General features: G+C 22.6%; 23 protein-coding genes, 2 non-coding genes and 7 pseudogenes across 25 annotated transcripts, besides 7 other annotated features; 18 read left to right on the top strand and 14 right to left on the bottom strand.

The window, feature by feature from the left end:
• Positions 1-236: 236 nt before the first annotated feature.
• PF3D7_1103300 lies at positions 237-335 on the top strand. The gene has a single exon. It is a non-coding gene; the product is annotated as a tRNA-Leu (tRNA).
• A 1,415-nt stretch (positions 336-1,750) lies between these two features.
• PF3D7_1103200 lies at positions 1,751-1,823 on the bottom strand. The gene has a single exon. It is a non-coding gene; the product is annotated as a tRNA-Gly (tRNA).
• A 2,551-nt stretch (positions 1,824-4,374) lies between these two features.
• Positions 4,375-5,128, top strand: PF3D7_1103100 (60S acidic ribosomal protein P1, putative; the record flags this gene model as incomplete). Its single annotated transcript, XM_001347683.2, has 2 exons — positions 4,375-4,574; positions 4,972-5,128. 2 exons carry the CDS (start codon positions 4,375-4,377, stop codon positions 5,126-5,128), a joined length of 357 nt encoding a protein of 118 aa, XP_001347719.1.
• Positions 5,129-6,141: 1,013 nt separating this feature from the next.
• Positions 6,142-6,530, bottom strand: PF3D7_1103000 (conserved Plasmodium protein, unknown function; the record flags this gene model as incomplete). Its single annotated transcript, XM_001347682.1, has 2 exons — positions 6,142-6,228; positions 6,342-6,530. 2 exons carry the CDS (start codon positions 6,528-6,530, stop codon positions 6,142-6,144), a joined length of 276 nt encoding a protein of 91 aa, XP_001347718.1.
• A 1,203-nt stretch (positions 6,531-7,733) lies between these two features.
• PF3D7_1102900 (Plasmodium exported protein (hyp11), unknown function) lies at positions 7,734-8,515 on the bottom strand (the record flags this gene model as incomplete). The annotated part of the gene is made up of 2 exons (XM_001347681.2): positions 7,734-8,232; positions 8,367-8,515. The coding sequence occupies 2 exons, from the start codon at positions 8,513-8,515 to the stop codon at positions 7,734-7,736; spliced, it is 648 nt and encodes a 215-aa protein (XP_001347717.2).
• A 4,673-nt stretch (positions 8,516-13,188) lies between these two features.
• PF3D7_1102800 (early transcribed membrane protein 11.2) lies at positions 13,189-13,473 on the top strand (the record flags this gene model as incomplete). Its single annotated transcript, XM_001347680.1, has 1 exon — positions 13,189-13,473. The coding sequence occupies one exon, from the start codon at positions 13,189-13,191 to the stop codon at positions 13,471-13,473; it is 285 nt and encodes a 94-aa protein (XP_001347716.1).
• Positions 13,474-16,111: 2,638 nt separating this feature from the next.
• On the bottom strand, positions 16,112-16,387 carry PF3D7_1102700 (early transcribed membrane protein 11.1; the record flags this gene model as incomplete). The annotated part of the gene is made up of 1 exon (XM_001347679.1): positions 16,112-16,387. One exon carries the CDS (start codon positions 16,385-16,387, stop codon positions 16,112-16,114), a length of 276 nt encoding a protein of 91 aa, XP_001347715.1.
• A 4,052-nt stretch (positions 16,388-20,439) lies between these two features.
• On the top strand, positions 20,440-21,358 carry PF3D7_1102600 (Plasmodium exported protein, unknown function; the record flags this gene model as incomplete). The annotated part of the gene is made up of 2 exons (XM_001347678.1): positions 20,440-20,643; positions 20,747-21,358. 2 exons carry the CDS (start codon positions 20,440-20,442, stop codon positions 21,356-21,358), a joined length of 816 nt encoding a protein of 271 aa, XP_001347714.1.
• A 2,311-nt stretch (positions 21,359-23,669) lies between these two features.
• On the top strand, positions 23,670-25,764 carry PF3D7_1102500 (Plasmodium exported protein (PHISTb), unknown function; the record flags this gene model as incomplete). The annotated part of the gene is made up of 2 exons (XM_001347677.1): positions 23,670-23,831; positions 24,052-25,764. The coding sequence occupies 2 exons, from the start codon at positions 23,670-23,672 to the stop codon at positions 25,762-25,764; spliced, it is 1,875 nt and encodes a 624-aa protein (XP_001347713.1).
• A 2,838-nt stretch (positions 25,765-28,602) lies between these two features.
• Positions 28,603-30,585, top strand: PF3D7_1102400 (phosphopantothenate--cysteine ligase, putative; the record flags this gene model as incomplete). Its single annotated transcript, XM_001347676.1, has 1 exon — positions 28,603-30,585. One exon carries the CDS (start codon positions 28,603-28,605, stop codon positions 30,583-30,585), a length of 1,983 nt encoding a protein of 660 aa, XP_001347712.1.
• Positions 30,586-33,746: 3,161 nt separating this feature from the next.
• On the top strand, positions 33,747-35,149 carry PF3D7_1102300 (Plasmodium exported protein, unknown function; the record flags this gene model as incomplete). Its single annotated transcript, XM_001347675.2, has 2 exons — positions 33,747-33,827; positions 33,983-35,149. The coding sequence occupies 2 exons, from the start codon at positions 33,747-33,749 to the stop codon at positions 35,147-35,149; spliced, it is 1,248 nt and encodes a 415-aa protein (XP_001347711.2).
• Positions 35,150-37,940: 2,791 nt separating this feature from the next.
• On the top strand, positions 37,941-39,819 carry PF3D7_1102200 (DnaJ protein, putative; the record flags this gene model as incomplete). The annotated part of the gene is made up of 2 exons (XM_001347674.1): positions 37,941-38,129; positions 38,308-39,819. The coding sequence occupies 2 exons, from the start codon at positions 37,941-37,943 to the stop codon at positions 39,817-39,819; spliced, it is 1,701 nt and encodes a 566-aa protein (XP_001347710.1).
• Positions 39,820-40,323: 504 nt separating this feature from the next.
• PF3D7_1102100 lies at positions 40,324-40,876 on the bottom strand (annotated as a pseudogene).
• Positions 40,324-40,876: a sequence feature (Plasmodium exported protein, unknown function, pseudogene).
• Positions 40,877-54,301: 13,425 nt separating this feature from the next.
• PF3D7_1101900 lies at positions 54,302-54,730 on the bottom strand (annotated as a pseudogene).
• Positions 54,302-54,730: a sequence feature (erythrocyte membrane protein 1 (PfEMP1), pseudogene).
• Positions 54,731-57,286: 2,556 nt separating this feature from the next.
• PF3D7_1101800 (exported protein family 1) lies at positions 57,287-58,135 on the top strand (the record flags this gene model as incomplete). The annotated part of the gene is made up of 1 exon (XM_001347671.1): positions 57,287-58,135. One exon carries the CDS (start codon positions 57,287-57,289, stop codon positions 58,133-58,135), a length of 849 nt encoding a protein of 282 aa, XP_001347707.1.
• A 622-nt stretch (positions 58,136-58,757) lies between these two features.
• On the bottom strand, positions 58,758-59,547 carry PF3D7_1101700 (Pfmc-2TM Maurer's cleft two transmembrane protein; the record flags this gene model as incomplete). Its single annotated transcript, XM_001347670.1, has 2 exons — positions 58,758-59,384; positions 59,479-59,547. 2 exons carry the CDS (start codon positions 59,545-59,547, stop codon positions 58,758-58,760), a joined length of 696 nt encoding a protein of 231 aa, XP_001347706.1.
• A 2,213-nt stretch (positions 59,548-61,760) lies between these two features.
• PF3D7_1101600 (exported protein family 3) lies at positions 61,761-62,543 on the bottom strand (the record flags this gene model as incomplete). Its single annotated transcript, XM_001347669.2, has 2 exons — positions 61,761-62,384; positions 62,475-62,543. 2 exons carry the CDS (start codon positions 62,541-62,543, stop codon positions 61,761-61,763), a joined length of 693 nt encoding a protein of 230 aa, XP_001347705.1.
• Positions 62,544-63,751: 1,208 nt separating this feature from the next.
• On the top strand, positions 63,752-64,870 carry PF3D7_1101500 (exported protein family 4; the record flags this gene model as incomplete). The annotated part of the gene is made up of 2 exons (XM_001347668.2): positions 63,752-63,820; positions 64,013-64,870. 2 exons carry the CDS (start codon positions 63,752-63,754, stop codon positions 64,868-64,870), a joined length of 927 nt encoding a protein of 308 aa, XP_001347704.2.
• A 2,305-nt stretch (positions 64,871-67,175) lies between these two features.
• PF3D7_1101400 lies at positions 67,176-68,356 on the top strand (annotated as a pseudogene).
• Positions 67,176-68,356: a sequence feature (rifin, pseudogene).
• Positions 68,357-70,733: 2,377 nt separating this feature from the next.
• Positions 70,734-71,932, top strand: PF3D7_1101300 (rifin; the record flags this gene model as incomplete). The annotated part of the gene is made up of 2 exons (XM_001347667.1): positions 70,734-70,802; positions 71,009-71,932. The coding sequence occupies 2 exons, from the start codon at positions 70,734-70,736 to the stop codon at positions 71,930-71,932; spliced, it is 993 nt and encodes a 330-aa protein (XP_001347703.1).
• A 1,954-nt stretch (positions 71,933-73,886) lies between these two features.
• Positions 73,887-75,095, top strand: PF3D7_1101200 (rifin; the record flags this gene model as incomplete). Its single annotated transcript, XM_001347666.1, has 2 exons — positions 73,887-73,955; positions 74,094-75,095. The coding sequence occupies 2 exons, from the start codon at positions 73,887-73,889 to the stop codon at positions 75,093-75,095; spliced, it is 1,071 nt and encodes a 356-aa protein (XP_001347702.1).
• Positions 75,096-77,210: 2,115 nt separating this feature from the next.
• Positions 77,211-78,490, top strand: PF3D7_1101100 (rifin; the record flags this gene model as incomplete). The annotated part of the gene is made up of 2 exons (XM_001347665.1): positions 77,211-77,264; positions 77,495-78,490. The coding sequence occupies 2 exons, from the start codon at positions 77,211-77,213 to the stop codon at positions 78,488-78,490; spliced, it is 1,050 nt and encodes a 349-aa protein (XP_001347701.1).
• A 1,843-nt stretch (positions 78,491-80,333) lies between these two features.
• Positions 80,334-80,735, bottom strand: PF3D7_1101000 (annotated as a pseudogene).
• Positions 80,334-80,735: a sequence feature (erythrocyte membrane protein 1 (PfEMP1), pseudogene).
• A 2,671-nt stretch (positions 80,736-83,406) lies between these two features.
• On the top strand, positions 83,407-84,248 carry PF3D7_1100900 (annotated as a pseudogene).
• Positions 83,407-84,248: a sequence feature (exported protein family 1, pseudogene).
• A 599-nt stretch (positions 84,249-84,847) lies between these two features.
• On the bottom strand, positions 84,848-85,626 carry PF3D7_1100800 (Pfmc-2TM Maurer's cleft two transmembrane protein; the record flags this gene model as incomplete). The annotated part of the gene is made up of 2 exons (XM_001347662.2): positions 84,848-85,474; positions 85,558-85,626. The coding sequence occupies 2 exons, from the start codon at positions 85,624-85,626 to the stop codon at positions 84,848-84,850; spliced, it is 696 nt and encodes a 231-aa protein (XP_001347698.2).
• Positions 85,627-87,335: 1,709 nt separating this feature from the next.
• On the bottom strand, positions 87,336-88,384 carry PF3D7_1100700 (annotated as a pseudogene).
• Positions 87,336-88,384: a sequence feature (stevor, pseudogene).
• Positions 88,385-89,804: 1,420 nt separating this feature from the next.
• PF3D7_1100600 lies at positions 89,805-90,753 on the top strand (annotated as a pseudogene).
• Positions 89,805-90,753: a sequence feature (Plasmodium exported protein (PHISTa), unknown function, pseudogene).
• Positions 90,754-92,424: 1,671 nt separating this feature from the next.
• PF3D7_1100500 (rifin) lies at positions 92,425-93,553 on the top strand (the record flags this gene model as incomplete). Its single annotated transcript, XM_001347659.1, has 2 exons — positions 92,425-92,493; positions 92,639-93,553. 2 exons carry the CDS (start codon positions 92,425-92,427, stop codon positions 93,551-93,553), a joined length of 984 nt encoding a protein of 327 aa, XP_001347695.1.
• Positions 93,554-95,868: 2,315 nt separating this feature from the next.
• On the bottom strand, positions 95,869-97,064 carry PF3D7_1100400 (rifin; the record flags this gene model as incomplete). The annotated part of the gene is made up of 2 exons (XM_001347658.1): positions 95,869-96,786; positions 97,011-97,064. The coding sequence occupies 2 exons, from the start codon at positions 97,062-97,064 to the stop codon at positions 95,869-95,871; spliced, it is 972 nt and encodes a 323-aa protein (XP_001347694.1).
• A 1,878-nt stretch (positions 97,065-98,942) lies between these two features.
• PF3D7_1100300 (rifin) lies at positions 98,943-100,120 on the bottom strand (the record flags this gene model as incomplete). Its single annotated transcript, XM_001347657.1, has 2 exons — positions 98,943-99,911; positions 100,067-100,120. The coding sequence occupies 2 exons, from the start codon at positions 100,118-100,120 to the stop codon at positions 98,943-98,945; spliced, it is 1,023 nt and encodes a 340-aa protein (XP_001347693.1).
• A 2,669-nt stretch (positions 100,121-102,789) lies between these two features.
• On the top strand, positions 102,790-112,510 carry PF3D7_1100200 (erythrocyte membrane protein 1, PfEMP1; the record flags this gene model as incomplete). The annotated part of the gene is made up of 2 exons (XM_001347656.1): positions 102,790-110,505; positions 111,242-112,510. The coding sequence occupies 2 exons, from the start codon at positions 102,790-102,792 to the stop codon at positions 112,508-112,510; spliced, it is 8,985 nt and encodes a 2,994-aa protein (XP_001347692.1).
• A 1,067-nt stretch (positions 112,511-113,577) lies between these two features.
• On the bottom strand, positions 113,578-121,016 carry PF3D7_1100100 (erythrocyte membrane protein 1, PfEMP1; the record flags this gene model as incomplete). The annotated part of the gene is made up of 2 exons (XM_001347655.1): positions 113,578-114,813; positions 115,704-121,016. 2 exons carry the CDS (start codon positions 121,014-121,016, stop codon positions 113,578-113,580), a joined length of 6,549 nt encoding a protein of 2,182 aa, XP_001347691.1.
• Between the last annotated feature and the right edge of the window lie 23,163 nt (positions 121,017-144,179).

Here is a 144,179-nt window from a genome sequence, read left to right as displayed (position 1 = left end):
TAGGGTTTTTTTAAATATAATTAAAAAAAAAAAAAAAAATACATTATGTATATAATACATATAAATATAATAAATATATTATTTTATAATAAATTAGTTTTATATCATGTTATAATAAATAAAGAGAAAAAGTTACATATTTTACATTTTTTACTATTTTGTTTTATTTTATTTTATTATTTTTTGGTTTCAAAATTTTTATAATTAAGAAAAGAAAATTTCATATGTTTTATTAAGCACGGATGGCTGAGTGGTCTAAAGCGTCAGACTCAAGATCTGATGAACGTAAGTTCGCATGGGTTCGAACCCCATTTCGTGCATATTTAAAAAGGCCATATATATATAAAAAAAAGTACATTGAATAAAAAAAATTTAATAAAAAATTAATATTTATATTTTATATATAATTTTAATATATATATTTATAATATAAGTCCAAATATGTACTGAAAGAAATAGTTTTCCCAAATAAATAAATAAAATAATAATATATACCAAAAAATTCAGTATGAGTATATAAAATTAAATTTTATTTTATTTGTTAAATAAAATTATTTCAATATATATAATGAAAATTACCACCAGTGTTTTATTGTCATATATATTATTATATTTTATTTTATAAATATATCTTGCACAAAAAAAAAAAAAATATTTATTTTAATTTCTATATATTAAATATATTACAATATTTTAATTATTATAATTGAAAGAGTCGTCTTTATTATTTTTTTTTATTATTCTTAATATTTTGTTTTATTAAATATTTAATAAAAATTTTATTTACAAAGAAAGGAATATTTTTAATGAAAAAAGAATATTATTTATTATATGAGTTTGTATATAATTTAAATACCATGTAATAAAAAGGTTATAAAAATTTTTATATTTGAAGGATATTCATAAATGTTGTTATTTATTTTTATTGGTTTATATATTATGTAGTTTATATTATATAAATGTTTATTTATTTATTAAGAAAAGGAAAAATATTAACATCTTCTTCTATTATATGTATATATAATATTTAACTATTCTTACTCCAAAGGTACCATACAAATAAATATATTAATTTATATTTATTTGTATTTAAAAGCTGACTTTGTTGTGTTAATATAACAATATCTGTTGAAAGGTTCGATGAAAAGAAAGCGTTTCATTCTTTATAAATTTATATATAGGAACATTTTATAAGGTGTATTAAATATGGAAAAGGTTTTCATTTATTTTAAACTAACCTTGAACTTAAAATATGCTACATAATAAATTATAATATATATATATATATATAATACATTAGTCTTATACGAAATTTTTTTTTCCATACTAAATAAAGTATTATCTTATTACGATGTAACGAATATATATATTATATTTTTTTATCTTATTATTTATATAGCATTGTTGTAAAATGAATTTAGGGGAAAATATTTATTTAAAAAATAAAAAAAATAAGGAATACTGTTCTTAAGTATTATATTAAATTATATAAAATTATATTATATCACAATATATTATATATGTATGTATATATATATATATATATATATTAATTTATCTGTTCATGTTAAATAAAAATAAAATTATGTATTCTTTTTTTAAAAAAAAAGGGAAAAAAAAAGAAAAAAAATATATATTATATATAAATTAAATTATTATATAATAAAATTAATAATTTATACGAACAACCCGAAGGTTTATCCATATTTCAGATTGACCTGTAAACTTATTGCTAAATTTAAGGTTTGGCTGCGTCAACCGGGAGTCGAACCCGGGTCACCTGCTTGGAAGGCAGGTATCATGGCCGTTAGACTATTGACGCCTTAAAAAATATTAAATTATCATAATTCATATTAAAAAAAAAAATTATTCTTTTTAATAAATATGAAACAATATATATTAAATATATATTATTTTATTATATTATATATAATTAAAAATAAAATTATAAAAAATATTATATTTTTTTTTATATTTATATAAATAATTTTAATATTTTATTTAATTTTTGGAATAATTTTGAAAGCTAAGCAAAATTAAAAAAAACATATATATAATAAGCTTTAAATAAATATATATTATATGTATATTCATATATTTAAGAATAAATAATAAAAATTATCCATTCGATATAGGAATATTAAAATATAATTATTATAATATTATATATATATATATATATATATATGTATAATATCTTTTCTTTTTTTACTTTTTATTGAACATAAAAATGTATTAATGAAATACTTGTTTTTTTACCAAAATATAAATATACATATAAATGATGAATCGAAGAAAAAAGAAAAAAAATCATATTTGAAAAATGATTAATAAAAAGTATTTAGGTTTAAATTAAAGTTATATCTATTGAATAAATATAATGATATAAATGAAATAAGAAAAAAAATGTAATTGTATTTTATAACAATATATCCTATAGTTATATAAAATGATTTTTTTTTTTATAGATAATAAAATAGTAGGTCTTTTTTTTTTTTTCCTTTAATAATATTATGAGATATATATATATATATATATATGGAAAAAAATAAAAATTTGGTCTATATATAAGAAGTAACTACACATATTTATTTTGATTAATGAATTCATTATTTATTCATTTATTTATTTTATTATATATATTATATATATTATATTTGTTTTTATATAAAATTGAATACTGTTTGGAAAAAATATATATTTTCCATTCCATATAAATTATGAATTTTTTTCTTTAGTATTAAAAATTCAAAGATTGTTTTATTGAGAATTTAATAAAAAGGTCACTTTTTTTAAAACAGAACATTAGAACATTGAATGTTATATATAACAAATTTAATATGAAATATTTATAGGTTGTATATATATATATATATATATATATATATATATATTGTGTTTTTTTTTTTTTTTTTTCTGTGAGAATAAGGATATTTTATTTTATTACACTTCAAACAGAATATTAGTTCACATTTTAAAATTATAAGGATATTTTTAAATTTTTATTTTATGGGAATTTTTCGTAAAACTTAGAAAATGTAAAATTCGAATTAAAAGGATAAATAAAAGGAAAAAAAAAAATATATATCATATTTTTGTATGGGGAAAAATGTGATATTTATATATAAATATAAATTTTTTTAATTATTATTATTTTTTTTTTTTGTACATACAATATTAAAATTTCTATAAATTTGTATAAATTTATATAATATATAATATATTTACAAAATACATGGATTTTATACTTAATATTATATTAATAGCATTTTTAAAAATTTAATTTTTTTATATATATATAAATATTAAAATATAATATATAAAATTTAAAGAAAGAATTAAATAGGGGTATAATATAACAAATATTATATATATGTATTTAATATAATAAATTGTTGTACCTACATATATTTTTTTTATAAAAAAAAAAAAATTATGATACTTTTTATATATAGATACATATATATTATTATAATAAACTTTTCATAATTATAATAAAAAAAATATATATATAATAAATATTTTTATTGTTTAATTTATATAGTAAAAAGAAAAAAACACCATATATATATAATATATATATATATATATATAATATTAATATATTAAATATATATTTTGATGTGTATTTTATTATATATATATATATATAAAAAATATATAATATACATATGAAAAATGATTGATTTTATTGTACGTACTATAAATATGGTATAATATAACTTAACCTCTTTGATACACTAATATTTACTTGTTAAGAAACTATATTTATATTATAAAATATATATATATATAAATATTAAATAACATATATATTAAAATTATATATATGTACATTAATAATATAATATATATCAATATATTATTATATATGTTATATAAATATTTATATATTATATTATATTTTGCCTTTTTTTTTTTTTTTTTTTTCTTTATAATATTATATGTATTATTTTACATATTTACATATATTATATATATATGATAATATATACATAATATATTTATAATTTTTTTAATCCCCTCTTTTTTTTTTTTTTTTTTCTTTCCTTTTTTTTTATAATATTATTTTGAAGTTTTTTATAGTAAATAGCTTTTACTAAAGATAATATAAAAATATATATATTATATATATAATATATAATATATTTTTTTATTTTTGCTTATTTTTTTTACTTCAAGAAAAAAAAGAAAAAATTAGGAGATATATTTGTAATTAAAAAAAAAAAAAAATAAAATAAATAAATAAAAAAAAAAATAACAATTTCATATTTTCTTATTTAAGAATAAATTGAAAATTATATTATATTTAATAATTTTATAACATTTTATAAATTTTAAATAAAACAAAATAAAATAAAAAGAAAAGAAAAAATGGCATCAATTCCAGCATCAGAATTACCAGAATGTGAAAAGCAGGAACTTTTATGTACCTATGCTGCTTTAATATTACATGAAGAAAAAATGAGTATAACAAGTGACAATATTTTAAAGCTTATTAAAAATTCTAACAATACTGTTTTGCCATACTTACCAATGCTTTTCGAAAGGGCTTTAAAGGGAAAAGATATTCAGTAAGAAAAAAAAATAATAATAATAATAAAAATGTATATTATATATATATATATATATATATATATGTATATATTTATATTTTAGTGTACATATAAAAATAGATGTATATAAAATTTTAGTACATACATAAATATGCATATAACAAAATGTATATAATTTATACATATATTTATTTCTATTTAACAAATATGAACTGTGGATTATGATATATCTAATGTATAATTATGTATGTGCGAATTGTATACAATATTATGTGAAAATGTATATTATTAAAATGTGTTTTTTTTTTTTTTTTTTTCCCCTCCTAATATAATATATGTATGCAATATTATATTTATAAATATATGAAAACATATATATTTTTTTTTAATTTTTAATTTTTTTTGCGTTTTATAGGAGCTTATTAAGTAACTTAAGTGTAGGAAGTGCCCCTGCAGCTGCTGCCCAAGTTACAACTGAGAAACCAAGTGAAGACAAAAAGGAAGCCAAAAAAGAAGAGAAAGTAGAGGAAGAAGAAGAAGAAGATGATTTAGGTTTCTCCTTATTTGGTTAAACTTGTTGTAATATGAAGATAGAGAGAGAAAAAAAAAAAAAAAAAAAAAAAAATTAAGGTATATAAAATAAAATATAAATGTAGGAAAAACGAGACGCTTCTTTATAACACGGTGTTAATAAATTAAGAGTAATTTATTTTATCTGATAAAAATCAATACTATTTTATTTTATAATTTTAATGTAATATATGTATGTATATATATATATATATATATATGTGTAAATTTTTTTTTTTTTTTTTTTCCTTTTTTTAAACACTTATTTTTTATTTATTATGGACAAAAACTTAAAAAAAATTGTGTAAAATTAGAAAAAGCATAAAATTTAATTTTTTTTTTTTTTTTTTTTTTTTTTTTTTTTTTATTAAAGATATGTATAAAAAATGAGTTCTTTAAAATTTTTAAAATTTATATCCTTTTAAAAATGGAAAAGAAGATGTTTGAAATAACTATGTATATTATTTTTTTTGCATCTTCATAAAAATTGCAGGTTACCATGTAAAAGTTTTAATATAAAATATGTATATATATATTTTTATATATTTTGTGTGAATCTTTTTAAAGTTACACCTGAATAAATTTTAATTTAAGAAACAGAATGTGTTTTTTTTAATATGGTATATCGCTTCATACATAAAGGAATTATTATATTATGTACCTTTTGATAGGTATATAATGATATGTATATAATAATATGTATATAATAATATATATATATATATATATATATATATCAATAGTATATTATTATAAGATACATGTAAAAATATGAAAATAATAATAATAAATATATATATATATATATATATATATATATATATATATATTAATTAATTATCATATATCTATTTATATTACATTTTATTATTGTTGTATAATAATTCATGTTAATTTACATACTTAATATATTAATCTTTTAAAATTCTTATTTAAAAATAACTTATTTGTTATTAATAATTCATAATAATATTGGATTATTATTATTATTATATTATTTTTTTTTTTTTTATGTCTATTCTTCTTCATTAGAAAAATATCCAGAATCAGCTTCAACGAAATATAGTAGTGCTCGACGTCTAGCACATGTTCTCTGACAACTCTATTAATTTAAAAATAAAATATGAACATAATGGGAAGTTTTTAATTTTGAATTGTAGAATGATGTTGTAATTTGTATTATATATATATATATATTATATTATATTATCTTACCAGTTGACATATTTTTATAAGTAGTACTAAAAGTGCTAAATAGATTAGAACACATATAGTAAGAAGATAATCATAATCCATATCGTATTCATATAAATTAACATTATTTGTTATTTGGTTATGATTTTCTTGAAGTTTTAACTCAGTACTATTCGGTGAAATTATGTTAGAAGCTTCTAGTTCACTCATGTTCAAACAGAAGTTTTTATAAATATTTTTGTACACATTTAAATATTATTATAATCTATATAATTCGTTTTATAAATAAATATTATATATCCTAATGATAAGAAATAATATATAAATATATATATATATATATATATAGAAATATATTTATAAAATATTCATTTAAAAAAAAAAAAAAAAAAAAAATTGGATATTTTATTATTAAGTATACATATTACTAATATATATATATGTATTTATTTACTTAAATGTTTACGTATGCATATATAAGGAATAAATTAAATAATGGCTATTTATAACACACTATTTGTTTGTAAAAATATATGTATAGCAAGGGAACACTTTTCAATAAACCACATAGAAAAAAGGGAAAAAATAAATAATTATATATTTTAGATATTCATAAAACCAAATATTAAACATAATGATATTTTTTTTAATATATAAATATTATTTGATATTTATATATTAATATGATTTTCTTTCTGCTTACATATATATATATATATATATATATATATATATATATTATTTATTCTTTTATGGTTTGTTTGGTTATAATTGTACGCATGTAATTACATATTCTCTTTTATGGTTTTTAAGTGCTTTACTACAACAACATAGGTATATATATATATATATATATATATTTATTTATTTATTTATTTTTATTGATTATTTCATATAACCAACATAAAAATATAATATTAATTATTTAAGGGGATTAGAAAAATTGTCTTACTAAAATTCTTAAGTCAAGTATTATTTTATATTTATTATTATTATAATTTTTTTTTTTTTTTGATGCGTATGTATATAAAAATGTTAATTATTTACATATTAATCTTTTATGATACAATTTTTTTGTTTTATGAAATGTTGTTCATACAAATTGTATATATTAAATCTATGTAGAGATTTATAAAATAATTAACAATGATAAACATTTATGAAGTAATTTATATGTGTTTCTTAAAAAAAAAAAAAAAAAAAAAATTAAATTAAATAATAAAACAACAACAAAAATATATATTATTTAATATATATTATTGAATGTACATAATTATTTAATAGTCATAATGTTGTTTAATTGTTTAAGAAAACAAAAAATAAAAAATAAATGAATAAAATTATATATATATATATATATATATATATATTTATTTATTTATTTATTTATTTATATATATTATATAATTCATTTTAATTATTATTATTTTTATACCATTCCTGTTTTAATGCATTTACAAAAACTTCAACATCTTCACTTGCCCATTGTATCCATTTATTTGTAATATCTTTTTTATAATCTTCAGAGCTATTATAATTTCTTAGGTGTTTATTAATATTATCATGAGCTGCATCTAGATATTTTCCCCATTGTTTATTCCACATATCATCTCTCCATTTATGATCCATATGATCAGTATTATGGTTATATTCTTCTTCTGTGTTTTTAATCATATCTTTCCAAAGTTTAGATAAATTTGTAATTAATTCATTTGTCTTTTTTATTTCTTCTGTTGATTGGTTACTAGAAACATGATCCTTTAAACTTGAAGGATTCTTTTGACTTGTATTAACTTCTAATGAAAAATTGTTTTTCCATAGATGCTTAACATGTTCTGTTAATATTCTATCATATCTTGTTTCAATATTATGTTGGTATAATTTATTATTAATTCCATACTTATTTATATTTCTATAAAAGATCATGGGAAAAAAAAAAAAAATAATAAAAAAAAAATAAAATAAAATAATAAAGTGGAATATGCATATACATAATATATGTAAAAATATATGTATGAATATATATTTTATGGTATTTATTTTAACTTGACGTGGTGTAAAGAAAAATCATTCGATATAAAAACAAAGACAAAAAATAGATTAGTAATTAGTATAATTTTTTTTATTGTATGTTTATATTTTCTGCATATTTTTAGTACCCAAGAAGGGGTTATAAGTTCATACTGCTTTTTCATATTAGTGAAAATATTTTGGTTATGTAGGATTATTTATTTATTTTTTTGTTTTTTTTAAAATAGAACTAAATAAATAAATATATATATATATATATATATATATATGTACATATAGATTATATAATTTTTCTTATAATTGTGCTACTTCAATTGTGTATAATAAGAAAAAAAAAAAAAAAAAAAAAAAACATAAATTTGGGTTGTAGTTGTTTTATGGTATATAACAAAATATATAGGAATAAATAGCTAAAACATCAAGAAAAAAAAGAAATAAGTTATATGTCTTAATATATTTATTTAATTATATCGAATATAATATGATATGTATAAAAGAACCAATTACTTTACAACTATATAGAATGTATATACCTAATCCTTTTTTTATTTTAGATATATATATATATATATATATATATAATATATTTTATATTTAAGTAAATTTAAAAGATTGTACTATTTTTCTTTTTATGGGAAAAATAAATGTTTGTAATATAATAAAAATTCAACAAAGATAAAATATAATTTATTTATATTTTTTAAAATAAAAAAAAAAAAAAAAAATTCTAAAAAGGTAACATTATATTTGAGTCAGAATCCAATAATAGGGTTGCGTTTTTTATTATCATCTAAAAATATGAACAATTTATATATATATATATATATATATATATATAATATAGTAAGGCCATAATTAGATTAGATTATTATATTAGTAATGCTAGGTTAAATATTAATATATGAGCTAATATTAAAAGTAATATATTAAATTCATAATAATATTACATATATATTTTTATTTTATTAATAATTCATCTAATTAATTATATTATTTATAATATTATATATATATATATATATATATTTATATATATAATATATGTGGTACGCAAAATATTATATTAATAATAAAGTGTTCGTATTGTTCTAAATTAGAAAAAAATTTTGTATAATTAATCTTTATGTAAAAAGATTACAAAATATGTTCTTCTTATTATTATTATTATTATTCTTATTATTATTATTATTATTAATATTATTAATATTATATATACTAAAAATAAAATTATTATTACTTTAGTATTGTTTTAAAATAATAAAATATTTCATTTAACAATTAATTTGTATTATATATGTATAATAGTTATTTCATTTTCTTTTTTTTTTTTTTTTTTTTTTTTTTTATATGATTTTAACAAAAATGGAACCAAAATTATATAAATTATGTATTTCATATAATATATATATATTACAAAAATAGAACGAGGATATTATTTTATTATGCACATTATAATGTAAACATTCTGATCTTTATTAATTTTTTAGAACACAGAACAAAAGTATTTCATATTTTATTTTTATGGTGTTCTAGTTTATTTATGTTTTTAACAATATATAAATATATTTATCTAAGTAATATGTTTATTTAAAATCTTTATGTTAATTCTTAAACTAAATGAATATTATAAAAGGAATAATAAGTGTTGTATATATATTTATCATACTTATATTTAAAAGTTATATATATATATATATATATGTTTGCATTTTTCACTTTTAAGTTATTGTTATAATAATTTGATAACTAAAATAGAATTACTAAAAGAATATGAATAAAACCGTTTTAATAGTATTAGGGATTAATAATTCAAAAAGTATAACCATAAAAGAATATACACATATATATATATATATATATATATATAAGGACGGCATTTTTTTTTTTCTCTTTTTTTTCTATATTTATTTTTTCATATAGATATACACTTTTGTAATATTATATTATTTTTATATAAATAAGGATTAAGATTAAGAAAATAATAATAGAAGGAAAACAGATAAAAAATTATAAATAATATATATGTTTATATATATATAAACTAATTATTATATAATAAAAAATCATAGATGTTAAAATATATAGTTTTATTTATATAACATAAAACAGTGACAACTCGTACTTATATTTTTTTTTGTTGGTGTGATATTTGTATAATAAGAATATAATTATAATATAAACATATATATATATATATATATATTTAAATTCCTTTTTATGTTAATATAATATATTTATACTTTTAAATAAATATATAATGATATATATATAGCATATGAATAAAATAATATGTTTTTTTTGCTTTTTTTCTATAGAATTTTTATATATAATTATATATAAAACACAGATATAGAGAACGAAAAAATATAAAAAAAAAAAAAAAAAAGGCTTTATTTTTATATTTTTGAATAACACAATTTGTTTTTACTTGTTTGACAACTTTTTTAACTGAAATTCAATATAAAAAAAAAAAAAAACATATAACGATTAAAATCTTTTAATATTTCATAAGATTACAAAAATTTAATATAAAATGTAATTTTTATTTGTTTTAATATGTTGTATGGAATAATATATATATATAATAAACATTATGTTGCTATTTTGAATTTTATAACGTATAATAATTATTTAAGTTTTCAATTTTTTCCTTTTTCTAAACACTTACTTATTTTATATATCTATTCCTAAATAAATTTATATTATAATTATATAAAAAAAAACAGATTCCTTGTAAGAAAAATCATAAAGGTTAAAAAAAACATTTTAATATAAAAAAACATTGAAATTAAAGCGCTTAAAATATATATGTTTATTATATTATTATTTGTATATATATTATATATAACTATTTATAAAAAAATATATAATTTTATATTTTATAAATTATAAAAACAAAATAAGAATTTATTAAAAGAAAAAAGAAAAAAAAAAAAAAAAACGAAGGAAGGAAGGAAGGAAGAAATAGAACGAAAAAAAAATAGAGCATTTTATTTATATATATATGATAAAAAAAATAAAATTATTTAATTTTTAATTTATAAGAGATGTATAATCAATAATATTTATTATTTTTTTACATGTGTTAAAAACTTTTAAATAAATATAAAAATTCAATGATTTTTAAAATAATATATTAAAAATTAAATGAAATTAAAATTAGAACGTTCCTAGAATAATTCTATTTATTATAAAATTAAAATATATATATAAAAATAAATAGTATATATTTTTATTCTGAATTTGTATAGTTATATAATATATATATAATATATAATAAAATATATATATTATATATATATAACATCATGCAATTTTAAAAATATTAAGAGAAAAGGATTGGATAGTTCCGGTTGCTAAATGCAGTTCTATAATAAAATTCAGAACTTGTTTTTTATAGAATGAAAAAAATAAAAAATATGAATTTTAAAAAATAATAAAAAATACCAACTAAATTTTTTAAAGAAATAGATATTTTTTAAAACATTATTATTATATATAGCTTTTAATTTATAATACTTAAATATATGGTATATTTAGTTATTTATCTATCTTAAAATACATTTTTTTTTTTTTTTATTACGGTATTTATTTATTATAGATGTTTTATAAAATAATTATTGTTCTTTATTAAGGAGGTTATTTGATCTATATTATATATATATATTTTTAAAAAAAGTATTGCATATATATATATAATAACATGAATATATAATATTTAAATAGATATATATTTTTTTTTTATAAATAATGCCTATTATATATACAAAATAAGATAGTTATAGAATAATCTCTATAATATAATAATGAAAAAAAATAATATTGAATAAAATTTAAATAAGAAAAAAAGGTTATATACATATATATAATAAATATAAATAGATAATCTAATGAAATGAATAATATTTTATCTTATCGCGTTTTATTATATATATATATATATATAATATATCTTTTTCTAAAAAATTCAACGTGCTTTATTTAATTATGAATATATTAAGAAATATAAAAATTTGTGGGTGGGTAGTAAAAAAACAAGTCGTTCTTTTTTTTATTTCTTTTAAAAATTAATATTTCTATATATAATAAAATAATTATAAACATATTATAATATTATATAAACATATAATAATTTATAAAACTTAATATATAATTTTTAAAAATAACAAAAAAAAAAGTTATTTTTTTTTAAAGTTAGCATTAAAAATTTATTATTTTAAATTGAAGTTTCTTATTTTTTATTTAAATTTTATATAAACAAATAAAAAAAAAAAAAAATAAATTTTAAATTTATTATAAAAAATAAATTTTTTTTTTTTAAATTATTTTTTTAAAATAAAATTTTTTTAAATCTCAAAAAAAAAAAAAATTAATTTTTGAAAAAAAATTATTTTAAAAACTTTTTTAAATATTTTATTTTCTTGAATTAAAAATCCGTTTTTTTTCTTTTTTACAAAATATTTTAAACTTTTTTAAAAAAATCTTATTTTTAATTAAAACATTCCCCAAAACTTTTCTTTAAAAAATAAGTTTCTTTTTTTATTCTATTGAATTTATAGAAAATAGAACAAAAAAAATAGAAAAAAAAAATATTCATATATTTATGAAAGAAACTCTTATATATTATAATATATTAATATATATATATTAATATATATATTATATATATAATATATATAATATATTAAGGGAAAAAAAAAATATATAGAATAAAGATACCCAAAATATAATAATACTTTTTATAAAAGGAATACATATAAATACATACATATATATATATATATTATTTTTTTATTTTTATTTTTATTTTAATTTTTATTTTTGTAGTTTTATCAAAATGAAAATCACAAAGATCTTTTATTTCTTCGCCGCCTTATTGGCCTTAAACTTCATTGCCCCAAACTACTTTAACGGATATGTAGAAGCAAAGAAAGCTTTAACACCAGCTGAAAAGAAAAAGAGAAACCAACAAATCATGTTAATCTCTGGTATTACCTCAGCTTTAGCACTTCTCATTGGTGCTGGTGTAGGTCTCGGAATCCACTACAAGAACAAGAATAACGGTGATGAAAAGAAAGATAAAGCAGGAGCAAAAACCATCACCGCCACTCCAAAAAACTAAATTAACAACTAATTGAGACTACTAAAAATATTATAGAACCAGAGAAAAAAAAAAAAAAAAAGAGAGAGGGAATATATGGTATATATAAATTCAGAAATAGAAACACAAAAAAAATAGGGAATTTTTTGTAATAAAAATATTAAATATTATTTTGCATTACATATATAGAACATAATAGGGGATATATACAAGAAGAGGAACTTATAATATATATATATATATATATATGTATATATATATATGAAAATCCTATTGATCTTTGTTCCCCTCATTTAGAAGAATATATATATATATATGTATCTTCAAATATAATTTATTTTTATTATTAGAAAGGATTTGTTAAGAATTTTTTTTATTTCGTTTTGTTTCTTTGTGAGTGAGTGAATTATAATATATATATATGTTTAGAAATTATACATGAGCATTATTCTAATGACTGAGAAATATTAAAGTCCGCAGAAATTTAAAAAGAATATATATTTATAGTACGAGTACTTTTTTTAATTATTTTTTATTTTATTCTATTCTTTATATATAAATATATTTTATATATATATATTACTTTTTTTTTTTTATATGTATATGTATATATGTTTTTTATTGCATTTTTATTTTTGCTTTGAAAATATTTGTACCATATATATATTTTTTCATAATACCAAATAAGTGTACCTTTTAATCTGTATTATATATATATAAATATATATATATATAGATACTAATTGAAGAGACTTAGAAAACACACATACATAAGATAATTTAAGAAGAAAGAAAAATCGACTGAAATTTATAATAGTGTACAAAGAAAAAAAAAAAAAAATTATTTGTATTAAAAAAGAGAATAAAATTAATAAAATATAATCTTTTATTTAGATATATTATGAATATTTCTATGAATATAAAATTATATATGTATATAAATAACAGAAAAAAAAAATTTTTTTTTTTTGTCCAAATATTTTATGATGCGTTGTAAAACTCGCTGTGCTTATTGGCTTAAGTAAATGTTTTTTTTTTTTATTTTTATTTCATTGGGATTAACATAATATATATATATATATATATATAATATTTTATGTATATTGGTTAATTTTATTGATGACACAAATGGTACAATATTAAAATCATAAAATATACTGAATTTTTAACTGAATTAAAATTCGATCTTTATATATTATATTATATATAAAACATAAAAATAAAATTCATTTAACCATTAATATTTCCTACAAGTATATTATATAACAATAAAAGAGGATAATATAATAATTATATTGTAAAGAATTTTTAAAGTAAAATATAATATAAATATGTACATAGTATATACTACTGGCCCTTTATATATATATAATAAAGAATTTCATTTTTCATATAAAAGAAAGGTTCATTATATATATATATATATATCAACATATAGATAAGTGTAGAATGTATGATATAGAAATAAATAAAATATATTAAATATTTTATGTCCTTAAATATTGCCATATTTTTGTTCAATGGAAGAATAAAATATTATGATAGAGGGGTTATATATTAAGAAGGTGATATGTAAAGAGATCATAATATTTAAAGGTATTAATAAATATATTATAAGTGCAACCACATATTTTTTGTTTTTTTTTTTTGAAAGAAAATTTATTTATTAAAATATATATATATTTAATATATCTATGTATTTATATTTTTGTTATAATTTATTTATTTTATGATGTTTTAAGTTTCAGTATTGATATATTTGATATTTTATATTTTATAGATATTTTATTTGTGATTAAATATTTTTCTATTTAAGAAATAAAAATAACAATTGTTATGTAAATATAACATATATTTTTAATTTTCCATTTTTTTTTTTTTTTTATATTTTGTATGGAATCCATTTGAATCTTAAAAATATATTATTACATTGTTCTTTATTTTTTTATTTAATGACTTTTTTTTATGTTTTCATAATTTATTTAATAATATATGAGCATATGTAAAATTGATGTTTCGTACAAAAACAAAAATTTTAATGTCTTTTTTCTTAGAAAAATAAAACAGTTCTTAAATTAAAAGAAATATATTATAAATATAAATATATATATATATATATATATATATATATATATATATATATTTATATATTACTTTATTTTTAATTATGGTACGAGGTATATAAATAAATAAAAATTAAAAAAGAAGAAGAAAAGTAAAACACATTCTCTATTAAGTTTACTCCAAAAAAAAATTCATTTATTTTATTATTATTTTACAAAACTATACAATAATATGTATATATTGTATAAATATGTTATGAAAAATGTAATTTCTTTTTCTTTTATATTATATATACATTGTATAATAATATATATATACACAAAAAGTTCATAAAAACAATAAAAATAATATATAATAATTTCTTTTAATTTAAAAAAAAAAAAAAAAAAAAAAATATATATATATATATATATATATATATATATATATATATACATACATATATTTATGTGTATTATATGTAATTCCTTGTGATTTAGATATATCTATATTTCTGTGCTATATTTGTTTATATAATATCGGTACACCACTTCCGTTTTTGTTATTGATTGAAAAAGCAAATTTTATCGTTTTAAAGAATATGGTCCTATTTTATCTATGCTGGAGTTTTCTTTACTACTTGTCTTATTACCTTTTTTTTGGGACTTTTTTTTTTTGAGAAATGAACTCCTAAACCTATACTAGCACCAAGAAGTACTGCTACACCTGATGCAATGGCAGAGTACATCATAAGTTTTTGGTTTCTTTTTTTAATTTCTGCAGGTGTTAGTTTTTTTTTTGCTTCAACATATCCGTTATGTTCATTATTAGGGGCAATAAAATTCAAGGCAAATATGAAAAAAACGAAATATAAAATCCTTGTGACTTTCATTTTCGTAGATCTATAAAATGAAAAAAGAAATAATATAAAATTAATATATGCATATATATATATATATATATATATATATATATATATATATATATATATGTAATATATATGTTTTAATATATAATATTATATATGTAGAATTTATAATTTTCGAGATGTATAAAGAAAGGTACCTATATATGTATATATATATATATATATATATATATATATATGTTTATTTATTTATTTATTTATTTATGTTTATTTATTATTTTTTTTTATACCTTTGTTTCTATGCTTGTGTTTTTTATAAAGGGTTGTAAAATAAGATTTAATTTTTTTTTTTTTTTTCTTTAAATAATTATTAATAATATAATATTAATAAAAATTTTTTTTTTTTTAATATTTAAAAAAAGTAAAAGAACATATAAAAAAAAATAAAAAAAAATAAAAATTTTTAAAATTATATTTTTTATATATTATATATATTTTTATTTTTTAAATATAATATATATTTAATATAATTTTATTTTTATATTATTTATATATTTTATTTTTATTTTTTATAGGCTTCTTTTTTTAAGAAATATTGTTTTAATATTTTTATTTATATCTATATATATTTTTTTTTTTTTCTATATATATATATATATATATATATATATATATATATATTTATATAATATACAAAATATGTTTTTCTAAGAGTTTTAGATTAGTTCATAATATTTTTAGAATTATTATTTATTACATATAAGAGAGTTATATATAATTATATTTATAAATGTAATATATATAAATAATAACTATACAGATATATTAATATTTATTTTTGAGATAATATTTAAGAATATTGTGATTGTTAATAGTAGATATCTATATTTATTATATAAATATTTTTTTAATTAATTCAAATAAACAAAAAATAACTTTCTAAAAAAATATATTTTTATATATTATTATGCATATATAATAAATAACAGTATAAAATATATTTATTCTATAATATAGCTTTTATAACCGATTATTATAGAACAATACTAATAAATATAAAGTTAAAAAAAAAGAAGATTATATTTATATAATATATATTATATATATATATATATATATATATATATGTTAATATTATGAAATTATAAATATATAGAAAATATGTTTTTGCTTTTTCATTATTTATATATTTATAATATATATATCCTAAATATATAAGCTATCGCTTTTATTCATTTTCTTTCTTTATTTTTTATTATTATTATTATTATATATATATATATATATATTATTATTTATCATGGATGGTAAATAATTTTTTTATATATTATTTATTATTTTTTGTGTTATACCCCTAATTATTATATTTATATATATATATAATAAATAAATAGATTTGTTATTTCATTTATTGTTATATATTTATTATATATATATATAATATTGTGTATATTATTTTTATTTATTTATTTATTTTATGTATTAAAATGGGTTAAACTTTTTTTCTATCTTATTTTAAAAGTGCATGGAAAGGGGTTTTTGTTCTGTATTTTAAGTTGGGATATTTATATATATTACTTATATATAATAAAAATGCCATTAATCAGTTTTCACGATGCCTTTTATTTTTTTTATATGAGAAGAAGAGAAATAATAAAATGTTATAATGTTTAAGTAATATTATTTTATCCATAAGGTGAAATGAATAATATTATAATTTTAATTTTATATTTATATATTTAGTAGTCTTTATTTTGTTAATTTTATTTTATTAAAGAGGAACATATTATAAAAAAAAAAAAGAAAAAAAAAAAGAAATATATAGAACAAAGCTATGATTATAAGTTTAATTCTTATATTATTCTATTTATATATAATATTTATAATATATATAATAATTAGTATAAATCTATTTTTATATATAGTTAGTGAAATAATTATTTAAAATTTTATAAATAAAAAAAAAAATATATATAAATATAAATATATATATAATAATTATTAATGTGAAACTTTATATTTAATACAAAAATAAAATTTTATTTTTTTTAAAAAATATTTGTCAAATAATAATATAAGTATAATAAAAAGTTAAATGAGAAAAAAAAAAAAAAAAAAAAATACTTAAATTATACTTTATATAAAATACACATATTTAAGGATATTTTTACATATATTATAAAATAAAAAAAAATATATATTTATCTTCACATTATATTAAAAATTAAAAATTAAAAATATAAATACAGAATGTTTATAAAGTTACTATATATATATATATATATATATATATATATGTTTTGATGATTCCGTATTTAATATATGAATGAATACCTTTAATTTTTTGTTTATATGTGGTGTTTATTTTGTAAAGTTTAACGTAAAAGATTTTTTTTTTTTTTTTTTTTATATTATTAGAATATAAAATGATATATAAAAATGTAAACAAAATTTTTATAATGGCAGTGAATATTTCAAAGTTTCAAAAATAAGAGAAATAAAAAATAATTTGAAAGATTATGTAAAAGATACATAAATAACATGTAAAAAATAAAATTATCTCTTTATATTTAATATGTTTGTTAAATAAACGTGTATACATTTTTTTTCTTTATTCAACATGAAGAAAAAAAAAAATATATATATATATAATAATAATAGTAAACGCACATTTCTTCTATAGAGTTTCTTATGTATCTTTTTTGTGTGAATTATATATAAAAATGTATTCAACATAATAAAATGAAAAATATTGAGATGTTAAGGATATATTTATATCCAGAGTAAAAAGAAAAAAAAAAAAAATGATCCATCTTTTGATTTTGAGAAATGATGATTTGTTAATATTATATTGAATAATATTTTGTTGATTGTATAAATTAATATACAAAAATATATGTTTAAAATGTTTTCTAGTATTAAGTATTTTGAAAAATATCATTATATATATATATATATATATATATAAATATATATATATTTTTGCGATATATATATTTTTTATATACAGGTTTTAAGGTATGTAAAATAATTTTATTTTATTTATTATTTTTTCTGTTCCCCTTTTAATATCAATCATTTTTAAAAATTCATTTTTTCTTTTTTTTTTTATTGAAGGGTTGCGTTTATCATAGCAATTTAAAAAAAAAAAAAAAAAATTTTAATTAAATATTGCATGTGTAAAAGAAATAATTGCCATATTTTTTTATATAGTAAAATATGAAATAACATACATTGTAAAATTACGGTGTCCTTTTTTTTTTTTTTTGTTTTTTTTAATGGTATTTTTTACGACATATGTATTCTATATAATATTTTTTCCAACCTTATTAAGGGAATAAAAAAATAGAAAAAACTGAGTACAGGAATTTTTAAATTAATATATAAGGATTTATAATTAATTAAAAATAAAAAAAAATTTTATACACATATGTAATATAATAATTATGTTTTATTTTTTATATTTTATTTTTTATTTTTTAATATTTTGTTATATATAGATATATATATATTTTTTTGGAAAATATTTATCTCCTTTTTAAATAAGTTCATAAATTATATAGAAACAATTTTATTTCAAAAATTATTTTATTATTTTGAGGATTGGTTTTTTATATATTTTCTTTTTTTTTGAAAAATTTAATATATATGGCATTTCCATAAAAATAAAAGGAATAATATATACATATATATATATATTTTAATCTCGTGTTTAATAATTTATATGTATGTTTTTTCGAATGTGTATGTATTTCCCTTGAAGATTATTGAAGAGAGAATATATATTTTTTCATTTTTAGAAGAATTATAAATATATATATATATATATATATATTTAATTATTTAATAATTACAAAAAAATTAAAATATGTTCTTAAGATATAAATGTACATTGTCACATGTTCATATTATATTTTGATTTGAATATTAAGGAATGTAGTATATGATTATATTGTATTTTTCTTTTATTTATATATTTTATACTTTGTTAATATATATATATATATATATATTATCATATTTATATGCATATACATATACTTTTTTTTTTTTTTTTTTTTTTTTTTTTTGGAAACATGGAGAAGTTTAGTAATTTACATGTTGGTACAATATTTTACAGAAATGTAAAATGTATATTGGAATTATTTGGTATTCTTTTACATTGTTTAAATTTGAAAAAGAACTGTAAAGAAAATATGAAAATATCAAATAAGAAATATTTTATTTTCAAGAGTTTTGCTGTATTTTTATTTATATGGTTTTTGAATAATCTTAAAGAGGTAAATATAGAGAATATTGACATATATATGTATATATATATGTGAATAATATTTTGATTGTTTAAATGTTCTATATGTTTTTTTTATTTTATTTTATTTGTAGTGTAAAACAGCAGAATATTTGAATAGAAGAAATATTCATAATGGAGAAATAGAAATAGGTATACGTAGATTATTATGCGAAGTGGAAACTTTAGTTGATTATAATAATACACCCGTTTATGAAGAATTATCAGAATATATTGATTCGGATGAAGAAGAAAATGAAAATGATGATGCACCACTTTTTGATGATTACTATATGAATCATTTTAAGAATATTCATTATAATCCTGGTAATATTCATAAAAAGAAAAATTGTTTTCTTAAATTACATACAAGTCTTGATAGAAGAATTGAATTAGAAATTGTGAATCTAATGAAAACTAAAAATGAAAGTAACTACTTTATGTTAAAAACAGAACCTAAAATGAGAAAAATTAAAAGATATTTAGATAGGTATAAAGTATTTTCGCCTATAATCATAGGAATTATTACTGCAATAATTATTGTTTCTAAAGGAAGTGGTGGATTGGCACTTATACCTTTAAGTTTAATTATTGTGTATAGTTTTTATTTATGGAAAAAATACAAGAAATGCAAATATATTAGTGATTCATTTCCTGCCTATAAAATACCTGAAAATTTTGAGGAATCTTATGTGGTATACCAATGATAGTATATTATATGATAATTCTTTTTTTTATTTTTTTACAAAATATTAAAAAGAGTTTTAGAATTTTAATATATACATATATATATATGTATATTTATTTATTAATTTATTTATTCATTTTTAAGAATTATTTAATGAATATGAATAAAAATTTTATTTTATTTATTTAAATAATATGTGATTATTTTTTTTATTTTAATTTGTGATTTATTGAAATTATGGTTTATTTTGTTGTATGTTTTTTCTTCGAGCAATCAAAAAAAAAAAAAAAAAAAAAAAAAAAATATATATATATATATATATATATATATATATATAGATAAGAAAATATATATTCTTCTTTAAATGAATAAATAATTGTTATTTTTTTGAAAGAATATATCTTTTTATCATTGATATTAATATATTATTGAGTTTATTGTTTTACATATTATTTTATAAAGAAATAAAAATTTGACTTTAAACATTAACTTATATATAAATAATAAAAGAATATATATATAATATATATATATATATATATATATATATATATATATATATATATATATATAGAAACATTATATAATTAAATAATAAATAATTTTTATTTTTAAGTAATTTCAATATTATTTTATAGAAATAAGAGGATATTCTCCATTAAATATTATAAAAAAAAAATAAAGGAAAATTTAATTAAAATATTTATATTATAAGAAAAGTAAAATATAAAACAATTTGTAGATAATAATAATAATTTTTATTTTATAATATATTTAAATTAAAAATATATACATATATTATGCATGTGTTAATTTAAAATAAATAAAAGGTATATATTTTTTCTTGGAAAAAAACAAAAATGAGGAAATATAATACATTTTTTTTTTTTTTTCTATAAATATATGTACGTATTATTTTTACGTACTCTCAAATGAAATCATATTTATTTATAATATTTCAAAAAAAAAAAAAAAAGTATTCATATTTTTAATTTTTTGTATTTTTTCATTATAAATAGTTATAAATGGAACATATGGAAAAATTGGGTACACCCTAAATAAAATAAATGGAAAAGGTGTACACAAAAAAAAGGGAAAAGCATAATAATAATAACGCATATTATATATTTCTGTACTCTTAAAATATTAAAAAAATAAAAAAAATAAAAAAAGGAATACCATTTTAAAGGAAAAAAATATATTCTTTTAACGTATTAAGGCTTTGGAATACGTTAAAATTATGAATCTTCAAAAAAAAAGTTTTCCTTTTTTATTATATTATATATATTTAAGATCCCTTTTATACATTGATACGTTTTTTTTTATGGTTAAAATATTTATTTTTAATAATTAAAAACAAATTAATCGTTATTTTTAATTTAAAATTAATTAAAATTTTATTAATAAAAATAATGTTATATATGATAATATAATAATATATTTTAAATATAAAATTAATAGTCATATGGTTTTTCTTATAAATTCATAAATATAGAGTTCATATATATAATATATTCTTGAAAATTTTTAATTAATTCAGGTATGATTTTTATATATATTATAATTCTTTTAATATTAAATTTTAATTAACATATATATATATATATATAAATATATATAAATATATATATTTTTTCTATGAGGAAAATAATAAATAAAATATATATATATATATATATATATATATAAGGATAGTACATATATTTATATGATTAATCATAATTAAATAATTTCCATAGTAGAATGTTCTATATTTTTATTTGAGAATAATTTCTGTATCATAATGTGATATATATAGTTATATGGATATCGTTTTATAATATTTTATACTGTTCAAGAATATAATATAAATAATTTATATATGTTATAAGAATATATATATGTATAATATCGTATATATATATGTATCTTATGTTCTATAATTGTTCAAAAACATTTTGCTAATTTAATATATATTATAAAGTAGTTTATATAAGTATATACATCTGTTGATGATAAAATTTTATGCACATATATATATATATATATATATATTATAAGTATTATCTTTGCATGAATATATAATTATTTATTTATAAAATATAAAGTTTTAGTTCAATATTATTATCATACTATTTGGAAATGAAATATTTCATTTATTTTTTTTTTTTTTTTTTACTAAATGTAGAAATAATTAAAAAAGGGAAAGTTACATTATATAATATAGAATAAGACAGAGGAATAGTTCCATTTTATATGCATATATTAAAATTATCAAGAAAAAAGAAAAAAAAAATTTACTTTGGATAATCATTTAGAGTTTGAAAAATTTTAATATATTCAAATCGAGTATGTCAGAAAAAAGTTTAGACGCTATGCCTGCTAGAAGTTGCCCCACATCTTTCTGGAATCCAAAAATGAAGCTTTTGCATAATATGAAAGCATTTTATATGTCATCATTTCAAAGATATATATATGTTTTTATTGCTTTTGTTTTTCTTATGCTCTTATTTGTAATAAAAATAGAAAAAAAAAAAAAATAAATAAAAAGTTTTAAGTTTGAAGAATTTTTTGTTTGCAATATATATATATATATATATATTTAAAAATTTTATCATTTATATTATGTTATATTTATACCTAAATATGTTCGTGAATTTAAAATATCATTCATGTTATTTTATATTTTATATTTTATATTTTATATTTTGTATTTTTTATTTGTTTTTGCAGAATGTACCTAGTATTGAAGAAAATACATATTCAAGAGATATATTAGAGAAGAGATTTTTTAGAAATTTGTATGAAGATGAGTTAATAAGAAAGGATTCAAGCAAAGTTAACACTAGAGAACATGGAGGTGAATCAAAGGTATTGCATTTGAGCGATATAATATCTGAAGTTCTAAAGGATTCTGGTATGAGTAGAAGCAATGTTAGAAGTACTAATAAGGTTGATGTTATTTTTGATAAGAAAGGTGTGAAACCTAATGTATATGAAAATATAGAAGTGGAAGAAGATCCTAATGAAAAAGTAATATATTCTGTTGAGATATGTAGTAAGCAAGTTAGTGATTCTAATAGTGCTGATAGTAAAATGAAATATGGAGAACAACTAAATAATGATTTTATGGGGAATATAAATGAACAAGAGTATATTACTGGGAAATTAGGAGTAAGAAGAGGATTAAAAATTTATGATCGTAAAAAAGAAATAGAAAAACTAAAAAATGAATTAAAATTTTTAAATAAACTCAAGTATGAAAACTTTGAAGAGTATGCAAAATATAAACCAAAAAGAAAGCCAAGTGAAATAAATAGCGATATAGCTGAAAGAAAAGAAGAAAGAGAGGCTGATAATGCAAAACTATCAATCTTTGAAAAAGAAAAATTAGATATCGAAGAAACTAAAAAGGATGAGAAAGTAGCATTAGAAAAAAGCACTGACAATATTAGTAATATTAAATCAAAAGTGGTAGGAATAAAAGAAATTGACGAAGAAGGAATGGAAAGCATATCAAAAACGATTGATAATAGTAAAACATCAGAAGTTGTTGAAGAAAAAAAAACAGAAGATGTTGATTCATTAAACGAATGTTTATATTTTTATCCAAATGATGGTGATAGTATGAATTTAGAAAATGTGTTAAAACATATTATGGAATATGATAATTCTGAAAACACAATAGATGATCTAAGTGAAGAGGAAAATTATAATCAATTATTTAATTTATTATATAGGGCTTTCCAGAATAAGTTTTATAATATATTTAAATTACATGAAATGTTATATCGTGATTTGAGCAATGTTTCTATATGGGATGAATATGAATTAGATTTATATAATGTAAAAGAAAATGGTTTGTATACTGATGATAAGGATTTGGAACTAAATGAAAACATATTGTCTTTAAATTCTAAAAAAAATGATGTGAATACCTTAAGGGATATGTGGAATCAAATAAATAGAAATGAAGAGAAGAAAATTTCAGTTACAATATACCGTTTAAATTCACTTTATACGAATTTAAAAAATAAATATGATGTACCTGTTTTCCATTCAACTAATGAATTGAATAATGCTTATGGAAAATTTTTGATTCATATGAATTATATAAAATCATATTTTAATGGAATTTTTAATGAATGGATTAAAACTAGTGAAGGGAATATCAAAGAATATAGAATTCTTATAATCGCATGTAGATTAATATGGAGAAAATTAAAGAAAAATACTTTACAATCACTTGAACACATTATAACCAAAACTTTTGAAAAGAAAATTAAAGAGCATGAATCGTATAAAAAGTATCTTGCTCGTTTGTATAAAGCAAAATATCAACAAGAAAAACATAATTACTCTTGGATGAAATTTCTTGATGAATATAAAGGAGATGGAAGCAGTTCTTATGAAAATAGTATTACAGAAGCTCCTTATATAGGTTAAAATGTACTTGAATATATTTATATAAATTTTAAAAAAATGAAGTAAAAAAAAAAAAAAAAAATAATACATATATAAAAATATTAAGTGGAATAACATAATACATGTATGTATTGTATATTTCATAGGAATCACTATTAATTACAATGATATATATGTATATATATATATATAACGAATATATTATAATATGAATTAATTTTTTCTTTCTTTTTTTTTTATTATAACAATTTGGAAGATACATAATACATTACAGATTTTATGTTTTCTATATGTCTTAAATATTAATTCATATAAATAAATAAATAAATATATATTATATATATATATATTATATAGTACGTCTAGAATATATTCGATGTCACGTGTCATTTAATTTTTTGTACGAAAAAAACATATAAATTTTATTTTGCTCGTTCTTATTTCCATATACATAAAAAAATTTTATTTATTTAAAAGGACGCCAAAAAAAAAAAAAAAAAAAATATATATATATATATATATGTATATGTACTTTTTCTATTAACACAAAAAACTACACATGGAATATAAAGTAATAAATATATTGGAATATAATATTATTTAACTTTTTTTAAAACGAATGATTTAATTGTGTTCGTATAAATAATTTTATTTTTTTATTTTTTTTCCTACAAATATTTAAAAGTAGGAAAAAATTGTTCTCATATATATAATATAAAAGAGAAATATATAAAATATATATAAATTGAAATGTTATAGTTTTTAATATGAATAAATATTTCTTTAGTTTTATTAATATTTTTAAAATTGAAATGATTTTATTACACTTTTAAAATAAAAAGACTTTATTATATATATTTATATGAATTTTAAATAATTTCATGAAATTATATAAATTAAAAAGATTATTATTTTTATATAAAAAAATTTATAATATATATATATATATATATATATATATATATATATATAATATTATAAATCTATAAAAAAGGAAAAAAAAAAAAAAAAAAAAATGAATTCAAAATGATAGGAAAATTTCAAATTAATCATACTATATATTATATATATATATATATATATATATGTATATAATATAATCCCCTCCAGAAGAAATGTTAAATTTTTTCAATCCACTTAATAAATTATATATAATTTTATACGTACTATAATAATAGTATTGTAATTTTATATTATATTTATATTTCAAATATATATATGGAAAAAATAAAAAAATTATATAAATTAATGAATAGCAATATTTTATATATATATATATAATAGTATAGTTTTAAAATAGTTTAAATATATATATTATATATATATATATATATGAATTGGTAAAATATATATGATTATATATATTATATATGACATTTAATCGTCTGTCAATTTCAAGGTTTTATTTTTTTTGTATTTATTATTGTTTTTAAAATAAAAAAAAAACATAAAAAAAAAAAAATTTACTTTTTCTTATTTTAAGGAAAAATTAGATTAAAAACAGTACATTCATTAGTTAAATGTCATGTTATTAATATATGATTTTTTTTATTATTTTTTTATTTTATTATTTTTTTTTTTTTTTTGTTTGTTTTTTATATATCCTATTTTATATTTTTGATAATTAATTTACAGATTTAATTCTTTTAAACTTATTTCATTTTTATTATTATATATATTTATATATGGATATATAATATAGAACAAATAATTTATATATAAAAAAATATTGTTGATTTAAAAGAATTTATATATTTACATGTGTTACAAGTGTAATCAATATATTTTTATAAAATTTTATTATTATCCTTAAGTGTGTTTTTATTATATTACTATAAATTGGTACATTATATTATTCAAAAAAAAAAAAAAAAAAAAAAAAAAATGAATATATATATATATATATATATATAAAATATATTTATATATAAAGTATCCAAATTCTAAATTTAATTAAAAAAATATATATATATATATTTTTTTTTTTTTTTTTTTTTTTGAAATATTTTTGTATTATTTTAAAGGTGTATTAATATATATATATATATATATATATGTATATTTATTTGTCATATAAAATGTTATGTGTTTATGTTGCATAAATATATTTACACAATTCTTTTTTTTTATACAATAATTATTTATGTACACTTGTTATGGTATTATGAAGAAGAAATATATATATTATTTATTTATATATTTATGTTGTTTGTATCTGTAGTATGTGTTGCAAATAATTAATAATATACCTTTTGTGTGAGAAAAAAAAAAAAAAAAAAAAAAAGCTATGAAACATTTTGAATTATTTAAGTCTTAAACATATGTGGATAGACACTAGTTATAAAAGAATTGTTACTCTGAATATATATATTTATATATATATATGTATATTTATTTATTTATATATTTATTTGTTTATATATTCTTTTGATAACAATATCGAAAATATTAAGTTTATTTAGAGAATTTATGTAGACTAATTATTTTTTATACTTTATATATTTATTAGTCTATTAGAGTAATATAATATGTGCTTTTGTTCATGTGCGTAAATCGATTAATTATATATATATTAAAATTTTGTTTCATGTCATAGTTAATAATATATATATTTATATATATGTTTATTTATAATTTATGAATAAAAATTTATATATATTTGTTGTTAGAAAAGATGATATTTATTATATATTAACCATATATTTATATATATATATATATATATATATTTATTTATTTATTTATTCATTTATATTCATATTTATATTTATTTAATTAAATGAAGATTTTTGTTGAATTAAATAAATAAAAATAAATTAATAAATAATATTAATAATTTTAAAGTGGTTATAATAAAATATGAAATGTATTGAATGTTTTGAAAATATAGAAGATTTTGATGGAAATTTATCAAATACCTCTATAAAAGAAATAGATAATGTTATTGTAAGTAAAAAAGAGAAATCTTTATTATTATCTAATAAAGAGACTTTATTTATCCATAATTATAAAGAGGGCATATCTAATATTAATAATGAATCATATAAGGTATTATCTATGGATAATTTTGTAAGAAATAAGAAGGAAACTATTATTAATAATATAGAAAAAGTATATAATAGAAATGTTGTGAATAATATATATTCATCTGATTTATTAAATAAACATTATAATAAGCAAAAGAAGCATAATTTATTACATATAGAACCTAGTGGTGTATTATATAAAAATGATGAGGAATATTTTAAAATAGCTTTACGTTATGATCCAGAAAATAATGAAGATAATATAAAAGATGAACTACTAAAACAAAATGAAAATAATGATAATATATGTAATGTAAAAGATGATGATTATTTTTTGAAGTATTCAAAATTTTTCAATAGTAAATTGAGACCTAAAAATATAGATGAAATATTAAAAACATTAGAGGAGAATTTCCTTCCAAATGATGATGATAATATAATATTTATAACATCGGGAGGTACTAAAGTTCCTCTTGAAAAGGTTGATATAAGAAATATTGATAATTTTTCTACAGGAAGGAGAGGAGCACTTATGTGTGAATATTTTTTAAAAAAAAATAAGAAAGTGATTTTTTTACACCGAAGAGGATCTCATTTACCATTTGAATATCATTTAAAGGGTGTAGCAAATTTTAATAATTTAAATCTTGTAGATAATAATATTATTACATTTAATTTGAAGGAGGATGAAAAATTAAACCTAATAAATAATATAAAGAATTATCAGAAATATAAGGAGAACCTTTTTATAGTAGCTTTTGATACAATATTTGATTATGGTTATTATTTATTAGAAATTGGAAAATTATTAAATGATAATATGAAAAAAAGATATGAGAAATATTTTAATCTTAATAAGGATTTTAATTATACATTGGTAGTTGATGTATATGCTAAAAATATTTTAGAAGATATAGTTCATTTATTTTCGTCTAATAATAATGTAATATATGGTAAATATAATGAGGAAGGACGTTTTTATGAATTATTACAAAAATTGATTTTATTTGAAAATCTACGTTTAGAAAAATATAATAATAATAATAATATAAATAATAATAATAATAATAATAATAATAGATGTTATGATTTATCAAATTTTTTTAAATATATATTTGATATTTTATATGATATGATTAAAAAAGGTCAAATTAGATTATCAGACGAAAGTATAAAAGATATTCTTGTAAGAGCAAAATTTTTTATAAATAATATTAATGGTTGTATGAAAAATAAGAGCCACGATTACATTCTTAATGACATAAATCATTTAAAATATAATGTTAATCATAAAAATGATAATAAAAATATGTATATGTATGAAAAAATAAATAATATTAATTTTTGTAATTCTGTACATATAAATGGGGAAATTAATGAAAATGTATCAAATGTTGGTGATAATAAATCAGATGAATTTTTATTTCCATCACATTTAATGATATTATGTGCAGCAGCTAGTGATTTTTATATTCCTTTTGATGATTTACTTGATTTTAAGATAGATAGTAACAATTGTCCTTTTCAAATTGAAATGTATTTAACTCCTAAGTTTTATAAAATTACATATAAATATTTCCCATTTTTAAAGCATTGTATATTTAAATTAGAAGATCAGGACAATGTACTTATTAAAAAATCAAATGAACGGCTAGAACATGCAGATATGTTAATAGCAAATATATTAACGCAGAGAAATATGTTTGTTTATATTTTTAAGAAGGAACAAGAATATTTCAAATTAACTAAATCGAAAGGAGAACCAATTGAAAATAATATATGTCGTGAAGTATGTAAGCACTTTTCAATAATATAATAAATGAAGAATATAATTAATAAAATATGTTGAAATAAATAAATAAATATATATATAATAAAATTTTTTATTTATTATATGTATATATAAAAATTGGGTACAAATACACACACATATATATATTAATATTTATATTTATATTTCATTGTTCTATCTTTATTTTTATCTTTATTTTTATCTTTATAATTTTGTTTATTTTTTTTTTATTTTAATTTTTTTTTGTTTTTTAATTTTTTTTTTTTTTTATTTTATAACCTGAAAATAAAAAATTTCAAATCATAAAATTTTAACTAAACTAAAATAATAGCATATGTAATAATTTTTTTTCTTCAATTTTATCTGAATTTTGTTAAGAGTTATATGTTTTCTCATTTTACGAATTAAAATAAATTCTTATATCATAATATATATATATAATATATGTGATATGTATAAAATTGTTATATATCTATAAAAATATGGAAATTATTATTCAGCATATATTGTATTAAGATGGTGTTCATAAATATGTAAACTGTATTTATAGTAAGGAAATTTTTTCTACAAGTTTTATCAATTTATGCATATATATATATGTATATGATATCATTTTATATTATAAGAATACCTGTTGTAGTTGTGTTGGCATTATGACAAGGAAGGCAGCTTGTCAAAAATATGATATTTTGGTTACTATTAAGGTTATAATATCTGTATTATAACATAATGTAGTCATGTTAGTTTTAAAGAATTTTCCCATTTATGAAATTCTTTTATGTTCTTTTTTTTTTTTTTTTTTTTTTTTAGCTTGAATAATTTATGAGAAATAGGAGAATCAATATTTTTTTCGTAATGAAATATATATGATAGATAATAACATATATATATATATATATATATATATATATAATTATATTTAATAAGATAATAAATATTCTTTTAATTATTTATTAATTATCGTATTGTTGGAAATAACAAGGCTTGAAAAATAAGGAAACATTTACATGAATATGATTATATAATTAATAAAAATAAAGCATCTGGTTATACCTATAGAAATATATATAATACATATAAATGTATATACATCTGTATATATAAAGTTTTATAATTTAATTTCAAAACGTATCTTTTTTTTTTTTTTTTTTTTTTTTTTTTTAATTTTATATAATTTGTATATATGCATTATATTAAAGTGGTAAATATCAATTAAATAATTCCGAATATATTTATATTATTATAACAAATTATTATTATTATTTTTTTTTTATATAAAGTAGAAAAGAAAAAGAAAAAAAGCAAATACAATTTATTATAAATATTGATAACGAAATAAATTAATAAAGCTCTATTTTTTTAAAATGGAAATAAACAAAATTAAGAAGCAAAAATATTTATATAAACATAATAAATACATATTTATTTATATATATAATATGAATATTATAAAAATAGAAATGAATCCTTTTTTAATTTACCTCATTTGCTTAAGTATTTAAATTATTGGAACCATTATTTTACTTTTTTTATTTTAATTATAATTTAAGAAAAATATAAATTAAGTACACCAAATTAATAAAATATAGAGTTTTATCGTTCGTATGGCTTTTTTTTTTTTTTTTTTTTTTTTTAAATTATTAAGAAAAATAAAAAAATAAAATATTAATTATTTAAATTCATGTCTTGTATAATTTTAATAAAAAAAACAAAGAAAAATAAAAATGGTACGGTATAATATTTATATATTTAGAAAAAAAAAATGAATAAATATATAAATAAATATATATATATATTTTATTATTATTAAAATTTATTTTTTTAATTTATATGAAATATAGAAATATTTTTTGTATATAAATTAATCCGATTATATTTTAATAGATGTAAATAAAAAAAATATATATTTTAAATAAGAAGTTATGTATAAAATTGATCTGGAAATTTTGTATACTCTTGTAAATTTATATATATATATATATATATATATATATGTGTATTTTTATATATATATAATATGTATATATACTACATTTATGTGTTTTATATTTTTTTTTTGCTTAAGAAAAAGAGTGTTTTAGAAAATGTTATTTAAAATTTAAAGAAAAAGAAAAGAAAATATTTATATGAATATATATATTTTTAAAAAAAAATTTATAGATATATAAATTTCATATACTTATGTGAAATATATGCTTTTCTTTTTTAATTATAGTATTTTATTCTCTATACATGATAATATGAAGATCATTTCTTTACTTCTTTATTTCTTTATTATTTTATTTTATTATAATTATAATTATTATTGTTTTTTTTAATTAATTTATTTGTGTATTTTTAGTCTTTTATCATAATAATTAAAAAGTTGAATAAGTATTTTAATAAATTTATATTGTATTCTTGTCATATTATTATTTTAATTTTTTTTGTTATAATATAGTATAATTAATATGTAGCATTTATTCTCTTTTTTTAATTTTTTTTGTTATAATATAGTATAATTAATATGTAGCATTTATTCTCTTTTTTTAATTTTTTTTTTTTTTTAATTTTTTTTTTTTTTTAATTTTTTTTTTTTTTTTAATTTGCCTTACAAAAATTCTGTTTTAATTTTCCGAAACATAAAAGAAATGTGATATACATATATATTATAATTTTTTATTTGAATATATTTTTAATTAAAAAATATGAATTTATTGTGAAATAAACAATATGATGAATGATGGAAAATTCTATATTTTTCCTAATGATCTGTGAAATAAAATAATACACATATAATTTATATATATAAATTTTATGGTAAGTCTTTTTTTTTGATGTCATTTTATTTTTTCTAATATATTTGTATTATTATTATAATAAATAAAATTTTATTATTGTATTATTATATTTTATTTTTTATGAAAATAATAATCATTGTTTTATTGTATATGTATTTTAATACTTATTATTATCTTTTATAATTATTTAAAAGTATGCTATGATATACAAAAATATTATGTATATAAATATATATATATATAATATTAAGGAAAAGGAAATATTTTATAAAAAATAGGAAATTAAATATACAACTTTTAAGTGAATTAAATTTAATTCATATTAGAAACATTTTAAATAATAAGAGTGGAATAAAAAGAACTATCTATAAAAATTCTCTTCATGGTAGTTGTAAAAGGAATACAATGAAAAATTGTAGGAATATATTAATCGAAAAAATTTATTTTTTACTAGCTATTCTTGGGACATTATCTGTCGTGTCATTGGTAATATATATACTTAACCAAAAAAAAAAAAAAAAAAAAAAAAAATTATTTTTGAATAAATATGTATTTTAATTTTAGTAATGCACTCATAAGAAGAAAAAAAAACATATATATATATATATATTTTAAATATTTGCTTTATTTTATTTTTGTAGTATTTATATATACCTAATGAGAATATTAATTTAAGTTTTCATAAATATGATTCATATATAAGAATATTATGCGAGAAACATCCAGATGATAATCAATTTTCGGGAAGTCTTTGTAGGTCGGATTGTAATAGTAATTACAATAAAGATATAGAAAGAGAAAGTGATAAAAAGAAAAATATAATATTGGAAAATATGGGACAAAATGGAATGAATAAGACTAAAGAGCATCATATGAATTTAACGACACCTTTAGTTAAATATGAAGAAATACAAAACCAAGATAGAGAAAAAGATGATCAAAACGAACGTCAGAAAAGGGAAAGGAAAGAAATGGAGGAAAGAGAAGAACGTGAAAGGAACGAAAGGAAGAAAAGAGAAGAACATGAAAGGAACGAAAGGGAAAAACAGGAAAATAAAGAAAGGAAAGAAAGGGAGAAACAAGAAAGGAAGGAAAGAGAAGAACGTGAAAATAAAGAAAGGAAAGAAAGGGAGAAACAAGAAAGGAAGGAAAGAGAAGAACGTGAAAAAAAGGAAAGGAAAGAAAGAGAAGAACGTGAAAAGAAAGAAAGGAAGAAAAGAGAAGAACGTGAAAAAAAAGAATGCGAACAAAGGGAAAAACGATTAAAAAAGGAAAAACAAAAACGTGACAAAGAAGAAAGGAAAGAAAGGGAAAGAAGGGAAAGACAACTAAAAAAGGAAAGAGAAAAACAAGAAAAAAGAGAAAGTAAACAACGTGAAAAACAAGAAAAGCAAGAAAGACAAAAACGTGAAAAAGAGGAAAGGAAAGAAAGGAAACAGCGTGATAAACGAGAAAAGAAAGAAAAGGAGGAGCGTGAGAAACGAGAAAAGAAAGAAAAGGAGGAGCGTGAGAAACGAGAAAAGAAAGAAAAGGAGGAGCGTGAGAAACGAGAAAAGAAAGAAAAGGAGGAGCGTGAGAAACGAGAAAAAAAAGAAAAGGAGGAGCGTGAGAAACGAGAAAAGAAAGAAAAGGAGGAGCGTGAGAAACGAGAAAAAAAAGAAAAGGAGGAGCGTGAGAAACGAGAAAAAAAAGAAAAGGAGGAGCGTGATAAACGAGAAAAGAAAGAAAAGGAGGAGCGTGAGAAACAAGAAAAAAAAGAAAAGGAGGAGCGTGAGAAACAAGAAAAAATGAAAATGGAAAATGTCTAAAACAAGAAAATATAAAAGAGGAAGGAAACAGGAATATTAATAAAAACAAAGATAATCAAAATGGGAATAACATGGAAACACATCCTACAGATAAAAACAATAGAGTATAATAATGAGAAAAATATTTTTTTTGAAGACTGAAATTTTATATTATTTTAACAGAATATTATGTAGGAGATAATGAAAAGTGTGATTAATATACAACGTAGAAAAATTAATAATAATAAATGGAAAATAATAATTTCACATAATGTTTTATAATATATATATATATATATATATATATATATATATATATATATATATATAGTTAAATTTTGTGTATAATTTATGTACTACATGTAAAATTGAATTAAGGTTTTTTTTTAAAACCATATGTATTATTATATATTAAAAAAATTATTTTATATGTTTTTTTGCAAAATAATAAAAATATACTTAATTTATTTTATTCATATTATATATATTATTTTATAATATTATATTTTTTTTTTTTTTTTTTTTTTTTTTGGTATATTTCATTATGGGTATGTATATAAACATATTTATTTAATTAATTTAATATTGTTATTCTTATATGTATTAGAAGTAATATTTTTATTTTGTCTATATATATGTATTTTATATTTTTATTTTATATGAATATAATTAAATGTTTAATTCATTACGTATATATTTCCAATATAATTTTATATATGGAAATTTTTTTTTATAAGTGTTTTTTTTTTTTTTTTTTTTTTTTTTTCTTATTTATGAATTCTTATAAATATACACATTCATATAAAAGAATTTTCAAATGATTATAATAAGCCCTTTTATAATTTTTGATTTAATATGAAGAATATCATACTATATGTTTATAGAATACTTTGTGTATTTATAAATAAAAATAAAATATATATTATATTATTGTAGAATACATTGTTTTTATTATAAATAGAAAGAGAAAAATAAATAGATAAATAAATAAATAAATAAATATATATATATATATATATATATATATAATAAACATGTTAGAAGGAAAATAATATATATATATTAATTTAGATATGAATATTTTTTTATAAAAATATCTATATTATTTTAAATAAATTATTATTTAGTATTTTTTTATTATCAATATTTTAAATTATATAAGTATAGAATAGAAATAAAGGTATAAGGTGTAAATGATATAATATGTCCAAATGTATATAATACATGTTTATATACTTGATATATTTGTTCTTACTTTGTATTATGTTTATTTGTTTTTTGTTGTTTGTTTTTTTTTTTTTATTATTGTGTTTTTTCATAATATATTATTTTAATAGAATAAGTTTTGTTTATATTTTTTAAGAATTCAATATAATTAATAAATAATATCGTTTCAACTATGTGCACCCTTTGGAAAATAAAATAAATTAAAAAAAAAAAAAAAGAAAAAAAAAAAATGTGTGTTCCTTTATAAAATTTTATCATATGCATATATATAAATAAATATATGATTGTTATTCTATATAATTTAATATATTAATTATTTCAGTATATTATAACGAAAGTTGTTTTTTTAAAATATTTCTTTGTATTATAGAACCTTGATAATATATTTAAGAAAAAATGAAAGATATATTTATTAAAAATTTCCTAAAAAAAAAAAATTATAAATATTAAATATGATGTAGATACTTAATATTACATAAAAAAGAATATATAATATACAATATATTTATAATATAATATTACATATTTTTTTTTTTTTTTTTTTTTTTAAATACATGTATATAAAAATAGCCGGATTAAAAAAAAGTCTATTAACTATAAACTATTGTGAATTGTTCAGCTCTAAAAGGAATAATATTATAAAAAATTTTTAATTATATATAATTTTCATAATATATTATAAAAAGATTGTTATTATATAAATGTATATATTTAAAATACCAAATTATTTATAATTTGATATATAATAAACTTTTTAATTTTTTTTTTTTTTTTTTTTTTTTTATGGGTTATATATATGTATATATATATATATATCTTTATTTTTATATTTAAATTTTAAATATAATTTTTCTAATTTTTATAATTCTTATTAATTTATAAAAAATATAGAAGGATAAATATAATAAGAATAAATATAATTTAAATATGTATTAACATTCTATAAAATTTTACTGTTTTTTTTTTTTTTTTTTTTTTTTTTTTTTTGGGGTACATTTTAATTAATATTATATTAAGAATGTATAAAAGTATATAACCACAATGGTGTTATACATGTATACAACTGTTTTAATAAAACAATTCTGTAATTGAATATATATTTATAAATAATTTTATTTTCATATGAACACACATATATATATTATAAATATGTATGTGTAATTCATAATATTCTTATTTGAATTTAAAAAAATTATTTATTTTTTATATTAAAAAAAAAAATATATATAATAATAAAATAAAAAGGATGGAGTAATATAAAAATTTAGATATATTCTTATTTATATAATTATAATATATTTTTATTAGATTATTAAATATATATATATATATATATATATATATATATATATATATATATATATTTATTTATTTATTTATGTATTATTATTTATTAATTTTTTCTTCTTTTCATATGGTTCTATTATATAACATATGAGAATCCTTTTTTAATTTTTATTGATTAAACTTTTGTATATTTAGCATATATATAAAATTAATATTCTGATTTAGAATATAATATTTCAAAAATGTTAAAGTAGAAACCCTATTTTATAAGTTAAAAATAATTAAATTTGTTGTAAATATGTTATATTTTAACTTATCTAATATGAACATGTCTAAAAAGAGATTGAATAAAAATAATGTGAATTACAAATTTGAATTTATAAATTTATTTGATAAAAATGGGAAGAATAAAAGAAAAATTACAAGTTGGAAATTTTGTAAATCTCTTATATTAACTACCTTAGGGATGTTATATATTTTTTTATTGGTAATTATATAAATATATATAAATATATATAAATATATATTTATATATTAGTTGAAATGTTTTTATATTTTTAAGAATATTCATTATTATGATATATATTAAATGATTACATATATATATATATATATATTTATGTGTATATTTTATTTATTATATTATTTTTTTTATTTTAACATAGAAAGTAGATATAGGTACAATAAAGAATTGCACTTCAAAAAATTTTACACATAAAAAGAGACGTTTATATGAAAATGAATTTTTTAATAATTATAATGATGAATTTTCAAACGAAAATTATAACAAAGTTGGAGAAAAATATTTTCATTGTATTAAAACAGCAAAATTTATTGATGATGATTCTTCAGATGTACTTGTAAAAGAACATGATAATAATATAAAGGAACTTGAGAACTATAATTTATTTGAAAGTGATGAAATAAATAGTAATAGTAATTATAAAGAAGGAGAAAAACTGAATCAAATAGATGAAATATCTCCAAGTGTTATTAGGAATATAAAAGATGAGGGTTATAATATTGATGATAACTCTTATTCCTTAAATTTTAATTTAGATTATTCTGTTGACAGAACTTACTATGATATATTAAATGTGAATGTGGATGCATCATTAAATGAAATAAAAAATAATTATTATAATTTAGCTTTAGAATATTTTTTAGATAAGAATACAAATGATTTAAAAAGAAAAATGGAATTCGAGAAAATTAGCGAAGCATATCAAATATTAAGTGATAAGGAAAAAAGAGAAAAATACCATAAGGAAGGATTAGATGTAGCAAAAGATATGTTTATAATGGATCCATCCATTTTATTTATGCTTAATTATAGTTTAGTTCAATTGTTTCCATATATAGGAAAATATGATATAACAACTATAATAAATTTTGTAACTGATCAATTTACTAGAGGAAATATATTTGAAACATTAATAGGGAAAAGCTCATTAGAAAAATATGGAGATTTAATAAGAAAAATGGATGAAAAAGAAGAAGAAAGAAAAAATAAACTAGTTTTATTTTTAAAGGATAGGTTACAAGAATATGTAGATGTTGATGAGGATACCTGGATTATAAAAATGGAAAATGAAATTATGGGATTACTTGAATCCAAATTTTCAAGCTATATTATAGAATCAGTTGGATGGGTATATGAAAATGTTGCCAGAGCGTTTATTGGAAAAGAAGGAAAAGTAATGAGTATGGATGAAAAAAAGGCAAGAAAACAAGCAAAACATAGAGAACAAATGAATAGGAAGGAAGCCATGATATGGAGTTTTAGAACAGTTTCTTCTATTGGATATATTTTGTCAGGAGAGCCAAAAAATCATCTAATGATTCACGGAGTAACTTGTAATATGTATAATTATAATGAAATGAATAATTTTTATAATTACGATGATAAATTGGTATGCCATTATCCAAATGGATACTCAATAAATAAAATGTTTCATAGAATAATACATACATTTGTAAAAACTATGACAGTATACTTTTTGGATATTATTGAATCAATAGTTAGAGTTGTAGCAGAAACGGTTTTGTATGATGAAAGTGATGATATAAAAATTCGCTTAAAACGAGCAAGAGGAATGAAGAAATTGGGTATTTTAATGCAAAAGGTTGCAAGAATTAGAAGTGAGCAATTTGGAGAAGACAAAGTTGATTTTTAAAATATTAATATATAAATATATATATATATATATATATATATATATATATTAATATATAGAAGTCTATATTTAATTTATCAATTATGTCATTATTTTTAAATTTATTTAAATTTTTTTTTGTTTTTGCTTTTTTTTAGTATTATATATATATATATATATTCATACTTAATTATACATATTTAGAATTTATTTATTAAAAATAATTTTTAAGTTGTAAAAAATTTTTACAGATTATATAAATCATATGTTTAATTAAAAATACACTTATAATTTTTGCTTATAGAATAATTTTGAGTACATTATAAATAGAAAGAATGTCTTATTATGATTTTCAATTTTGAATATATATTATCCGTTTGGTCATAAATGAGGTATACATATTAAATGTACATATTTTAACAATAAGAATTATTAAATTTTTTTTTTCTTTTTTTTTTTTATCTTATTTATAGTATATTATTATTTAATTTTGTTTTCAATTTTTCAATTTCTTATTTTTGTTACTTATATGTATTTTTTGTTATTCTTTGTATTATTTTTGTTGTTTTTATTGTTTTTTTTGTTTTTATTGTTTGTATTATTTTTATTGTTTGTATTGTTTTTATTGTTTTTTTTATTTACATTATTATTTTTATTATCTACATTATTTTTGTTGTGATTTTTTTCATTTGTATCACTTAATTTCTTTTTCTTGTTTGTTTCCTTATTACCTGATTTTATTAATTGATCTAAATATTTTGTTGTTGAATCGTCTAGTTCTTGAAAAAATGGTTCTGATAAAATTCAATTATACTTATAGTCCGATTTCGCTAAAGATTCGATCGTTTGATGATTGGATGAATTTTGTGAATTCTATATAAAATATAGTAAAAGAATATATAATAAATTCGAAATTATATAAAAATAAAGAAATATATATAAATAAATATATATATATATATATTTTGTTTACCTGATTGAATAAGGATAAGGCAAAAAGAAAAATCGCCATCATCTTAATTTTGAATAGAAACATATTCTTTCTATTTATTCTACTGTGATTTGTTAAAAATTCCATATTGATATATTTATAATTATGTATATATTTTTTTAAATAATAAAATTATTTAAGAATATTTGACATGTTATGATTTATTAATATATATTTTAATATATATATTTATTTTCTTTTGCTAAATCCTGTAAAGATGAAATTAAGGAAAAAAAAAAAAAAAAAATTATAATAATAAAAAAAAAATAAATTGGAAGATATTTTGATAATAATTATATAGAAAATTATCTTATAATAACACAGTAAAAGATAAGGTTAAAACTTCAAGAAAAATTGAATCTTTATATATATATTATTATACAGATCCAAAATATGGATCGATAAATATTAAAATGGAGCAGTGTTTTAACTCGATGGCTTGAGCTATCTAACTCGTTAATTTACTAGGTATAAATTGAAGTTCATATATTATATCAAATATCATATAAAATATATTTAATATTCACATTTTCAAAATTAAAGGTTTAATTTACTACAAAAAAATATATATATATATAATGTCCTATATATTATTAGTATATTTATAAATTTGTACTACTATATAATTGCATATTACACTTATTTACCAAGTATCGTTACTATTATAAAGGTGTAAAACTGCATGCTGGAGAAAAGAAAAATATGGATGAGGGCAGTAATATATATGCCTAATAGTTATTAATATATAATAATATATAAGTATATATGGCATAATATACAAAATCACTTCCCTTTTGTTTTATTCAATTTTTTTTTTGATTCTCTCTATATACAATATATATATATATGTATACATTCTGGTTCTAATATTAGTAAATAAAAAATTAAGAAATAAATTCCAAATATTAGGTAAAATGATGTTTAAAAATTTTGAGAACAAAAATATGTAAATCTAAATTATAAATTAAATATATATATGCTCAAAAGATATGCATGTACAAATATATGAAATCAAATATTTACATAAATATACATATATGTATGAATAAATATATAAATATTTATTTTCTTAAATTTTATTTTCAGTATTATGTGGTGTGAATGAAGAAATATATAAAGTTAAGGATGCATCAGAAAGAATTGGACAATTCAAATTTACAAGAAAATTAGTTTGCAATATCATTATCACACCATCGTATGAATATAGTCCTTGGGACAAATAAAACGTTCAAGGTGTTGTCGAAATGGGAGCATATAATATATAAACATCTATTAATATTGAAGAAGATGACACAGGTCAAAATTATATAGAAGATATATCCTCCTTTGATATATATTCTGAATGTGTGTATGACGAAATTGTTGTTTCATATATTTATTCTTATTACAAACCTAAATATGAAACATTCATTGGTATTGTTTTGAGGAACTATTAGTAAAAAAAAAGCATGATTATGATACAGATTATAACAGTATCGTTCATACGGAGGAAGAATGAAATAAATTAAAATAAATGATTTTATTTAACAAATTTAAAAAATATACGAACAAAAATACTATTAAATAATCAATAACGTGAAAATATGTTTGTTCACATTAAACATGATGGTTAATTTTTTTTGTAATGAAAAATCTTTTATCGCAAAAATTTAAGATATATATATTTATAATTGCGAAAAAATAACCTAAAATATGAACTGGAATATTAAAAAAAAAAAAAAAATAGGAAAAATATAAATATAAATATTTCAACAGTAATGCAGGTATTATATAAAATGTGTCAAATGATATATATTCTAGTATTAATTTAACTAATATTTTTTTCAGAAAAGAAACACACATATATATATTTATATATATATATTTATATATTTTTAAGATGGATTATTTTTAATAAATTATGTGAAAAATACAATAAATATTGTTGGAAGAAAAACGCGAAATGATCCGATAAATAACGAAATAAATTTATTCCATAAATAGTTATATATATATAGAAATATGTTAAATGATTGTAAGAAAAATGAAGGTTAAAAAAATTGAATGAAGAGTGAAATTAAAAAATAACGAGCATATATTGTATAAATTATCAAAAGGTTATGTTATTATGAATTTAAATTAATGAAAAATATAAATTAATTGTTACAAAAATTTATATGATCATTAAAAAAAAATATATATATATAGAAAATTTTGGATAAAAAGTTATCGCATATAGTTATATTCCAACAAATATTGGAATTAAAACTGAAAAATTAATGACAAATATATTTGAGAATATATATATGAAGGAAGATAAAAATAATAACATGACAATGATATAACAAATATTATTTATTTTGACTATTTTACAATTTTTGATGACATATAAATTAATTATAATGAACGATATGAGGAAATATGATATTCCTTTTGATAACGACCTAGACGTGTACATACAAAGGAATGAAATAGGAGTATCAATTGATAATGATTTAAATTAGAAACATTTAAATATACTTAATACATGTGATACATAACACAGGAAATATTAATATATATATACATATATATAAATATATCATAATTCAAGCCTTTTTGAACATGATATGATAATTAATAATAATTAAATTATATGTATATATTTATCATTATAAATATAATCTTTAATATTATGTAATGCATTTTATATTTTGTCATTATAAAAATGGAATAAATATTATATATATATATATATATATATATATATATAGGATTTATTATGTTGATATAATTTGGTATATAATTTTCCATAATGTTTTTAATTTTGTATGAAAAATAAAAAATGAATAATTAGAAATGTGCAATAAATAAATAAATATATAACGTTTAATTTTTTTAATCATTCACATATTATAGTTTTTTTTTATCATATATAGTTTTTAAAAAATACCCAGTATAATATATCATAATATTAATTAATTTTACATTCTCTAATGTCTGAGTAACGTACTGCAAAATGAGAGAGATAGAAAAAAAGAAAAAAAAGAATTATATATCTTTTAACAATGATTGGATTGTATATTGAAAAATAACTATAGTTTTATATTAAAAATTGTTATATACTTATGAGGAAAACATAATATTTACATGTTTTTTTTTTATTGTCAAATTATACTAGGTAGCTAGCCAAAATAAAAAAAAAAAAAGAAAAACTGTTTAATTTTAAGAATTAATAATGTTAAAATATTTGTATACTTGTGTTTAAAAAATATGAATAATATAGTAATGAATATATATTAAAATATGCCATAAGTTTTTTTTTTATTTATTTTTATTTGAAAGTAGTTAAAACTGGACATAATATTCTTAAAAATGGTACTTGAAAATACCTTATGAATTAAATGTTAAGGAATTATGAAAAATTAATTTATACTTTAAAAAAAATATATACATATTACGTTTGATAATATTATTTTGATATGGGCACAGAATATTTATATATTATTACCCATATAAAAGGACGTCATGAAAAAATAGTGTATATATTTTGACATCAGGTTTCATTTTAAATATATTTTATAAAGAAGAATTGTATTAAAATGTTTTATAGTTAGAAATGAAATATATATAATTTTAAATAAATAAACATGATTGACACTTTATAAAGTCTCATAAGAAAAAAGAAACAGTTTCAGAAAAAGGTCCAAATTGTGTGTTTGAATAAATTACAAATATATTATAAAAAAAAAAAGAGAAAATATTTCAAAATATATTTTAATTTTTTAAATAAATATATATTTACTTTTTTTATTTAATTATATTTTATGACTTGATTTTAAATAAAAAAAATGGTTCCTTTTTGATTAAATATATATTATATATTTTTTTCTATATATTATTATAAGAACGAAAATTTTTATAAAATATAAAAATGATAAAATATAAATGAATATAAAAAAAAAAAAATATATTAAAAAGGTTGCTTATGGAGAGATATACAAATAATATATATATATATATAATATATATATGTGTGTGTTATAATAAATATATTTTGTTATATTATTAATATTGATAGTATGTTAATTTGTATAATAAATAAAATATTACAGAACCAAATTTTAAATTTATAATAATAAACCATTTCGTTAAAAATATTATTGTTCTTTTTTTTTTTTTTTTTTATAAAATATATATAGTGTTTTGTAGAAAAATTAGAATAAAGTCTACTAAAATGTATATACATGTATATATTGTAATAATAATAAATAAATAAGTAAACATTATATGATATTATTATATATATGTTTAATAAGAATAGACCATTTCATTTAAATTTTCATTTCACATGGAGGTGTAAATTAATCTGAAGTAAAATGATTTAATACAATAAAAGATATAATGATGTATTATAAAATCACAAAATATAAATGAAAATATGTTTTATTTTAATTCTTTTGATATATCTTTATATATATATATATATATATATATATATTGCACGTGTTAAATATGTCTTCATGTGAATAAGTATTTTGTTGTAAAGAGTAGCAAATACTTTTTCATTAATGTATTTATCAGAACGTTAAATAAATTATACTGACATTAAGTGTAATTAAGCAGTTAAAATTTATTTAATGTTTTGATAAGGACATATACTAGCGTCGTGTGTGTATGTGTATTTATTTATTAATATTTACAAGTATTGATACTTTTATGGATGTCTGTATTTTTTCAGATAATACAGATAGAATTGTCAAGGTGATGGAAACAAATGTGCATGGGATTGGTTATCAGGATCTTCAAGGATAGTTTCTCATAACCCTACGAGTACTAGAGTGTAGCCTGGAGAAGAGTACATAGTATCTGGTAGCTGTACGAGTCGTAGAGAGTAGTCTGGAGAAAAGTACATAGTATCTGGTAGCTGTACGAGTCGTAGAGAGTAGTCTGGAGAAAAGTACATAGTATCTGGTAGCTGTATGAGTCGTAGAGTGTAGTCTGGAGAAAAGTACACAGTATCTGGTAACACTACGAATGGTAGAGTGCAGTCTGGAGAAAAGTACACAGTATCTGGTAGCTGTATGAGTCGTAGAGTGTAGTCTGGAGAAGAGTACATAGTATCTGGTAACACTACGAATGGTAGAGTGTAGCCTGGAGAAGAGTACATAGTATCTGGTAGCTGTACGAGTCGTAGAGAGTAGTCTGGAGAAAAGTACATAGTATCTGGTAGCTGTACGAGTCGTAGAGAGTAGTCTGGAGAAAAGTACATAGTACCTGGTAGCTGTATGAGTCGTAGAGTGTACTCTGGAGAAAAGTACATAGTATCTGGTAACACTACGAATGGTAGAGTGTAGTCTGGAGAAAAGTACATAGTATCTGGTAGCTGTATGAGTCGTAGAGTGTAGTCTGGAGAAAAGTACACAGTATCTGGTAACACTACGAATGGTAGAGTGCAGTCTGGAGAAAAGTACACAGTATCTGGTAGCTGTACGAGTCGTAGAGTGCAGTCTGGAGAAAAGTACATAGTATCTGGTAGCTGTATGAGTCGTAGAGTGTAGTCTGGAGAAGAGTACATAGTACCTGGTAGCTGTATGAGTCGTAGAGTGTAGTCTGGAGAAAAATACACAGTATCTGGTAACACTACGAATGGTAGAGTGCAGTCTGGAGAAAAGTACACAGTATCTGGTAGCTGTACGAGTCGTAGAGTGCAGTCTGGAGAAGAGTACATAGTATCTGGTAGCTGTACGAGTCGTAGAGTGCAGTCTGGAGAAACGTACATAGTATCTGGTAGCTGTACGAGTCGTAGAGTGCAGTCTGGAGAAAAGTACATAGTATCTGGTAGCTGTATGAGTCGTAGAGTGTAGTCTGGAGAAGAGTACATAGTACCTGGTAGCTGTATGAGTCGTAGAGTGTAGTCTGGAGAAAAGTACATAGTATCTGGTAACACTACGAATGGTAGAGTGTAGTCTGGAGAAAAGTACATAGTATCTGGTAGCTGTACGAGTCGTAGAGTGTAGTCTGGAGAAAAGTACATAGTACCTGGTAGCTGTATGAGTCGTAGAGTGTAGTCTGGAGAAAAGTACATAGTATCTGGTAGCTGTATGAGTCGTAGAGTGTAGTCTGGAGAAAAGTACATAGTATCTGGTAGCTGTACGAGTCGTAGAGTGTAGTCTGGAGAAACGTACATAGTATCTGGTAACCCTACGAATGGTAGAGAGTAGTCTGGAGAAAAGTACATAGTATCTGGTAGCTGTACGAGTCGTAGAGTGTAGTCTGGAGAAAAGTACATAGTATCTGGTAGCTGTACGAGTCGTAGAGAGTAGTCTGGAGAAGAGTACACAGTATCTGGTAGCTGCATGAGTCGTAGAGAGTAGTCTGGAGAAAAGTACATAGTACCTGGTAGCTGTATGAGTCGTAGAGAGTAGTCTGGAGAAGAGTACATAGTATCTGGTAGCTGTACGAGTCGTAGAGTGCAGTCTGGAGAAAAGTACATAGTATCTGGTAGCTGTACGAGTCGTAGAGAGTAGTCTGGAGAAAAGTACATAGTATCTGGTAGCTGTATGAGTCGTAGAGTGTAGTCTGGAGAAAAGTACATAGTACCTGGTAGCTGTATGAGTCGTAGAGTGTAGTCTGGAGAAACGTACACAGTATCTGGTAACACTACGAATGGTAGAGAGTAGTCTGGAGAAAAGTACATAGTATCTGGTAGCTGTACGAGTCGTAGAGTGTAGTCTGGAGAAAAGTACATAGTATCTGGTAGCTGTATGAGTCGTAGAGTGTAGTCTGGAGAAGAGTACATAGTATCTGGTAGCTGTACGAGTCGTAGAGTGCAGTCTGGAGAAACGTACATAGTATCTGGTAGCTGTACGAGTCGTAGAGTGCAGTCTGGAGAAAAGTACATAGTATCTGGTAGCTGTACGAGTCGTAGAGAGTAGTCTGGAGAAGAGTACATAGTACCTGGTAGCTGTATGAGTCGTAGAGTGTAGTCTGGAGAAGAGTACATAGTATCTGGTAGCTGTACGAGTCGTAGAGTGTAGTCTGGAGAAAAGTACATAGTATCTGGTAGCTGTATGAGTCGTAGAGTGTAGTCTGGAGAAAAATACACAGTATCTGGTAACACTACGAATGGTAGAGTGCAGTCTGGAGAAAAGTACACAGTATCTGGTAGCTGTACGAGTCGTAGAGTGCAGTCTGGAGAAGAGTACATAGTATCTGGTAGCTGTACGAGTCGTAGAGTGCAGTCTGGAGAAACGTACATAGTATCTGGTAGCTGTACGAGTCGTAGAGTGCAGTCTGGAGAAAAGTACATAGTATCTGGTAGCTGTACGAGTCGTAGAGAGTAGTCTGGAGAAAAGTACATAGTATCTGGTAGCTGTATGAGTCGTAGAGTGTAGTCTGGAGAAAAGTACATAGTACCTGGTAGCTGTATGAGTCGTAGAGAGTAGTCTGGAGAAAAGTACATAGTATCTGGTAGCTGTACGAGTCGTAGAGTGTAATCTGGAGAAGAGTACACAGTATCTGGTAGCTGTATGAGTCGTAGAGTGTAATCTGGAGAAGAGTACACAGTATCTGGTAGCTGTATGAGTCGTAGAGTGTAGTCTGGAGAAAAGTACACAGTATCCGGTAACTCTACGGATTGTAGAGATCAGTTTGGAGGTCAGTTCACAGTACCCAGTAACTCTACGGATTGTAGAGATCAGTCTGGAGGTCAGTTCACAGTACCCAGTAACTCTACGGATTGTAGAGAGGAGGCTGGAGGTCAGTTCACAGTACCCAGTAACTCTACGGATTGTAGAGATCAGTCGGGAGGACATTTCACAGTACCCAGGAAATCTGCGGATTGTAGAGAGGAGGCTGGAGGTCAGTTCACAGTACCCAGGAAATCTACGGATTGTAGAGAGGAGGCTGGAGGTCAGTTCACAGTACCCAGGAAATCTGCGGATTGTAGAGAGCAGTCGGAAGGACAGTTCACAGTACCCAGGAAATCTACGGATTGTAGAGATCAGTCGGAAGGACAGTTCACAGTACCCAGTAACTCTACGGATTGTAGAGAGCAGTCGGAAGGACAGTTCACAGTACCCAGTAACTCTACGGATTGTAGAGATCTGTCGAGAGGACAGTACACAGTACCCAGGAAATCTACGGATTGTAGAGATCAGTCTGGAGGTCAGTTCACAGTACCCAGAAACTCTACGAGTGGTAGAAACGTCTGGAGGACAGTTCACAGTACCCAGTAACTCTACGGATTGTAGAGAGCAGTCAGGAGGACAGTTCACAGTACCCAGTAACTCTACGGATTGTAGAGATCTGTCGGAAGGACAGTTCACAGTACCCAGTAACTCTACGGATTGTAGAGATCTGTCGGAAGGACAGTTCACAGTACCCAGGAAATCTACGGATTGTAGAGAGCAGTCTGGAGGTCAGTTCACAGTACCCAGGAAATCTACGGATTGTAGAGATCTGTCGAGAGGACAGTACACAGTACCCAGGAAATCTACGGATTGTAGAGATCAGTCGGAAGGACAGTTCACAGTACCCAGGAAATCTGCGGATTCTAGAGAGGAGGCTGGAGGTCAGTTCACAGTACCCAGGAAATCTACGGATTGTAGAGAGGAGGCTGGAGGTCAGTTCACATACCCAGTAACTCTACGGATTGTAGAGATCTGTCGAGAGGACAGTACACAGTACCCAGGAAATCTACGGATTGTAGAGATCAGTCGGAAGGACAGTTCACAGTACCCAGGAAATCTACGGATTGTAGAGATCAGTCGAGATGACAGTACACAGTACCCAGGAAATCTACGGATTGTAGAGATCTGTCGAGAGGACAGTACACAGTACCCAGGAAATCTACGGATTGTAGAGATCAGTCTGGAGGTCAGTTCACAGTACCCAGAAACTCTACGAGTGGTAGAAAAGTCTGGAGGACAGTTCACAGTACCCAGTAACTCTACGGATTGTAGAGAGCAGTCAGGAGGACAGTTCACAGTACCCAGTAACTCTACGGATTGTAGAGATCTGTCGGAAGGACAGTTCACAGTACCCAGTAACTCTACGGATTGTAGAGATCTGTCGGAAGGACAGTTCACAGTACCCAGGAAATCTACGGATTGTAGAGAGCAGTCGAGAGGACAGTACACAGTACCCAGGAAATCTACGGATTGTAGAGATCTGTCGAGAGGACAGTACACAGTACCCAGGAAATCTACGGATTGTAGAGAGCAGTCAGGAGGACAGTTCACAGTACCCAGTAACTCTACGGATTGTAGAGAGCAGTCAGGAGGACAGTTCACAGTACCCAGGAAATCTGCGGATTGTAGAGAGGAGGCTGGAGGTCAGTTCACAGTACCCAGGAAATCTACGGATTGTAGAGAGGAGGCTGGAGGTCAGTTCACAGTACCCAGAAACTCTACGAGTGGTAGAAAAGTCTGGAGGACAGTTCACAGTACCCAGAAACTCTACGGATTGTAGAGATCAGTCTGGAGGTCAGTTCACAGTACCCAGAAACTCTACGGATTGTAGAGATCAGTCTGGAGGTCAGTTCACAGTACCCAGAAAACTCTACGAGTGGTAGAAAAGTCTGGAGGACAGGATCCAGGATTTGTATATGTCCTACAAAGGACATCACCTATGGTGTCAAGTAGCTACAAGGATGGTACTTAAGATTCCTTTTTATATGTTCTCCTAAGGAGCAATTAAGGGGAGGAGGTACATTAGTTCCCCCCTCTATATGTTTTTTCCAGGGGCAATATAGGGGGGGAGGTACTGAGGATTCCTCTTTACATGCTTCTTCTAAGAATGTGAAGAGGAGGAGGTACTTTATAAATATCCCTCTTTATATGTTCTTCTAAGGAACTTGAAGAGGGAGAGGTAATAAAATCCTCCTTTGTATGTTCTTTTATGGAGCATAAAGGAGGTAAGTACTTGTGATACCTCTTTATCTGTTCTAAGAACGTGAAGAGGAGGAGGTACTTTATAAATATCCCTCTTTATATGTTCTTCTAAGGAACTTGAAGAGGGAGAGGTAATAAAATCCTCCTTTGTATGTTCTTTTATGGAGCATAAAGGAGGTAAGTACTTGTGATACCTCTTTATCTGTTCTAAGAACGTGAAGAGGAGGAGGTGCTTTATAAATATCCCTCTTTATATGTTTCTTTAAGGAGCAATAAAGAGGGAGAGGTAATAAAATCCTCCTTTGTATGTTCTTTTAAGGAACATAAAGGAGGTAAGTACTTGTGATACCTCTTTATCTGTTCTAAGAACGTGAAGAGGAGGAGGTGCTTTATAAATATCCCTCTTTATATGTTTCTTTAAGGAGCAATAAAGAGGGAGAGGTAATAAAATCCTCCTTTGTATGTTCTTTTAAGGAACATAAAGGAGGTAAGTACTTATGATCCCTCTTTATATGTTCTAAGGAACATAAAGGGGAGGAGGTGCTTTAAATATATCCCTCTTTAAATGTTCTTCTAAGGAGCAATAAAGAGGGAGAGGTAATAAAATCCTCCTTTGTATGTTCTTTTATGGAGCATAAAGGAGGTAAGTACTTATGATCCCTCTTTATATGTTCTAAGGAACATAAAGGGGAGGAGGTGCTTTAAATATATCCCTCTTTAAATGTTCTTCTAAGGAACTTGAAGAGGGAGAGGTAATAAAATCCTCCTTTGTATGTTCTTTTATGGAGCATAAAGGAGGTAAGTACTTGTGATACCTCTTTATCTGTTCTAAGAACGTGAAGAGGAGGAGGTGCTTTATAAATATCCCTTTTTATATGTTCTTCTAAGGAGCAATAAAGAGGGAGAGGTAATAAAATCCTCCTTTGTATGTTCTTTTATGGAGCATAAAGGAGGTAAGTACTTGTGATACCTCTTTATCTGTTCTAAGAACGTGAAGAGGAGGAGGTGCTTTATAAATATCCCCCTCTTTATATGTTTCTTTAAGGAGCAATAAAGAGGGAATTGTACTTTAAATATCCCTCTTTATGTGTTTCTTTAAGAAATGTTAAGGAGGGGAGTACATAAAATTCTCTCTCCATAAGTTCTCCTAGGGAACGAGAAAGGAGGGGGCACCAATGATCTTTCTATATATGTTCTTTTAAAGAACATAAAGGAAGTGAGGTACATATATAATCTTATACACCACATTACTACAATAAATATATTTTTAATAGTACAATATGAAAATTTCATTTGTGCCATAAACGGATTCCCAAAACATTAGCTTTTATATAATAATATTAAATATTGCTAATATATATTGGAATATTGAATTATTGATAATTTAATTGTTCTAATATAATATGATTAGAAATATTTGATCTTTTTTGATTGAGGTTTTTTTTTTTTAATTACTTAAGAAAAAATATTTTATTTCTTATATATATATTTAAGAAAATAAATATTTTCATGGAAATATGTGTGATAGAATATATACCACCACATATTTTTATGTTTTTATTTTATTCAATAGAATCTAATAAAAGTATATTGAAAAAGTGTAAATAAAATTTATTTTATTGAATACACAATAAAAATTATATATTTTTAACCAATATAAATATAATAAGGTTAAAAAATATATATGAAAATGTATATATTTATTTAATTTTAAGCATTTGGAAATATAATTTTTTTATTATAATATTATAATATTATAATATGTTAGTTATATATTTCCTGTGATTATCTTATAAGTTATCAATATTTTACATATTTCAAAAAAAAAAAAAAATAAAAAAATAACATTTTAAAAATATTTTTATAAGGTAATAATAATAATAATAATAATAGTAATATAATATAATATAATATAATAAGGAGAGAACAAATATAAAGTCGAATACTGATTCAAATAATATTAAAAATAATCAAAATATATCAGAAACAATAATACAAGGTGAGGATATTTTATGGAAAGCAATATGTAATCATGGACATTATAAAAATTATAAAAGGAAGAAGAATTCTACAAAAAGTGATTTAAAAAATGAAAAGGATAAGTACAATTATATACATTTGAGGACATTTATTAAGTTAACGATTGCACAAATTATCATGTGAACAAAAGATAATCAAGGAACTTCATTGATATTCGTTGATTGACTTAATAATATATATTTAGTAAACATGTAAATATATATGTATATGTGTGTGTGCCTATTTTGCCATTAAAAAAAAAATATTTTTTTTATTTTATTTTATCTATTTATTATGTTTATAATAAAATTAGTAGAACATTAATTTATTACATATAAATTTTTATTTATTATATGGATTAATTAAAATATAAATTATATACAATTATAATATTAAATAATCGCATAATGTACATATAATTTTTTTTTTTTTTTTTTTATATAAAAAAATAAATTTACATTTTTCAAAGTATAATAATATGACGTATGTCAATAAAATATCCACTTAGCAAAATATGTAAAAGTAAAATACCTTTTTAAAATTAATATATATATATATGTTTCATATTATGTGTAATATTAATGAATTATTATAAGAACATACGATAAAAATTAACTTTAAAATAATGATTATGTATTTATTATATATTAGTGTAATATATTATAATTATTAAAAAATTTACTGTTGCTATTTTAGAATAATACCTATTAAAAAATACTATTTACACTCCTTAATATTATATTAGGATATATTATCTATATATTAATAATTTCCCCTGTTCAAATATTTTTGGTCTTTAGTAAATAATGATTATACATATATTATATTTTTGTTTTTCAATAGGTAATAAATATTATTTATTTATTATTTTTTTTGACAAGTAAAAAGAAAATTACATTAAACATATGATATTGAAATGGAAAATATAAGGATATATATATATGAGTAATATTGTATAATTACAATTTGGTTCTTAAAGTCTATAATATAGTACTGTATATAAATATATGATAAATAAATATATGCCAATGATAGTAAAAATTAATATTAAGAATAAAAATAATAAAACAAAAACCTTAAAATTATTGTATTCATTTTATTATTATAATAATGTAATTATATTAAAAATATTTTTTAATTATAATATACATTTTTTTGTTGTATATATTATGTTTTATGTAAATATTTCATAATACAAAATAATTAAGAAATATTTAAAATATTTTGTTTTTATATAACGTAAGTATATATTTTAACATTATAAAAATATATAAAGGGAATGATTAAAAAAAAATAATAATAAAATAAAAATCACACTTCTATTAAAGAATAAAAAAATTGAAAAAAAAAAGAAAATAAATAAATATAAAATATGTTATATATATATATATATATATATTTATATATTAGATATGGGAATTTGTTACTCTTTTTAATTTATTATTAATATATTATGTAGACATATTCCTTTTTGGATTAATATAATTGTATTAATCATCAATTAATGTATTATCATTTTCCTCATACTTTTCATGATTATTATTTTTTATATAATCAAGAATTGTGAAAATTTTGAAAATAATTATCATCTGTTATATAAGTGTTTTCCACATTTTATTATTTTCATCAAAATGTAAATCTATAGATATATTTGTGAGTAAATTTTTTGTTTGAAAAATGTTATTGTTGTAATATCATTATATATGATATTTGTTGATCCGAGATTATCAAGAGGAATTTTGTTATTATGATCTTGATAATATATATTGTTTGTACTTATCATATTATATGTTTCATCATTAATTTTATGAATATCATCAAGAGTTGATGGAGGTAAATCAAATATATGTTCATTATTTTCCATAGTTCATTCTTCATTCAATTTATTTAACATATCTTCTTTATGTTTCCACTTTTCACATATATATCTATGTCTATCTAGCCATTTATGAAATAGATTTAGTTGGTTCATTATAGGATCACTATGTGATTGTTTGGAAAAACTATTAAAAGTCGTATTTTTTGTATGATTTGTACCAAATAATTCATTTCTTTTCGTTTCAGAACTTCATCATAAATATCAACATTATGGTTAGTACTTAGTGAATTGTTAATTAAGTCAATTCCGGTATATATATTATTTCAAACATATTTTGGATTTCCCATAATATTAGTAGTACTATTAATATTTTCAGGAACATTCCAATTTATGTCGTAAGTAACCTTGTTTATCTGGTACTGCACGTAATTCTGGTATGCGACATTTCATTACTTCCCACCAGTTTTGACGTAAATTTGTATATGGGGGATCATCACGGGCATATTTGGCACCAATTGTACCTTTAATTTTACCAAATATGGTTTTCAAATTTTCTTGTAATCGTTCTGCATCTTTGTTTTGATCCCACAAATCTGTTCCTTTAATTATATCGCGAAGATCTGCAAAACTATATTTCATAACAGTACATATTCCTGAAACATCATTACTAAGATTATTTTTTTATGTATTCTCCTTCATATTTTGCTGTCAACAACACATCATCTAATAATAAGTCACTCACATGATTACCGCTAAGTCCCTCGCTATCTACATTTAAATTCTCCATGTTTGATGTACTCATATGACGACGGAGAGGAGGTAATAGGACATTTTGTTGGTTTTGATTTACATCATCCTTCTTCGTTTCCCATGGCGTTCCTATTTCAAATCTTTTTTATTGACCTGTACCTTTTCCAGTACATGGACGATGATATTTATCATCACCCTTACCATATTCACGTTTATCATTCGTATGTTTTTCTTTGTCAATGATGCAAATATTAACTTATAGGTCATTTCCTTGACCCCCTTTGTTGTACTGACATTTGTGAGCTTGAGCCGTCAAACCACTAAAATACCATTCGCTTTTTGCTTCTCCTCCTGTTGAAACTGTTCTGCGATTTGCATCACTGTTTTTTGGGTACCAACAGCACTACTTCTCGCCATTTTCTTGTAGTATAACAAAATATAGTAATATATATATATGTATATTATTTGTGGCGTTATTTGAAAAAAATAAAAACAATTTTTATAGAATATAAATTTATGATCTCTACGTCTACTCATATAAATATGTATTTATCCACTTACATTTTTACTTTTCCATTTATCCACAACATTTGAAATATATTATATATGTGCCTCTTTTGTAAGGTTTTGCCATTTTAATATATAAATATTATTAATTTTATATAATTTTCTTTTTTGTTTTTAGGCTTGAATGTTTATTATATGCATGTTATATATATGAATATATATCTTTCCATAGTTATGAAAAACAATAAAATATACATATATATTATTTAGATTAATATATAAATATCTAATAAAATACCATTAGTATTAATAGTAGTATCAATATAAGTATTATTTGTGATAGTACTAATATTAAGAATTAATTTTTGTTCATTTTTCTTTTTTATGATATTCAAAAAAAAAAAATATTAGAATACATGTGTAATAATTGATAAATAATATATTTTTTCAAAGAATACGTATGACTAAAATATACTAAAAAAAAAAAAAAATTTGTATCACACACGTATTATAAAAAAATAATTTATGTTATTAAAATATAAAAGGATAGATACTATCATTATATAAATATATACATATGATGTATCTATCCTAAAACAAATATATATGTAGTACATGTTGTAGATAATTTAATAAAATAATTTTTTTTTGTTTTTTATTCTAATGGAAAAGAATTATACAAATATACATATATAATATATTTTTTATTAATGTAATAATGAAAAATTTTATATTAATAGCATAGAATAGTTAAGCATTAATATTTACCAAGGAAAATATTAAAAAATATATAAAAAGTAATATATATAGATAAATTAAAGTTAAAAAATCACAAAAAAAAAAAACAACAATAAAAATTACAAGTGGAAAAAAAGGAGTATTATTATATTGAAATAAAAACATTTTATAACTTTTTTCATTTTCTTTTTCTTTAATTTATTTCGTGAATTTTTGTACTATATCGTTTTTGTTATGTTTTATATATTGTATCCCTTTTTTATGCTACTTGTAATTTTATGTATTCGTAATATGTTATATTTTTTTTTTGATTGTATTGGTGGTATTTATAATAAAAAAGAAATAAAATTATAATAAAAAATGGTTTATTGAATAAATATATATATACAATTTAATATATAATATGATATATTTTTTAAGGAACATAATTGTGAATTGAAATAATATATTTAATTATATTAAATTTATATTATAGAGAAATAATTATTCTTTGAATAATATCTTTCTTATAATAATAATAAGATATAGTAGATCAGAAGAAGATATTTTGGATGATAAAAATTACATGATAATACAAAAAAAAATTATGAAAAAAAGTTATGAAATGTTATATGTAAAAAAAAATTCCTATATAAATGAAATTAAAAGAACGTTTTATAATTTATCCTTATAGCATTATCCAAAAATTAATAAAGTAAAAATTTAGTGTTGCATAATAAATTTGAGAATACAAGTGAGGCATATCAAATATTGAGTTATTAGAATAGAATAAAATTATATGATTCCGGTGATTTTGATGAATCAGATAAAATGATAATTATTGTTCCTTTTATATTTTTTAATTTAATATTTACCTCTGATATGATGTATGAATATATTGAAAATACCAAAGTACCTATTTTTGTTAAATTATTTTTTGGGAAAAGTATTTTTATTGAAGATATATTTTATTATGTTGGTATGATTATGAAAGAAATGATGGAAGGGCAAAATATAAGAGAAGAGGAAGTAGCTGAATTATTAAAAGATAGATTAGATTTATATATAGATAATGAAGATGAATGGGAGAAGTTAATGGAAAATGAAATTAGCATGTTATTAAAGTCTTCATTTTCTAGTTTTATATTAGAGTCTATAGGATGGACATATGAGAATGTTTCTAATATTTTTTTAGAAGAAAAAGCAAATTCTGGTATAAATAAAAAAGATATATATTTAAAAGAAGCTAATGAGAGAATGATTAGAAATTCAATTGTTTTGAGACAATGTAAAAGTCGTTTTATATCTATAATAACAAATTATTATCCTTTTAAAGAACAAAATAATCCTTTTATAAAGCAGGCACAATATGTATCCTCATCTAATTATGTATTGGATGATATAATAAATAATATAGACTATAGTATAGATAATATACATAGAGCCATAGATAATTTATACTATGAACATATATTAAATTTATTAGAGGAAGAAAAAAATGAAATACTAGAAGAAATATTAAGGAATATTCTAAAAATTATTTTGTGTGATGTTGAAACAACGGTAAGAAGATCAGCACAAAAAGTATTACAAAATGCAGAAGGAGATACAAATTTGATGCTTAAAAGAGCTAAAGGATTACAATCATTGGGTAAAATGATATTACAGAAGGTTAATTGAGGATATATTATATGTACACACACATATAAGGGATTATATATATATATATATATATATAAAGGATTAATAAAAAAATTAAATTTTATTAAAGGAAAAATGTACATATAAATGAATATGTTATTTTTTTAAATAATATTAGAAATAACATTTTTTCATAATATAATAATAGAAGCACCCACCCACCACCACCCACACATATATATATATATAAATGTTTTACTTTTAAATTTATATTTACAAAAGTTTTTTTTTTATATAAACTTAAAAGTGAACAATTTATTTTTTTATCATAATTTTTTTTTTTTCATTTTTATAACAATTTAAGTATTTTCACAGATATATATATATATATATATATATATATATATATATATTTATTTATTTATTTATTTATTTATAATTATTTATTTTGGCTAGCCATCTAGCTGTTTTATTATTTAGAAAAAAAAAAAAAAATTATGTGATACATTGGCTAGTTATATTATAAACTTAAGAAAAAAAAATAACAAATGGGTGAATAAGTAATTTATAATATTTATAATAAATGAAAATAAATAAAAAAACGTATAAAAATTAATTACATTATATATCATAATATTAGATTAAATAAATAACAAAATATTTATTTTGTTATTTGCTTTTTGTTTTGAAAAAATGTGTTCAATTTTGTTTTTAATTTTTTAAAACCTATTTTCATGTCAGGAAAATAACGAGCAACTATATAGATAATAAAAATTAAAAGAAAAGATGCAGGAACATATATATATTGAGGAGCATTACAAATAGCAAACATACATGCTATCATTATCATTATAATGATTAAGGATAAGGTAATAGAATTAATCCCAATATTATTCCACAAATTTTTTCTTTTTAAACATTTTATATCATTTTGCATACGAAGATGCATTAAATAACTATCCATTTGTTCTTTACATTCTTCGTTATTACTATATTTTTGAAGTTCATTAATTGATTCATTTTTTTCTTTTACATCTCTACTATTTATATATTTTAATGAGAGATTTTTGATTTTATCTTTTTTTTCTTGAGTTATATCCATATTATCTACTAAACTGACTAGAGATGAAATTTGAGGATCAAGATTTTTTTTTTTTTTGTCCTTAAACAATATATTCGTTAAGGTATTTCCGAATGATTTTTTATTATCATTTTTTTGTGCTAACATTCTGAATTGTATCCCTCCATTATGGTATGATAATTTGTATGTTCCAATTTCTACTACATTCTATAAATAAATACACACACATACATATATATATATATATATTATAAATAAATAAATATTTGAATAAAACATATAAAATATTATTATATATTACGTTATTAAATAGATTAGATGCACATAGTATTATGGTAAAAATATATATTTTATAAATATAATGAAACATATTTTATTATTATTATTTCTTTATAGTGTATTCTAATATATAGATGTGAATTATTTATATTATCTATTCTTTTGAATTATGTATATTATGTAATAATATTATAAAAAAAATACTTTTTATCATTGATTTTTTTTTTTTAAATATTTGTATATTATATAAATTAAAATAATAATAATTATAATTTTATAAATAATAAATTTCATGTAATGCTATATTATTACATATATTGTGAATCATCAAAAAGTGCTGGATTCTAAAGAAAAAAAAAAAAAAAATAATAATAATTAAAAAAAAAAAATAAAAAAAAAAATAATAATTAAAAAAAAAAAATAAAAAAAAAAATAATAATTAAAAAAAAAAAATAAAAAAAAAAATAATAATTAAAAAAAAAATAAATAAAAATAATAACAAATAATTATAAATATATATATATATATATATATATATATTTGTATTATTATATGTTATTTATTATCCTATTATACAACTATTATACATAAGTATATTTCTATATTATATGTGCATGCGTTATTCTTATTATTTTTCGTTTTACTATAAATTATAAAAAATATTCATAGATAATATTAAAAATAACAACTATGTTGTTATATTATAATAAAACACAACTATTATATATATATATATATATATATATTTATTTATTTATTTATTTAATTATTTATATATTTATTTTATTTTTTTTTTTATTGTTAATTTATACAAGAAATATAAAATAAAAGAGAAAACATATATCTTTATAGTAATATAAGCTATTGTGTTAAATTAAAAAAAGGAAAGAGGGAAAAAATAAAAATAAAAATTATATTACGTATGTTTATTATTAGTACTATTACTTGAATAATATATATTATTATTATTATAACATGTAATTATGCTGTATAATTATACTTACAATATTGTTATATAAGAATAAATTCATAGATCAATGCTATATAATATAATATTATATAGTACATATTTCTTTTATTTTTTTATTATTTTATTTTATTTTTTATTATATATATAAAAATGTTATGACACATAAATATATATATATATATATATTATATTATTATTTGGGTTAGTATCTATATACATAGTAAAAGATATATAGCATGTATAATAATATAAATAATAATACACATATATATAATTATGTATTACATGTAAATATATAATTAACAAAAAAATGAACTTTTTATTATATTAGTCATAACAAAGATCCAAAATACATTAAACGTACATGTCCTAATAAGATATATAACGAGCTATAAATTAAAAACAAAAAAAATATAAAATTTGCATAAAATCATATAAAATATAACATTTGCTGATTTATTTATTAAATTGTATAAATATATGTTGGGATATAATATTATGTTATTGAATAAATAATATATATATATATATATATATATATATATATATATATATTTATTTATTTATTTATTTATTTATTTATTTATCCTTTATTATGCGTGTAGATAAATTATTACGTTGTAACGTTTAGGTTAATTCTATGAATTGTACCTAAATATAATTATATAATATAATAAATATATAAAATAATTTCTTTCTTTCTTTCTTTCTTTCTTTCTTTCTTTCTTTCTTTCTTACTTTTATTTATTTAAATGACAATTACACATATATACATATATATTATTTTTATTTATAGGATAGAACAAATTTTATTATTTCATGTAATTTTTTTTTATTGATATATGACTGTAAAAGTGTTATGTCGAAAAATTAATTATACAATTATAAATTTTTTAAACAAATATTATATTAATAAAATATTATATATATATAATATATTTAGTGATATGCACATATTATAATTAATTATAATATATGTAATCCCTATAAAAAAAAAATAACGAAATAGATACAATATTAATTAATAGTAAATATTTTATATCTATATAACATGAGCCCCAATAAAAATAACCTTAGTAGAATCTATGATATTTGAGAAAGTAATATTTTATGATCATGTAAAATAAAAATAAAAAAAAAAAAATAATTTTTTTTAATTGGATTAATGATACTACATTATATCATTAATTTATATGATATTAATCGTAGGAATATATAAGCTAAACAAATGAATAAATAAATAAATATATATATGTTAAAAATTCACACAAAAAAGTATACATATATATACACACACATATATATATATATATATATATATATATATATATATTTCATTTAAATATTTTTAAATCATGTTCTGTGTGTATATTTTGTCCTTCATATCTATTCAAAAAATTTATTCTGTTAGTAATATAAGGAAGAGTGACAGTTCCTATAGGTGGACAGGCTAATGTCATGGTTGATAAAACACTTATAGGTACAAGTTCGGGAGAAAAAATACTTCCATCTGTAACACTATTATTTATTAATAAATCAGAATGCACTTCATCTAATATATTCATAATTAATTTAAGTTTTTTAAAAAATGAATTATTTTCTTCGCCATCTGATGGGTCTGTTAATGTATAGTATTCTTTTATTCTATCTTCCAATGAATTATGATGTTCCCATTTATCATTCATAAGATCATCCATAGGGTCGTCTATAGAATCATCTATATGATTTTCCATCTCATTTTCCATATTATTATCATTATCCACTTTTGTATTGTCTTTTTGATTTTCCTCTTCATTTTTTCTTTCTCTTTTTTGTGGATTTTTATTTCCACTAAATATTGATGTATAAATATATTTCTTATACCATTTTTTATTATTTTCTGTTAGTATTCGACTTGCTATATTTATTGTTATTATGGATTTGTTAAATTTATCTTGTAGATCTTTTTTTACTATATTCTGAGAAAGAAAGAAAAAAATATATATTAATACTAATATATCAATATTTATTTATTTATTTATTTATTTATTTATTTATTTATTTATTACTTTGTATGAATATTTAAATATTAAGAGAAAAAATAAGGATACATTAAAAAGTGACAGAAAGTAGTTCATTATGTATATTATAAATTAATACCTTTAAATTAATATAAAATGATAAATGAATGTGATCATTTTATAAAATATAAATATGTTAAGAAAAAATATACAAATATATATGTTTTCTTTATAAAATAAGAGTGCGTTATATTGAATTGTATTATTATATAAATGGATAAAGGATTTAATTTTTTTTAGACTTGTACAATTATTTTTATTGTTTGTATGATATAAAATTATAATATATTTATATTATATCACTATTTTAAAATAAATAAACAAACAAATAAATATATATTTATATATATTATAAAATCTACATCATTATTTTTAATATTAGAAAATCTTAACTTTAATGTAATAATATATTTTATAATAAATGAATTTTTTAATTATTGTATTATTATAAATATTTTATTTTTTTTTTTTTTAGACTGTTTATTTTCTATATTACAAAATACATTATATATCTTTTATTATATATGCCATATTTTTTTTTTTTTTTTTTTTTGCCTTTATAAATTTATAAAAGCTAATATATATATATATATTTTATTTATATGAATAATTTAATAAGCCACTTAGAGATAGATACTTAAAGAACTTATATATGATACTACATATATTATATATATACATATATATATATATATATATATATATATATATATATTTATAGTTATATATAATAATTATTTTTTTATAATAAAAAAAGGTAAAAAGAATAATTCATCAAAAATATATAATACCATGTACTAATATATCTTTATATATATATATATATATATATATATATATATAACATAAAATTTTATTATATATGTAAGAATTATTGGGATTTTTTTTTAGTTTTTGTAAAATAATTTTAATTAAAAAAAAAAGAAAAAGATAAAGAAAAATAATAATAAAAAAATAAAAAATATTACTTGATCCTAAAAAAAATAGCTACATATTTTTTATTATATGATTAAAGTTAAAAAGTTTAATAAAATGAAATATATAAAGAAAAAAAAAAAAAAAAAAAAAAAAAAAAAAAAAAAAAGTATGTTAAATATATAGTATTATGTTTTTGTAAAAGAATAAATTATTAATTATTTTATTTTTTATTTATAATTATGTAACGGATATAATGATAAATCTAATGGATTACATAATCATTTTATTTTTGTTCTATTAATTTATTTTAAATGAAGTGTTATTAAAATAATAAAAAATAATTTATTATGAATTTTTTTCATGTAATAATATTAGATGTTGGAATTGTAATATGCTTATATTTAATCATTTATAAAGTAAAAAAAAAAAAAAAAAAAAAAAAGAAAAAAATATATATAAAATATAGTTATTATACATAAATACATACAAATAAATGTATATATATATATATATATATATATATATATATTTGTTTTATTTTTTTTTTTCTTAAAAATTTTATAATAATGATAAAAAATATATTATCTGTGTACCTTTTTTCATTATAGAATAGTGATATAAAATGGAAGAAACATATAAATTGTTGTAAATATCATTTTTACTTTTTTTCAAGTAAGAGATGCTTATTACAACATATGGTTGAAGAACCGTTTGAGAAAAAAGACAAATCTGGTGTTTTATTAAAAGACAAAAATACTGAAGAGGGAAGAAAAAAAGAAAGACAAAAGCCTATGTGTATTAAATCAATAAATAAAAAAAAAAAAAAAAACAACAATAATAATAATAATAATGTGTTAAAAAATTTAAATAATGAAGAAATAAATAAACAACGAAATATGACGAATGAAAGAATACGAAATAAAAATAAAAATGATAAAGGAGTTGAGAATATTTCAAGTAATACACAGATGGAAGAAAAAAATATAATATGTAAAGATATAAATTCGAATGTAATATTAAATCAAAACGAAATAAATGACGATCAAATGGTTCAAAAAATAAAAGAAAATTTTGTCAAGGATTTAATGAAAAATGAAAACAAAGAAATATTTAAACAGATAGAAACAATTAATTCAGTTGGTACTATGGCAAAAATTAAAAATTCATTATATAGCATAATATTTAAAGGGTCTAATTTTTGGAAGGGTCTAGGAATATATTTAGGTACATTGTCAGGTGCTGTACTAGGGCAATTGATTTTAGCAGGTATTTTGCAATTCGGAACATTTTCTGTTATGAATTTTTCAATTTATTTTTCAGCTGTTCCTTCATTTATAGCATTCAGTAGTTTTGTAGGAATAATATTATTAAGCATTATAATTGTTATTTGTCTTCTTGTGTGGTTGTGGCCATCAAGAGGGAAATTGATGGGTAAAGATAAAACAGAAAATAAAAGTGATACATAAATATATATATATATATATTTTTGTTAGAATATGGAATTATTTAATTTTATTAAAAAAAAACAAATTAACAGCAAAGAAAAAAAAAAAATAGGAAAATGGAAATTAAGTTGTTCTAAGTTTGTTGTAAATTTTAATATATTATAAGTTTTATATATGATTCCGTTGAAATATTTTTTTTTTTGCTTGTTTTATAATTATATATATACATATATTTATATCTACGTATAATATATATACATATATAATTAAAGTAATATTTTTAATTTTTAAAGTGTAAAATTTACAATGAATAGATAATTATTATCCATATTATTTATGATTAATATAAATGGTATGGAGAATATATTTTTATAGTAAACCAAAGAACAAATAATAAATAAATAATATAAAATAAGCATTGTTATATAGTAGAACTTAATTGTTTTTTTTTTATTTTAATTAATGAAATATAAAATAATAATTAACATTTATTAGATCTATTATATGAACATGTGTATATTTTATTTATGATTGTCATTTTTTTTGAATACTAATAACATTTTAAGTAAATATATTTTTATTTAAAAAAACAGTAGTATAAATATGAAATATATATTTTGAAAAATTTATATTATTTAATATTAATAATTTTTTTGAAATAAAATAAGAAATACATACACATTTGTGTCAAAATATTATATTATAGATTGTTTATAAATTAATTATTTTTATATTGTACAATATGTAAATATATAAATATATATATATATATATATATTATTATATGTCATAATTTCATTCTTTATATGTTAATCAAAAATATGATAAAGTTACTGAGGAGTAAAAAAAAAAAAAAAAAATTGTATTATTCCCCCTTGCATATTTCTCATGAGAAACAAAAAGGAAAATTAAGTTACACCTCATTTAAATTTCCTTGCTTAAGTTTATATATGATTGGATTTTATTATTGCTTATTAAGTATAAGATGATTATTTAAATTATATTTATTATTATTTATAAGGTTTTGCAAACTAATTTACTATAAAATATGCATTACTATGTTATATGTAAATATAACATATAATGTAATATGTGTATTCCATTATTATTTTTTTTTAAATATTCTAATTACGTATAAAATACAAAAATAAACGATTCCTTGTATTTTTATAGTATATAAATAATATCGTGTTACTTGTTTAATATAATATGTAATTTATTATAATAGCAATTATTATAATATAATTATTAAAATAACATATTTAGAATTATAATTTTAGAACAAGTAATAATACAATTAATATAAGATAAATTGTAAAATAGTATATGACGTGATTTAATATATATTATGAAAAAAATATATTTTAATAACATAAACACTAAAGAAAAAAATGCATTATAGTATGTAATAGTTTGTGTAATTTCTCTTTTTCTTAATATTTTTATTTAATTTTTTGTTTTCTAACAATAATAAATAAATATATATATATATATATATATTTTTACATATATTTTGTATTTTAATAATAAATATATTTTTTAAATACTTTGTAATATATTTGTACAAAATAGAAGTAATAATATTAATCTTAGTAATAACATAGATAAATTAGAGAGAAACGTAAACGTACAACAAATATTAGAACAAAAAAAAAAAAAATTATGAAAATAACCAAATTTAATTATTTTTTTTACTATTATTTAAATTTTTTTTTTTATATCATATATTATGATATAATATGTTTGTATTTAATTTTTTTATATAATAGTAATGATACAAGGTTTCTGTTGGGATATTTATTACCTGCATATATGTTATAATAAGTTCTAATATATGTATTTTACATCTTTTACAAATATTACTGTACACATTTTCATATAATTTAAAAAGTAAATATAAACATGTTTTTTTTTGTAACTACACATTTACTTGTTATTAACATGTATAAAAATAAAAAAATAAAAAGTAAAAAAGAAAAACAATTATTATTACAATTTATGATATGATATAAGATTATATTTCATTAGAAATACAAATTCAAAATTATAAATAATATTGAAATGTTTTATTATATTATTTTTTTTTTAAATTTAATTAATTATTTTATTATTTTTTTTTTTTTTGTGTTCTAAATAAAAAAGCAAATATGGATCCAGTAAAAAAATATATATTTACATAAAGGGAAAATAATCGTGTATTATATTATAAGGCTATATAAAAATTTTAGTTTAAGCATAATTAATTTATTTACAAAATAAAATAAGGTATTATATTTTAAATTAATTATATGTATAATCATAAAATAATATAAGAATAACAATAAAAATGAAAGTCCACTGCTATAACATATTATTATTTTCTTTTACATTAATTATATTGTTATTATCATCATCGCAGGTATGGATCTAATAAATATTTTTATAATAATATAATATTTATATATATAAAATAATCTACATATAAATATCACATATATATATCACCATTTTTTATAGGTAAATAACCAAATGAACCATTACAATACAGCCAATATGAAAAACACAGAACCAATAAAATCATATAGATCATTATGCTAATGTGAACTATATACATCCATCTATGATGATGACCCAGAAATGAAAGAAATAATGCACGATTTTGATCGACAAACATCACAACGTTTTGAAGAATACAATGAACGTATGAACAAAAACAGACAAAAATGTAAAGAACAATGTGATAGAGATATAAAAAATATTATTTTAAAAGATAAAATTGAAAAGGAATTGAAACAAGAGTTAACCACATTAGAAACAAACATAGGCACGAATGATATACCTACATGCGTTTGCGATAAATCAGTAGCGGACAAAGTAGAAAAAACATGTTTGAAGTGTGGAGGTGTGTTGGGTGGTGCAGTTCCAGAATTGGGTTTATTATGTGGTTATGGTGCATATGAGTTGGTAAAAGCTGCTATTGTCGCTGCTGAGAAAGAGGCTATAGCTGAAGGTGCTGCAGCCGGTATTGTTGAAGGTATTAAGATAGCCATTAAAGGAATAAAAGGTGCATTCGATATAGATTTTTTAAGTGGTAAAACTTTTGAAGAAGTTATTACTGGAAAAACATTTAATAATTCCGCGTTTGTTGTTGATAAAATTCTGCAAGAATATAATACAATGTGTGTGTCTACTAATGCTTACCAAGGTAAACTGTTTTGCAATTACGGTTCAATGTTCGGAGAGAATGTTGATAACATTACAGCTATATCAGCAAACGCGAAAAGAGCTGTAATAAAGGCTGGTGAAGCTGCTGCGAAAACGACTACTGAAACTACTAAGGTGCTTACAGCGGAAAAAACTGGTGAGGTAACAAGTACATCAGCTATTTTTTCTAATCCCATGGTAATTAGCTTTATTGTAGTAGTAATTATAGTTATTATACTTTTAATCACTTATTTAATTTTACGTTATCGAAGAAAAAAAAAAATGAAGAGAAAACTCCAATATATAAAATTATTAAAAGAATAGATATTATGTGTTTGTTATATTGATGTTGGCAGGACGTTTGGAACATGTACTGTCTTTCTTTGAATATACCATGTTTTTTTCCCATTGAAAATATCTATATATTTTTATATGTATTAAGTGTACACATATAATCTATCTTGTTATGTGTCAATTTTTTTGATTATTTATTGTATTAATTATTTTATTGATTATGTTAATTTTTTTTTTTTTTCAAAGACATTTATTCTTTAATAAAACATATATTTTTTTAATATATATATTAAATACTAAACTAATATATAAATTTATATATAATTGTTTAGGAACAATAATGTAGCACATATATATATGTATATTTATATAATACTTTATATTAATTTTCATAGAACAGAATATAACAAATAGATATATTATGTTAATAATAATAATAATTAATGGTAGGAAACATATTATTCATACGAAAAAATATTAGTCAATATTGATACAATAAAAAAATTAATATAAATAAATATTTTTATTTTGACAAATATATTCCCTACAAAAACCTGTCATATTATATATATATATATGTATTAATTTATATATTTCATATCTTGTTATGTACTTTTTATATATTATTAAAAATACCACGATATAATAAAAACACAAAGTGGACCAAATATAAAAAATACATAATATATATATAAAAGAACCCTATCAAAAATACGACAGCATAATAATTACATTAAATAAATAACTTAAGAGGGAATTGCCAACAAAAGAAACAAAAAAACAAATAAAAATAAAATATTTTTTATCAATATAAAACATAATTACTTTTTTCCACTAATTTTTATTTTGATATTGTTTATATATATCACTTCATATATTAATTAATATATTATATGTTATAAATATAAATCCATTAAGCATTAAATTAGTAAAAAACGTATATTATATATATATATATATATATATATTTAATATACTAACAACAAAAATATTTTGAACATGTAATATCTATATATGAACACATTATAATATAATAAAAATGAGTTAACCTAATCTTAAGATAAGCATTATTATAAAATAATAACAATATATAATATATAATGATTGTATTAAAATAATCATATTTATATGATATGCCTTTTATTTTCCTATTCTTATACATATAATTAATATAAAAGTAAATTAAAACAAAATATATAAATATTAATAACTTGTAAAATATTAAAAATATATATATATATATATATATATATATAGTTTATTTTTTCTATTAATATAATATTATTAATGATTTATTAATATTATTATTATCGTTTATATTATAGAATAGTAAAAATAAATTATATATATATATATTTATTTTTAATGTACATATTTAAGAAAACTATTATTATAATGTAATTATACCATTAGTTTTTTATGTATTGTAAAAATATTATATGTTAATTCTAATTATATAAATATAATATATCTATAATATTTTACAACATATAAATTATTAATACAATATAATTATATATTTTATATTTATACACAGAAATATAAAATACACTGTATCAGTATGTAGTATCTTTGGAAAACATTTTAAATTATATCCTTTTAATTATGGTATATTTCTAATTTATTCACAAATAATATTTTATAATTAATTAATATATAATTCATTTAAATATCATATTATACATATATATTTATATATTATTATAATATAATAAAGTAACATAAAATAATAGATACAATAGAGAGAATTTTCTAACATAGGATAACGCTTAGAAAAAAAATGAAATAAACGAAAAAGGAAAGATACAAATATTAAAATAAATATAAATGGATTTTATTATATTAGTTTTCGGATTAATATTATATTTTATTAATTACAAGAAAATTTGTTATTTCCACAATAGAAATTATATTAATATGCTTATTAGGATATTTATTTGATAAAAATCATGAGAACTATTATGATATATATGTGGCATATAAATATAACAACTATTAATTTACACATATGTATATATTTTACAACAAAAAAAAAGTTTTTTGCAACTACTATTTTACTTGTTATATAGTTTTATAAAAATATAATTTAATTTTTATTTATGATATGACATGAAATTAAATTTCATTAAAAATTAAAAAAAAAATTATAAAAAATGTAATATATTTTGATATATTTTAATTTAATTTGAATTTTTTTTTTTTTTTTTTTTTTTGTAATGGAAGAATTATTCATTTACCAATGGTGCAATATATTTTTATAATGGCAATTAATTGTGGTATATTATAAAATTATAATAATATTTTATGTTAAACATATTTAATTTATTTATAATATAAAACAGGGTATTATATAACAATTAATTTGTTATAATTTTTATCATAAATTATTATAAATATCACAATAAAAATGAAAGTCCATTATATTAATATATTATTGTTTGCTCTTCCATTAAATATATTGGTAAGATTATGTAATGTATGTATCAAATATTTATAAATATAATTATAATATATATATATATATAAATTATACATAATAATTGTACCTATATATTCATATACGTTACATATATATATGACAATTTTTTAAATATACATTATATTTAATTATAATAAATATACATAATTATAAGTTATAATTAATTATATTATATAATACTATATATATCCATATTTTTAAAGGTAGGTTCCCCCCACAAAAATCCATCCATCACACCAAAATTTCCACCAAATACCAGGTTATTATGCGACTGTGAATTATATTCACCTGCCAACTATGATAGTGATCCCGAAATGAAAGCAGTAATGCAAGGTTTTGATCGTCAAACATCGCAACGTTTTGAAGAATACAATGAACGCTTGCTCGAAAACAAACAAAAATGTAAAGAACAATGCGATAAAGAAATACAAAAAATTATTTTAAAAGATAAATTGGAAAAAGAATTGGCTGAAAAGTTTGTCACATTACAAACAGATATATCTATCAATGACATACCCACATGCGTTTGCGAAAAATCTTTAGGGGACAAAGTAGAAAAAAGTTGTTTGAAATGTGGAAAAAATCTAGGAGGGTTTATTCCAGGGTTGGGTTTGATAGGTGGAACTGCTGTATATGCTGCAGCAGTAAATGCTGCTACGAAAGCTGGAATGAAAGCCGCTCTTGATGAATTAAAGAGTGTTAATGGTCTTTTTCAATTACTTGGGGAAAATATTAAAGATTTGGTTACTGCAACAAATTTTAATTGTAAGGATGCTCTCCTTAGAAGAATTGATACTATAACAACTCCATTATGTAAATCTGACGAAGCTGTCAATAATTTATATTGTTCATTAAAATCAGGTAAACAGCCAATGGGATTTAGTAAAATAAAAAGTAAGATATCCAATGCTGCGGAATGGGCTGCTTCAGCTTCTGATGAAGCCAAAGCAGAAGCATTGAACGCAACATTTACATGGGAAACATTTTTTTCGAGTCCTTTAGGAATTTCTCTTCTTGTAACAGTATGCATAATCATTATACTATCAATTATTTATTTAATTTTACGATATCGACGAAAAAAAAAAATGAAGAAAAAACTCCAATATATAAAATTATTAGAAGAATAAATATAATGTGTTTGGTATTTTTTGATGTCGGTAGGACTTTTGGTACATGTACTGTTTTTCTTTGAATATATCATGTTTTTCTCCAATATAATTGACTATATAATTTTATATGCATTACATTTTTACACATATAATGTATTTTGTTATGTGTCAATTTTTTTTCATTATTTATTGTATTAATTTACTATTATATTAATTTTTTTTTTTTTTTTCAAAGACTTTTATTCTTTAATAAATCATATATTCGTTAATTTATTTTAAATACTATATATATATATTTATGTATTTATATTATATATAATTATATCAAACATTTTAAGAACTTAATATGATATATATTTAATAAATTGTTTATATTAGTTGTTTTATAAAGTAATAACTAATAACACAAATACAAAATATATTATATTATAATATATATAATTATTCGTGAATATCCATCATCAATTTTAAAATTCTATTTTAATAGTATCCATGTATCTATAAATTTCCTAAATGGATCGATCTGCTATTTATTACACATATCGTTAAAAAATGTTTTATACTAAAATAAAAAAAATATATATATACGTATAAGGTTCATGATATTATAACAATATTTTAATGTTCTGATTTTTCATTGTTTTGTGTTCGTTCTTGCTTTTTCATATTGTTCTAGTTATTAATTTTGCTTTTTTTTTACTTTTTTTTCTTGTACTCATACGTACTATCATTATTATTATAGGAAACAATTTAATTTTTAGAAATATTAAGAATTGTTTTTATAAGGTTTCTAATTACGTATAAATTAAAAATAAATAGCTTCGTGTTTTTTCGTAATATGTATAACATCGTGTTATTTGTTTAATATATAATTATAATATAATTATTAAAATATATAGTAATTAATTATTTTGTTATAACATGTAATAATACAATTAATGTATGCTAAATTGTGAAATAGTAAAACTACTATTTTAAGAAATATATATATATAATAATAATTATTATTATTATAAATATAATATATTTGTATAAGATAAAACATTACATAAAACAATACAATATATTGTGTAATAGTATATACATAATTTCTCATTTCATTAATTTTTTTTTCTTTTTTTTTTTTTTTTTTTTTTTTTTTTGATTTTTCTTTTCTAATAATAATAAATATTAAAAATATTTTTTTGTGATTATTATATATTTAAATAATCTAATAATTAATAATTTTTTCAAATATATTCAAATATTTTTATAAAAATAATAATATTAATCTTTGCAACTACATAGATAAATTAGAGAGAAAGCTATAACATGCAACAATTTTTAGAACGGAAAAAAGAATAATAACAAAACCTAAAAGAAATACAATTACTATTAGTTTGAAAAATACTTATTTCTTATATTATGATACACAATATTTATTTAAAATTTTTTTTTAAATAGAAATGATACCATTTTATATTGTAATATCTATTATATTCATATATGTTCTAATAAGTTCTTATATCCATATTGTGCACCTTTAACAACTATTTCTGTACACATTTTTATATAATTTAAACACAATAAAAAAGCGAGTTGTTTGTAACTATGGTTTTATTTGTTATATACATATATAAAAATAAAATTGCTATTACAATTTATCGTATGATATAAAATTAGATTTTATTAGAAATTCAAATTAAAAATTATAAAAAATATGGAAATATTTTATTATATTATATATTGTTTTCTTCCCATTTATTATTTTTTAATTTTTTTTTTCTGTTCTCAATAAAAGAATAAAATATGGTTGCAGTAAAAAAATATGTTTTTATATAATGTGAAAATAATTGTGTATTATAGTACAAGCCTATAATAATATTTTAGATTAAGCATACGTAATTCTTATATCACAATAAAATATATTATTATAGATGAATTTTTTTTGTTATAATTTTATTCATAAAATAATAAAAGTATCACAATAAATATGAAACTGCACTACACTAAAATGTTATTATTTTTCTTTCTATTAAATATATTGTTAACATCATATTATGTACGAATCAAATATTTATAAATATATATATATATATATATATATATATATATTTATATAGTATTTTATAATTCATATAAATATACAATATACATATTTATAACAAATATATATATATATATATTACCTTCTTTATAGGCACATAATAAAAATAAACCATCCATCACATCACATCATACACCAAGATATACATCACGAGTGTTAAGCGAATGTGACACAGAATCGTCAATTTATGATAGTGATGAGGAAATCAATTCAGTGAAGGAAATTTTCGAAAGACAAACCTCACAAAGATTACGAGAATATGACGAAAGGTTGCAAGAAAAACGACAAAAACGTAAAGAACAGCGTGACAAAAATATACAAAAAATTATTCAAAAAGATAAAATGGAGAAAAACTTGGCAGAAAAAATAGAAAAAGGTTGTCTTATGTGTGGGTGTGGGCTAGGAAGTGTTGCAGGAAGTGTTGGATTATTTGGTGGGATTGCTATAAATATCTGGAAAAATGTGGCACTTGATGTTGGTATTAAAGAAGCTATAAAAGCAGCTGCTGCTGAGATTTCGGCTTCCGCTAATGCTGCGGGTGCGGCGGAAATAATGAAATTAATAAAATCAAAATTTGTTGTATCAACTCTAGGTGGTAAGGATTTGGGGACCTATTTTGCTACAACATCTTATAAAGATGTCACAAACATTACTCAAGCTGTTCAACAACTATATTTTGAGAAATGTATACTTCCTTCTTCAGGGAGTCTGCGCTTCCCTTTCGCTGACGCTAACCGTCATATTCCTATTTGTCAGTCGGTGTGGAACCAAATTCAAACTGTATCACAAAGAGGACAATATATTTCACCTGACGAAATTATAAAAAGAACTGTAAAAACTATGGTGGCAGACGCCGAAGAGCCTGCTAAAGCCGCTGCTGAGGCTGCTAGAGAAAGTGCTATTAATGCAATAAAAGCTCGAGAGACCGGTCTGATAAATACTGTATTTATGAGTAAGCAAACTGCTATTATTGCTTCTGTTGTTGCAATATTAATTATAGTTTTGGTTATGATAATAATTTATTTAGTTTTACGTTATCGACGAAAAAAAAAAATGAATAAAAAAGCCCAATACACAAAATTATTAAAAGAATAAATATATGGTTTCATGATATTAAATTCAATTTAATGTTTTGTGAAATTTAGATATATAATACATGAATATTATGATAAATCAATTTTTATAACATTAAATTATTTTTTTCCTATAATGTTTTTTTTTTTTGTTTATACTTATGTGTTTATTAAATTATTTAATTTTTACTTATTTATTTTTTTTTAGTGAAATGAGTGTAAATTGTATATATTTTTTTTTAATAAAGATTTTATATAAATATATATTGTTAATATATATGCATATATATTTATTTATTATAGACTCTTTAAGAATACTTTGTAATATATATATTTAATAAATTATATATAAAAATATATATAATGGAATATATTATATTATATTATATTATATTATATTATTAAACTCATATTGATATATTATTTTAAATATAATTATATTAATATAAATAAATATAATTATAATTAATAACATTAATCCTTATAATTTTTATCATTTTATTTTTATAATATATATAATACATATTTATTATTATTTTACATTTGTATGTCATGTGTAAAATAATATATTATGTTAATTATTTTTTATCTTATTTTATTTGTTAATTTTTTTCCTTTTCAATAAATTAAAATATGTGTTATGTTATTACAGGACACATATTAAAAAAAATGTAATATATATGTATATATATATATTTTTTTTTAACCACAAAAATATTGTGAACACTATATATCTATATATCAACACATTATTATATAATAAAAATGAATTAACCTAATCGTACAATAATTATTATTATAAAATAGTAACAATATAATATATCATATATAATAATTGTATTGGAATAACAATATTTATATGATATCCTTTTTTTTTTTTTTTTTAATCATACGTACTTTGATCATGATTATTGGAAATAATTTCATTTTAAGAATTATTAAGAAATTTTTTTTTTTAAAGTTTCTAATTACGTATAAAATAAAAATAAATGATTCCTTGTTTTTTCATAGTATATATATAATGTCGCGTTATTTGTTTATTGTATAATAATATATTTATTAAAATATGTAGTAATTAATTATTTTGTTACAACATGTAATAATAAAATTAATGTATCATAAGTTGTAAAATACCATAACTTCTATTTTAAGAAATATATATATAATAATACACGTTATGATTATAATATATTTGAATAACATAAAACAATAGAATGTATTATGTAATAGTACGTATAATATCTTATTTTGTTATTTGTTTTTTTTTTAATAATAATAAATATTTATATTTTTTGCGATAATTATATAATTTACTACTTTAATGATAAATTAACGTTTTAATTTATTTGTAATATTTTTATAAAAAAAAAAAAATAATATTAATCTTAGTAACAACATAGATAAATTAGAGGGAATTTTATAACATACAATAAATTTTAGAACAAAACAAATAACATAATATATGAAAATTTATTTATTAATATATATGTATATATTATTATTTGAAGAAGATTTTATATCATTTATTATGTTATAAAATATTTGTTGTTAATTGTTTTTATAACAACAATGTTACGAAATTATATGTTTTAATAACTATTTCATAAGTATTTCATATATATATATTATAAATTGGTATTATATATATGTCATACACAATTTCCAAAACGTTGGTTTTGCACATTTGTAAATAATTTACAACACAGAAATATGTTGTATTATTACTATATCATTAGATATTATTGAGAAAAATGAAAAAAATAAAAAAAAATAAACCAAAAATAACCATAATAATTTATTGTGTTGATTTAAAATTAAATTTCATTAAAAATTAAAAATTAAAAAAAATTATAAAAAATGCAGAATGTTTTGATAAATTATTTTAATATTAATTTTTTTACGTTTTTGTTTTTTTTTTTTTGTAATAAATAAAATGGCAAATGTGGATCCACTATAAAAAAAAAAAATATATATTTACATAATGGGAAAATAATTGTTAATTATATTAAATAAATTATAATCATATTTTATGTTAAACATTTTTATTTAATTTATTTATAATATAAAATAAAGTATTTTATGTGATTTTTTTAGTTATAATATTTATCAAAAAATAATATACGTATCACAATAAAAAATGAAAATCCATTATATTAATATATTATTGTTTGAGCTTCCATTAAATATATTGGTAATTCCATGTCACATATATATTAAAGAGGATTAATATAATCATATTATAATATAATATATATATTTATATATAAATATATTACGATATCGTATATATAATTTTTATATATATATAGTCCAAATATACATATATATATAAACATAAAAACATACATATTTATAACATATATATATAAAATAAAAAAGAACTAATTATAATATACATATATATGTGACCATTTTGTATAGATATATAATCAAAGGAACCATAAAAGCACCACACATCATACATTAAAAATACCAATCACTAGATTATTATGCGAATGCGAATTATACGCACCATCTAACTATGACAACGATCCTGAAATGAAAGAAGTGATGGAAATTTTCGATCGTCAAACCTCAGAAAGGTTTCATGAATATGACGAAAGGATGAAAACTACACGCCAAAAATGTAAAGATAAATGTGACAAGGAAATCCAAAAAATTATTTTAAAAGATAAATTAGAAAAAGAATTAAACGAAAAGTTCTTAACGTTACAAACTGATATACAAAATGATGCTATTCCCACATGTGTTTGCGAAAAGTCGTTAGCAGATAAAGTGGAAAAAGGATGCTTGAGATGTGGAAGTATATTAGGTGCGGCAATGCCTGAAGTGGGCTCGATAGGTGGAGGTCTTTTATATGCTTTAAATGCCTGGAAACCTAAGGCACTTGAGGCCGCTATTGCAGCAGCTAAGGAACTGGCTATAACTGAGGCTACGAATGCTGGTGTGAAAACTGTTGTCTCTGAAATTAATAAATTGCTTGCTAAATTTAAACAACATGAAATATTATTTGAATTGAAACCAATTGTTAATAAATCAAATTTCAGTTGCGGTTCTTCTCTATTTCAAAGAGCTGAGGAACTAGCTAGTAAATCCTGTGTAGCTCAACCAAATGGAAGTTATACTTCTTTTTGTAATACCATATTGAACGGTGAGAAAACTACGTTTAAACCTTTCGCACAAGCTGGTGCTAACACATATGAGAAAACATTGACAACCGAAACACCAGTACTTCAAGCAAGATACACAGCTGCAGTAAAAACTGCATATGGAGGTTACCAGACTGCTATTATTGCTTCCATCGTTGCAATAGTGGTCATAGTTTTAATTATGGTGATAATATATTTAATTTTACGTTATCGTAGAAAAAAAAAAATGAAAAAAAAACTCCAATATATAAAATTATTAGAAGAATAGAAATGTTTTGGTATTTTGATGTTAGTAGGACGTTTGGTACACGTAGTGTTTTCGTTTGAATGTACCATTTTTTTTTTTTCATTATTAATAACTATATATTTTTATATGTATTGCGCTTTTTTATATAATTTATTTTTCTATAATTTTATTTATTTATTTATTTTTTTTTTTAAAACTCTTTTAATTAATAAACAATGTAATTTTTAATTTATATAAAATACTTATACGTATTATAATATATTATTTTTTTAAAACATAATGTAACGTATATTTTTTAAATACCTCATATGTTTTTCAAAGGAATATATATCAAAAAAAACAATAAAACTTATGATTATTATAATTATGATTATTATGATTACTATTATTATAAATATTTTAAGAAACATATTATTCAAAATATTATATCTATATTTATATAATTTAAATTAAAACCAATAAGTATATTATTTCAATTCAGAATTATCATCCTTAAAAAACCTATCATATTATATATTATGTTATTTATATTTATTTCATAATATATTTTATTATTTTTTTTAATTATTTTTTATTAGAAATACTACTAATACAATGAATTCAAAAAATAGTCAACATATAACAAAATATAATAATTATACGTAATATAACAAATAGATACAATACATAAAAAACCAATAAAAACACAAAAAACAAATCAAATTAATAAAAATAAAACACAATAAAAAAAAGAATAATGTATATTTTTTATTTTAATATAATAATACACTTTTTCTTTATTTTGCTTTGTAATTTTTATTATGTTGTTTTATTTTTTAGTATAATATGTAGATATTTTTTGTTTTTATATATATATATTTATTTGATAATATGTATATATTTATGAGATATAATTTCATATATATTTCATAATTTATATTGTTCTTTTTAATTTTTTTTTAAGTGTTATTTGTTTCTATATTACGGTATGCATTGATTTATTATCATTATATTTTTATATATATTAAGTGGCAAAAAAAGAAAAAAAAAAAAAAAATTTGTTTATTAAATATTTTTTCTTCTGTAAAATGTTTTCCATTTTTGTTTATATTTATATTTATATATTTTTTTTTTTTTTTTTTTTTTTTTGTTATTTTTTATATATATGAAAGTTGTATGATATATTTAAAATTTTTTTTTTTTTTTTTTTTTTTGTTATTTTTTATATATATGAAATTTATATGATATATTTCAAATTTTTTTTTTTTTTTTTTTTTTTTTTTATTATTTTATATGTAAACACATTTAGGAAAAAAAAATTATAATAATAATTTTTATATATATATATATTTTTTTTTTTTTTTTTTTAATATAATAAAAAGTAAAAATTATAAAATAAAAAATAAAAATATTAAATTTTTAAAGTACTGTTATCACTAATAAAATTAATAGTTATACTGTTAATTACTACTTCTAATAATATTACTATTAATAGTAGTATTAATAACAATAATACAAATAGTAATATATTATTATATTCAATGCGTTTCCAATAGTTTATGTTTTTTAATTTAAATAATTTTAACTATTATTGTTATCATATTAAATATATATATATAATACAATATAATTATGATATATATATGTACATATATATAATATAATTTGTAACACTAAAAATTAAATACAAAAAAAAAAAAAAATACACAAACAAAAAATATAATATAACATGAACAATTAAAAAATATAACATAATACACAAATATAAAATATAATATAATACACAAATCAAATATAATATAACATCAACAAATAAAAAATATAATATAATGTACACAAAAAAAAAAAAATCAAACATATATATATATATACATACATATATATATTATATATCCCATACATCTGCTATAGGATATTTCTCTTTCACCAATTTCGTATTTACATCCATTTCAATTTGTACTTTACTAGGAACATCCATATTATTACTATCCACAGTTGATGTGTCATGATCATTTACATCATAATAAATATCATCTTGCACATCATAATAAGGTTCATTATATTTATCCAGATCCTCCAAGATAGTATCCATATTATTAAATTGATTTATAGGTTTAGGATTATCCATATGTATTTGTATGGAAACATCAGTATTTAACGTTTTGTTACTCTCACTAGGGTGAGTGTTACCACTATGTGTCTCATTTTCCCACTCTTCTTTTAATTTGGCTAACCGCTCATTATCATTTTTCAACTTTTCGCACATATCTCTATGTCGTCTATCCATTTATGAAATATATTTAGTTGGTTCATTATAGGATCACTATGTGATTGTTTGGAAAAACTATTAAAAGTCGTATTTTTAGTATTATTTGTTCCATATAATTCGTTTTCTTTTAAGAACTTCATCATAAATATCAACATTATGTTTAGTACTTAGTGAATTGTTAATTAAGTCAATTCCGGTATATATATTATTTCAAACATATTTTGGATTTCCCATAATATTAGTAGTCCTATTAATATTTTCGGTAACATTCAAATTTATGTCGTAAGTAACCTTGTTTATCTGGTACTGCACGTAAATCTGGTATGCGACATTTCATTACTTCCCACCAGTTTTGACGTAAATTTGTATATGGGGGATCATCACGGGCATATTTGGCACCAATTGTACCTTTAATTTTACCAAATATGGTTTTCAAATTTTCTTGTAATCGTTCTGCATCTTTGCTTTGATCCCACAAATCTGTTCCTTTAATTATATCACGAAAATCTGCAAAACTATATTACATAACAGTACAAATTCCTGAAACATCATTACTAAGATTATTTTTTTATGTATATCCTTCATATTTTGCTGTCAACAACACATCACCTAATAATGAGTCACTCACATGATTACCACTAAGTCCCTCGCTATCTGCATTTAAATTCTCCAAGTTTGATGTACACATATGACGACGGCGAGGTGGTAATAGGACATTTTGTTGGTTTTGATTTACATCATCCTTCTTCGTTTCCCATGGCGTTCCTATTTCAAATCTTTTTTATTGACCTGTACCTTTTCCAGTACATGGACGATGATATTTGTCATCACCCTTACCATATTCACGTTTATCATTCGTATGTTTTTCTTTGTCAATGATGCAAATATTAATTTATAGGCCATTTCCTTGACCCCCTTTGTTGTATTGACCTTTGTGAGCTTGAGCCGTCAAACCACTAAAATACCATTCGCTTTTTGCTTCGCCTCCTGTTGAAACTGTTCTGCGATTTGCATCACTGTTTTTTGGGTACCAACAGCACTACATCTCGCCATTTTCTTGCAGTATAACAAAATATAGTGATATATGTACATTATTTGTGGAGTTATTTGAAAAAAATAAAAACAATTTTTATAGAATATACATTTATGATCTCTACGTCTACTCATATAAATATATATTTATCCATTTACATTTTTACTTCTCCATTTATCTACAACATTTTAAATATATTAGATATTTGCCTCTTTTGTATGGTTTTGCCATTTTGATATATAAATAATACTAATTTTATATAATTTTTTTTTTTGTTTTTAGGCTTGAATGTTTATTATATGCATGTTATATATATGAATATATATCTTTCCATAGTTATGAAAAACAATAAAATATACATATATATTATTTAGATTAATATATAAATATCTAATAAAATACCATTAGTATTAATAGTAGTATCAATATAAGTATTATTTGTGATAGTACTAATATTAAGAATTAATTTTTGTTCATTTTTCTTTTTTATGATATTCAAAAAAAAAAAAATATTAGAATACATGTGTAATAATTGATAAATAATATATTTTTTCAAAGAATACGTATGACTAAAATATACTAAAAAAAAAAAAAAATTTGTATCACACACGTATTATAAAAAAATAATTTATGTTATTAAAATATAAAAAGACAGACACTATCATTATATAAATATATATATGACGTATCTATCCCAAAACAAATATATATATAGTACATGCAGTAGATAATTTAATAAAATAATTTTTTCTTTCTAACGGAAAACAATTGTAGAAATTGATACATATATATAATATTTTTTTATTAATGTGTAATAGTGAATAATTATATATACATAACATATAATAGTTATACATTAATATATACCAAGGAACATATTAAAAAATATATAAAAAGTAATATATGTATAAATTAAAATTAAAAAATAAAGAAAATAAAAAAAAAACAAGAATAAAAAGTAAATGGAAAAAAAAGGAGTATTATTATATTATAATAAATGACTTTTGTCATCTTCTTTTATTTTCATATGTTTTGATATATTTCGTGAATTTTTGTACTATAGCGTTTTTGTTATGTTTTATATATTGTATCCCTTTTTTATGCTACTTGTAATTTTATGTATTAATAATATATTATATTTTTTTTAATTGATTATATTGGTGGTATTTTTAATAAAGAAAGCTTAAAATAATAATAAAAAATGAAATTAGGAAAAAAATATATAAATACAATATAATATATAATAAGATATGTTTTTTAAGGAATATAATTGTGAATTGAAGTAATATATTTATTTGTATTAAATTTATATTATAGACAAATAATTATTTTTTGAATAATATCTTTCTTATAATAACAATAATAAAATACATAGTAGTTCAAATGAAGATATTTTGGATGATCAAAATTAGATAATACAAAAAAAAAACATGAAAAAAAATTATTATGAAATTTTATATGTAAAACAAGATTTCGATATAAATGAAATTAAAAGAAAGTTTTATAATTTATCTTTAAAATATTATCTAAGATGAATAAAGTAATAATTTAGTGTTTCATAATAAATTTGAGAATACAAATGAGACATATAAAATATTGAGTTATCAGAATAGAAGAAAATTATATGATTCCGGTGATTTTGATGAATGAGATAAAATGATAATTATTGTTCCTTTTATATTTTTTAATTTAATATTTACCTCTGATATGATGTATGAATATATTGAAAATACCAAAGTACCTATTTTTGTTAAATTATTTTTTGGGAAAAGTATTTTTATTGAAGATATATTTTATTATGTTGGTAAGATTATGAAAGAAATGATGGAAGGACAAAATATAAGAGAATTAGATGAATTATTAAAAGATAGATTAGATTTATATATAGATAATGAAGATGGATGGGAGAAGTTAATGGAAAATTAAATTAGCATGTTATTAAAATCTTCATTTTCTAATTTTATATTAGAATCTATATGATGGACATATGAGAGTTTTTCTAATATTTTTTTAGAAGAAAAAGAAAATTCTGATATAAAAAAAAAGATATATATTTAAAAGAAGCTAATGAGAGAATGATTAGAAATTCAATTGTTTTGAGACAATGTAAAAGTCGTTTTATATATATAATAACAAATTATTATCCTTTTAAAGAACAAAATAATCCTTTTATAAAACAGGCACAATATGCTTCCTCATCTAATTATATATTGAATGATATAAAAAATAATATGGACTATAGTATGGATAATATACATAGAGCTATTGATAATTTATACTATGAACATATATTAAATTTATTAGAGGAAGAAAAAAATGAAATACTAGAAGAAATATTAAGGAATATTCTAAAAATTATTTTATGTGATGTTGAAACAACGGTAAGAAGATCAGCACAAAAAGTATTACAAAATGCAGAAGGAGATACAAATTTGATGTTTAAAAGAGCTAAAGGGTTACAATCATTGGGTAGAATGATACTACAGAAGGTTAATTGAGGATATATTATATGTACACACATATATAACGGATATCATTATATTATTATATATAAATAAATAAATAAATAAATATATATATATATATATAAAGGATTAATTAAAAAATTAAATTTCATTAAAGGAAAAATGTACGTATAAATAAATATATTATTTTTTTTAAATAATATTATACACAACATTTTTTCATAACATAATAATAGAAACACACACACATAGACATATATATATATATATATATAAATGTTTTACATTTAATTTTATATTTACAAAAGTTTTATTTTTTTTTTATTTTTTTTTTTTATATAAACTTAAAAGTGAATAATTTATTTTTCATCAGAATTTTTTTTTTTTTCACTTTTATAACAATTTAAGTACTTTCACATTGAAGATATATATATATAATTTATGATTATATATTTTGGCTAGCCAGCTAGCTATTTTATTATTTAAAAAAAAAATTAACAAATGAGTGAATAATTTTTATAATATTTATAATAAATGAAAATAAATAAATAAAAAAAAAAAAAAAGGTATAAAAATTAATTACATTATATATCTTAATATTAGATTAAATAAATAACAAAATATTTATTTTATTATTTTTTTTTTTTTTGGAAAAAATTTGTGCAAGTTTCTTTTATTTTTTTAAAACCCATTTTCATATCAGGAAAGAAACGAACAAGCATATATAACATAAAAACTGGAAAAATACATAGAGGATAAGATATAGAAGATGCTTCAATTAAACCCACAACTACACATGCTATCATTATAATGATTACGAAGAAGTTAATTGAATTAATCCAAATATTATTCCAGAAATTTTTTCTTTTTAAACATTTTATATCATTTTGCATACGAAGATACATTAAATAATTATCCATATGTTCTTTACATTCTTCGTTATTACTGTATTTTTTAAGTTCATTAATTGATTTATTTTTTTCTTTTATATCGTCACTATTCATATATTTTAATGTGAGATTTTTGATTTCATTTTTTTTTTCTTGAGTTATATTCATATTATCCACTAAATTAACTAGATCTGAAATTTGATCATCAGGATTTTTTTTTTTACCACCTTTTTCGCCTTTATCTTTTAACAATATATTCGTTAAGGTATTTCCATTTGATTTTTTATTTGTGTTGTTTTGTGCTAACATTCTGAATTGTATCCCTCCATTATGGTATGATGATTTGTATGTTCCATTTTCTACTCCATTCTATAAATGAATAAACACACACACACACATATATATATATATATATATATATATATAACTTATAATATATTATTATATATTACGTCATTAAATAGATTCGATGCACATAGTATTATGGTAAAAATATATATTTTATAAATATAAAAAAACATATTTTATTATTATTATTTCTTTATAGTGTATTCTAATATATAGATGTGAATTATTTATATTATCTATTCTTTTGAATTATGTATATTATGTAATAATATTATAAGAACATAATTTTGTTCACTTTTATTTTATTATTATTTTTTTTAAACATATTTATATATAATATAAATTAAAATAATAATAATTATTATAATGTTATAAATAGTATAATTTCACGTAATGCTATATTATTACATATATTATGAATCATTAAAAAGTGCTGGATTCTAAAGAAAGAAAAAAAAAAAAATAATAATAATAATTAAAAAAAAAAAAAAATAATAATAATAATTAAAAAAAAAAAAAAATAATAATAATAATTAAAAAAAAAAATAAAATAATAACAAATAATTATAAATATATAAATATATATAAATATATATATATATATATATATATATATATATATATATATATATATATATATATATATATATTTGTATTATTATATGTTATTTATTATCCTATTATACAACTATTATACATAAGTATATTTCTATATTATAAATGCATGCGTTATTCTAATTGTTTTTCGTTTTACTATAAATTATAAAAAATGTTCATAGGAAATATTAAAAATAACAACATTATTCTTATATTTTAATAAAACGCAACTATTATATATATATATATATATTTATTTATTTATTTTTTTTATTGTGAATTTATAAAAGAAATATAAAATAAAAGAGAAAATATATATCTTTATAGTAATAAAACCTATTATGTTAAATACAAAAAAAGAAAGAGGAAGAAAAAAAAAAACAAAAAAAAAAAGAAAAATTTATATTATATATGTTTATTATTAGTACTATTAATTGAAAAATATATATTATTATTGTTATAAATTATAATTATGGTATGAAAGTAATTGAGCTGTATAATTATACTTACAATATTGTTATATAAGAATAAAATCGTAGATCAATGCTATATAATATAATATTATGTAGTATATATTTCTTTTTCTCTTTTTAGTAAGTATAAAAAATATAATAACACATACAAAAAAAAATATATATATTATTAGATTATTATTTGAGTTAGTATCGATATACAAAGTAAAAGTAATTTGACAAGTATAACAATATAAATAATAATACATATATATATATATATATATATATATATATATATATATAATTATTTATAATTGTCGATAAATATACAATATAATTATTATATGGATATTTTATTCTGAATTGTTGTATTATATATATATATATATATATATGTATTAATAATTTTGTATAAAATATAGTGAGAGATAATATGTCTATTGTTATTTGTATTAATATAATTTTTTTTTTTTTTTTTTTTTATAAATGTGTAAAAATTTTTTTTAAGTAAAGAAAAATTTAATTAAGCAAGTGACGTATATAAAGAATAGTAAAAAAAAGAAATATTATATTTCATTTTTAAAAATATTAAAGTAATTACTTTAAATGATAGAGAATATATATAGTTTCTTTTATTATATAAAATCATAATAAAAAGAATAAATAACGAATATAAAATTTAAGGATTAATATTATAATCTATGCATTATAAAAGATATGAAAGAATTTTTTTTATTTATATAATATTATATGTGTAAAGAAACCAATTATCATAAAATGTAATTAATATATCATTGAAAAGTAAAATTATTCATATTCTATAAAATAACTTATCTACATAAATGTTTCTTGCATTCATATTTCCATGAATGTTTTCGTCTGTTGCGTAAGTATACATATAAAAATATCACAATAATAATTACTGCAATAAACACAGCAATTGCAATACCATAAGGTAAAAAATTTGAAGTAAGAAAAGAAACTTTATATGTTTCAGTAGGAAGCCATAAACCAACAGGAGTGTTAGAAACCTTTTCGAGAATAGCAGCACCGGCAACAACACCAGAATATACTGTAGCTTCAGATAAAAAGGTACATATTCCTACACCTCCAACACAACGTTCTTTTAAATTATCTAAATATTTATCATGCACTTTATTTGACGAAGTTAATATATGGTATGATTTATTTTTATTTATACATTCACAAGATTTATTATTAGATTTATTTGAAAAATTCTCAAAATCTATTTCTGTTTTTACATAAAAATTATTGTAAAGTTTTCTTTGCATTTCTAAATATCTAAGGAAACGCGAAGAAATATTTGATTTTTCTTTTTTTTCTGCATCATATGTTCCTTTTCTATATTTCTTTGATTTTGTTCTTTCAGTGATTTCCTTTTCTGTAACGTCTGTTATGTTTTGTTCCGTTTTTGCGTCATCCTTTAGATAATTATTTTTGTGGTATTTTTTTTCATTCGTACTTGTATATTCTCTTAATTTATCATTTCTATATATATGATTTGTTGTACGTTCAAATTATACTTCTGCTAATGATCTAAAATTTATTGGCACTAATACGAAGTTTTTGTACTTCATGTTTTTATATAATCGTTCATAATCATTCTAAAAATGAAGAAAACAAAAATATATACGTAATTAAAAAATTAAATTATATTAGTCTATATATTATAAATAAATATTGAAACGATGAATAAATATATTAAAATGTATGATAACAAAAGGTAGTTTTATATTGCATACATATATATGTACCCTTATATATATTTTGACTCTTTCGTATTTCTTACATTATAAATTAAGGATAATGTTACTAATATGATTGAAAATATAATTAATTTTAAATTATAAGATATCATTTTTAATATGTGTACTGTTATATTAATAGAGGTAATAATATATATATATGTGTTTGCGTAAACTATAAAGAAAAAGGGATATTTTAAAAATATATATCTATATTATTAGTAACATTAAATTTATATCAAATATTTTTTTTACATATAATAATATTTCTAAAAAAAAAATTTGTGTTCTATAAAATTTAATATAAATAAATTTTATTTTAATTTTTTTTTTTTTTTTTGAGATATATCAAATAATAATATAATTTTATAAAATTTGTGTTAACTGTATATTATTATAAAATAATTTTTTCAAATTTTATTAAAATCCTGTTAATATTATTCGTATTGTAATATATATAATATGTGTAATATTTACCTAAATATATATATTTCTTTATATTACTGAATTGTGTTGTTCAAATTTATAAATAAAATAGATATAATATAAAGCAAAACATAATATTTTAATACACTATAAATAAAACACAAAATATGTATAAAAATAATTAATATTTTTCTTTTATTTTATATAAAAAAAAATTACGTTTTCTGATATAATTATTTCACATTTTACACAATGTTATATATGTGAATTATATATTTTAGTATTTAATTATATATCTACTATACAACTGAGTGTAGAAAAATTAAATCACATTGAATATAAAAGAGAATATAATACAGTTATAATTTCTAAAATGTAGTTCTTGAGTTATTATTTAATTATATTTTATATTTATTAAATAATAATATATTTTTTATAATATATATTTGTATATGTTTTCAAATAGATATTTATAAATTGATCTATTCGTAATAAATTTGATTATAATTATATAAGGTATATATTTTATGGAGGTAGATTTAAATGATCTATTTATCTATAATAACAGTATTAAAATTGTGTGTTAAATTATTTTGATTTAAAATTATATCAATAATTTGGTAAAATTAAATAATATGTATAAATATTATATTGAAATTGAGATTATTATTATAATTATTTCATTATATATTAAATAAAATTTAAGAAATATATTTTTTTTTATTTAATTAAAATATTATATAAAAATCATGAAGTTTAAAATAAATGTTATTTATTATGTTAATATTATTAAGTGTATTATAGAATTTACAAAATAAAAATATTTATCATTATATTTTTAACTTTCATAAAAACATATACTTATATTTATAATAATATATTTACATTAACATAATATATAGAAATAATAAATATATAATAATACTTATCATATAAAATAATTTATTATATATATATATTTGTGAAACACATGTAAAACTGTAAAAGAGAAGTATAGGATGTATTTATAAAAAACAATTTCCATATTATACAATTTTAATATATTTTCAAAATGTATAACATTAGTTTTTAAAAATATTATATAATTATAGTAATAATACGATTAAGATGAAATATCATTGTATAGAATATTATTCTAAAGAAAACCACATTAAAAATACAAGGAAAATTTGTTCCGATAGGCAAATGTTTTAAAATTTATTATTAGTTACTGCAATAATATTAGTAGTAATAATAAATATCAGTTAATGTATGTGAATTTTCTTTATAATATCAATTTATATATATATAACTTATATTGACCTTTTTATATTAATTATTTTATCTTCAGAGTATAATAATATGTAACAAAGTTGAAAAAGCGGATGCGGGAATTTATCATATATATAGAAGAAATTTATCTGAATTAAAAAGTGTGAAAAATTAAGAATTAAGAAGTGGCAACGAAAAGGTTCAATTAAAAACTTCTGTAGATGAAAATAATAATGGTATTACTTTTGACTCAGAAGGTTCTAATAAAGAAGATTATGTAAAATATGATATTGTTACAACCGAAAAAAAATGTAAAAATATAAATTATAATGATTTATTAAAACAATTAATGCTATCCGAATTACGTACTGTATTAGATAATTTAGAAGAACGTCAATATAATGAAGATTTCTATGCAATATGGAATTGCGTTTTGGGTATATCTAAAGAAGAATTTGATGATATGTCAAAAGAATTATCGTTTTATATAGATGATTATTTTCATAAATATAAATATCAACGTTATCATCATTTTTTGGATAAGGATAGATCTGTATGTGCAGGAAATAAATACCGTACATTGTATAAACCAATGCATGATATTGGAGAAACACTATCATGTACAGATATTGAAAATACTCTTAATTTTTATAATTTAGTTAAATATGGAGCATCAATTAATGAAATGAAAAAATTTATTTGTTCATTTATAAAATATTATGATAAATTAAAAAATGATTTACTTAATGAACATAAGAATATATTTACCGAAAGAATGAAAAATTCACAAAGATTAGATATTTAAACTAAATTTATATGAATGTAAATTATGTTATTTTATGAGAATATATACATATATATCATTTTAATATATTATATAAAAACTTAATGTAACATATATTTATTAAATTCTTTATATCATATGTTATATAAAGGAATATATAATAAAACAAATATAAAATATATTATAATATATAATTATTCATGTGTATCCATAAACAATTTCGAAATTAAATTTTAATAGTATCCATGTATCTATTAACTTATGAAATGGATCGATCGTTTATTTATTGCACATAATGCTAAAAAATATTTTTTTCTAAAATAAACAAAAATATATTCGTACCATAAGATTCCTGATATTATAACAATATTTTAATATTTTATATTTTCTTTAATTTTTTTTTCGTTTTTGCTTTTTCATTTTGTTTTAGTTATTATTAATTTTGTTTTTTATTTTTTATTTTATTTTATTTTTTGTACTGATACATAGTATAATAATCATTATAAGAAATAATTACATTTATAGAAATATTAAGAATTTTTTTTTTTTAATTTTCTAATTACGTATAAAATAGAAATAAGTGATGCCTTGTTTTTTCATAGTATATATAATGTCGTGTTACTTGTATAATGTATAATAATATATTTATTAAAATATATAGTAATTAATTATTTTTTTAGAACATGAAATAATACAATTAATATATTATAAAATATAAAATACTATAACTACTATTCTAAGTTATATATAATAATAATAATACATATTAGGAATATAGTATATTTGTATAACATAAAACACAAAAAAAACTATACAATATAATAAATAATAATATTTATAATTTCCCATTTCATTAATTGGTATTTTTGTTTTTTTTTCTAATAATAATAAATATAAATATTTTTTTTTCATAATTATATGATTTAGTATTTTAATAAAAAAAATTTTTTTTAAAAAACTTCGAAACGTTTTTATATAAATTCATAATAATAAGAATAATGTTAGTAATAACCTAGATAAATTAGAGAGAAACGTATAAGATACAATAAATTTAAGAACAAAAAAAAAAAAATAAAAAAAATAAAAAAATTAAATTATTCTTTACTATTTATTAAAAGTTTTTTTCATATCATATATTATAATATACAATGTTTATTGTAAATTGTTTTATATAATTGAAACGATAACAATTTTATGTTGGAATATATATTTAATATATATATCCTAATAAGTTCTTATATACGTATTGTACACCTTTAGCAATTATTTCTTTACACATTGGTATATAATTTACAACACAAAGAAAAAACAAGTTGTTTGTAACTATAGTTTTACTTATATAAATATTTAAGAACAAAAAAAAATGATATTCCAATTTATCGTATGATATAACATTAGATTTGATTACAAATTAAAATGCAAAATTATAAAAAATGTAAAAGGTTATATTATATTATTTTTTTTTCTTCCTATTTATTATTTTTTAATTTTCTTTTTTGAATAAAAGGGAAAAATATGGTTGCAGTAAAAAAATATATTTTTATAATGAGAAAATAATTGTGTATTATATTATATATCTATAATAATATTTTAGATTAAACATATTTAATTCTTTTAATAAAACACAATGCATTTTTATATATTAATTAGTAATAATTTTAATCATAAAATAATATAAGTATAAAAATAAATATGAAACTGCACTACACTAAAATATTATTATTTTCCCTTCAATTAAATATATTGATGTTATCATCATATGTATGAATAAAAAATATATCATTATATATATATAGATGTAAAGTTTTATTATTTATATAAATATACCATATACATATAGATTAAAAATATATATAATCATAAATAACTAATTATAACATACATGTATATATTACATTCTTTATAGGCACATATTAAAAAAAAAATATACATTACACCACAAATACCAATTACTACATCACGAGTGTTAAGCGAATGTGACGTACAAACGTCAATTTATGATTATGATGAGGATATGAAATCTGTGAAGGATAATTTCGATCGACAAACCTCACATCGTTTTGAAGAATACGAAAAGCGTATGAATGTTAAACGCCAAAAATGTAAAGAACAATGTGATAAAGAAGTACAAAAAATTATATTAAAAGATAAAATCGAAAAAGAATTAACAGTAAAGTTCGGAGCATTACACACTCATATAACTATTGAGGATATACCTACTTGTATTTGTGATAAATCTTTATCAGATAAAGTTGAAAAAACATGTTTAAATTGTGGAGGTATATTAGGTACGGTTGTACCAGGATGGGGTATTCTAGGTAGCATTGGTTTTTATGGATTTGTAAATTCTATTGCTATTGACGTCGCGGTAAAAGAGGGTATTGCTAAAGTTCTTCATGAATTAAAAGAAATAACTGCTCTAGAAATATTACTTAACAATAAACTTGAAGCTCTAGTTACTCCAGAAACATATGCATGTACGAATGCACTTAATAAGTCTATAATGGCTGCAAAATTAACAATATGTAAAGCAAGTCCTCAACCAGCTCCATGTTCACCCAAATTGTTTGATCTTAGTGTAATAGCTCCTAAAGTACATAATGCTACAATGGAAGGTATTAACACTGCTAAAGCTGCAGAGGTCAATACATGGAATACTGCATTTTCATCACCTGCATTTTTTTCTAACCCTATCGTAATTTCTGCTATAGTACTAATTTGTATAGCTGTTATACTTTTAATTATTTATTTAATTTTACGTTATCGAAGAAAAAAACAAATGAACAAAAAACTCAAATATATAAAATTATTAAAAGAATAGATATAGGGCGTATGTTAATCGTGAAAGAGTGTCTTGTGTATGCATTACATTTAGTTGAATATACAATGTTTTTTTTCATTATTATTAAGAATCATATTTTTATAACTATTACGATTTCATATATAATATATTTTGTTACGAGGATATTTGTTTATTATTTATTGTATTAATTAATTATTCATTATTAAATTTTTTTTTAAGACATTTATTCTTTAATAAATAATGTATTTTTTAATATAGATTAAATACTCAACACATATGTAAAATTATATCTAATTGTTTAAGTATATATTATAACACATATTCAATAAATTTGTTATATGAGTTGTTATGTAATGGAATATATAATAACCAAGATATAAAATGTATTATATTATTATTATAACAAATATATTATTAAAAATGAACAATCATATTTATATAAGATATATTCATAAAAATAAAGATTAATATTTTTGACAAACAATATTATATATAAAGCCTATCATATTATATATTAATATATAGGTATTTATTTATTTCATTTCTGCTATTTTGTTCAATACTTTATTACAAATAGAAGAAATATGACGAACATAATAAATACAAACTATAGAAAAAAAATACATAAAATACATAAAAAATGAACAAACCGACATAAAATAAGTAAATGAAATGAATAATAATCTAAGAGAGAATGACCCCAAAACAAAAAATAAACAAATAAAAATATTAATAAAATTTATTTTATTAGTATAACAATTATTTTTTTTTTTTTTGCTGTGTAATTTCTATTTTGAAGTGATTTATATATATATATGTAAGAAGTAGGAGCGTGTTATATATGCATATATAAAGTAATTAATGAATAGAAGAAATATTGTATTTTTATGTTATATGTAATTACTAATTATAAAAAAAGTAAATTAATAATATTTTTGAAAATTTTTTGTATATGGAATAATTATAAGTTTGATTTAAAAAAAAAGACTAGAACAAATATAGAAAATATAAAAATTTTATATTAATAAGATCAATTATGTTAAATAATATATTTATGTTACTTTAGAAACGTTCATTATGTAGATTTATGTGCAATAAATGATCGATGCATCCATCCAATTTATAAGCTAATAAATATATTGATACTATTAAAATTGAATTTTTAATTCGGCAATTGGTGATAGATACTATCGAAAAATTATATATATATATATATGTATATAATGAAGAACCAAATATAATATTTGTACAATTTATAATATAAGTGCTATTAAATCATAAATATAGTTTACATAAATATATACTTTTTAATATTTTAGTACACAGTAATTCTTCCTATTATATAATTTAAAATATAAAACAATAAAGCATTAATATATAGATAGAACAAAAAAAACTATATATTATTATTTTTTTATTAATTTATATGATATTAGTATTTATAAATTATTTTATATTTCTAATAATGTTAATTATATATATTATAATAGGATAAAAGAAATCATATATAAATATTGCTACGACAATGCAGTTGTAACTTGTATATAATATATTTATATGTATATATATTTTGTGTTTTATCATTTTAGAATAAAAATTTTTTGATTCTGATATACACATATTATTGTATAATATATGTATTGATATAACAAAATATCTATGTTCAAATATATTTTTTGCTGGTTAGAATAAATTAATTATTATATAGAGTTATTTATATTATATATGTGTTAACAATCGTGTTCTATAAATAAATATAACATTTTTTTTTTTTTTAGTAAAATTAAGAATGAAATAATAATTAATATATATAATACTGCATACTATACATTATATTTAAATGGAACATATTTATAAATATATTATAAATATAATATGATATAAATAATAAGTATTAATGTGAACAATTTAAATTATATTTATGTTAATTTGAATTATATAATTAAAATTGCAATTTACACAATTAATCCATACAAGAATAAGATAATAATATGTTTATTTTATTAAATATTCAATTGTATAACATTTCGTACGAAGAATATTATAAATATATATTACATTGTTCTTAAAAATTATCTTATATATATATAAGAGATATATTTTAATAAAAGAAATTATAACTTATTTTCTTTTATTAAAAAATAAAGTAATAAATAAAGAAACAAAATAAATAAATTTATAATTAAATAAATAACAAAATAAAAACAAACAATGAACATATATAAAACATAATAATAATAAAAATATTTATTAATTATATTATTCGTCCTATAATAAGCGCAAAATAATTCATTCATTAAACTACCTGTTATCATCAACATAATAAAACATATCTATTCTTTTAATAGTTTTATGTATTGTAATTTTTTGTTCATTTTGATTTTCCTTCGATAACGTAATATCAAATAAATAATTAAAAGTATAACAACTATAGAAATGACTACTATAGCTGAAATTACAATAGGATCAGTTAAGAATGCTGTTATTGTTGTAGAATCAGAAAACGTTGTATTATAAGCTTCGGCTCCTTCCCTTCCAGCGGCTGCCGCTTTTTGTATTATTCTAGAAGTGCTTTCAGGTAGTAGGCCTTTACAAAAAACTTGAGATTGAGCAGCAGCCCCTACACATTGTGTATCTTTCACATTTTGAACTAAACCCATTAAAGCATTTGGACATTGGAAATTTGTTGTAGTAACCAAATCTTTAATTTTTTCCCCAAGTAATCCACGAAGACCATTAACACTCTCTAAACCCACAAGAGCCGCTTCCATACCAGCTTTCGTAGCAGCCTTTACTGCTGCAGCATATACTACAGTTCCACCTATTAATCCCAATTCAGGTACCGCCGTAGCGAATATCCCTGAACATTTTAAACAAGTTTTTTCAAATTTATCTGTTACTGATTTTTCGCAAATACATGTGAGTATGTCATTGGTGTCTATCTTTGTTTCCAATGCTGAAAACCTTTCTGTTAATTCCTTTTCGATTTTGTCTTTTAAAATAATTTGTTGAATTTCTTTGTCACATTGTTCTTTACATTGGTCTTTTTTAACTTGCATACGTTCATTGTATTCTTCAAAACGTTGTGCGGTACGATCATTAAATTCTTTTATCACATCTTTCATTTCTTGGTCGTTTTCATAATTAGATTGTGCGTACAATTCACATTCGCATAATGATCTATGTGATTTTATTGTTTTTGTATTTGATGTATGATATGTGCTGTTGTTATGATTCCTTTGATTATTTACCTATTATAAAATAATAGATATAGGTATATATTATAATTAATTGTTTATTATTTTATATATTTTTAATAAATATGTATATTTTGGCTACATATATAAGTTACATGGATATAAAGATTTAATAATTATATATATATATATATATATATATATATATGGTATCATAATAAATATATATATTATAATTATATCTATGAATATATTACTCATTTATCACATAATGTTACCAATATATTTAATGGAAGCGCAAACAATAATATATTAATATAATGGATTTTCATTTCTTTCTATTGTTATATTTATAATAATTATGATTAAAATTATAAAAAAAATAATTGATATATAGTACCTTATTTTATTTTGTAAATAAATTAAATATGCTTAACCTAAAATATTATTATAATTTATTTAATATAATTGATTGACTGCCATTATAAAAATATATATTTTTTTTATAGTGGAACCATATACGCACTTTTATTTATTACAAAAAAAAAAAAAAAAAAAAAATGTAAAACAATTAATATTAAAAAAAATTATCAAAACATTTTACATTTTTTATAATTTTTTTTTTTAATTTTTAATGAAATTTAATTTTATGTAACAATAAATTATAATGGTAATTTTTTTTATTTTTTTCATATTTTTTAATAACACGTTACTATATAGTAATAATACAGCGTATTTTTGTGTTGTAAATTATTTACAAATGTGTAAAACCATAGTTTTGGAAATTGTATATAACATATATATATAATAACATTTTAAAACATACATATGAAATATATATGATATAGTTATTCTAATATATATGTTCGTTATATTGAATTTATAAAAAAAAATTAACAACAAACATTGTTTGTCATAATAAATGATATAAAATCTTTCTAAAATAATGATATATATATATATATATATATATATATATACATATTAATAAATCAATTTCGATATAATATGTTATTTTGTTTTGTTCTAAAATTTGTTGTATGTTATAAAATTCCCTCTAATTTATCTATATTATTAATAAGTTTAATATTATTATTTTTATAAAAATATTACAAATAATTTAAAACGTTCTTTTATCATTGAAGTATTAAATTATATAATTATCGCAAAAAATATTAATATTTATTATTATTAAAAAAAAGCAATTAACGAAAAAAGAAATTATACATACTATTACATAATACATTTTATTGTATTATGTTATTCAAATATATTATATTCATAACGTGTATTATATATATATATAATTCTTAAAATAGTAGTTATACTATTTTACAATTTATCATACATTAATTTTAATATTACATGTAACAAAATAATTAATTACTATATATTTTGATAAATATATTATTATACATTAAACAAATAACACGATGTTATACATATTACGAAAAAACAAGGAATCATTTATTTTTAATTTATACGTAATTAGAAACGTTAAAAAAAAAATTCTTAATAATTTTCAAAATGAAGTTATTTCCTATATTAATGTTCATAGTACGTATGATTAGGAAAAAAAAAAGCAAAATTGATAACTAGAACAAAATGAATAAACAAGAAGAAAAAAAAACAACGAAAATATAAAATATTAAAATACTGTTATATTATCATGAACCTTATACGTATATATATTTTTCTTTATTTTAGAAAAAAATATTTTTTAACATTATGTTTAATAAATATCCGATGGATGAATTTCATATATGAATAGATACACTGATTCTACTAAAATTCAATTTTGAAATTCTTGATGGATATTCACGAACAATTATATATCATAATATTATATATTTTATATTTGTGTTATTATGTACTCCTTTATATAACAACAGATATAAAGAATTTAATAAATATATGTCATGTTATATTCTAAAAAAATTATATAATTATATATAGTATTTAAAATAATTTAACAAATACATTATTTATTAAAGTAAAAAGGTTTTTAAAAACAAGAATAATAATTAATAAATAATAAATACAATAAGTAATAAATAAATAGGATGGGAACAAAATAAATTATATATATAAATGTAATAAATATAAGAAAAATATAATTATTAAAACTAATAATAAAAAATATTTTATATTACACTAAATGTAATATATACACAAAAATATCTATCAAAAACACCATAATATAATTATATCTATTCTTCTAATAATTTGATGTAATGGAGTTTTTTCTTCATTTTTTTTTTTCGTCGATAACGTAAAATTAAATAAATAATTACCATAATTAAAACGATTACTACAATTGCAATAATGGAAGCAGTTATTCCAGTAGATAAACTACTAGTTGCATTGCCTGCTTTTGTCAATACACCTGCTTTAGCATCCGCAACAGCATTTGTAACTTCTGCTATTTCTGTAGAATATTTTGCAGTAATTGGCTTAAATTTTTCAGCAAATTTTTGTACCACCGTAGAAAATTCAGAATACTTTCCAAAATCTAAATGGCCATTCATCACATTATTTAAGTTTTTAAATATAGCATGAAGTGTTACTCCATCAGAAAAGTTACCAAAAATAATAAGTTTTTCCCAATCCATTGTAGGTACCTTACCTGCACTACCTAATGTATTTGTTACTATTTTGACAGCGTTAACCAAACCTACTTTTACACCTGCCTTAAGACCTGCATCTGCAGCAGCTTTTGCAGCAATTCCGGAAATATATTGTGACCATGTCACATAGCCAAAACCACTGAGCAGACCCCAACCGGGTGCAACCCCTCCCAAATTTTGTGCACATCTCAAACAACCCTTTTCCACTTTGTCCGCTAAGGATTTTTCGCATACACAAGTGGGAATGGCGTCACTTTGTATATCCGTGTGTAACGTAGAAAACTGTTGTGCCATTTGTTTTTCTAATTTATCTTTTAAAATAATTTTTTGTATTTCCTTATCACATTTATCTTTACATTTTTGGCGGGTAGTTTTCATACGGTCGTCATATTCATGAAATCTTTGTGACGTACGATCATGAAATTGTTGCATGACCCTTTTCATTTCAGGATCACTATCATAGTTGGCAGGTGCATATAATTCACATTCACATAAAGATCTGGTAGTTTGTATATGACGTGGTGTGATGGATGGTTTTTTGTGGGTATTTACCTATAAAAAATGGTGACATATATATGTAATGTTTATTTGTAGTTTATGATTTTATATATTTGTAATTAATATGTATATTTAAACTATATATATAAGTCATATAGATATAATAATTATATTTATGAATATTTTATTTATTTATCACATAATGTTACCAATATATTTAATTTTAGAGGAAACAATAATATATTAGTATAATGGATTTTCATTTTTTATTGTGATACGTATATTATTTTATGATAAAAACTATAACTAAAAAAATCACATAAAATATTTTATTTTGTGTTATAAATACATCAAATATGTTTAACATAAAACATTATTATAATACATTTAATAACATAATATACAATTATTTTCCCATTATATAAATATATAATTTTTTTTTTTTTTTATAATGGAACCATATTTGCCTTTTTATTTAAAACCTTAAAAAAAAAAAAAAAAATTAAAAATATAATATATCAAAATATATTACATTTTTTATAATTTTGAATTTTAATTTTTAATAAAATTTAATTTTATATCATACGATAAATTACAATTAAAAAGGTTTTTTTAATATTTTTCAAAAATACGTTACGATTTAGTAAGAACTTCTATTTTTTTGTTGTAAAATATATACATATGTGTAAATTAATGGCTGTTGAACGTGTATACCACATATAATTTACAATTTGGAAAAACCTATTAGTGAAATTGATATTGCAACATGTATGTTAACTATATTGCTGTCATATAAAAATCATTGCATATCATAATATTTGTTATTAAACGTAAAAAAAACAATATATATTTTTTAATAATAATAATTAAACCAAATATATTTTAACAAAGTATTTATGTTCTTTTTTTTTTCTTTTGTTCTAAAATTTTTTGTATGTTATACCTTTCTCTCTATTGTATCTAAAATTATGTAAATATAAATAAATAAATATATAAATATATATATTTTTAAAATAATATTCTATTAAATAAAAATATATTTATATTTATTATTAAAAAGAAATTAAAGTAAAGTAAAAGGAAAATATTAATATAATAAAATACTATTGTATAGTTTTATGTAGTGTTGTGCGTTATACAAATATATACTATTCATAATATAGAAATTATTACAACATTTTGATAATATATGTATTACATTAAATATTAAAATGCTAGATATACTATTTTATAATTTATTGATATAATAATTGTAGGATTACTAGTTGTAAGAACATAGCTATATATATTTAAATAAAAAAAATTATATTAATTATTATTATTATATATATATTGAAAAGAAATATAGGAATTTAAATAATATCATAAATACGATAAACAAAAATATATTTTTCTATTATGTTCAATTACTAATATTATATATATATATAATCGTTTGCGTATTGTTTCTAAAATGGTAGCTATTTTCTATAATAATAATAGTATGTATAATTTAAAAAAATATAAATAAAAATATATATAAATATATAATGTAAACAATATATTATAAATAATGACAGAAAGAAAATATATTGGTTCATATGAGAAAAGAACTTTCTGTAATATTATATAAAGTAAACAACACATACTTACATTTTGTAAATGAATAATTTTGTTAACACATCGTAATTTCAATTTTATTTATAGATAGTATGGAATAATTATATATATATATTATTGAATATTAACATAATAATATATTACATTATAATTATATATAGTTCTATAACTATTATAAAGCAGTAAATAAATATATATATATATATATATATAATACTTTCCATTTATATAATTATAACTACAATATTTATATCAATGAGGAAAAACCAAAAATATGTATGTCATTTTTATTTTTAATTATTTTATTATTATGTATATATATTATAAAAATTAATAATAATAATATATAATAAATGTTAATATATTAACTTATTATATTATTATATGTTTCATAAGTATATATATAATTCTTATACTATTTATGAAAATAAAAATATATCTATATAATGTGATATATATAATTTTATTAGATAAGTATAAAATGGATAGATACATTTATATGTATTTTTTTAATAACAGAATAATTAAGTATATACATATTTGTCACCTTTATGAATTATTTATTCTTTCCGAGTTTATTATATTATTATATTTGGATACTTGATAACATAATGTTTTTAGAAATATGATGAATCTTCAGTTCTATATTGTATTAATCTATATATGGATACATATTATAGATAATAGAGATAGATAAAAAAACATGGTTCTATTTTCTCCATTGTCACAAAAATTAAGTAAAATAATAATTATAAAATATAAAGATAATATTAAAGATATAATTTAGATATATATAAATGGATGATACGTATTTTATAATAATATATGTTCAATAATTTTATAAATTATATAATTAATAATAATATGAAACAATAGTACGAGAAAAATATTATTATGAATATTATGTAAAGAATAATAAATATTTCATAAATGATTCTTTTTAATAATATGATAAGTTCATTTATTATTTTATTATAATATTATGTTATTTATATCATATTTATATTATATAACTACAATAATTTGTAGATATCGTTAAATAATATTATGATATTACAATATTAATATATATATATTTAAAGAATACAGTATATTTCAATATAATAAACTTACCATAAATTATTATCAAATTATATATATATATACACTACTTAGCACTATTGAATAAAATATAGCATAAAAAAATTATACATATAATGGCAAACCTTTGGTATCGAAAAAAATATTTAATTTATTACATTTGTTGTAGGTGAAAAATATATTTGGATGAAATAAATTGTTCATAATAATGATTATAATATAACATTGAATACATAAATATTTTTTTATCAAAATGGGGTCACAAACATCAAAATTTTCTAAAACTGTTGTTGGAAATGAAACACACAACAGTGCCCGAAATGTTTTGGAAGGTTTTGCAAAAGATATAAAAAGGGATGTATCAAATAACGCAAAAAGACATGGAAAAGTTTTGAAGGGAAATTTGAGAGATGCCAAATTTTATCATGATTATTCTAAGTTAAGAGACATACCTAGAAGTCCCTGTGATCTTGATTTTTGGTTTCATACGAATGTTTGGAGGGACAAAGCATATGAAAGAGATCCTTGTTATGGCAGACAAGCAAAAAATAATTACAATTTGGAAGGAGCAGTATGTACGAATAGTAAAATAAAAGGTAATGAAAACAAGATAAATGACATTGGAGCGTGTGCCCCATATAGAAGACGAAATATATGCGATTATAATTTAGAACATCTAAATGAAAGAAATGTTTTAAATACTCATGATTTATTGGGAAATGTGTTAGTTATGGCAAAACGTGAAGGTGAATCTATTGTTGAGAAACATCCAAATAGAGGATCTTCAGAAGTATGTATTGCCCTTGCAAGAAGTTTTGCAGATATAGGAGATATTTTAAGAGGAAAAGACATGTATGTCGGGTATGATGAAAAAGAAAAAAATCGAAGAAAACAATTAGAAAATAAGTTGAAAGATATTTTCGATAATATATATAAGGATTTGACGAAGAAGAAGGGGAGGAATGGGAAGAAGTCGGCGCTACAAGAACGCTACAATGATCCTAAAGGAGATTTTTTTCAATTACGAGAAGATTGGTGGGCGCTTAATAGAGAAGACGTATGGAAAGCATTAACATGTTCTGCGGATGACAGTGAAGATTATTTCATACAATCAGAAGGTGTTACAAAATCATTTACAAATCCTAAATGTGGCCATGGTGACAATGAGGTTCTTACAAATCTTGATTATGTCCCTCAATTTTTACGTTGGTTCACCGAATGGGCAGAAGAGTTTTGTAGGATAAGAAAAATTAAATTAGGAAAGGTTAAAAACGAATGTCGTGGTGAGACATCAGGTAAAAGGTATTGTAGTGGCGATGGTTATGATTGTACTAAAACAGATATATCACGTAATATTTTTTATATGGATTTAGATTGCCCACGTTGTGAAGAAGAATGTAGAAAATATGATGAATGGATTGAAAATAAAGAAAATGAATTAGATAAACAAAAAAATAAATACACTAAAGAAATTGAAAAATTAAAAGATAATTCTAAGAGCAATTATGATAAAAATTTTTATTTAACACTTACTAAAAAATATGGTTCAATTAACTTATTTTTAGATACATTAAAAGAAGGATCACATTGTAGCTACAATACCATAGAAGATAAAATAGATTTTAACAAAGCAAATCAAACATTTACTAGTTCGAAATTTTGTGGGGCATGTCCTTTTTATGGAGTTAAATGCAATTGGAAAACATGTACAGAGGTTAAGGAAAATGAGTACAAAAAAAAAAATAAGGTTGATAGTACACATACGACAGAACAACCTACTGCTATTGATGTACTAGTTACTCATATTAGAGGAACAAATATTCCCGAAGATTTAAAGGATTGTAAAAAATATGGTCTTTTTAAAGGTATGCGAAAACAAGCGTGGAAATGTCAATATATAAATCCATATGATGAATGCAAGTTGAGTCCTTTTGTGAAAGATATAGATGTTGATGATCGTATTTTATTTAAAGTATTGTTTGAGCGTTGGTTAAAATATTTCATACAAGATTTTAATAATGTTAAGGACAAAATTAATAGATGTACAAAATTCGAAAAGGGAAAAGATAATACATGTATTAAAGGTTGTAAACATAAATGCGAATGTGTGGAAAAATGGATAAAAATAAAGGAAGCAGAATGGAAAAAAATAAATCAACATTATAACCAACAAAAAAAACATTATACCTATAGTGTTCCTCGTTGGGTTAATAGTTATTTGACGCACCAGCACTTCTCTAGTGATTTTATTAATGCATTAGAAGCTTTTAAAAATATACGGGGATTAGAAAATTTGAAGGAATGTAGTAGTGACACTTGTAAAATTGAAAAAATTAGAACTATAGATGATGATTTAATAAAAGAATTAATTTCTAAACTTAAAGATAAATGTGCTATGTGTAAAAACCAACATAAAGCAACCAAAGGTAAAGAATGTTGTGGTAAATTACCTAAAACTCTAAATGATCAAGATGATGAAGAAGACGAAGAATACGAAGCACCACCACCACCAACACCTCCTCGCACCCAAAAAAACCCCTGCGTTAATGGTCAAAACCAGAAGGTTCGTAAAATCAGGAGCGTGAGACGAGTGCCGAAAAGGATGCAAAAACAAGCAAGTGTTCGTGTTCCTCGTGCTCGGCAGGGAGGGGAGAGGGAGCAGGTTGTAAAGAACGGGCGCCAGGACCACCACCTCCAGCGGGTGCTTTTGGTGGGGGAGGCGGAGGCGGAGGAGCCGGAGACGGCGGAGGAAAAGAAGGAGGAGGAAAAGGAGGAAGACACGGACGGGAAGGTACAGCCACCACCAGCAGCAACAACACCCGGGGTGAAGCCGCCATGTGACATAGTTGAAAAACACTTTAAAGATAAGCACGATAATACTGGTGCAATAGATCATTGTAATCCAAAAAAGGATTATCCTCCATGGAAAAACGACAAAAGTTTAGTGGATGAAGATGGTGTGTATATGCCTCCTAGAAGACAAAAATTATGTGTAATTAATTTAGAACATTTTAAAGAGAATACATCAGATGATTTGAGAGAAGCATTCATTAAATGCGCTGCCGCAGAAACTTATTTGTTATGGCAAAAATATAAAGAGGATAACAATGGTGGTGAAGATCTACAAAACCAATTAAAAAGTGGAAAAATTCCTGAAGATTTTAAACGTCAAATGTTCTACACATTTGGAGATTATAGAGATTTCTTATTTGGAACAGATATATCAAAATTAAATAAACATACAGAAGCTGTTAAAACTAATATAGATAGAATTTTCCCACCAACTGAGCGAACAAATGATACAATACGTAAAGAATTTTGGGAAAAAAACGCAGAATCTATTTGGCAAGGAATGTTATGTGCTTTAAGTTATAATAGTAATGACAAAAAAATGGATCCAGATGTACAAAAAGAACTAAACTCCACCTACAACTACGATACCATAAAAAATAATCTAGAAGACTTTGCGAACAGACCTCAATTCTTACGATGGTTTATTGAATGGAGTGATGAATTTTGTCGTGAACGGAAGAAGAAGGAAGAAAAGGTAGGATCAGCTTGTAAGAATGATTATGAGGGATGTGCAAACACTAAGGATAATGGTAATGGTAATTGTGTTAACGCATGTAATGCATATAAAAAATACATTACAGACAAAAAAGAACAATATGAAAAACAAGCAAAGAAATTTGATATTGATAAAAGTCAGAATAAACCAGGATATGAAGATTATTCTGGCAAAAAGGCTTCTGAATATTTGAAAGAAAAATGTATAAACTCATCATGTGATTATATGCTAAAATTAAAAGATAATTCCAATTACTGGGAAAAACCTCATACAACATACGACGATAATTCACTTCAAAACAAATGTAGCTGCCCCCTTTCTCCCTGCGAAATCGTGGATAAAACACTGGGCGACAAAACCTCAAAGTCTTACGCCGAAGGGTGCAAATGGAAATATGGGAAGATGCCACTAGGTTTGGGATGGTTATGTAATGACAAAGAGGGTGAGAAGGGTAAGGAGGACGGTTTATGTATACCGCCAAGGAGAAAGAGATTATATGTAAAAGATTTAGAGACATTCAGCGATCACACAACAGTAGGTCTCCGAGAAGCTTTTATTAAATGTGCTGCTGTAGAAACTTTTTTTGCTTGGCATGAATTTACAAAGGAAAAAGAAAGAGAGTATAAAGAAGAAAAACAAAGAAATGGAGAACTTGGATTTATCGACGAAAACGATCAAATACCAAAGGACCCAGATAATCCACAGAACAAAATAAGAAAAAATGGAGAAATACATGAAGAGTTTAAAAGTCAAATGTTCTATACCCTTGCAGATTATAGAGATATATTATTTGGGAATAATATAGGTATTGGTAACGACATGGGGAAAGTTAAAAGTAATATAGATAAGGTTTTCGCAAATAGTAGTGGCAAAACACCTACTGCCAAAAAAACAACACCAAAAGAATGGTGGGAAAAAAATGCAAAAGATATATGGGAAGGAATGTTATGTGCTTTAAGTTATGATACGAAAACAAAAATTAAGAATGAAGAACTGCGCAAGAAACTTATAGATCCAAAGAACAGCAACTACATGTACGAAAAAGTTACATTTAGTAGTGATAATAACACAAATTTGTCAAAATTTACAGAAAGACCCCCGTTTTTTCGATGGTTTCAGGAATGGGGAGAAGAGTTTTGTCGAAAAAAAAAAATAAAAATTGATAAAATTGAAAAAGAATGTCGTGGACCATATGGTCGAAATCATTGTGATGGCGATGGATTCGACTGTAGTGAAATAGGCCCAAATGAGAATGGAAGTTTTGCGATTTTTAAATGTCCAAGTTGTGCAATTTCTTGTCGATCTTATAAAACGTGGATAAACACAAAAAAAGACGAATTTAAAAAACAAGAAAAACTATATAATAAAGAAATTAAGGATAATAAAAGTAATTATGATAATATATATGATAAAGAATTTGTTAAAAACCTTTGTACAGATTATAAGTCTGTTGACTCATTTTTAAAAAAGTTAAAAGAAGGCCCATGTTGTAACAAAAATACTAAAGACAGTAAAATAGATTTTAAGGATACAGAGGAGACATTTAGAAACGCTGAATATTGCGATCCATGTCCTGTATTTGGAGTTATTTGTAATAACGGTGATTGCAGTAATTCTACAGAAAAGAAGTGTGATGCACAAGAATTTAAGGTTACATATGATGTAAAAAATAAGGAAAACCCTAATAAAGAAGTAAATATGCTTGTCAGTGATAAAACAGCAAAGAAATACCCAGGTGATTTAAACGGTGTTTGCGAAAATTCAAGTATCTTTGAAGGTATTAGAGAAGATAAATGGTCATGTGGTTATTTCTGTGGTTTAGATATATGTACACCCAACAAAACTACAGGTGATATACATGATAAACAAAATGCACCAATTAGAGTACTGTTTAAACGATGGATAGAAAATTTTTTAAAAGATCATAACAAAATTAAAGACAAAATTTCTTTATGTATAAATAATGAAAACAGAAATATATGTACAGATGTTTGCAGAAAAAATTGTGAATGTATAGATAAATGGATAGAGATGAAAATGAAAGAATGGAAAATAGTACGCGATCGTTACGTCAAACAATATAATGTTGCTGATTCAGTAGTTTACGAAGTGAGAAGATTTTTAGAGGGCTTGCAACCTCAAAATGACCTTGAAAAAGTTAAAGGAGATGTTAATGATTTACGTGATTTAGAGGAACTAAGTGAATGTACTAATACTGTATCAACAGAAAATAGAAAATGTAGAAAAAAGGATGTAGTAGAAAGTTTGCTTAATAAACTTAAAAATGAAATACGTCATTGTAAAAATGAACGTGACGATAGTATGGGCAAGGAAAGTTGCAAAACATTACCCGAACCTACAGACGATCCACAAACAGATAGTGATACCCACGACACACCTGACATACCACCAGGTGACGTTGCACCCACTTTTTGTAATGTTCCAGCAAATCCATGTGGCGACAAAAGCGCCACCAATGTGGTAAATGTGACAGAGGTGGCGAAGGAAATGCACGAAGAGGCACACAAGGATATGTTAGAGAGGAGTGTTAAAAAGGTTGAGAGTAAGGTTAAGGATAGTACGGTTGAGAGTGTGTTAAGGGCTGATGCATCAAAAGGTGAATATAAACATGAAGGTAATCCAGATGACTTGAAACACAACATGTGCAATATAACGAAGGAACATACCAATTATCAAAAACGTGGTGGTTATAATTATCGAGGACCATGTACGGGTAAAGGTAATGGTAAAGACACAAGATTTGTCATAGGAACCATATGGAAAGATGAAGACGAAAAAGATGAAACCATTAAAGTTCTGTTGCCTCCGCGACGTCGTCATATGTGTACATCAAATTTAGAATATTTACTTCATGTTAATAAGGGCCCACTTCTAAAAGTTGAACCTGATAAAATTAATCATTCCTTTTTGGGGGATGTTTTGCTTGCAGCAAAATATGAAGCAGAATTCATAAAAACCAATTATACGAGATTAAATGGCCAAAATGACAATGGAGCTAAATGTAGAGCTATGAAATATAGTTTTGCTGATATAGGTGATATTATACGAGGAAAAGATCTGTGGGGAATTCAGGACTTCAAGGATCTACAAACTAAGTTAGTAACAATATTTGGTAAAATTAAAGAGGAAATTCCCGATATTAAAAAAAAATATAGTAGTGAAAATCCCCCATATACGACATTACGTGAACATTGGTGGGAAGCAAATCGAGCCAAAGTATGGGAAGCAATGCAATGTCCAACAATACCACCAGTCACCACAAGTTGTGATACTACCACTGTTACCCCTCTTGTGGATTACATCCCACAAAGATTACGTTGGATGACCGAATGGGCCGAATGGTTCTGCAAAATGCAGTCACAGGAGTATGAGGTGTTAGTGAAACAGTGTAGGAATTGTAGGAGTGGAATATGTGAGAATGGTAAGGATGACTGTGTCAAGTGCACACAAGCTTGTAATACATATAAACAAAAAATAAAAAAATGGGAAGATCAATGGAAGGAAATATCAAAAAAATACAAAACATTATACCAACAAGCAAAAGGCAGTGTTAATGGTGCTACTACTAGTAGTACTACAGATGAGAAAGACAAAGATGTCGTTGATTTCTTGAAAATGTTACACCAAAAAAATACTGATAATACCATATATACTACTGCTGCAGGATTTATACATCAAGAAGCACATATGACTGATTGTCAAAAACAAACAATTTTTTGTAAAAACACTAGTTATAACGACAAGAAGAAATATGCTTTTCGTCATCCACCACATGATCATGATGATGCGTGTGCTTGCAGGCCACCATCAACGCCAGTAGACGTCTCCCGCAAACTAGACACCCAACGTGACCCCAAAAAAGAGGAATCTGAACCTGAATCCGAAGAAGAAGAAGACGATGCCGAAGAGGAGGAGGAGCCGGCAAAGGAGACGGCTACCACAGAGACAACACAACCAGCAGCACCAGCGGGACCACCGGTAACACCAGTACCAGAACTACCGGGACCACCCGCACCAGCGGGACCAGCAGCTGATGGCCCCATTGAGGATGACGAAGACGCCGAAAACGAAGACGATGATGACGTCGGCTCCGCCACCGGCACAGAAGACGATGACGACGACGAAGATGACGACGACGAAGACGAAGAGGACTCAGCAGACGAAGGTGAAGGTGAAGGCGACGGCGGTGACGTCGGCGAGGAGGAAGATGAAGATCACGGCGGCCAGGAGGCGGAGGGGGTGGTACCACAACCAGCAGCACCACAACCACCAACCCCACAACTCTTGGATGACCCCCTCCTTAAAACCGCCCTCATGTCTTCTACCATCCTCTGGATGGTAGGTATCGGTTTTGCGGCGTTGACTTACTTTTTACTCAAGGTAAATGGAAATATATATATGTGTATTGTGTATGTTGTGTATGTGCGGATATATAGTATTTGTACATGTTTGGATATGTGTATATGTTTTATATATATTTATGTATTTATAATGGAAAAAGAAAAAAAAAAGAAAAAAGAAAAAGGAATATAGGAACATAGTTATTAAAATAAAAAATAAAAAAAAAAAGAAAAAGAAATTTTAAAACAATAAAAATAAAAATTAAAATAATTAAAAATTTTGATAAAATAAAAAATGAGAACTTTTATCAAAAAAAAAAATGTTAAAAAAAAAAAAAAAAAATTTCATTAAATAAAAAATAAAAAAAAATATTTAGAAAAAATTATTTAGAAAAAAAATAAAAAAAAATTTATACAATGAGAATTAAATGGAAATTTAAAAAAAAAAAAAATTCTTTAAATAAAAAATAAAAAATTATATTTACAAAAAAAATTAAAAAAAATTTATACAAGGAAAATTAAATATAAATTTAAATAAAAAAAAAAAAAAAAATAAAAATTTTATATGAAAAAAAAAAAAAAAAAAAAAAATTTTATACAATGACAACAAAATTAATATTTAAAAAAAAAAAAAAAAAATCAAAAAAAAAATTATCTTTAAAAAAAAAAAAAAAAAAAATTACATGCATATATATACATACCCAAACATACATAAGCATACACATCCCCCCACATATACCTATACATACATATATATATTTATTTTTTTATTATAGAAAAAATCCAAATCTTCTGTTGACTTGTTGCGTGTACTGAATATCCCGAAAGGAGATTATGAAATGCCTACGTTGAAATCCAAAAATAGGTACATACCATATAGAAGTGGTTCATATAAAGGCAAAACATATATATATATGGAAGGAGATAGTGATAGTGGACACTACTACGAAGATACAACTGATATTACTTCATCCGAAAGTGAATATGAAGAATTGGATATTAATGAGATATATCCGTATCAGTCACCAAAATACAAAACATTGATTGAAGTGGTACTAGAACCATCCAAAAGTAATGGTAACACACCAAGTAAGGGTGATGGTAACACACTAGGTGATGATATGGTACCTACCACGAATACATTTACAGATGAGGAATGGAGTGAATTGAAACATGATTTTATATCACAATATATACAAAGTGAACCACTGGATGTACCAAAAGTTGGTGTATCAAAGGAATTACCAATGAATATAGGAGGTAATGTTTTAGATGATGGTATAAACGAAAAACCTTTTATTACTTCTATTCATGATAGGGATTTATATACTGGGGAAGAAATTAAATATAATATTAATATGGGTACTAATAGTATGGACGATCCAACATATGTATCAAATAATGTATATTCTGGTATCGATTTAATTAATGACACATTAAGTGGTAATCAACATATTGATATATATGATGAAGTGCTAAAAAGAAAAGAAAATGAATTATTTGGAACAAATTATAAGAAAAATACATCAAATAACAATGTAGCTAAATTAACAAATAGTGATCCTATTATGAACCAATTAGATTTGTTACATACATGGTTAGATAGACATAGAGATATGTGTGAGAAGTGGAATAAAAAGGAAGAATTGTTAGATAAATTAAATGAACAATGGAATAAAGATAATGATGGTGGTGATATACCAAATGATAACAAAAAGTTGAATACGGATGTTTCTATACAAATAGATATAGATGAAAATAAAGGAAAGAAAGAATTTAGTAATATGGATACAAACGTGGATACACCTACTATGGATAGTATATTGGATGATTTGGAAACATATAATGAACCTTTTTATGATATATTTGAGGATGATGTGTATTATGATGTATATGATGAAAACCCATTTGTGGATGATATACCTATGGATCATAATAAAGTAGATGTACCTAAGAAAGTACATATTGAAATGAAAATCCTTAATAATACATCCAATGGATCGTTGGAACAACAATTTCCTATATCGGATGTATGGAATATATAAAAAAAAAATTATTCCATTTTTTTTGTAAGATTTTATTTGTATATTCATTTGTATAATTTAAATATATATATTCATAGTATATATATATATTTGTAAAAAAAGAAAAAATCAATATTTGTATAATTATATTTGTATATATATATATAATTTGTTTTTTTTTTGTTTTTGTATAATATTTGTAAATATATTCGATTCATAATTTTTTGAGTACTATTTTTATTTTTTCTTTTGATTTTTTTTTTAAATGTCATTGTTCATAATTTAATATATAATTTTTATTTGATTTGTATAATATATTTTTTTTATTTTGTTTTTATTTGACACATTTTTTTATTTTTTGTATATATATTTTGTTTGAATTTCTTTATTAATTTGTTTTTGGATATTTGTATATATAAATTTGTTTTATTTGTATAATATATATATAATTACATAAAAAAAACACTTAAAAATATATAGCGTACCATATAAATTATATTCATAGTAGTATATTATATGGTTCCATATTGAAATAAACTAATATAATACACTAAAATATTTCTCAATATAAATATATATATATAATTTCTTATTTTCTTTTTTTATCATTTTTGTTTAATTTTTTTTTGAATTTTTTATTCACAAAAAAAAAAAAAGAAATCAAATGAATAAAAATAGTAAATAAAAAAAAAAAATAATAAATATATCGTACAAATATCATATATAAAAAAAAAAATAAAAAAAAAAAAACAGAAAATAAATATATAATATCAAATATAAATACATATTATACCCAAAAAAAAAAAAAAAAATATAAAAAAAAAATAAAATAAAAAAACTAATATATAATATCAAATATATATACATATTATACAAAAAAAAAAAAAAAAAAATAAAAAACATATAATTTAGTACATAAAAAATTATATACATATAATATATGCATGTACCAATCAAATATATGAAATAATTATAACTAAAACAAAAAATACAACATATTGCACAAATAAAAAATATAATATAATGCACACATAAAAAAAAAAAAAAAAAATCAAACATATATATATATATATACATACATATATATATTATATATCCCATACATCCGCTATAGGATATTTCTCTTTCACCAATTTGGTATTTACATCCATTTCAATTTGTACTTTACTAGGAATATCCATATTATTACTATCCACAGTTGATATATCATTATCATCATTTACATCATAATAAATATCATCTTGCACATCATAATAAGGTTCTTTATATTTATCCAGATCATCCAAGATAGTATCCATAGTAGAATTCTCCGGATATGTATCCATATTAGTAAATTCATTTATAGGTTTAGGATTATCCATATGTATTTGAATAGAAACATCAGTATTCAACGTTTTGTTACTATCACTAGGGTGAGTGTTACCACTATGTGTCTCATTTTCCCACTCTTCTTTTAATTTGGCTAATCGTTCGTGATGATTTTCCCACTTTTCGCACATATCTCTATGTCTATCTAACCATGTATGGAATAGTTCCAGTTGGTTGTGGATGGGGTCGTCACTTATAGGTTTGGCAACACTATGTATACTTGTTTGTTTCACATGATTTGTTCCAAATAATTCATTTTCTTTTCTTTTTAGCACTTCATCATATATATCAATAGGTTCACCACCACTTAGTGAATCATTAATTAAATCTATACCACTGTATACATCATTTTTACCACTCATTGGAATATCATTCATACTATTAACCATATTAACATTATAACTGTATTCTTCTCCATTAAGTAAATTTCTATCATGAATGGACATAATAAAAGGTTTTTCTTCCACATTATGACGTGACATGGTAGGATGGGTATTATTATCCACATTATAACCTAACATATTTGGTTCCGTATTTTGGGTATTTTGTAACATATTAGATATAAAATCATGTTTCAATGTATTCCACTCATTATCTGTAATTTTACTACTAGGTGTATCATTATTTGGTATATCATCACTTGGTATATCCCTTTTTGATGGTTCAAGTACCACTTCAATCAATGTTTTATATTTAGGAGCACGTGGTGCATATATATCATTAATATCCATTTCTTCATATTCACTTTCGGAAGATGAAGTAATATCACTATAATGATCGGTGTAACCACTATCAGTTCCACTATCTCCTTCAAGGTAAATGTACCGTTTGCCTCTGTATTTACCACTAGTATAAGGTATATATCTATTGGGTGAAAGTTTTGTCGGTATATCATAATCACTTTTGGGTATTTGTAGTATTTGGAATAAATTTCCAACAGATGCTTTGGTTTTTTTCTAAAAAAAAAATGAACATATATGTGTATGTATATATGTATGTATGTATGTAGTTATGGGTATATATATATATGTATGCGTATATATGAATGTAGTTATGGGTATATATATATAATATATATGTATGTGTATATGTGAATGTAGTTATGGGTATATATATATATATATATATGTATGTATATGTATATGTGCATGTAATTAATTTTATTTAATTTTTTTTATTTAATTAAATTTTTTGTTTTTTTTTTTATTTAATTAAATTTTTTTTTTTTTATTTTTTTTTATTTAAATAAATTTTTTAATTTTTTTAATTTTAATTTTTTTAATTTTATTTTATTTTTTTTTTTTTTAATTTTTTTAATTTTAATTTTTTTAATTTTATTTTATTTTTTTTTTTTTTAATTTTATTTTTTTTTTTTTAAATTTTTTTTTTTTTTATGATATATATTTTTATTTTAATATTTTTTCCCTTTTCTTTTTATTTTATGATATATATTTTTTTTTTAACATTTTTTTTTTTTTTTTTTTTGTTTTTATTTAATAAATTTGTTTTTATTTTATTTCTAATAAATTTTTTTTATAATCATTTTTTTTATATATAAAATTTTTTTTAATTTCTTTTTGATAATATTTTGCATTTTTTATTTTATCAAAATTTATATTTTTATTATAATTTTTATTATTTTTAAAATCTTTTTCTTTTTTTTTTTTTTTTTTTTTTATTTTAATAAATTTGTTTTTATATTTCTTTTTTAATATAAATATATATATATAAAATATATATAAAACACATACATATACACATATATATATCCAATCATACCAACACATACATATACAGAAACACATATATATATATATATATATATATATATATATATATATAATACCTTTAGAAAAAAATAAGTGAATGCAGCAAAACCAATACCAACGCTCCAGGCGAGGGTGGAGGTCACCAGGGCGGTTGTAAGGGGGGGTAAAGGTGGTGATGTAGGCGCCGCAGGGTCCGGTGTCGGGGGTGGAGATGGATGTTCCTTTGTGCCTTCACCACTATCTGCTGGTGATGCCGTTTCTTTCGGTGTAGTTGGTGCTGGATCACAAGCGCCTTTTTCCTCTGCTTTTGGTTCTGGTGGTTTTGGACAAAATTTAGGTTGTTCCACTGTGTTTTCCTCTTCAAGGGATAAGTCTTCATCATCAAGGGTGGTGTCTGATGTGGGGGCTGTGTTACAGTCACTGCCACTAGTTTTGGCGTGGTTCTTTTTGCACTCGCCAATTTTTTTTTGAAGGTTTGTAATCATACAATCTATAGCATCCTGATTATCATTGTTTTTTTTTGAGTTCTCATCGCCATTAAGACCACAAAAACTCTCGAAAGCATCTAAACTACCACAAGGTTTTATAGCTTTGTTAAGTTCAGTTTGAGGTTGCAAGGAACGCAAAATATCTGTAACCAAAGATTTCATGTTATTGTCACCATTTTCATGTTTTTTTTCTAGGTAATGGTCTTTAATTTTTTTCCATTCTTCCTTTTTCTTCCTTATCCATTTATCTGCACAATTTTTTATACAAATGTTTGTTCCACCATTTTCCTTACAATATGAAATTTTGGCATTAATTTTATTATAATCTTGTAGAAAATATTCTAACCATCTTTTAAACAACGCTCTAATTATTATTATTTGATTCCCATTACCTTTTTCCCCCTTAACGTTTTTCGGTTTACATACATTATAACCACATACATTACCACATTTCCATACATCTTTTCTAATACCTTCAAAGATACCTGCACCCTTACAAACCTTTAACTCATCTACTTCAAATTCCGTTGTACTGTCATCACTCACAAGCATTTCTATGTTTCCATTACCATTTTTGTCATCTATAATATGATTTGCAGAAATACTATTTTTATTTTTACCATTGCACTCCACTTTTGGATCACTCCCACAATTACCATTTCTACAATTTATTTTAAATTCAGAACATGGTTTACAATTTTCTGAAGGTCCAAATGTTTTAGTTTTATCACCAAAATCTATATTAGCCTCTTCACTATTATTTTTACATGATCCTAACTTTTGTAAAAAGTCTTTAGCTTCAGTGTACGTCGCTTCTAGTGTTCCACAAACTCCATTACCACCATTATTACCTTGAGCTCCATTATTTTCCTTTTGGCATTTTTTTTGTTGTTCACCATATGCCTCTTTTTGTTTCTCATATTGTGTTTTTTTGGTATTTATCCATTTTCTATAAGAACTACAATGTTTTCCACATTTTGGACAATTAAAATCCGGAAAAATACTAGGATCGGCAATAAGATTATCATTACAATTTTCACCATAACAACTACATTTAGGGTTTTTTTTACCATCACGACCATTTGCTTCTACTTTACACTCTTTTTCAATTATATATAACTTATGTTTTTGTTTACGACAAAACTCTTCACCCCATTCCTCAAGGTATCGGAAGTAGGGGGGTCTTTCCACAAAATTTTTTAACGTGAGGGGTTGGGTGGAGGAGCCGGTTTTGGGGCCATTTTCTTCATCTTCTTTAAGTACCACTTTTTCATACGTGTAGTCGTGTGGGTTGCTTTTGGGTCCGGCGTTTGTTTTGGGTTTGTTGTTGTCATCCAAAAGTGCATTTTTCACTTCTCCATCCTGTGTTGGTGGTCCACCATTCGTGTTGTCGGTGTATGTCAATGCACATATCATTCCATTCCAGATATGTTTCGCGTTGTTGTTCCACCAGGAGGAGGGGGTTGTGCCACCATCAGGTTTTTTGTCACCGTTTTCAAAAAACTTTTGTATAGCTTCTTTTATTTTCTCTTCTTTTGCTTTCATTTCTTTATCACCTTTAAGTATGTCGTTGTAGGTACTACTCTTCGTGTTGTCGTCGTTACTACCACTGTATAATATATCTTTGTAGTCCGCGATGGTATAAAACATCTGTCGCAAGAAGGGTGGCGGGATGTCACCACTTTTTTGTAATTTGGATTGGGGATCATCACTGCTTGCAACGGGTTGTTGTGTTAATGGTGTTTTTGGTGCTCCGGCTCCACTTGTTATTGCTGTCATTCCAAGTGCTTCTGATGACTCGCCGAGTAGTAATCCACTTTGTTCTTGTTCCGCCTTCTTTTGTGCCTCCCACTCTTTTTTATATCTATCCCATAAGAAAAACGTCTCTATTGCAGCAGATTCCACGAAGGCGGCGAGGAGCGGGTCACGATGTGACCCCGACGGAGTTGACGCCGAAGTGGAAGCTAGTGGTGTCTCACCACGCACCTGTGGTGACACTGACGCCGCCGTGTTATCACCTGCCAATCTCGTTAGTGGTGTGACATATAATCGTCGTCTCCTGGGTGGCACACAAATACTACCACTACTACCGGTGGCAGTACTGTCACCACTAGGGGCTTCACCAGGTTTTCCACTTGGTGTGACACATTTCCAACTTGTGGGTGCCTTTGGACCGTATTTTAGACCACATGCGTCTTTAAATTGTTCGGGGTTACTAAATAGGTTGTCCACAATTTGACATGGATTTACTTCGTTTTGTGTTGTTGTTGGTCCCTCCACCACTTTTGGTGCCTCCTTCGCGCCGACGTCCACCGTGTTGTCCTGGTCGACGTCGCCCTTGCCGTCGCCGTCGCCATCGTCGCCTTCGTCTTCCTCCTCCTCCTCCTGCTCTTCTTCTTCCTTTTCCTCGACTTCGTGGACGGTGTCACCAGCACTAGGAGGACGTGGGCCGGTTCCGGAGCGGGCGACACCACCTCGTTCTTGTTCTTTGCATTCTTCCTGTTTTTTTAGGCAGTCTTTGGCATCTTTATCTTCGTGATTGAGCAATTTATCAATTGTGGTATTGTCCTTGCCACCAAGAACAACTGCTACTGCTGCTGCTTCCTTTTCCAACAGATCCTTAATGTGTTTTATGTCCTCTGGTTTCCCATAAGCCTCTTGAAGACTTTTCAAAAGTAGATCTTTGTCCAAAACTTGTTGAAGAACATCATCGTGGCTAAGTTTGAAAAAACCTCCTACATTGTCAATATTTTTTTGTTTGCGAAAATGCTTTTTTATTTGTTCCCATTCTTGTTGTTTTTGTGTAATCCATCTTTGGAAGCATTCACATTCTTTATTACATTTCTTATTGTTTTTACATGCTTTTGATTCATTACTGTTATTTATACACTTATCAAGTTTTTTTGTTCTCCAGTGTATGGAATCTTTTAACATATGTACCACCCAATAGTAAAAAAAAGGATTGAATGTCTTTTGCATTTCATGAGATGTCTTTTGTTTGTTCACTTTTTCTTTGCCGTTCGTCTTTTCCAATATACATAATCCGCCTCCAGTTTTTACATCCTTTTCATACTGTGGGTCATCCACACCGTCTTCTTTTTCATCTTTCTCAAGCTCGTCAATTTCATAACATGTCCATTTTTGATACAAATCCTGACTATCACTACCACCATTTTTATCACGACTAGCACCGTTACCACGAGCACTACTACTACTAACAACACTATTACCACTGTGTGTTAAGCAAAATGCGTTTAATTTTTTTCCAATTTCTGTTGGTTCATCACCACTGTACAGGAAATTAATAGTAATACCACCTTTGTCATCTATAGGCTTATAAAGGTTTATAGGCGGACATTTATCCATATCCTCTTTCCTTTTCCATTTGGTATTACCACCACCACCATTACTTTCCTTTTCGACCCCACATAGAGGACATGCTTGGCAATATTCCGTATGAGAAAATGTTTTATTACTACCCTCACCACCACCACTACCACTACTACTATTAACGTTTTTGAAATCAATTATTCCTTCGTCTTCTCTAAACTTTGTGCATACATCTTCATCACTTAATTTTTCCAAAAATTTACCAACATCTTTATAGTCAGTTCCTTTCAGTTTTCCATAAAATTTTTTTTCATATCCTTTATGATCACTACCACCACGTGTTATTTCTTTATCATATATTTTTTTTTGTTTGTGAAATTGTTCTTTTTGGTTATCTATCCATGTTCTAAAATGAGAGCAAGAAAGGAAGCAGCCAGTACATTTGTGATCCCAACGATACATGTTTATTCCTCTTTTGGTTTTTTCGCAATCGTAGCCATTAAGATCACAATATCGATCCGCATCCTGGTACTGGCCACGACATTTGTCTATAGCATCCTTTAATTTGTGTTTTTTTTTCCTACAAAAATCTTCTGCCCATTCCTCGAACCATCTCAAATATTGTGGCACGTAGTCAAAATATGTGGGAACAGTTTCAATAGTGCATCGGCATTTGTTATTAGTTTCACTTATTCCATTAGAACATGTTCGTCGAAAATATTGAGAACCCCCAGCTTCGCACGTCATAGCAATCCATACCATTTTTCTATTATTATTCCACCAATCTTCTCTTAATTGATAATAATCTGGACCGTCCTTATGGTAGCGATCTCTTAGCGCCTTCCTATTCTTCCCGCTCGTCGACGTCACGTCCTCATGTATTTGCTGGAAATATTTTTTAAAATTTTCTTCTAATTTTTCTTTCTCTCTTTTATTTTCACTTTTTTTTTTATTACCACGAAATAGATCTCTTCCTCTTACAATATCTCCAATATCTGCAAAACTGCGTGCTAATACAGTACATAATTGGGAAGCAGTACCAGTATCCTTATATTTTTCTTGATGTTTTGGATAATGTGTATTTATTGAGTACCCTTCATATTTGGCTGCCATACACACGTCTAACAATAAATTATGTTTAGCTTTACTACTATCATCATTATTTGTGTCCATTTTTACCATATTTTTGTTGCATAAATGTAATCGTCTATATGGCGCACAGGCGCCACCATTATTACGATCATTACCTTCTATTTGTTGATCAGTGCATTGGCCACCAAGTGTATCGGAAAAACGTTCTTCTTTTCCAGCTCTACATGGATAACTTGTACCGTTAGTAGCATTAGTACGATATTCATGTTTAAGTTCGCATGGATCAGAAGGTTTTTCTTGATTATCTGGTTTTTTTGAATATGTTGCGTCTTTCAAACGTCCTTGTAAAGAACTTCTATAATCTGCAGCTTCCTTTTCCACTTGGTCGTGCACTATTTTCCCTATGCTATCCAATAAATGTTTGGCACTTTGGTGGTCAATAACATCCCCGCCACCACCGCTACCTCCATGCGGCTCCATTTTCGTTATTGGTGCACTACATTATGTCATGCATACGTGGTTTATATCGTGGCATACATGGTTCGTGTGGGCGGTGGTGGTGGTGTATTGCGTATGTTATGGGAGTATTGTGATATGGTAGAATAATGATATTATATTTGTTGGAATATATATATATAAGTATTATATATATATTTATATATAGTAATTATAATAGTAGTAATATTATAATATATATATAATATATATTAATAAATAATATTTAATATGTATATAATAATACTTATTAGTTTTATATATTTTTAAAAAAAATTTATATTAATATTTTTATAATAAATTTAAATATTCTAACAAAAAAAAAAACAACAATTACATTTTATGAAAAATATTATATTTCATGTATTCCTTTATTTAAATATTTAATTACATATATTATTTTTTTATGTTTTATATATTTTGTAAAATTATAAATGAGAAAAAAAAAAAAATACGAACATACAAACATATAAAAATTTACAACATGTTTATATATTTAATTATAAACCTTAATATATATTTTTTTTTTCGCCTTATTTTAATTAATTATATATATATTTTAGAGATAACAAAAGATACAAATATCTTCTTCCGTTTCTCTCTATCTATATTATCTATCATATATCTACATAAAAAAAATATATATGCATATATATATATATATATTTATATTTTTCATTATATTAAAAATAATACATTATAAATATAATATTTTTTATTCTTATTTTTTTTATATATTATAATTTATAATATACTATATAATATATGACATATCCTGTAGTACAACGTATATATAAGATCGAGAACAAGAACAAGAACGTATCGATATAGAAATAAAAAAAATATATATATTTGGTAACAAGAAGATAAAAAAAAATGATTAAATTAATAATTATAATAATTTTTATATTTAGTGTTTTATATAAAATATATAAATATATATATACATATATATATAAGCATACGTATTCTCTCAACATATATATATACATAAAGGCATACGTATTCCTCGAATACAAATATATATATACAAGAGCATACGTATTCTTAAATCAAATATACATATATACATATATATATATATAATAATTCTCGGTTACTGCATGTGTCCGTGCACGATTTCGATTTTTTGGGTATCTTCCATTTCGATTTTCATATTTTTCGCACTTACATTTTTCTATACTTTTCGTTACTTCCATATTTTAGTATAGGCTTCTTCTCTTAATTCTACTTTGAATTATTATTTCTTGGTCCTTATGACACTGTAATATGAATATCACATATGTATGAAATTACCTTGATGAACAGATATGTTCTTTAATATTATACTTCCACATACATATACATATATATATTTATACTTGCATGGCGGATGTATATATCCTTATCATATATAATTAGGTACAATATATAGATCCTTACGTTCTATGAGAATACAGATCTTTATATAGTACCTATAGATCCTTCACATATATAACAATAAAACCATATGAGATACAAAACATACATAAATTAGTAAACAAAATATATACCTACTCAACAATTATAGATATAATCCATATATAAACCCTAACCCCTAAAGTTATACCCTTAACCCTGGCATATGGGAACCCCTAAAATTTTTAAACCCAAAAAAGTATATCCTTAACCCTGGTATATGGGAACCCTAAAGACTAGATCCTTTTTTTTAAGACTAGGTCCTCTTTTTTTAAGACTAGATCCTTTTTTTTTAAGACTAGATCTATTTTTTTTTAAGACTAGATCCATTTTTTTTTAAGACTAGATCCACTTTTTTTAAGACTAGATCCACTATTTTTTTTTTTTTGAGACAAAAAAATTTTTTTTTTTTTTTTTTTTAAAACGTACATTTCCTTTTTCTCTTTTTAAGACATAGAAAAAAAAAATTTTTTTTTTTTTTTTTTTTTTTTTTTCTTTTTTTTAAAACGTACATTTGTTTTTCCTATTTTTAAGATTTAAAAAAAATTTTTTTGTTTTTTTTTTTTTTTTTTTTGAGACAAGACCTAGATCCTAAAATTTTTTTAAAGCGCACCAATATGCATGGAAAAAAAGTTGCACCAATATGCACAAAAAAACTCGCACCTCCATGCACGAAAATAGAAATTCGCACCACTATGCACAATAAAGTCGCACCTAGTTGCACCAAAGTAAAATGTTGCACCAACATGCAGTGTTTATCAAGTTGCACCTAGTTGCACCAAAGTAAAATGTTGCACCACCATGCACAATAAGTCGCACCAAAAAAATGTGTGGTATCACTATATATGTGTTATATTACCACGTATGTGTGGTATAACCACTTGTGTGGTATCACTATATATGTGGTATAACCACGTATGTGTGGTATCACTATATATGTGGTATCACTATATATGTGGTATTACCACGTATGTGTGGTATCACTATATATGTGGTATAACCACTTGTGTGGTATTACCACAACTTGTGTTGTATAACCACGTATGTGTGGTCGCACCACAACTTGTGTGGTATGACCACCACATGTGTTGTATTACCACGAAGCCGTGTTTATCTAACACTTGGTTTTAGGTAGCACTACTATTTTTTTGAAGGTGCACCATAGGTGCACTACTTTTTAAGACGGAATTTAGTAATGCTAAGACCTATATTAGTACCTATAGGACATAAATTAGTAAGCTTAGGACCTAAGTTAGTGACCTTACGACTTATATTAGTACATATATGACCTAACTTAGTAAGCTTAGGACCTATATTAGGTATATTAGGGCCTACGTTAGTTACTTTAAGACCTATATTAGGTATATTAGGACCTACATTAGGTATCTTTGGACCTACTTTCATGATCTTAGGACCTATATTAGGTCTCTGTGGACCTACTTTCATGATGTTAGGACCTATATTAGTTATGTTAGGATCTATATTAGGTATCTATGGACCTACTTTCATGATCTTAGGACCTATATTAGTTAACCTAAGACCTATATTAGTTATGTTAGGACCTACATTAGGTATCTCTGGATCTACTTTCATGATCTTAGGACCTTTGTTAGTTAACTTAAGAACTAGTTTAGTTTATTAAGACCTATATTAGTTAACCTAAGACCTAGGTTAGTTTATTAAGACCTATATTAGTTAACCTAAGACCTAGGTTAGTTTATTAAGACCTACATCAGTTAACCTAAAGCCTATTTTAGTCATATTAGGACCTATATTATTGCATGTAAGACCTATATTACTTTATTAAGACCTACACTTGTACCTTTATGGCCTAAGTTAGTAAGCTTAGAACCTAGTTTAGTTAACTTAAGACCTATGTTTGTGATATTAGGACCTATATTACTGCATGTAAGACCTACCTTTGTGATAATAGGACCTATATTACCTACATTAGGACGTACATTAGGTATCTCTGGATCTACTTTCATGATCTTAGGACCTATATTAGTTAACCTAAGACCTATATTACCTACATTAGGTAACCTTGGACCTACTTTCATGATCTTAGGACCTATATTAGTTAACCTAAGACCTATATTACCTACATTAGGACCTACATTAGGTATCTCTGGACCTACTTTCATGATCTTAGGACCTATATTAGGTATCTCTGGATCTACTTTCATGATATTAGGACCTAGGTTAGCTTATTAAGATCTAGGTTAGTTTATTAAGACCTATATTAGTACCTCTATAACCTAAATTAGTAAGTTTAGGATCTATATTACTTATATTAGGACCTATATTAGTTATACTAGGAGCTATGTTAGTTTATTAAGACCTACATCAGTTAACCTAAAGCCTATTTTAGTCATATTAGGACCTATATTATTGCATGTAAGACCTATATTACTTTATTAAGACCTACACTTGTACCTTTATGGCCTAAGTTAGTAATCTTAGGACCTATATTACCTACATTAGGACCTATATTAGGTATCTCTGGATCTACTTTCATTACCTTAGGACCTATATTAGTTATGTTAGGACCTATATTACCTACATTAGGACCTACATTAGGTCTCTGTGGACCTACTTTCATGATCTTAGGACCTATATTAGTTAACTTAAGACCTAGGTTAGTTAACTTAAGACCTAGGTTAGTTAACTTAAGACCTACGTTTGTGATATTAGGACCTATATTACTGCATGTAAGACCTACCTTTGTGATAATAGGACCTATATTACCTACATTAGGACGTACATTAGGTATCTTTGGACCTACTTTCATGATCTTAAGACCTATATTAGTTAACCTAAGAACTATGTTACCTACATTAGGTATCTCTGGACCTACTTTCATGATCTTAGGACCTATATTAGTTAACTTAAGACCTGGTTTAGTTTATCGAGACCTATATTAGGTATCTCTGGATCTACTTTCATGATATTAGGACCTATATTAGTTAACCTAAGACCTACATTAGTTACCTTAAGACCTACATTACTTACCTAAGACCTACATTACACACCTTAAGACCTACATTACTTACCTTAAGACCTACATTACTTACCTGACGACCTACGTTACTTACCTTAAGACCTACATTACTTACCTTAAGACCTACATTACTTACATTAAGACCTATATGATTACCTATGACCTACATTACTTACCTTAAGACCTATATGACTTGCCTAAGACCTACATTATTTACCTTAAGACGTGTGTTAGTAATATTAAGACCTACACAACTTACCTTAAGACCTAAGTTAGTAACCATAAGACCTATATCAGTGAAAGTAAGACCTATGTTAGCTAAGTTAAGACCTTAGTTAGTCGAAGTATGACCTAAGTTAGTAATCGTAGAACCACACTTAGTAAAGTTAAGACCTATATAAGTCGAAGTGTGACCTTAGTTAGTTAACTTAAGACCTATATTACTTAAGTTAGGACCTAAGTTAGTACCTTCATGACTTAGGTTAGTAATTGTATGACCTTAGTTACTGAAGTTAAGACCTAAGTTAGTGTAGTTAGGACCTAAGTTAGTGTAGTTAGGACCTATATTGGTTATGTTAGCATCTACGTTAGGACCTAAGTTAGTATTTTAATGACTTAAGTGAGTAATATTAAGACCTATATGAGTGAAAATAAAACCTGAGTTAGTGAAAGTATGACCTAAGTTAGTACCTTAATGACTTAGGTTATTAAACTTATGACGTATATTAGTTAAGTTAGGACCTTAGTTAGTAATCATAAGACCTTAGTTAGTCAAGTTAAGACCTAAGTTAGTAATCATAAGACCTTATGTTAGTCAAGTTAAGACCTAAGTTAGTAAAAGTAAGACCTAAGTTACTGAAGTTAAGACCTTAGTTATTCAATTTAAGACCTAGATTAGTTAAGTTATGAACTATGTTAGTGAAAGTAGGACCTATGTTAGTCAAGTTAAGACCTTAGTTAGTTACGTTAAGACCTTAGTTACTGACGTTAAGACCTATGTTAGTCGAAGTATGACCTATGTTAGTGAAAGTAAGACTTAGGTTAGTGAAAGTAAGACTATGTTAGTGAAAGTAAGAGCTAAGTTAGTAATCATAAGACCTATATCAGTGAATGTAAGACCTATGTTAGTCAAGTTAAGACCTAAGTTAGAAGAAGTATGACCTCAGTTAGTAAAAGTAAGACTTAGGTTAGTGAAAGTAAGACCTTAGTTAGTCAACGTAAGACCTATATCAGTGAAGGTAAGACCTAAGTTAGTAAAAGTAATAGCTATGTTAGTGAAGTTAGGACCTATGTTAGCTACGTTAAGACCTAAGTTAGTTAAGTTAAGACCTATATAAGTCGAAGTATGACCTTAGTTAGTTAACTTAAGACCTATGTTAGTAATCGTAGAACCACACTTAGTAAAGTTAAGACCTATATAAGTCGAAGTGTGACCTTAGTTAGTTGAGTTAAGACTTATGTTAGTAGAAGTATGACCTAAGTTAGTAATGGTAGAAGCAGAGTTAGTAAAGTTAAGACCTATATTAGTGCAGGTAAGACCTAAGTTAGTAAAAGTAAGACCTAAGTTAGTCAACCTAAGACCTATGTTAGTCATGTTAAGACCTTAGTTAGTTACCATAAAAGCTATATGAGTGAAAGTAAGACCTACATTACTAATGTTAGCACCTATGTTAGTTAATGTAAAACCTACGTTAGTCGATGTATGACCTTAGTTACTGAATTTAAGACCTAAGTTAGTTGAAATTAAGACCTAAGTTAGTCAAGTTAAGACCTATATCAGTGAATGTAAGACCTAAGTTAGTACCTTAATGACTTAGGTTAGTAATCTTATGACCTATATTAGTTAAGTTAGGACCTTAGTTAGTAATCATAAGACCTATATTAGTGAATGTAAGGTCTCAGTTTAGTTAAATCAAGACCTATATTAGTAAAGGTAAGACCTATATCAGTGAAGATAAGACCCAAGTTAGTTAAGTTAAGACCTTAGTTAGTTGAAATTAAGACCTAAGTTAGATGAGTTAAGACCTATATTAGTGAAAGTAAGGTCTGACTTAGTTCAGTTGAGACCTAAGTTAGTAAAAGTAAGACCTATATTACTTACCTATAGACCTATGTTGCTGTAGTTAGGACCTCTATTAGTTACCTTAGGACCTAAGTTAGTCACCTTAAGACCTATGTTACTAATATTAGGACCTATATTACTTACCTATAGACCAATGTTCCTGTAGTTAGGACCTATATGACTTAGCTTAAAACCTAGGTTAGTTACTTTAAGACCTAAATTACTGTAGCTAGGACCTATATTTATTAAGTTAAGACCAAACTTAGTACCTTAATGACTTATGTTAGTGACCTTAAGACCTATATTACTTACCTTAAGACCTAAGTTAGTAACCATAAGACCTAAGTTAGTAACCATAAGACCTAAGTTAGTTAAGTTAAGACCAATGTTAGTGCAGTTAAGACGTATATCAGTGAACGTAAGACCTTAGTTAATCGAAGTATGACCTATGTTAGTAAAAGTAAAACTTATATGAATGAAGATAAGACCTTAGTTAGTTACCATAAGACTTATATGAGTGAAAGTAAGACCTACATTACTAATGTTAGGACCTATGTTAGTGATGTTAAGAACTTAGTTACTGAAGTTAAGACCTAAGTTAGTAAAAGTAAGACCTAAGTTAGAAGAAGTATGATCTCAGTTAGTGAAAGTAAGACCTACATTAGTCGAAATATGACCTCAGTTAGTGAAAGTAAGACTTAAGTTAGTGAAAGTAAGAATTAGGTTAGTGAAAGTAAGACCTTAGTTAGTCAAGTTTAGACTTATGTTAGTAGAAGTATGACCTAAGTTAGTAATCGTAGAACCACACTTAGTAAAGTTAAGACCTATATAAGTCGAAGTGTGACCTTAGTAAGTTAAAGTAAGACCTGTGTTAGTTATGATAGGACCTATATTAGTGAAAGTAATGTCTGAGTTAGTTCAGTTAAGATCTAAGTTAGTAAAGGTAAGATCTATTTTACTGAAAGTAAGACCTATATCAGTGAAAATAAAACCCAAGTTAATACCTTAATGACCTAGGTTAGTAAACTTGTGACCTATATTAGTTAAGTTAGGACCTAAGTTAGTTAACTTAAGGGCTATGTTTGTGAAAGTAAGACCTATATCAGTGAGAGTAAGACCTATATTAGTTAAGTTAGGACTTAAGTTAGTACCTTAATGACTTATGTGAGTAACCTTAAGACCTATATTAGTTACATTACGACCTAAGTTAGTACCTTAATGACTTAGCTTAGTAATTTTATGACCTATATTAGTTAAGTTAAGACCTATGTTAGTCAAGTTATGACCCATGTTAGTGAAAGTAAGACCTAAGTTAGTAAAAGTAAGACATAGGTTAGTGAAAGTAAGACCTAAGTTAGTAAAAGTAAGACCTATGTTAGTCAACTTAAGACCTGTATTAGTTAAGGTAAGACCTTAGTTAGTTACGTTAAGACCTTAGTTAGTCAAGTTAAGACCTTAGTTAGTAGAAGTATGACCTTAGTTAGTGAAAGTAAGACTTAAGTTAGTGAAAGTAAGACGTACATTGGTAATGTTAGGACCTACATTACTCCAGTCAAGACCTACGTTAGTAACCTTAAGACGAAAGCTAGTAATGTTAGGACCTATATTTGTTAAGTTAAGACCAAACTTAGTACCTTAATGACTTATGTTAGTGACCTTATGACCTATATTAGTAATAGTAAGACCTAGTTTACTTATATTAAGTCTTATATTACTTAATTTAAGTCCTAGATTTGTGAAAGTAAGAGCTACATTAGTACAACTAAGACCTATGTTAGTACCCACATGACCTAAATTAGTAAGCCTAAGACCAATATAGGTAACAATAAGACCTTAGTTAGTAACCATAAGACCTATATCAGTGAGAGTAAGACCTTAGTTAATCGAAGTATGACCTATGTCAGTAAAAGTAAAACTTATATGAATGAAGATAAGACCTTAGTTACTGAAGTTAAGACCTATGTTAGTCAAGTTAAGACCTATGTTAGTGAAGTTAAGACCTAAGTTAGTAAAAGTAAGACCTAAGTTAGTAGATGTAAGACCTAAGTTAGTAACCATAAGACCTAAGTTAGTAACCATAAGACCTAAGTTAGTAACCATAAGACCTAAGTTAGTAACCATAAGACCTAAGTTAGTAACCATAAGACCTAAGTTAGTAACCATAAGACCTAAGTTAGTTGAAGTTAAGACCTAAGTTAGTCAGGTTAAGACGTGTGTTAGTCAAGTTAAGACTTCACTTAGTGAAAGTAAGGTCTAAGTTAGATGACTTAAGACCTATATTAGTGAAAGTAAGGTCTAATTTTAGTTAAGTTAAGACCTTAGTTACTGAAGTTAAGACCTATGTTAGCTAAGTTAGGACCTGAGTTAGTCAAGTGAAGACCTATGTTAGCTAAGATAAGACCTAAGTTAGTTAAGTTAAGACCTTAGTTACTGAAGTTAAGACATAAGTTAGTAAAAGTAAGACCTAACTTACTGAAGTTAAGACGTATGTTAGTAAACTTAAGGGCTATGTTTGTGAAAGTAAGACCTATATCAGTGAGAGTAAGACCTATATTAGTTAAGTTATGACCTAAGTTAATACCTAAGATAGTACCTTAATGACTTATGTTAGTAACGTTAAGACCTATATCAGTGAATGTAAGACCTAAGTTAGTACCTTAATGACTTATGTGAGTAACCTTAAGACCTATATTAGTTACATTACGACCTAAGTTAGTACCTTAATGACTTAGGTTAGTAATTGTATGACCTTAGCTAGTTATGTTAAGACCTATATTAGTTATGTTAAGACCTTAGTTACTGACGTTAAGACCTATGTTAGTTAAGATAGGACCTAGGTTAGTCGAAGTATGACCTAAGTTAGTAATCGCAGAACCAGAGTTAGTTAAGTTAAGACCTATGTTAGTAAAAGAAGGACCTCACTTAGTGAAAGTAAGACCTATATCAGTGAATGTAAGACCTAAGTTAGTACCTTAATGACTTAGCTTAGTAATTTTATGACCTATATTAGTTAAGTTAGGACCTTAGTTAGTTACCATAAGACCTATATCAGTGAACGTAAGACCTAAGTTAGTGAAAGTAGGACGTATATGAGTGAAGGTAAGACCTTACTTAGTCAAGTTAGGACCTATATTACTTAAAGTAAGACCTAACTTAGTTGAAGTTAAGACCTAAGTTAGTAAAAGTAAGACCTTAGTTAGTCATGTTAAGACCTTAGTTAGTAAATGTAAGACCTGAGTTAGTTAACATAAGACCTATGCTAGTCAAGTTATGACCCATGTTAGTGAAAGTAAGACCTCAGTTAGTAAAAGTAAGACTTAGGTTAGTGAAAGTAAGACCTACGTTAGTAAAAGTAAGACCTAACTTACTGACGTTAAGACCTACATTACTAATGTTAGGACATATGTTAGTAAAGTTAGGACCTGAGTTAGTCAAGTTAAGACCTAGATTAGTTAAGTTAAGACCTATATAAGTCGAAGTATGACCTTAGTTAGTGAAAGTAAGACCTACATTACTAATCTTAGGATCTATGTTAGTTAATGTAAGACCTATGTTAGTCGAAGTATGACCTCAGTTAGTTGAGTTAAGACCTAAGTTACTGAAGTTAAGACCTATATTAGTGAAATTAAGGTCTAAGTTAGATGACTTAAGACCTATATTAGTGAAATTAAGGTCTACGTTAGATGACTTAAGACCTATATTAGTGAATGTAAGGTCTCAGTTTAGTTAAATGAAGACCTATGTTAGCTAAGTTAAGACCTAAGTTAGTTGAAATTAAGACCTGTGTTAGTGAAAGTAAGACCTATATCAGTGAAGGTAAGACCTTAGTTACCATAAGACCTATATGAATGAAAGTAAGACCTGAGTTAGTTAATGTAAGACCTACGTTAGTCTAAGTATGATCTTAGTTACTCAATTTAAGACCTACGTTAGTTGAAATTAAGACCTAAGTTAGTTGAAATTAAGACCTAAGTTAGTTGAAATTAAGACCTAAGTTAGTTGAAATTAAGACCTAAGTTAGTAAAAATAAGACGTATGTTAGTCAGGTTAAGGCCTTAGTTAGTCAAGTTAAGACCTTACTTAGTTAAGTTAAGACCTAAGTTAGTTAACTTGAGGCCTATGTTAGTGAAAGTAAGACTTATATCAGTGAAGAAAAGACCTTAGTTAGTTACCATAAGACATATATGAATGAAAGTAAGACCTGAGTTAGTTAATGTAAGACCCACGTTAGTCGAAGTATGACCTTAGTTAGTAAAAGTAAGACCTATGTTAGTCCATGTATGACCTTAGTTAGTCAATTTAAGACCTAAGTGAGTAAAAGTAAGACCTATGTTAGTGAAAGTAAGAGCTAAGTTAGTAAAGGTATAACCTCAGTTAGTTAAGTTAAGACCTATGTTAGTAAACGTAAGACCTATTTTAGTTAAAGTAAGACCTATGTTAGTAAAAGAAGGACCTCACTTAGTGAAAGTAAGACCTTAGTTATTGAAGTTAAGACCTATATTAGTTAAGTTAAGACCTTAGTTAGTCATGTTAAGACCTATGTTAGTGAAAGTATGACCTTAGTTCGTTAAAGTAAGACCTTAGTTAGTTAAAGTAAAACCTATGTTAGTGAAAGTAAGACCTAAGTTAGTACCTTAATGACTTAGCTTAGTAATTTTATGACCTATATTAGTTAAGTTAGGACCTTAGTTAGTAATCATAAGACCTATATCAGTGAATGTAAGACCTTAGTTAGTCGAAGTATGACCTATGTCAGTAAAAGTAAAACTTATATGAATGAAGATAAGACCTAAGTTAGTTAACTTAAGACCTATGTTAGTTGAAGTATGACCTTTCTTACTTAATTTAAGACCTTAGTTAGTCGAAGTATGACCTTAGTTAGTTAACTTAAGACCTATGTTAGTCGAAGTATGACCTCAGTTAGTGAACTTAGGACCTATATTAGTGAACGTAAGACCTGTATTAGTTAAGGTCAGATCCTAGTTAGTTAAGATCCATATTAGTTAAATAAACACCTTAGTAATGATGAGACGGCGTTAGTACAATTAAGACCTAAGTTACTAGTTATGTTAGTAGTCATGTTAGTAGACATGTTACTTATGATGTTAGTAGTCATGTTACTTATGATGTTAGTAGTTATGTCACTCATGATGTTAGTAGTTATGTCACTCATGATGTTATTGATGTTGTTAGTAGTCATGTTAGTAATGTTGTTAGTACTTATGTTAGTGATGATGTTAGTAGTCAAGTTAGTATTGAAGTTAGTAGTCATGTTCTTAGTCATGATGTTAGTAGTCATGTAAGTAGTCATGTAAGTAGTAATGTTAGTAATTATGTTAGTAGTCATGTAAGTAATCATGTTAGTGATGTTGTTAGTTACTATGTTAGTTATGATGTTAGTAGTCAAGTTAGTAGACATGTTAGTAATGATGTTAGTAGAAATGTTAGTAGTCATGTTAGTAGTTATGTCAGTCATCATGTCAGTCAACATCTAAGTTATGACGTTAGTAGTCATGTTAGTGATGTTGTTAATGATGATGTTAGTAGTCATGTTAGTGATGATGTTAGTAATGATGTTAGTAGTCATGTTAGTGATCATGTAAGTAGTCATGTAAGTAGTCATGTAAGTAGTCATGTAAGTAGTGATGATAGTGATGTTGTTAATGATGATGTTAGTAGTCATGTTAGTGATGTTGTTAGTAGTCATGTAAGTAGTCATGTAAGTAGTCATGTAAGTAGTCATGTTAGTAGTCATGTTAGTAGTAATGTTAGTAATCATGTTAGTAGTCATGTAAGTAATCATGTACGTGATGTTGTTAGTAGTCATGTTAGTGATGATGTTAGTAGTCAAGTTAGTAGTCAAGTTAGTAGTCAAGTTAGTAGTCATGTTAGTGATGATGTAAGTAGTCATGTTAGTAGTCATGTTAGTGATCATGTTAGTTATGATGATGTTAGTAGTTATGTCAGTCATGATGTTAGTAGTAATGAAGTAGTAGTCGGGTAGTAGTAATCATGTCGGAGTAGAACTAGTAATGTTATAGTAGTAGTAGGAGTAATCATGATGTGGTAGAAGTAGTAAAGGTGTCATAGTACAAGTAGTACTAAGTTAGTAGTAGTAAGTTAGTAGTAATGTAGTAGTAGTAAGTTAGTAGTAATGTCGTTGAAGAAGTAGTAATGATGTCGTAGTAAGTTAGTAGTCAGATAGTAGTAAGTTAGTAGTAATGTAGTAGTAGTAAGTTAGTAGTAGTAAGTTAGTAGTCACATAGTAGTAACGAAGTAGTTGTACAAGTAGTAATGATGTGGTTCTACAAGTAGTAATGAAGTAGTAATGTCGTTGTAGAAGTAGTATTGATGTCGTAGTAGTAATGAAGTAGTAGTAAGTTAGTAGTAATGTAGTAGTAGTAAGTTAGTAGTAGTAAGATAGTAGTAGTGAAGTAATTGTCATGTAGTAGTAAGTTAGTACTAATGAAGAAGAACTGATGTTGTAGTTGAAGTATTACTAATGTCATTGCAGAAGTAGTTCTGATGTCGTAGTAGTAGTTGTAGTACTAGTAGTAATGAAGTAGTAGTTAGGTAGTAGTAATGATGTCGTTGAAGAAGTAGTAATGATGTCGTAGTAAGGTAGTAATAGTAGTAATGATGTCGTAGTAAGGTAGTAATAGTAATACTGATGTCGTAGTAGTAGTAGTGATGAAGTAGTAATGTCATTGTAGAATTAATAGTGATGTCGTAGTAGTAATGTAGTAGTAAGTTAGTAGTAATGAAACAGTAATATCATTGTAGAAGTAGTAATGATGTCGTTGAAGAAGTAGTAATGATGTCGTAGTAAGGTAGTAATAGTAGTAATGATGTCGTAGTAGTAGTTGTAGTACTAGTAGTAATGAAGTAGTAGTAAGTTAGTAGTCAGATAGTAGTAAGTTAGTAGTCAGATAGTAGTAAGTTAGTAATGAAGTAGAAGTAACGTAGTAGTAAGTTAGTAGTACTAAGTTAGTATTAATGAAGTACTACTAAGGTAGTAGAAATGTAGTAGTAAGGTAGTAGTAATGTAGTAGTAAGGTAGTAATACTGATGTCGTAGTAGTAGTAGTAATGAAGTAGTAGTAAGTTAGTAGTAATGAAGTAGTAATGTCATTGTAGAAGTAGTAGTGATGTCGTAGTAAGTTAGTAATAAGTTAGTAATGAAGTAGAAGTAATGTATCAGTAAGTTAGTAGTAAGTTAGTAGTAGTAAGATAGTAGTAAAGAAGTAGTAGTCATGTAGAATTAACGATGTCGTTGTAGATGTAATAAGTTAGTAGTAATGAAGTAGTAGTAAGTTAGTAGTAATGAAGTAGAAGTAACGTAGTAGTAAGTTAGTAGTAATGTCATTGTAGAAGTAATAGTGATGTCGTAGTAGTAATGTAGTAGTAAGTTAGTACTAATGAAGAAGAACTGATGTTGTAGTTGAAGTAGTACTAATGTCATTGTAGAAATAGTACTGATGTCATAGTAATGTAGAAGTAAGTTAGTAGTAAGTTAGTAATGAAGTCGAAGTAATGTATCAGTAAATGAGTAGTAAGTTAGTAATGAAGTAGAAGTAACGTAGTAGTAAGTTAGTAGTAGTAAGTTAGTAGTCAGATAGTAGTAACGAAGTAGTTGTAGAAGTAGTATTGATGTCGTAGTAGTAGTTGTAGTACTAGTAGTAATGTAGTAGTAGTCATATAGTAGTAACGAAGTATTGTACAAGTAGTAATGATGTCGTTGTAAAAGTAGTAGTAATGAAGTACTAAGTTAATAGTAATGAAGTAGTAATGTCATTGTAGAAGACGTAATGATGTCGTAGTAGTAGTTGTAGTACTAGTAGTAACGAAGTAGTAGTAGAAGTAGTAATGATGTCGTTGAAGAAGTAGTAATGATGTCGTTGAAGAAGTAGTTCTGATGTCGTAGTAATGTAGTAGTAAGTTAGTAGTAATGTAGTAGTAAGTTAGTAGTAAGTGTGTGCATCTATGATGATGTAACCTGCATTGAGGTGCATAGATGTGTGCAATAAAGGTAAAATTACATGCAATAACAACGATTTTATAGTATAGAAGAGGACATGAAAATGTTGCATGATAAAAAAGACGATTAAAAACAGAGCATGCAAAATTTATGACATGACACACACAAAGTGCACTACAAACAATAAAGAATGAAGTACTAAAATCGCACCTACCACATTAACATAAATAGTTATGATAGTAGTAATGTAGTAGTAGTAGTAGTAAGTTAGTAGTAATGAAGTAGTACTAAGGTAGTAGTAATGTAGCAGTAAGTTAGTAGTAATGAAGTTGTACTATGGTAGTAGTAATATACCACTAAGATAGTAGTAGTAAAGTAATAGTAATGTAGTAGTAATGTAGTAGTAAGTTAGTAGTAATAATGGAACGCACCTCTAAAACGACATCACATAAACAGGTTCTACCAATATTACAACATGCGCACGTCAGTTGCACACATAATGGTACACATAAGTTAATACAATATCGATAAAATAGATGTAGTAAATGTCAAACATTGTTTGAAGAAACATTTGTGTGTGAATAAAGATGAATGGTCAGACGTAACCCGACATCATAGGACATGTATGCAACTTGTGTGCAAAAGTAATGATGTAATCTGCGTAATGGTGCATGAATGTGTGCAACAAACATGAATTTGCATGCAAAAATAGGCAGTTTATAGTATAAAAGGTGCGACAAAAAAGTTGCATGATAAAAAAGACGATTAAAAACAAAGCATGCAAAAACTATTACATCACATAAACAAAGGGTACCACAAATAATGAAGAATGAAGTACTAACATCGCACTTATGACATTAACACATATAGTTATGATAGTAGTAAATGTCTACAAAAGGTAGAAATGATGTCGTTTTTGACACATAAAATGACCCAACATATCCCATATTAAGTGTCATATACGAAGAGATGGACACTTACTATATGGACAAATATTAGTACTATGTGTGCACCCACATTTACTACCTCTAATGTGCATGCAATTTTGGGTACTAATTTTTGGGTACAAAGGGGACCAAAACATGGGTATATAAAACATAGGGTAATTGGACTAACCCAACTTTACTACTTCCATCACACATAAAATTGCCTATAGTTTTTGAACGAACTATAAAACAGTACAAAATTGTACCTCCACTAAATTTTATATACCACTTTTTGGCCTAGTGGTACCATATATATGACCACAACATGGATATATAACACCATAAATATTCGCACCACTAGCACAACACCACATTAGTTGCACACATTTTTACCTATAGTTTTTGTTTGGTATATAAAAATGTGCAATATGGTGACACCACTAAATTTTTGGCCTAGTGGAATCATGTAACCCCACTGGTTATATCCCCCCTTCGGGGGGAACCCAATAAAACAACCATAAATTTCCACACATGTAAATTTCGGGCCCCAAAAATAGGAATTGCCACAAGGTTGGAAAACCACTTAAAACTATTAGGAAAAGTAAAAAAGGGGAAAAAATATATGGTAAAAACACCAGGCGAGGGGTTTAAGCACCTTCTCAAAAAGGGCCCAAAAAACAAAATTTTCAAAAACAGTGGCGGGAACCCCCTGCACCGCGATGCAGCGGTATTCTGAGTCGAATGAACTAGTCGCTACGGGAATTTTTATTTTTGGTCCCAAAAAAATTGGAAAAAATGTCCAAAAAGTGATATACCCCCCCCTATGAAAATTTGTGAAAAGTGGTGATTTTTTAGTACGTGAAATGTGAAGTATGTGGGTTACAGTAGGGTATACTACCACATAGTTGGTGACCCACAATTTTGATTGAGATGTTAAAATCATGTGTGCAACATCATAATCATCAAATGCTTTGAAGTGCATGTCAATTGTGCACCAAAAGTGCTAGGGGAAAATTGGGTACAATCAAAAAATGGTGATTAGACACCACGTGTGTAAAGTAGACACCATATGGTACCACGTAGTATATATAGTTGATCACGGACTATATGATAGACACATCCATGTTGGCGTACCTAGTGGTAGTTATATTGTATAATTTGGGTCTAAAACCCGAATTTCCGGTTTCGTTTCCCCTATAAATTGGATGTCGTTTTTTGACTAATATAATGGTTTCAAGGGATAGTAAATAGTGCAAACACAAATTGTGGACCATAAACTATATATATCTATTACCACAACAGTGATAAATGTATATGTAAAGGAACAATTGCCCCATGTTTTCCCTGCCCAAAAACGCCCAAAAAATTCAAATTTTCAAAACATAAGCGTAGAAACCCCCGGCACCAAAATGCAGCGTTATTGCGAGTAAAATGAGCTAGTTTGTACGTTGTGTCCAAAAAATGGACCAAAAATTTTCATAAAAATCGACCAAAATCGATATACCCCCCCCTATGAAAATTGTGGAAAATGGGTGATTTTTTAGTACCACAAATGTGGGATAAGTGGGTAACAATACACCATTTTTCCACATAGTTGGTGACCCAGAATTCATATTTTCATGTTAAAAATGTGTGTGCAAAATTATAGTAATTGAATGCTTTGAAGTGCATGTCAATTGTGCAAGCAAAGTGCTAGGGGAAAATGGACTATGAAGGAAAAATGAAGTGCACACAAAATATAGACATGGTGGGAAGTATGTGCTACCATTTTGTATGTATAGTTGATCATGGACTATGTGATGGAAGACTTGAAATAGGTGTACCATATTTTGATGACGTTGTAGAAAATGACCCAAAATCCCGAATTTCACGTTCAATTTCCCCCTATAAAAGAAGTACTTTTTTGACCAAGAAATATTAAGCATGCATGTTAGTAATGAGTTGTAGTACAAAATATGGAGCTAAAATTTTGTAATGACATGTTCGGATGTTGTCTATATAATTTTGTGTGCAAATAGTAAAGACGTCTTTTGGTCGAAAATGAAGGCCAAAATTTGGGTGACCAAAAAATCATAATAATAGGAGTCCTTTGCACCTAAATGCAGCAGTATTAGCTTTTGAATGAAGTAGTTGTGGCAATTAAGTGAAAAAATGGTCCAAAATTTTTAGGAAAAATTGGCCCAAAGAGCAATACCCCCCCCTATGAAAATTGTGGAAAATGGGACATTTTTTAGTACGTGAAAGTAGTAATGTTAGGAGAAAAATGGACTATTTGACCATATAGTAGGTGACCGACAATTGATATTTTCATGTTAAAAATGTGTGTGCAAAGTTATAGTAATGAAATGCCTTGAAGTGCATATGAATTGTGCAAGCAAAGTGCTAGGGGAAAATGGACTATGAAGGAAAATTGAAGTGCACACAAAATATAGACATAGTTGGACACATATAGTACCATTTTGTATGTATAGTTGATCATGGACTATGTGATGGAGTAGTAATAAAGTGTGTACCAAATTTTTATGATGTTGTAGAAAATGGGTCTAAAACCCGAATTTCCAGTTCAATTTCCCCCTATAAAAGAAGTACCATTTTGACCAAGAAATATTAAGCATACATGTTAATAATTAGTTGTAGGACAAAATATGGAGCTAAAATTTTGTAATGACATGTTCAGATGTGTTGTAAGTAATTTTGTGTGCAAATAGTAAAGACGTTTTTTGGTCGAAAATGAAGGCCAAAATTGGGATGACTAAAAAATCATAATAATAGGAGTCCTTTGCACCTAAATGCAGCAGTATTAGCTTTTCATTGAAGTAGTTGTGGCAATTAAGTGAAAAAATGGACCAAATTTTTGAGGAAAAATTGGCCGAAAGAGCAATACCCCCCCCCATGAAAAATTTCAAAAATGCGTAAATTTTTACTATGGGAAAGTAGTAATATTTGGGGTATGTTGGACCATTTTACTACATAGTAAGTGATGAAAAGTCAAGATTTTGATGTTAAAAATGTGTGTGCAAAATTATACTAACCAAATGCTTTGAAGTGCATGTCAATTGTGCAAGGAAAGTGCAAGGGGAAAATTAGTCCAAAATGAAAACAATGTCATAACAATGAATAAACAGAGGATGATTATGTGTTGTATGAGTTAATATGTTAGTAATAGTAGTGTCAAAGTAAGTACAAAATGCACTCCCATGCACCATAATGACATGATTAAGTACAAATGAGTGTGTTTTGGGGGTAATTAGGGAATGGAAATTTTGATGAAAAATGAAAAATGAGATAGAGCTATTTGGAGTTGTTAGCATGAAAGTTGACGTTTCGTAATTGAGGTTGGACGTGTTCATTAGTTGGTAAGTGACCATAGATGAGCAAAAAATGAGGTTGTTTTAGTAAAAATGTGTGCAAAGGAGACATGAAATAGTATATAAAGTAGTAATTTTGGACATGATAATTATGAGTCTATGAAAAAGAGGAAGATGTTGTTAGGAAGTAGTAAGTATTGGCAGTTAGTAAGTTCATCATTGTTAAATGCAAAGAGGTGCATGTCATAAGTTCAAAGAAAAGAATTTAATGCTGCACTTTGCACACATCTTCCTCAGTTTGTTTGATATTTGGAACCATTTAGTCCAACCAAAAAAAGAACAAAAAAAAAACGAAGTTACCTCCATGAAGTCATATTATAGTAAAAATGGCGATGTAAGTAAAAAAATGCACCTCCATGCATATAAAAGAACACATAATGCACACAAAAGCATAAAGGTAAATCATAATGTAGATAAAGAACACATCCACAACGTCAACACATCACATATATATCATGCACACAACATACCATAACAAAAACGACATCATCTACAACATCATCTATGCATGAGGGTGCAGGTAGGTCAAAATTTCGATTTTCAAAAATTTTCATAAAAATTAAAAAAAACCATATCATCATTAAAAGCACATCAAGGAGACATGAATGTGATAGTTAGAAGTCGGAAAAAAAAAAAAAAAATTTTTCAAAAATTGGTGAACTATGACCACAAATGGGTACAACTAACCCAACTAACAACATCAACACAACTAAAAACACATCCAACAACTAGAAAAACAGTGGTAATACCCCTTCACACACACACATATACAACGACATACCACTATATTTACCCCCCCTAAGCTAAAGAAACAGCCCGAGAACCTTGAACCTTAGTGCAACATCACTAGTGAGGTGGAACACAAGGTGGTAAAACACTGTAATATGTTGAAGCTAAACGCGGAAGTGGTAATTAAATAGAGGAAGTAGTACTATTAGAAGTGTGTGTAGTAGTAAGAAACACCATGTTATAGTAAAGCTAAGCCCGGAGTTGTAGATATATGGGCATTGTAGTAGTAAGAAAAACCAAGTTATAGTAAATCTAAACCCGGAGTCGTAGATATATGGGCATTCTATAGTAGTAAATGATGTCGTAGTAAGGTAAAAGCAGTAATAATGAACACAAATTGGACATTATTGTGCATGATGGTGCATGAAATGACAAATAGTAGTAGAAATTGGACATGAAGTGAGTAGTAGTTGAGTGATGTGAAGTTAGTAGATGATGTTAGAGGTACCATAGTGATGAATAATGGGGAAATAGTAGTAGTAAATGAGTTATGTTGGACATGATTGTGCATCTAAGTGCAACATTGGAGATAGATTTAGTAGTAATTAGGTAAGATGAAGGTAATAGTTGACCCATGAAGTAGAATAATGATGATATAAGAGAGGATAGTAGTAGTAAATGAGTTATATTGGTCATTATTGTGCATGTAAGTGCAAGGTAGGACATAAAATTCGTAGTAATTAGGTAAGATGAAGGTAATTGTTGACCGAAGAAGTAAAATAATGATGATATAAGTGAGGTTAGTAGTATTAAATGAGTTATGTTGGAAGTAATTATGCATGTAAGTGCAAGGTAGGACATAAAATTGGTAGTAGTTGGGTAAGATGAAGATAATAGTTGACCCAAGAAGTACAACAATGATGATATAAATGAGGTTAGTAGTAGTAAATGAGTTATGTTGGTGATTATTGTGCATCTAAGTGCAACATTGGACATAGATTTGGTAGTAATTAGGTAAGATGATGATAGTAATTGACCCAAGAAGTACAATAATGATGACATAAGTGAGGTTAGTAGTAGTAAATGAGTTATATTGGACCCTATTGTGAATGTAAGTGCAACATATGACAATAATAAGTAGTAATTGGGTATGGAATTAGTACTTGTTAGGTAAGATAATGTTAGTAGATGACATCATAAGTGAGATAATGATGAACTAAGTCAAAAAAGCAGTAGTAAATGACTTATGTTGGACATGATTCTGCATATAAGTGCTATGTTGGACAAGAAAACAGTAATAGTAAGGTACGATTCAGGTTATAGTTCACTTATGAAGTAGAATAATGATGATATAAGTGATAATAGTAGTAGTAGATGACTTATATTGAACATAATTATGCATGTAAGTGCAACTAAGAACATGAATTTGGTAGTAGTGAGGTAAGATTATGTTAGTAAATGAAGTTAAATGTAGAAGAATGATACCTTATGTGAGAATAGTAGTAGTAGTTGACTTAAATTGGACGTTATTGTGCATGTAAGTGCAATATAGTACATGAAAATAGTAATAGTTAGGTAAAATGAAGACAATAATTGACCTTAGTAGTACAATAATGATGATATAAGTGATGATAGTAGTAAAAAATGACTTAAAATTGACATCATTATGCATTTAAGTGCAACATTAGACCTGGATTTGGTAATAGTAAGGTAACATAATGATAGTAGATGAAGTTAGGAGTTAGAAAGAGATGAACCAAGTAAGAATAGTAATGATGAATGACTAATATGGGACATAATTGTGCATATAAGTGCTATATACAACATAAAAATAATAATAAAAGGGTAAGATATAGACCATAATTGACCTAAGAAGTACAATAGTCATCATATAAGTCAAGATAGTAGTAAGAAATAAGTAATAATTGACATTATTGTGCATCAAAGTGCACCTGAAGTGACAAAATGAGTAATAGTAAGGTACTATAAGGATAGAAGATTAAGTAATGAGTAATATAATGCTCATATAAGTCATCATAGTAGTACTAAATGACATATATTGAATGATATTATGCATGTAGGTGCACCTTACTAGACCATACGAGCCAAAACAGATGACCATGAAGTACTAATTAAGTAATATTATAACCCTAAATAGAATATAAGACATAGAAATGGTAAAAGCATTAGTAAGTAACATAGTTAATGAGCTAAATCCGGAATCTACAAGTAACTTACAAACATAAAAGAAGAAATAAGATAGAAATCATAACATCAATAGTCCTAAAAAGCAAATATAGTTCTAAAATAGTAACAATAATTCAATAGAAACCTTAAATTCTTACCCTTTAAGAACTAAAGAACAGCTAAACCTAACCTTAGTGCCCAACCGAGTAGCTTATTACCACCTAAGTAAGAAGAAAGTAAGTAAAGAAGTAGATCCTAAGTATGTAAGAGCTAAGTAAGATAAGAAGAAAGAGAGAAAAGTTAAGCTAAGTCCGGATTTTGAGAGTAAAGAAGTAAGATAAGAGAAGTAAAGTAGGATAAGGACCTAGATGTAAGTGAAATAAGAGGTAAGTGAGGTAGTAGTAAGTAAGAAGTAGATCCTAAGTATGTAAGAGCTAAGTAAGGTAAGAATAAAGGAAGAAATATTAAGCTAAGTCCGGATTTGGTGAAGATGTAGTAGAAGTAAGTAGATGAAAGTAAGTTAAGTAAGTATGAATGATGATGAAAAGTGATAGATGAAGAACTTAGAAGAGTAAATGAAGACTAAGTAGATGATAATAGGGGATAAAAGTATGACATTAAGAAGAAAGAAGTAAGATCAACAAGTGAAGAGTGAGAATTCATGATTGAAGAATGAAGAGAAGGTATGTAAGAGTAAGAAATGAGAAGTAAGAACATAAGAGTAAGTAAGTAAGAGTAAGAAGATAAGATTAAAGACTTGAGACTGAGGATGTAAGATGAAGAAAGTAAGAGTAAGGACCTACAAGTAAGGAAGTAAGAGTAGAATTATGAGATTAAGGACCTAGTATTTAAGAAGTAAGACCTTGAACATGATAAAAAGAATATAAGACTAAGTAAGTAAGAATAAAAAGTTAAGTCTAGAAGTATATGAGTAAGAATATATGATTAAGAAATGAAAAGTAAGGTCCTAAGAAGAAGAAAGTAAGACTAAGAAATGAAAAGTAAGAAGATAAGAGTAAGAAAGTAAGAGTAAGGAATGAAAAGTAAGAAGATAAGAGTAAGTAAGTAAGAGTAAGGAATGAAAAGTAAGGAATGAAAAGTAAGAAGATAAGAGTAAGTAAGTAAGAGTAAGGAATGAAAAGTAAGAAGATAAGAGTAAGTAAGTAAGAGTAAGGAATGAAAAGTAAGAAGATAAGAGTAAGTAAGTAAGAGTAAGGAATGAAAAGTAAGAAGATAAGAGTAAGTAAGTAAGAGTAAGTAAGTAAGAGTAAGTAAGTAAGAGTAAGTAAGTAAGACTAAGAAATGAAAAGTAAGAAGATAAGAGTAAGTAAGTAAGAGTAAGGAATGAAAAGTAAGAAGATAAGAAGAAGAAAGTAAGAGTAAGGAATTAAGAGTAAGGAATGAAAAGTAAGAAGATAACAGTAAGTAAGTAAGAGTAAGTAAGTAAGACTAAGTAATGAA

The sequence above is a fragment of the Plasmodium falciparum genome, assembly GCF_000002765.6.
Source record: "Plasmodium falciparum 3D7 genome assembly, chromosome: 11".
In the NCBI taxonomy this organism is placed as follows: domain Eukaryota; phylum Apicomplexa; class Aconoidasida; order Haemosporida; family Plasmodiidae; genus Plasmodium; species Plasmodium falciparum.
Note: the sequence above shows the minus strand (reverse complement) of the source record. Positions and strands in the feature narration are given on the sequence as shown.